This window comes from Vigna angularis, chromosome 4, assembly GCF_016808095.1.
Source record: "Vigna angularis cultivar LongXiaoDou No.4 chromosome 4, ASM1680809v1, whole genome shotgun sequence".
Lineage (NCBI taxonomy): Eukaryota > Viridiplantae > Streptophyta > Magnoliopsida > Fabales > Fabaceae > Vigna > Vigna angularis.
The window spans coordinates 8,781,797-8,902,709 of record NC_068973.1 but is presented as its reverse complement, the minus strand read 5'-3'; the positions used below and the strand labels follow the sequence as shown (position 1 = coordinate 8,902,709).

Below are 120,913 nucleotides of genomic sequence, written 5' to 3'. Positions count from 1 at the left end.
CAGTACCGGACGTCTAGTGCCATTTATACTAAAATGGCGAACCCACGAGGAGTTACGCTTACTGTTCATCGTCTTCCCCGCGATTTCACTCTGCGGCATTGCATTTCCAGGTGCGTTTTCTCTCTTTTGGACCATTTAAATTTACTTTTAATCCGATTAAATTGTTCTGTGATGAAATATCTTTGATTTGAACCGATTAAAAATCGTTTTCGGTGCGTTTTGGTGCAATTTCTTGCGTGTTCTTGGGCGGCGTTTTTGACTATTTTTGGCCTACGTTTTAGGTTGTGCACTCCTCGATTTCCCTCCATTTCATTTGGAATCTGCTTTTCAAGTTAGCTTCTTCGTTGATAATTTTTTTGTATGCATGTTATTGGGTTTTGTGTATGCATGTTTTTGACTTAAAGGTCTGCATGTGTTATTGGCTTTTGAATATGCATGTATTAGTTGTGTTATTATAATTGTCATGTTAGATTATAAGTATCAAATCATTGAGTAACACTTAGTTCCCGTTTGAAATTTAACACAAACGATTAATCTTTTAATCGTTTGTGTTAAATTTTGAATTGTCCGATTGGACAGTTTGAGAAAATTAATTTTCATAATTTGCAATAACATGTAAGTTGGAGCTTATAGATAAGATTGATAAAATTTCGGTTCAATATTTGTGTTGTTCTCCGGATGCATATTTGATTGTGGTCATCGTTGACTACTCTCATTTCGTGTATTTCGGAGACCAATGCGAAATGCTGCCGAAATCTTATCAAATTTATGATGTAGACTTCTTTGCATGTGTCTTAGCAAATTATGAAAAATAATTTTTTTGAATGGGTATGGCCTAACCTTGAGAGAGTTAAAAACTTAAACTGATGATTTTACGAACATAGAATGAATCGAAGCTGGATGAATGAACGTCGCATCAGTGAAGAATATGATAAGGGTGTTTCGGAGTTCTTGCAATACGTTGAACAAAATGCTAATTCTGTGAACGAGACATATTTTTGTCCTTATGTGCGTTGTCTTAATCAAATACGGCAAGACTTAGGCAATGTGCCTGACCATCTATTCATGTTCGGCATTATGAGGACTTATACCGTTTGGACTTGGCATGGAGAAGTATTGGACCAGCCTACCACGTCACGAGGAACGGATTATGTGGAAGAATGGATGAGTGATCATTTAGAGGACATGATACGTGATGTCGGTGAAGATAATTTTGGAAGAGCTAATCTGTATGATTCTCTTATAAATGATTCAGAGCAACTGTTGTTCCCCGGATGCTCGAACTTTACACGTTTGTCTGCAACTTTAAAGTTGTTTAGTTTAAAAGCAAGGAATGGATGGACCGATAAAAGTTTCACCGTGCGTGTGACGATTGACGAGATTCGGGATCCCCAGGCTCAGGTGCCTGTACCCACTCCAGAAATTAATTTTGTGGGGGAGGCCATAGGATCATTTATAGCCTGGCCTAGAGCATTGATCATGTCACACATAACTACTCCACAGGTATAATGTCTTTGTTATTAGTATTTCTATGTTAACTTTAAAAATATTTGTTGATAACTCTTTGATGAAATTCTTATCTTCAATTCACACGTCCTCAGAAGCAGCCGATTCATGATAAAGTCATACATGAAGATGATGACATGGTTGAAGCGGAGGATGATCCTCTATCAAAGCTAATGACAAGATTACCCAGGTTGAAGAGAGCACCATTAGAACTATACTGGGATTTGAGAGTATTTGGTCTGCCCCCCCATGTGCTAGTATATATCACATTGCTTGATGCATTGGAGGTGATTGGGGGAGACAGGATGTTGAATATTTCCATCATTCAACTGTGGTGCATGTAAGATAGTTAATTTTGGTCTTCCATATTTCTTTTTGTTTGATTCCTATAGTTTCTAACAACTTAACTTTGTTGTTTTAGGTACATGGACACAATCGTTGTAGACCAAGGTCGGTCTTCCATGTACGGATTTGTTGAACCTCAGACCATTCAACCTTCTGGTAACACACTTGAAAACAGACAACCTTATTTGCAAACATGGATGGATGAGTCAAAAAGAGACGTATACCTTGTGCCATACATTGATGGGTAGGTGTTGTTATATGTAAAAGTTCATTATTAAAGTTTCCTTAATTACTTAGTTAAATAACTATTTATCCTTCGTGATAGGTCGCACTGGCAGCTGATGGTCATCATTCCCAAACAATGTAAAATTATATGGTTTTGTTCGTTGCACAGGAAGATGAAAAATGACTTGAGAACCATGCTTCAAGGGTAAGTGTTTCTCCAAAAATGACTTTGAATTTGATGTTCACCTTAAAATTTTATGATAAATATAGTTATGATAATTTTACTTTGTGTTTTCAATCTATACAGAGTTATTGGTAAATCTCGAGGTCAACTAGTTCAAATTTTATATCCAAAGGTTGTAAGTCATTTATAATTCTAATTCATTTTCTATGTTATTGAATGATCTAAATTCTTGACTATTTAGTTTGTCATTTTAGTGTAACCAACAACAGGATTCATGAGAATGTGGCTTCTATGTCATGTGTTGGATTAAGACCATCATTCGAGCTGTCATTACAGATGACTGGAATGAGGTAATGATGCATACCTTGAATACATAACAAATCAAATTCATCTTTAAACATATATGAAACCATAATGAATCTTTCTTCAATTTTGCAGCGCTTCAAGAGTACATCTCCTATACCAAAGGACACAATTAGGCAGATAAGGCAGGAGTGGACATCTTATCTTCTGCAAAGATTGAGTTAGGAACAATTTTATTTGTTGTTGAACATTGCTTACTTTTAGTTTAAGTTTATATCTTGATAGTTTTGGTATTGGATTATTTTGTACATTAAGTAGAACTTTCTTTATACGAAAGGCATATATATTATACTATATTGTTCTGGGACAATTTTCTGCTTTTTAGGTGTGGTTTTAATGCAAAAATAAATTAATTTAAAAAAAAAACACCCAGTAGACGTCGGTTAGTGCACTGACGGACGTCTATAGACGTCTGGCAGTGCACAAACAGACGTCCAAACCCCTAATCCCTAAACAACCCGTTTCAGGCATATAGACGTCGGGGGTGGCTTCATCCGATGTCTATATAGACGTCGGGGTGTGTGCCTCGGACGTCTATATGGATGTCGGGGGTGTGCCTCGGACGTCTATATAGACGTCGGGCCTGACCACAACAGACGTCTATATAGACGTCCGAGGCATACCCCCGGCGTCTGACTAACGTCACCCACAAAGACGTTGGGTACAGGTCGGACGTCAAAAAGCCAAAAGAACAGACGTCTAAAACCCTTTCTACACTAGTGGAGAAGCCTTTAGAAAACATAATTTTTGGGGGAGAGGACTCGAAAATTGTTAAACAGGAGCCATAATGACACTACTAGGTGCCCAAAGATCACAGTTTGAGCATGATGAAGAAGATGAACCTGTGTAGCCCAGATCTCAGAATCTAAATGATATTTATAAATCCATTGATGAGGTACATGTAGTATGTCTTTTAACAAGTGCAAAAGATGTAAAGTTTGAAAAAGTTATGCTTGATGAAAGATGGACAAAAACTATGGATGAGGAGATTAACTCAATTGAAAAAAAATAAAATGTGGGAGTTGATAGATTTACCATAGGTGTTCAACCAATTAGTGTAATGTGGGTATGCAAAAAGAAAAGTAATGCAGAAGGAGATACAGAGCCTTATAAAGCTCGACTTGTGGTGAAAGGCTACAAAAAGTGGGAGGGAGTTGACTATGATGAAGTATTCGCTCCAATGGTAATAATGGAGAAAATCTGGATACTATTCTCACTAGCAACTCAACAAGGATGAAAGATTCAACAAATGAATGTCAAGACTGCATTTCTGAATGGTTTTCTTGAAAAGGAGGTCTATGTATAGAAACCTCTCGATTACATGAGAAGAGATAAAGAAAAAAAAGATGTTGAAGCGGAAGAAGACGTTATATGATATGAAGCAGACTTCTCGAGCCTGGAATGAATAAATTGATATCTATTTCAAGAAGAATGGTTATGAGCAATGTCCGTATGAACATGATCTATACCTAAAGAAACACAAAACATGTATGTTTTCAGTTGATCTATATGTAGATGATTTGATTTTCATGGGAAGTAAAATCAAGCTAGTTGAAGAATTTAAAGAAGTGATGAAGAGGGAGTTTGAAATGACTGATCCATGCATGATGAGATTTTTTTTTGGGTCTGGAGGTGAATCAAAGCTCAGTAGGAACTTTTGTGTCTCAAAAGAGGTATGTTGAAAATATACTATAAAAGGCAAATATGATGAAGTGCAATTTGGTTTCCACTCCAATAAAACCTAACACAAAGCTATATAAAAATAGAGAAGGGGATCATGTTGATGCAAGCATATATAAAAGTTTAATTGGGAGTCTTAGGTACTTGACAAACACAAAGTCAAACATTATGCTAAGTTTGAGAGAGACAAACTATTTGATGGAAGAACCAACGTATTCTCATTGATAAGCACTGAAGCGAATACTAAGGTATGTATACTATGTCTTTCAGATTATTGTATACTAAGTCGGATAACTATTGACTTAGTAGGTATTCAGACATTGATCAGTGTGGAGATATGAATGATCAAAAGAGCACGATTGACTATATTTTCTTCATGGAAATACAACATTTACTTGGTTCTCAAAGAAACAACCCATTGTGTCACTATCCAAATGTGAAGCAGAGTATGTGACAACATCGTAAAGTGTCCGACATACAATTTAGTTGAGAAACCTGTTGAAGAATTTGGAAATAATAAAATAAGAGAAAGTGCTAATCTGGATAAATAATAGATCAGCGATCAAGTTTACAAAGAATTTAGTAAACCATGAACATAGCAAACATATTGACGTTCAAATTCATTTTATCAAAAAGAAAAAGTCAAGAAAGGAAACGTGGAACTCAAACATGTAGTAAACAAGAAACAAATAGATTATATATTCTTAAAATTACGTGTACAACAAGCTAATCATGATAAAGAAAAGAAAAAAAATTAAATTTATGAAAAAGTTTTGTTAAATAAACTTAAATTAAAAAAAGGTAGCATTCTAATTCACTAATAAGTTTTCATTTCTCCTGCGTCGGGTCTGTTAGCACAGCATCTAGGTAGTTTTTATTTTTCACTTTTATTCACTGTAACAGCTCGACTAAGAAGCTGTTGTTATTGTTTTCATTTTCTATTTCGAGTAAGATTTTATATGTAATTTTGTTACTTTTTGCAGCTATATATAGAGCCCAGTGAATGAAAAATACACATTGAAGCAATGAAGAGTTGTATAATTTGTAGTGTGCAGTTTATTTTAACATACATGAGTCTGCCACATGGCCTAACCATGTCCTTAATTATATGGCTAAAGTCAAGCGGCAATGGTTTGCAAAGCTTAATTCTCACTTACAACACATACGATACACTCAAGCTGATCACTCACTCTTTATTAAAAGAACAGAATTACACTTTTTTGCTCTACTCGTGTATGTCGATGATGTTCTCCTTGTCGGAGACAATTTAGATGAGATTGACGTGGTATCCTTTGTTTTAGATATTATGAACTTTGTTTTAGATACAAGTGAATAATATTTTTCCTGCACGTCTCATTCACGTGGTATCATTTTCCTCCCTTCTTTTTACCTGTAAACACTCTTTAGAAGCTTTTGAATAGTAGTATCAGTGGCCAAAACATGAGCGTCACGTCACAGCCTCTTCATCTTCACCTTCATGACCACCTGCTTCTCGAACCACTTCAACCCCATCTTCCGGCGAAGCACCACCGTCACCTCAATCAACCCCCACCGAGCCAGGTTCAACTCCACCACCACCACCATCACCGGGCTCAGCCACCTCCATAGTCGCAACTTTCTCTCTTGTTTTCACAACCCTTGTAGTCAACTCATTGTTCTTCTAAGCTTTTCTTCTGCATTATTTGTTATAGTCCCTTTCATTATGCCTGCTGCTTTCAATTTCCGTGTTTGATTTCACACACTTCAGTGTCGGATATACGTATAGGTTGATTTCATTATTCGTCGTCATTGTATTTTTGTAGGCTGAAATAAATTTGATCAGTTCCATTGGTTGTTAATTTGTCTGGCTATGCATAGACGAACAATTGTCCTATCGTGGACTATTTCTACATCATTCAGGTTAATTTATACATAATATATTATTAATTTATATGTAAGGTCCTACTTTTCTGCTTAGGAGTTTTTTAAAACCAATTTTGGAATCTTAACGTTTGGTGTAACTTCTAAAATATAAATACTCTCACTTCTCAAAAAAATGTTCTGCCAAATACAACAATTAAGTAATGATTTCAATTTGTTGACTATGAATTATTAAGTGCAACTATTGAGACCAAGAGGTAGGAGGCGGACAAAATAAAAAAATTAATCTCGTGTTTTAGGTATTAGTCAATATTATTGTTGGGCTTCCTCTATCGTTCACATATATATAGAGAGAGAAAGAGAAAGGCTTAAGCGAACATTTTCCAATATCTTAAATTAAAACTACCTAGAATCCTAAAGATATCAACTAAGTTAGCTCACAAATATTGAGGAAGTACAATAAGTATTAAGAAATGCCTAGATTTATTTCCGCATAGGCATAGGTAACATGACGTTTGTAACTAATCAAATAATAATAAACTTTTAAAACTAATTATTATGTAACACGATTAAGATACGTGGGTCATCCTTATAATAATAATAATAATAATAATAATAATAATATTATGTGAAGATAAATATTCATTAAGATTAATATAAATAGACAATTACTTTAGGTATTTATCGCTAACATAATCACTTGTTTACGGTTACATATGAGTTGTTAAACTCAAATATTTATTTGAATATGAGAGTGTCCTTGTAGAAACATCGTCCCTATAAGACCGAGATCTATTGAAGCAAGACGAAAACCTTCAATCAGAACAAGTTTAGTTAAAGAAGAATACATGATTTTACAAAAATCATCCCAATGTTGTATATACATTTTGACACCCATTTATGAGTGTATTTTTATGCATCCATTAAGCCCTTGAGTTTAGCTTTCTTAGATATTTGTTTTGTTCAAATGTTTTGTTTTTACTAAGATTTGTTTCAATTGCGTAAAATAAGCTATGAGAAGGAAAACATGCTAACATTATTTTCTAAGCATCATTAGAAGAAAGTTGTTTTAGATAAACATTAGTATTAGATGCTCTAGTTTATTTGGGGATTTTAATCCACAGGATTACTTGAATTGCATCATCCATGAGTTGAATTTGAAAGTGGATAAAAGAACATCTTAGATTAGGACCATTATGCACACATGGAAGTGAGAGAATGCACTTTTTTTAATATTTTTGCAATGATGGGTGAATATTCTCCCTATCTCATCATTAAGGCTTCTAGAAAGTTATTTTGTAATTTTGCTAATGTATCCATCATCTTTGTATTATTGTTTAATTATGATGTTTTTAAGTTGTGGTTGAGTTTGAGGGATATGTACATGACTTGGTGACAGTTTGTATGAATAATCACCAAAAGCCACCAACAAAGTTTGTATGACATTTTTTATGCGTACTAGATTTGTTCTTTCTTACTAGGAGGGAAATCCTTTTGAAGCTCCAAAGGCTTCATCAGGGAGGCATGTGTGAGAATGAATATTTTTTAAGTTGTTAGAGTCATTGATTATAAAGGTCGAATTTCATGATGAAACAAATAAGACCAAGGTAGTTGGGTTTTTGAGTGGCTTGAGCAAGGAAATTCAAGACATAGTTGTATGAGTATTCTTCTTTAAAAATCTTTTGCATCTTACCCTTTAAATTTGAAGCCCAATGGATGAGACAAGAAGGACTTACTCACATAATGAGTAGTATAACCATTCTTTAAAGGAAAAAAAACATGACAAGTTCCCTCTTAAAGTCTCACCAAGAGCCACCTTCTACTAATTTGCCTAGTAATCACATTCTCTACCATTCCACTTCTCTAAGGTCAAGTTTCATAAAAAGTTTTAAGTGTTTGGGATATGGACACATTGTTTTAAATAGCCCTACCAAGAGAACCATGACCCTAAAGTCAAGTGGTGAGGTAGAGAGTGAACATTCCTCTTCTCCTTTTCCTTTAAGAGATTACTCTTCTTCTTCTAGTGATGACTCATCTCAGGAAGAAAACATTTTTTATATTAGATGCCTCATTAACAATAAAGTTTACTCTTTAATCGTTGATGAAGGATGTAGTGCAAATGCGACTAGCACAAGGGTGATGGATAGGCTTGGCTTAGAAATCACTCCTCATGCCAAACCCTACAAGCTTACATGGATAAGCAAGGAAGGAGAATTTGAGGTAAATGAACAAGTTCTAATTAGCTTCTCCATAGGAAATTACAAGGATGAAGTGTTTTATGATGTTGTCCCCATGGAAGCCACATACTTATTATATAGTAAGCCATGACAATTTGATAAACACATTCTTCATTATGGTCATACCAACATGTATTTCTTTCACTTTCATGGAAAGAAAACCACATAAGCACTTTTATCACCTAAGGAGATTAACAAGGACCAACATAAAATGAAAAAGAAAAGAAAATGGGCAATTCCATTTTTTATGTTGTCACCTTCTAGAGGAATGAAGGGAAGGAGTTTGGCCTAAGGGTGTGCACTCACCACACTCCTAGTTTTGTTAACCCTTGGAAGTGGAAAAGAGAGCATCTTGAAGTTGGGGCTACTATGCACACATGAAAGTGAGAGAATGCACCTTTTTGAATATTTTTGCAATTGGAGAATATTCTCCCTATCTTATCATTAGGACTTAGAAAGATATTGTGATTTTTCTAGTGTATCCCTCATCTTTGTATTATTGTTAGGATATCCCTCTCTTTGCCTATTTAAGAGGACTTTCTCCCCATTTGTAAATGATTGTTGAAGGTTGAATTTAAGACACCTTTGTATGCATTTGTGAGTGTTTATCTTTTCTAGAGTGAACTATCCTTAGTCTTATCTTGAACTTTAGTTCAAGTGGTGGCAACCACCACTCTCATTGTGGTTTGGTCCATCTTCCAAGTGGTGTGTCACCTTCTACGTCCTCGTTCATTTCCTTTCTTTTCAATTTTTACCTCTTTATTTCAAGTTTTCTTATGTTCTTACGTTCATTTGCTTTCACCCCTTTATGCTTATGTCTTGTCATTTTGTTCATTTTATTTTCTTATCTTGAATTCATCTTCTTTTTTCTCTTGAAGTCTCTATGAAGTGAATATTCACATCTATATAACATTGTTATCTTAATATCTAATGAAGATTATTTCTTAAGACTTTTTAAGCAACATAACGCAAACACCTTATCTTTTAAAATCAACAAGATTAACTCTTATTATTTGGTATCAAAGCTTTGATTTAAGGTGTTTTTCTATGTTTGTGCTTAATTTTCTTTTGTGTAGCTATCTAAAATTGTCGTATACTTCACACTTAGTAATCAATCAATTTGTTTGTAATATACAAAAAACTGTTTAAACGAGTTCACATTATGTTATTTCGATTAAAGATGTAAAATTTAAAAATTTGAAAAATGCAAAAAAGAAAACAATAAAGTTTAAATGATTTTTAATTATGAGGGGTAGGTTATTATATTCCTATTTTATACCTGAGGTAAAATGTATCTTTTTTGTCAAGATAACTCCATTCAAACAACTCTATTATATATACTATTTTGTAAAAGGATTATTCTTCTCACTAAGTATTTTGAGATACTATCAATAGGCTAGTGATCGTATTTGACATAGGGTCTATTTTAGAGTTTAGGATATGGTTTTGTACCTAAAAAGAGTCTCACAACCAAGAAAAATATATTTAAATTGTTGAAATTGTATTAGAAGAAGTTTTCAATGGAGATATAAGAAGAAAACATATTCATCTTATAAACTTCTTTCAAAGGTGAATATTTTGAACTCAAACTAACATTCATTGTAAATTTTCCTTACTTTAAACTTGATTTTTTTTTTCTGAAATTCTAGGCAGAAAAATTCAAAAACAAGCCGGTAAGAATTGATAAAATTGGGAGAATTGTTTATGTTGACGTGGGTGGAGAGAGAGAGAGAGTAAAAAAACAATAGAGACAAATTTATACTATATTTTTGAAGCCCAGGACCATGTCTTTGCATTGACTTGATCTGGTATGTTACCCAACAAGTTGTTAGATTATTAAAAAAATGAAAACCCAGCAAACTGTTCCATTAATAATTCGTGGCTACCCTCTCTATCTTCTATATATTCAAACGCAGATAGAACCCACTTTCAACCCATTCTTAATTCTCAGAAACAGCAACAGATTCATCAATCAATCAATCAATCAGGGGCGATCTGATAAACACAAAAGCTCCATGGCTCAGTTACTTAACATGGTGATTCTTGTAGCAATTGCAGTTTCCGCAACGATTCTAACAGGCACAGAAGCTGCAGAATACACAGTAGGTGACAGCACTGGTTGGATAAGTGCTCCCACCGGTGGCGCTTCTTTCTACTCCGACTGGGCTTCCACTATCACATTCAGAGAGGGCGACATCCTAGGTGAGAAAAACCATCATCGTAATAAGAACTGCCTACTCGTTGTTTTTAAGGTTCTGGGTTACAATAATCTTTGTTTGATTGTGATGTTTGGTTATTGCAGAGTTCAGATTCAGCTCAGGCCACACCGTGGCAGAACTTAACGACAAGGCAAGCTTTGATAGCTGCAGCGTGGATCAAAATAAGGAAGTGTTGACCAGTTCACCAGCTAAAATCACCCTCAATCGTACTGGGGAGTTCTATTTTGCATGCACCATCACAGGCCATTGCAGCAGTGGCCAAAAGCTGAGCGTCAACGTCACAGCCTCGTCATCTTCACCGTCATCACCACCCGCTTCTGGAACCACTCCAACCCCTCCTTCCGGCGAAGCAGCACCAACACCTCAATCACCCCCCGCCGAGCCAGGTTCAACTCCACCACCATCACCGGGCTCAGCCACCTCCCTAGTCGCAACTTTCTCTCTTGTTTTCACAACCCTTGTAGTCAACTCATTGTTCTTCTAAGCTTTTCTTCTGCATTGTTTGTGTTATAGTCCATTTCATTATGCCTGCTGCTTTCGATTTCCGTGTTTGATTTCACACACTTCAGTGTCGGATATACGTATAGGTTGATTTCATTATTCGTCGTTGTATTTTTGTAGGGTGAAATAAATTTGATCTAGTTCCATTGGTGTTGTTAATTTGTTTGACTATGCATAGAAGAATAATTGCCCTACCGGTGACTATTTCTACATCATTTCGATTAATTTATATATAATATACAGCTATAATACGATGACTTATAGAGTAAAATAGTTATAAAAGAATAAGTATTTGTAGCTTTTTTTTTTAAGAAAAATGAAAAGAAAAAATATTGAATGATGTAAAATATTTGTGTGTGTGAAATTATGATTTCTCTATCTATTATTAATTTTATTAATTTTTATGTAAAGTCCTACTTTTCCGCGTTTATGAGTTTTTTAAAACCGATCTTGGAATCTCAAAGTTTGGTGTAACGTATAAAATATAAATACTCTCACTTCTCAAAAGACATAAGAAAATGTTATGCCAATTGTACAACAATTAAGTAATGCAATTTCAATCTTTTGACTATGAATTATTAAGTGTAAGGATTGAGACCACAACCAATAAGGTACCAGACGGACAAAATAAACAATAATCACGACTTTTGGGTATTGGTGTTCATACAATAATACAATAAAAAAAAGAGAGGTTTAATCGAACACTTTGAAATTAAGACTATCTAGAATCCTATAGCTAGTTATCAGTTAACTGAAAAATATTCAGAATGATCAAGAAGTATTATTAAGAAAGACCGAAAAAATCTCGAGATAGTTAACACATGATGTTTGTATTAATCAAATAATATAAATATCTAAAACTAAATATCATGTCTAAGCAACTAAATGGGAACTAAGGATTCCATAGATCATCCTCGAAGCTAAAAGTATTCTAACTATTCTAAAAACTCTTTTCTTTTAGAATATTGAAAAGAAAAAACATAAAACTATTATCCCAAACATCTTTTGATATTGACTACTCTCTGTTATGTATTTTCCTTTGCACTTTATTATCATTCTTTTTCATATAAAAATATGATAATCACAAGTAGAAATCACAATCATCAATCACTAAAATGAAAGGTTAGTTAATATAAAATAAACAAAAACCTCATTTTTGAAAACAAACTAATTCATTGTTTAAAATCCAAGACATTTTAATACATACATACATATGTATGTATAACTTTTCAGTAAAAATCATATAATTAAGCAAAACATCATGGAAATATATTGAAAACCATGTTGTCTTACACACAACTGTGAAAAGAAAACATATTATCATACCAATTGTACAACCACTAGTGATATCAACGTTAAGAATCGGGTTTGTAACTCTCACACGTAGCTTACCAATAAGTGTTAACTCATTGGCAAGTGTACCAATAAGATCGACAACAAGAAAACTAACATTTAATGATAAAGGCATACACACACATATACATTTGTGAAAGAAAATCAATTCACCCCCTCTTAATTTATTTGTTCACGCTAATCATTACACTGCACCATTCTAATAATATATTCCATATAATACGAAAAATATCAAATGTTACAAATATTTCAAGTGAGACACCATATGAGAAGCATGAGATATGAGCATTTTGAAGTAGATTAAAAAAACTCCTGTAAGATTTCTATTTGTTTAAGATATTGATCAAACATCACTTTTCTCTCCTAAATGATTATTAGTAATGAAAATATCTTAAATCTCACTTGGATGGAATCTAGTTGAAAAGGACACAAACTCAAGTGTTATCATTTCTACAAAATTTGTCATAGATAACACTAAATAGATAACATTTTTAAAAAAACGCTATTTATTAACGTGTGGAACAATATATAGCGTTTCTTTTTTATTGTCATAGAAATAAATAACACTTTTTTAAATAAGCGCTATCTATAAATAATTAATATTAATTTTTTAATTTATAATTTTAAATAGACTAATAAATGTGTTATCTAGTTATCTATTCAAGCGCAATAGATAGTCCTTTTCTAAGAAAGCGCGATCTATTGTATTAAAATAGTTAGCGTTTTTTAAAAGGAGCTTCTGTTGGGTGTTTAAAAAAAATTTTAAAAAAAGATTTGAGTCTGAGTCCTTTTTTCCCTCGACAACTTCTGTTGCGTTTTCCTTCTAAAGCTTCTTGCGTTTTCGTGGTGATTCTTTTCACTCTGAAACAAAATTTCTCCTTTCTCCTAAATTTGAGATTTTCGCCCAGTTTCACTTCCCCGATTCACTTCCCATTTTCACCCAAGTTTGACTTCCAATTTTCGCCCTAATTTCACCTTAGATTTTCTTCAAGTTTCACGACGCGTTCGTTCCAAACCTACGGTGGACCAAGGCGGTGTTGCGTTGGTGGAACAAGTCGCTCGCAGTGGCCAAGTATTTCTTGTGTGTTGATTATGAGTATTATACTTGACTGGTTGTGATTAGTGGTTGATTGTTGTGTGTTTGTCTCTGTTTAAATCGAGTAGAGTTGGGGGTAGAGGGCTCGCGGTGCATTCATTGTTTTCTCTTCTTCCCTCGACGTTTTAGGGTATAATGCGAGTGAGAGAACGGGGGAACGACAAATATTGTGAGACGAACACTTTTGAGGTTTTAGAAGTGGTTTTCGAGTGTCAGTGGAGATGAGTAATGATCACTCCGACATTCTGAGTCAAGCTTTATGTCTCCGAGAGTATCTAGGTCGTGTTAGGGGAATGGGATTTTGAGTCGGTCATAGAGATTATTTTCTGTCCAAAAAGCGTCATACCCACCATGAGCATGATAAATTAACTACTCAAGTGAAAGACATGTCGGAAAGAATGTCACGAATAGAAAATGAGATGATTTCGCTTCGAAAAATTGACACACCAAATATTACTGAAGAAGCTAATATTAATAGTGGCCAAGGGAGTCGCACATTGTCATCAAATAGTTTTTTCGAGGTAACTAACTTATCTACATTACTTTCATTATTACTTTAATTTGCTTACTTTAAACTTTCATAGGTCTTCATATTTAGTCACATTGGAGATTGTCTTATAGTTATGTTTTATAATGTAGGGGGTCTCAAGTTGTAAATTGTTTTCATTATCACCATCACTTTGCTTGGTTGCCCATGGAAAATTGCATAATTTTAAAAGTGATACACTACATGGTAGACCTCTACCTAAGGGACATGTCAAAGTTAGTATAGATATTGCTTTGGAGCCAAATGTATCCTTGCCTATACCAATTGTTGATGATGACATGATGACAATAGGACAAACAATAGGTACATTTGTGGCATGGCCAATGAATTTCATACAGATTGGTGATGAGGTATGTTTATACAATTCATATTTATGAATATATTTTATATATTACTTAACTTGCTTAATTGATGATGTTTTAGGATTCTACTCAATCTTAAAAGAAAAATATGAATAATACAAATGAATGTGTCGCACCTAAAAAGAAATGTCAAGGGAAAATGGTCATTCAACATACTCCTCGTAAATTATTTCATCTCAATCTTTCTGAATGGTGCAATTGTCTCTCTTCATACATGAAACTAAAACCATCAGAGTTACTTCATCCAATAGAAATGCACAAAAACATATTTGGAATAGATAATCATAAAGAAATTGTTAATGCAGAAATTATTGAAGAAATTACTAACTATGCATGGCTAGGTGCAACTACAATTTCTATATATATCAGGTACAACGTATAGTACTTTTTATCATTAACTTCATTATTAGATTGACACCTTATGATATTGCTAATACATTCTTATATTTTTCTTTTATAAGGTACCTATATCAAAATTTTGTTAAGCCAAATGATAATGCATTCTTTTTTTTATCACCCCAAATCACAACACATGAGCTACCAATGAAAGACAAAATGCAAAAAAATAATTACTCTTTTTCTTGATAATGGGGTGATTGATAAGCTTGTTCTTGCACCTATTAATACCGGGTAATACCTTACTTTACAACTTTATCAACAATGTATTATTTTCAAAGTTAGATGTACAGATTATAATTTTGTTGATTCATTTCAAATTGTAGTCAACATTGGGTCTTGTTGGGAATCGATCTTAAACTGGAGATAATTCATTATCTTGATCCAGTGGCGGTAGACATTAATATGAGACAAAATTTGAAGAAAATGTTTGACATGTAAAAATATATGTGTTGTATACTTTTAGTTGACATATATGTATACTTTTAGTTGTATTATTTTTACTTATACATGCTTTAATTTTATTTATTTACTAGGGTTATACAAACCTATCGAGCTCAAACAAGAAACATGGTTTCAAAGTCTAAGTCAAATAATATTAAGTGGACAACCATCAAGGTACATTACTCTAGTATGTTTTGTATAGTATAGTCTTGATTGTCATAATTAAATTGCTGAATGACCTTATATGACCTTTAGTTCACGTTATGATTGCTTGTATTGTATTGGTTAGGTGAATAACTTGTATTCTTGAATGGTTGAAGACTTGTTTCCTTGTTACATGGTATTGGTTAGTTAAATAACTTGCATTATTGTGAAACTGGTTGGAGGAGTATATGATTGTTATGAAAGCATGACTTATTATTAAGAGTTTAAACTTGTATATGGTATATAGTTATTTGTTATCATGCACTGAATCTATTTGGAGTATACTAGAGTTTTGGTTCTTTATTATGTTCATATTATAAAAATGTTTTTTAATTTTGGAATTCTAGTGTCCAAGACAACCCAACGACAATGATTGTGGGTATTATGTGTGTCAATATATGAAGGAAATTATTACATACTGTGAAGGAGGAACAATTTCAATTGATGTAAGTTATCTTTTTATTGTTATAATTAATTTGTAGTAAAATTTAATTAACTAATTCTACATTATTTTTCTTTCTTGCAGTATTTTTCTAGTTGCAGATGTCAGCAATATCATGAAAGTCAAATCATTGAAGTTAGAGAAAATTGGTGTTTACATGTAATTAGTACATGCATATAGGTTATGTTATGGTGATGTGCATGTTTATAAGTACTGATAGGATATATATGTTATGGTTGTATAGATTATCTTATAAAGTAATGTCATGTCATGATACATACTAGACGACTTAATGATTAAATTTTGAAATATTATTGTACCAATAATTTATATATATATTAATGAACATTCTTTTTGAGACATTTATCATATTTTTCTCAATATTTCATATTTTTTTTGTATATAATAGAACAAATATATAGTGTGGGTTTGTACATAATAGAACCAATAATTTCTATTTTATTTTAAAATTAATTATTTTTTTAAAAAATTTGAACCAATAGATAACGCTTCTTTAAAAAAGTGTTATCTATTGGTGGTTGACAATAGATAGTGCTTTTTTAAAGAAGTCCTATCTATTGTCAACCACAATAGAGAAGTGTTATCTATTAATAGATAGTGCATGAATAAATAGCACTTTTTAAACACTATCTATGATAAAAAAACGTTATCTATGCACTTTTTTGTAGTAGTGAACATGTTGTCTTACACACAACTGTAAAAAGAAAACATATTATCATACCAATTGTACAACCACTAAGGATATCAACATTAGGAATCGACTTTGTAACTCTCACACGCAGCTTACCAATAAGTGTTAACTCATTGGCAAGCGTACTAATAAGATCGGCAACAAGAAAACTAACATTTAATGATAAAGGCATACACACATATACATCTGTGAAAGAAAATCAATTCACCCCCTCTCAGTTTATTTGTTCACACTAATCATTACACTGCACCGTTCTGATAATATATTCCATATAATACAGAAAATATCAAATGTTACAAATATTTCAAGTGAGGCACCTTATGAGAAACATGAAATATGAGCATTTTGAAGTAGATTAAAAAAACTTCTATAAGATTTCTATTTGTTTGAGATATTGATCAAGCATCACTTTTTCTCTTTTCAATGATTATTAGTAATGAAAAACTTAATAGCTTATATCTCACTTGGATGAAATTTAGTTGAAAAGGACACAAACTCAAGTGTTATCGAGTATAGTTCCTAACTTTATGAAACTAAGTCTTGAAATTTGTAAAATGTTGGAAACTGTTATTCACTTTAGTCCTTGTGCCAATGAAAGTGTTAGAGAAAAAGGAGTAGCAACAGGAAAAACACTTGCAAGCTACAACATCCACGAAATTAGACATTGAAATGGGTTTTGTAAAGTGAGGATTAAAGTGAATGGTGTTTTCAATTTTCATGCTAAAGTGAGGGTCTGCACACTATGGGGTTGAAGAGTTCCCAACTTCGCTAATAGAGTCTTAAAATTGATCGAGAAATCATGTGGAGAGTTTTGACCTGTGTTAAAAAGAAACATTGCTTTCCTTTAGCATCTTATCATTGTAGTAGTTTCTTGCTTCTTGGTTTTGTAATTCAAGAATTAAAACTTTAATTTAAAGAAAACTCACAAGATCAAATCAAAAAATCTCAAACTTTGCTTTCTTCTGATTTGAAGAAAACTTGAATGATCAGAACATAACTTTATCCCCTCAACTTTCTTTATTTGATGCCATGCATTATCAAAAGAAACTCAATATAAAGCTACTTTCCTTGAAATATTGATAGAATTAAAGTACATATATGAAATGGATTCATTCATAAGAATGTTGTCGTAAGTATTTTCCAAGTAAAGTCTTTGAGACCTATAACTGATGAATAGGAATATAGGGTACATTAAGATGACAAGATCTTCATGTGTGCTTCAATTTTGTCTGAATGTTTATATCAACCTATACTTGACTTACATTCCTTAGTTTTAGTTTGTAACTTGGAAGTGTGGATAACACTTCTACCACATTTTGACCTTTGAGGTACACCTTAGATTTGGAGGGGATATGTGTAGTGGAAGTAATAACACATGCAAAACTGAAAAAAAAAAATGAAAAATGAAAGTAATGAACTTCTTAACACAATGGGTGAATTGTGTTTGAACTCACTACAAGAAAAACCGCAATTACATACGGTCAAAATCTGTATATAACCTCTAAAATCCGTATATAAATTAGTGTTATATACGAATTACATACGGATAAAAATCCGTATATAAAAGAGGCGTAGATAGATTATATACGGATATATCCGTATATAAGTTACATACGAAAAAATCCGTATATAAATTACATACAGAAAAATTCGTATGTAAAAATCTGTATGTAAGTTACATACGGAAAAATCCGTATATAAGTTACATACAGAAAAATCCATATGTAATCAACCTAACAGTATATCAATCATTAATTGCTTATATCAATCATTAATTGCTTATACCAGTGATAAATTTGGACAAAATGAATTAAACCACAAACAAACATTTTACATTAATATATAAATATTATTTACATGAATATAATTGTCAATTATATAAATGGATAAAAAATGCCTCAACCGTAAAGAAAACTTGAGAATTACAACCACACTAGTGGAAAATATACTTTTTATAGCTATTTTTTATACCTGTTAAAATTTATCAGCTATAAAAAGTGGTGTGGTGGCAGTTTTGTAAATATAAGAAACTTTTTTACACCGATTATAATAAAAATAGGTATAAAAAGTAGTACGGTGGCATTATAGTAAAAAAATACAAATATTTTATACCGATTATGATTCAAATAGGTATAATTTTTCTTTTTTTTTATCCCTGTTAACCTAATAGCCGGTGTAGATTATTGTTTTACACCGGTTAATATTATAACTGGTATGAATTTTTTTTTATCAATATTTTCTCTTTTGTATTATGCAATTTCTTTCTCCTTCTCATTCTTAGTTCTTCGTTCTCCTCTCTTTTTTCAATATCCATTGTAGCCACCTCGCCTCGATCCGCAACATCTCTCGCGTCCACGACGGTGACCTCAACCCTAGCCTCGCTCCTCTCTTACCTCAGCCAACTAACAGTGGCGGCGAATTCGAAAACGAAGAAGAAAGAACTCTTGTCTCGGTGTGCAGCGCCGAATCCATGGCAAGGCTGACGGAGATGGCGACGTTCTGAGTCTCGTTCTGTACCGCAACCTTGCACGGATTTGTGAAGTTCCACAACCTCGCTAAGATTTCGCGGTCAAACAAGAATAAGAAGAGGAAGGAGGGAATGAAAGTGGAAGACGGTAGGCCGTGGGGCATAACGATTTCCGTGGTTAAGGTACAAAGACCAGTGGAACAAAGACGAACAACTAACAACCACGGCAGCAGATGTTCTCTCTTGAGGTACAAAAAATGTTCCTATTTTGCTCTTAGACTCTAATTTGGACTGCAATTGTGTTAGTTATATGGGTAAGTTGTCTTTGTTTGTGTGCTAAACCAAGAAGCTGAACATAGAAATGAAAATTTTGAGTCTATTACAGGTGTTTGAGATGACAGAGGATTATTTTAGGGTTTTATATGTTGGATTTTGAGTCTATTACAGGTGTTTAACTTTTCATGTGCTATATTATTTTTAATGATTTTGTTGACTCCAGTCTTTGAGGTTGATTTTAAGCCACTAAAAGTTTTTTTGTTGAGAAAGAAAGCATGTATTTTACATCAATATTTCCAATATGGTAAATGTTTTCTTTCCAATCATGAAATTCACACTGCTTGTTAGAATTATAGCCGACAATGTACATATACATGTACCAAAGAATCATGGAGTGTTTGTGGTCTGATGATATGGGGATTCTTTTTGCTTACATGTATTGGGTTAGGGATCACTTATAACACAAATCTGCATCAATTTTAAAGTACCAAAGCTTATCAATTTTAAGCTAACTATTGACTTTTCTTCTAGGATATTACTTCTAGCTCTTTTGATTGCAGAATTGGCTTTCTTATGGAGATCTCATCTATCAGAGAATTAGCTGATATGGTAAGAATTATGAATATCTCTTGTAAATAATGATATTTGAATCTAGGGTAACTTTTTGAGTATGAGAAACAGAGCTAAGTGTATGTAACACACGTCCAGTACTTATTTTTGCTTCTGATTGATCTATATTGGATAGTCTATAATACTATGGCTCAATCTTCAGACATGATGCCCTTGCAGATGAATTAGCCATGCTGAAGCAAGTAAATGAGTTTGCTGCAAAGGGTCTCAGTCCTCCAAGAAAGAATGGATTTGCCGGGTACTATTTCTTTTGAAAACAAGTTAATTTAATTTGTCAAGTCTTCCTCTTAAGTTCTCAAAAATATTTGATCTTTGAGGTACTGATGCATAGAAGATATGATGGATAACATATGTTTTCCTGGCTGCTTTTAAAATTGTATTTCCCAGGGCATCCTCCATGTCACCAAATGCAAGAATGACCAGAATAGCTTCACTTGAGAACATGCTAGGTCCTTTGACCTATACCTTTTCTCTCTATAATTAATTATATTTTTTTCTTCAATTCTCTATAAATAAGATAACTAAACAATTTTCTAATTGAACAAAGCACAATTGTGATATTGTATACTGTTATGAATTTGTGTGTTGACAATAGGTGCCAACTCTGGGAGAAGGACATGGAGATAAGGGAAATGAAAGATCGAATAAAAGAACTTGTTGGTCTCTTACGCCAAAGTGAGATGAAGAGAAAAGAAGTTGAGAAGGAACTAAAAGTGAGAGAACAAGCTAATGGAAGCACACTGGCTACACCACCTTCCGTAAGAATATTGTTACTGAGTTATCTGCTAATTACATTTACTAAAAACTTTAATTAATAAGATTGGAATTCAACTTACTTCCTCATAAGGTAATTTCTTCTTTTTGATGGACGTATTCAGCGCGTCAATTTTGTTATATTTGGTATAGCTAGTTATAGATTCCGAGTACCATAGTTAAAGATTCCAAAGTAAAAAGTTTGTCCTAATTATTTAGTTAAAAGTTTTGAAATTTTGACAGGAAATTTTATTTGGTCCAGAGGGATATTGAAAAAGGAAAATTAATTACTGCATTAAGCTTTTGCAAGCCAATCAAAATTTATATATTTTTTATCAAACACCAAACATGCCATCAATCTAATTTATATAATAAAAAATTGATATCCCTTGTAATTCAAAATAGTAAAACCATGAATTTTATTCTTTAATTTATGTTAAATGTAAGAATCTGCGTCATACTTGTTGAGTTGTCTGCTACACTGGTTACACCTTCGGTAAAAGTATATATAACCACTATCAAACCTGTGGTCTCAAAAAATTGTATAGTCCAATATTCTTTAAACGAATACATAACTGACCTTTCAACTTTTCATTTTTGCTATATTTTGTGCTAATTATTAGTTAAATATAATTCGAACATTATTATCCAAAAAAGTTTAGTATGGTATTGATCTGACATCCATCGTTTCTTTCAACAGAGTAATATAATTGGTTGTTGAAGTAATGTATATGCCTGCCAGTCTTCAATAATGTTGTCCAAATCTTGGAAATTTTGCCATAATTTTTCACATATGGATGATCTTGGAGGTATGTTGCAATGTAATGTTTGGACAAAGGTACACAAATAATGAAAAACGAAGATGTCGCTTGCTTGAAGACAATCGTAGATTCTGGACAGACAAACTATCTTGGAAAATAGTCTGTTCATACTAACAGTACAAGTACAAGACACAAAAGAAAGAATTTTTTGTCAAGTCTTGGGAAGCTTATTGTGTATGTTATTCTTTATTGCAAGCTCTTACGGTCCTATGGTGTTTAAGAAAATTGATTTTTGTATATAGGTTCTATGTTGTAGCATTTTTCACATAACAGGAGGAAATTCCTGTGTAGTTTTTTAGTTCTCTAGTATTGGACGTGTGTTATTTTATTATGTAGTAGTTTATGATATGTTTTCTTAGTTATTTAATTGATTGTGGTCATTGTTACTTTATAATTTTATATTATTTTGATAATATTTGTAGAAAACGTATATTATTTGTCTTGGAAGTACATAGTATCAATCTTATTTAATGGTTCTTTACAAGTTTCAATGTACATGTAACTTTATAGGATGTTCACGAGGAGTATGCGATATTTCTTTTAACATTTTGTAGATGGTTAGATGTATTTAATATTACATTTTGAGTTTAAGAACTATTTTTTTGTGTAACTATGTTAGGTAAAAATATTTAGGAACTTTGTTAGGTAAATATAACATTGAGTTTAGGAACTATTTTTATGTGTTAATAATAGAAAATATATTGATTATATTTTGAGTTTAGGAAGTATTCAATATTACATTTTAAGTTTAGGAACTATTTTTTGTACAACTATATTAGGTAAAATTATTTAGGAACTTTGTTAGGTAAATATAACATTGAGTTTAGAAACAATTTTGATGTGTTAATAATAGAAAATATATTGATTATTTTGCTCGTTATAGATTATTTAGACTATATTTTGGAATTGATATGGATAATAGCACATGCAAATCTACATTTTAAAAAACTCACTTTTTACACTGGTTATGACTTTAACAGGTATTAAAAAAATTTCATCTTTTATACCTATTTTAATTTTGACAGGTATAATAGTAAGTGTTTTAGTGTGAGATTTTTCATACCTGTTATACGAACGTTAGGTGTAAAAACATTCTTTTATACCTACTCTTAGACTGGTATAGAAAACACAAATACTTCTATACCCCCCACTTCTATATCCGCTCAAAAATAGGTATAAAAAGTCATTTTTAGCAGGTATAAAAAGCTTTTTTTGGCATAGTGCCAGTGTATTTGGTCAACTACTTTTAATATTGACGATGAAAGAATCACATAGCTAAGGCATAGCATCCCAATTGCATAACTTAGGATTATTATGCTTTCCTAAAATGAAGGATGTTACAAATGCATACTTATGAACATGATCAGTATCAAAGCTAATACATTTAAGCCACATGTAACGAAAGATGTTGTCCAAGAAACTTCAATACAAATATGTCAACCGGTCTTCAAGAATACTCATCTCTTATGAATTTGAAACTCAGGTCTTCATCATCTTCCCAATCACTTTCTTCCACATCATCTAACCAATCAATTCCTTCCTCATCATCAAAACAACAAAACAAAACAACAAACCGCAACATTTCCTTCCTTTTTCTTCCCTTGCAACAAAACAACAAACCGCACATAATCCCTTTAAAGAAACACATGGTAACCATATCACAACCAAAAAAATCAAAAGTTCAATACTAATTTAGCAACTTGTAATCACAACCAGAACAATTATGTTTGAGCTTTATCATCTTTTGTTAAAGCTTTTCCAACCTGCAATGATAAAGAAAAGTTTAATGAAGTTCAATCGAGTATGAAGATTTGAACAAAAAGGTTAGACCATGGTAGTTAATGAGGGTATTAACTAGTAATCACCATTAACTCTCGGAATAGAGTAGCACAGATAGATCAAAATAGCATCCCTACGGTTCTTTCTGCATGATTTCGTATGATCAAATAATTAAGCAACCTTTTACATATTTACGATGCAAATGAAACAATTGATATCTTCCTGTGATGTGATAACTGTCCATGGGTAATTCAATAGTAAAAGTTTGCTTCACTTAGACTTTTTAATTCAAACCAAATTTGTCAAACAATCTTAAGATATATCCGAATACTATCATTTGATAAGAAGGGTCAATAACACCCTTGAAGTAGTCGCACTTGGAACCGAGCAAGGAACCCAAAAATTTCTTAGATGAAAACTCGTTCTGAGAATACCATGAAAAGAATAAGGACCAAGAAATAAACCCTTCAGGCTTCACTATCGAAAATTTGGAAACTTTTTTGAAAGGGGAAATAGAAAGTGAAGTTATGTATACCTAGTTTTGGTGAACTTTTCCATTTATGCCACGAAGAGGCACAAAATCGTTGTGTCTCTCCAATCCTCTTTATCCTTCCAACACTCGACATTGCCTGCATTGGACGATAGAGTAAGAGTTGTTCTAACCCTCAATAACTTTGGCTAGGGTTTTCACCTCGTCTGGAGGCATGAGCTATCGAGCCGCGAGCGGTTGAAGCACGAGTGGTGGACCTCCGCTAGGGTTTTCGCCTCGTATGGAGCTCGAGCAAATGAATCAACAATCTTTCTTTGTCATGGAGAAGGAAGAAGGAAGAAGGAAGAAGCAGGTGCGACTCATTTTTTAGTTCCAGATAGATTTTCCAATGTGAGTGAGTATACAACTCTTATGGTTCAAGGGTACAAAGGAGCACGAAAATTTGTAGTGAATTAGCGCAAAGATTTAGGGATTTAAGGGACGAGCAAAGAAGAAGGTTTCAACGAAGAAACTTACCGATTGAACGAATAACACTCCCAAGTGAGCCTGATGTCCAACAAGGCGAGTGAACGCGAGAAGAATGAACAAACTTCTTCTCTTTGAGTGAGCGTGAGCGAGAAGAACGGTTAGTGTGAGACATTATTCTTCTCTACCAGTGACCGGGAGCGAGTGTGAGTGAGAAAGCTTTAGTCAGTGAGCACGAGATTGTAATGGAGCATAGGGTGGATGCTAGGGTTCGAGGAGAGGGTAACATGAAAGAGGCGTTTGCAGCAGAGGCTAGGGTTTCAATGGTGGCTAGAGAAGAAGGGTTGGATAAAAATGGCTTGATGAGAGCGAAGAACAAGAGCTCGAGAGGGAAGAACAAGAGCTCGTGAGGGAAGAAGAGGGACTCGATGGCTCGATGAGAGGGAAGGAGTCGAGAAGAAATTTGGAGTACTGATTCTGTCTCTTAGGTTTTCTATTAGGTTTAACTTTTTAATTTATTTTTTATTTATTGTAAAATCCGTATATCACATGTGCATAAAGAATCCATTTACATACGAATTTTATATGCAGATTTATCTTTGGCAAAGCTCCCGCCAAAAGGCGCTACCATTATATACCGATTTTACATACAGAAGATTTGTATATATACTTTTTCCTATTATATACGGAAAAATCCGTATCTAACTCATCTGTCCGTATATAATGAGATATTTATCTACAGATCAGAATCTGTATATAATAATCCATATATAAATGACATTTTTCTTGTAGTACTTCTTATCACATTTTTCTTATAATAAGACTCTTATGCAATGAGTATGAGACATGCTCCCATCTATTGAAGAAGGTAAGGCTAAGCTAAACTAAGAGAATGGGTGAACAAGACTTTCTTTATTTCTATACATTTCTTTCAATTTTATCTTGAGCACTTTTGTAATAATGATATGTTTTGCCTTCCGTCAAGCTTTGTTATTTCCTTCATATTGTTAGTCATGATAATATTTTAAACTTTGCAATCTACAAATTTTACAAATAATCTCATTGTCTTTTCAAATACAAAATCTTTCTTCGTAGAATAAGGGGGTATGATTTCAATCTCCTTAGAAAACATATTTAGCATAGACATTTAGATAGAATTTTTCAAGATCTTTGTTTTTTTTTAACTTTCAAAAACCATCTTTTGAAGCCAAATGTTGGAAAAGAATGTGAAGCTAAGCTAAACCAGCAAAGAAGGTAATTGGTTTCGAAAATTATCTAAAAAGATGAATCTTTTGTTAAAGTTTTAAGAAAAACTATTCTTCTTACAAAATCAAATACAATTCATTATGGAATCAAGATTCATAAAAAAAAATTACACAAAAAAACTAATACAACAGTTAACAATATAAAAGAGATACAATGTGTCCTGAGAATATGTCCTCTAACACCCCCAACTATTTTATAAATAATTATTATTTTATAAAAAAATAAGATAATTTCTTTTGTACAATAAGGTTATATTTTGGAGTAACATTAGTAATACCTTAACTTCATATACATATATCTATCAAAATTTTACATATATGTAATTGTTCCTAAAATATTATAAAAATATATGTTTTGTACAATATTGAGAGTTTTACACAAGAATAGAAGATTATTTATATATTTAATATCTCCTAAGGTTATTAATATAAATTATTTACGAGTTAATCTTTAGAAGCTCTCCCAACAATTTTTCAAACAACTCTTATTGAGGAGGTTCTTTTTCTACCATACAATAAATGCATATGAAAGAAAAATATGAAATGAGTGAACCTTAAATATCAATCTTAATAAACTCAACAAATAATACAAACATTATAGGGTTAGAATTGGACCTACAACCATAAGTCTTATTATCATTTTAACAGATATAAGGATCTATATTTTACTTTTGATGATCTACTATGAACATAAAAAGTTATTTTTAAATGTAATTAAATAACAATCTTAAGTTTGGTTTATAAATATCCTAATCTAGGTCATTATTTTTGAGTATTCAAATATTCACCTACTTGATCAAACTTTCTTAAATTCTACCATTATCCTTGTCTTCTATCTCGTAATGCACCAAACTATAACTTTCCAAATACAAACGCTTCTATAGGTAAACCTAGGATTCTTTCCGAACAAACATATCCTTGAAAATCTTCACAAAATATGATAAGGATTACAATAATATACCATCTAAAATACACAAAGATATACAATAACAATGAAACGTATTTTTTTTATCCAAATTCACTCAATAAGTAATATTTACTATATATATATATATGTATATATATATATATATATATTAAATTATAAAATATTATAAAATAAGAATCAAAATAGAATTTTAATTAAATAAGTAATTATATATTAATTGGAATGTTTATAAACAAACATAACAAAAATATATATAAATTAATATAAAAGATCAATACATAACTAAAAATAAATAAAAAATAAAAAAAATATGTAGGACTAATGCATAAGATAAATTAAATGAAATAAATAAATAAAATAAGTGCGTAACTACAGTTAAATTAAAAAAATAATAATTAAGCAAAGACTTGTGGGTAACTAAAAATAAAATTTAAAAAGAATAAACAGGAAATGAATAAATAAAAATAAAGAGTATAATATTTAGAATTAATTTAAAAGAAATAAAACAATATATAATTCAAAATAAATAAAATTTTAATAAAACACACATGAGTTTATTAAGATTTGCATGGAAAGGGTTTAACGTTATTCATCATTGTCTTATTGATTGAAAGAACCCACTAGTAATACTAACATCTTTTCCAATCTTTTGCTTCAAACTCTCTCTCTCTCTCTTTTCTCTCTCTTTTTTTCTTCTCTTTCTCCAATAACTCTCCTTCATCATCCCTTTCATCCATATATTTATAAGCCACATGGATGACCAAGTCATTATTACTTCCATTAATGGAGAGATAATGCTTATCTTTTTAGCTTATCTTCTTTTCTTTTCTTTTTTTCTTATTTTCTTATCTTCTTGTATCTTTAGAACATTCTTCAATTTATTTTTTAATTCACACACACATATTTAATAATATTTTAAATAGTATATATCTTTACTTAATATTTTTTTATTGATATATTTATATATATATATATCTATTTTATTAGTTTTTTTTTCATTTTACTTAGTTATAATATTTCTTAAAATTACTTGATTTATTATTTTTGTAAATGTTCAAAATAATCTAGATAAAATACGAAAAATTAGTAAAAATACAAGATTTTCTAAATCTTATTTTTAAAGCAATAAATCTAGTTATTTAAAAAGTAGGAATGTTGCATGTCCTACTATTGGATCACACCAAGAGAAAACTAACTAGAATCAATCCAACAACACAGAAATAAAAGGACATTACCAAACACAACATAAGTGATACAAGAAACATTATTTCCTAACTACAGTTTGACTGTGTATCCTCATATGGTACATTGTAAAAAAAAAATCAAATAGTTTTTAAGCATAATTCAATTATCCCTTGTATTTTGACATGTTTTGACATAATCTTGAGATGAATTCATCATTTTTCAATGCTTCAAAAGACGCATGAAAATCTTTTCCAGAAGAATGAGGAAACCCTCTAGCACATAATCATTGTCATGCAACAACGATATCATATAGTACAACTTCAAGATATACTATAGTTGATTCAAATTGTAATGGAATGATGTACTCTTTGATGATATTATTTACTTTGTTCAACCATGAAATCCCCACTGGTCATACACTACTGATATTCTGATTTGTAAAACTCAAAATACTAATTTAAGAGTTCAAATGATCAAGATAATTAAAAAAAAATTATAATGCTTATGATAAAATAATATAAATTTATAAATATATGATATAATCAAAAAAAAAAATAAAATAGATGTAAAATGATGAATAACATATCTATATTTCTAGTGACTGATAAACCTGCTGCATCAAAACCGTGGAGAAATTATCATTTTCTGCTTGTATATGTATCTATAGTCAAAAAGCTAGCAAACTAGAAAGGCTATGTAGGTAGGTAAAGCATATCAGAAAGAAGGAGAGAAGACTGGTTGAAATCTTACAGTAAGAATTTTTTCCCTTGCTTTGACAGTGAAAACTTAGTGTAAAAATCTTAAAAAAACTGAAGTTTAAATTAGCAGTTTTTCAGAAGTGAAGAAGGAAGAAAGGGCCTGTTTGTTTCACATGAAGCGACAAAAAATTTTGAAGGAGTTAAAAGCTAAATGAGGTAATGCAGAGGTGCTCTTGCGTCCTATTTAAACAATGGATCTTATATATATATTCTCTCCGGTTTTGCAGCCTGTAGCAATCTGCACCTCTGCATTTAAAGCTGTCTTCTTATTTAATGACCGATGCAGAGAAATAATGATGATGATAGCATCTCCTCTTATGAAACACCAATGACCAAAGTGAACAACAACCCTTGTCCTTTCAAATTCAAGGAACTGTGCTATGTATATTTATGCTTTTTGTTTCACTTTCATTGACAGCTTCTAGCTCTCTTTCTCTCTCTTTTCTGCTGCAAGGTAAGTCAGATAACAATTAATGAGTTATGCAGAGATTTTCCAGGTGTTGTGGTGTTGAGTTGAGGCTCTTCCATGCCATTAATATGATCATATTTTCTATTGGCTTTTGGGGCTGCAATCTGTCTCTCTATCTTTTCTGTCTTTAGGGAAAACTGATCTGTGGTCAGAAACATGGTGGGATAAGAGTTTTCAGGTGTCTGGTAAAAACTCCATCACTTCTATTCAAGACTATATTATCCTATATATATGTATATGTGTATGGGTGTGTGAGTGTTATATACTAAGCTTTCTTCAATTTTTCCGTAGTTTCTATGCTTTGGTTTGTTTATCCTGCTGAAACTAACTGAAAAACCTACCCTTTCCTTCTTCTTTTCTTCTGGGGTTTGTAAGGATGGAGCCACCCCATTTGAGGATGGGAGGTGAAGAGGAATGTCACAGCAATGAATCTGGATGGACCATGTATATTGGGTCTCCGAGAGATGAGGATGCACATTGTGATGATAATGAGGATAAAGGTTTTAGCTTGGATTATGACTATGAAGAAGCAGAAGCTGATGCAGATGTTGAAAGTGATGATTCTATGGCTTCTGATGCTTCTTCTGGTCCGAGTCAATATGGAGTGAGTAATCCATTGGGAGGTGGCTGTGATGGCATCACACAGTTTCAGCAGAAGGAGGAAGGGAAGAACAAGTATTCCTCAGATCACAAAGCAAAGGGAAATCATCAAGTAGTTGAAAAAAGGGCTGAAAAGAATCATAAAAAGATGGTTTTGATCAGTAGTAAAGGTAAGGCTCCTGCAGTTTAGGAATGGTAGCAAAAAGTTAAGATGAACAGTATACTTAATGTGAGGAATAATAGATTTATTTGAAGGTTTAGGTTATTTTCATAGGTTTCAGTTTTTCCTTTTTTTCTGACAAATTACTATGTTTCGTTACTAGATTTTTATCATGTTTTAAGATTTGAATCAAGAAAACATTGGCCACGTTTAGTTTCTGCAGCATGCATGTGTGAGTGAGCACTTTGCAAATCTGCTTAATTTCTACCATTTGTTTTTCATGTTTACCACACTGGTTTGTGTATGAGAAAAAGATGGAAAACTAGGTCACGAGGAGTTCCAACAGTGAGTTAAATTACTATACAATAATTGCAATGTTTATTTTTAGCCTTTCACCTAATTAAACAAGCCACAGCTTAGTCAATAAAGCAGTTGTAATAGGAGGAACGGAAATTCTAAATATGAAAAAGTAATGAAAACGATGCTCTCGTCTTATTTTTATAAAAATATGAAGCACTTTTCTACAAACAAATTTTAACTATTTTAATTTTTTTAATGATTTTTGTCTAAATTATTTAACTTTGATTAATGTTTGTGCTTGGATACGTCATTATAATATGGATTTTTTGTTTCATCATGAAATGTAAAAATCATTGATGACATGCATCGGGGACAAGGTAGCTTTCCATTTAGAAGCTCCCGTTGGTAGATAAACCAACTACATCGGCATACAAATAAGTCATGATAAATAATAGTTTAATACATAAAATGTTTTACATTATTTAACATTCTAAATATCATGGATGAATCATGAATCATCACATTTGAAGTTTATAGTATTAATTTTTATCTTGAAAAGACTATCTTAAAGAGGATTTACAAAAAAAAAATATGTACTTAAATTTGTATAGTATGTACTGACGGGTCAAACAATCAAGATAAGAAAATGGCTCAAACAATCAAGATAAGAAAATAAGTCTACAGATCAATTGGTGAGGTTGATCGTTGGCATCGAGCAAGACGGATTGATTGACATCTTAAGTGATTAACCAATTCAAAAGCAGTTTAATATAAATCAGTCAAGTAATCGGTGTTAAGACACAATTTGATCATAATTAGTTGATGATAAGTAAAAATTCATTATAGATAATATAAATCGGAGGTCCAAGTAAAGTATAGTTGGTTACATTGATTATTGAATTTAATATCTTTGTGCTCAGACACCTATTAACTTAAGTATTAGTGTATTAGTGTCTTTTTCAAGTATCACTCGAGCGCTTCAAGGCAATTGAAATACATTTGAGAACAGACAAATTGAAGACAAAAGTGGAAGAAATCATCCGTCCTTTGCATATTTATTGATAAGGAATATATACAAATTTCAAGCTATAATTTAGGATGTCGTTATAACTGACAAGCTATAATTGAGGCTAACCTTTAGGCAACTAATGCTACAAAATATATTCAAAATAATAACAAATTATTTTATAAAAGATCATATCTAACACACCCCCGCAGTCGAAGTGGAAGGTTTACAAACGCTTAGACTGTCCCGAAAATCATCAAAAAGTATGTGCGGAAGGCCTTTGGTGAAGATATCAGCAATTTGATAGCGGGACGGAACATGCAAGACACGGACTTCGCCACGCGCAACTTTTTCACGTACAAAGTGAATGTCCATTTCAATGTATTTTGTGCGTTGATGCTGAATTGGATTACCTGATAGATAAATGGTACTCATATTGTCACAATACACCATTGTAGCTTTGTGAATTGGGCAATGAAGCTCAAGAAGGAGGTTTCGAATCCAACAAGATTCAGAAACAACATTAGCTACTCCTCGGTATTCGACCTCAGCACTAGAGCGGGATAATGTAGGTTGTCGTTTGGACGACCATGAAATCAAATTATCACCGAAGAAAACACAATATCCAGAGGTAGATCGTCTAGTATCCGGACATCCACCCCAATTGGCATCTGTGTAAGAGAGGAGGTTGCCAATGGTGGATTTATACAGATGCAGGCCAAAATCAATAGTACCTTGAATGTAACGTAAAATACACTTGAGAGCATTCATGTGATTGTCCTTGGGATCATGCATATGAAGACATACTTGTTGCACCGCATAAGAAATGTCAGGCCTTGTAAGAGTAAGATATTGTAATGCACCTGCAAGACGTCTATACTTAGTAGGATCCTCATAGGGAGTGTCATTAGAGGCACCAAGTTTGGGCTTTGTATCAATCGGTGTGGGACAAGTTTTACAATTAGTCATCCCTGCTCTTTCAAGAATTTCTTCCGTATACTTTTTCTGTGAAAGAAACATACCGGTTGCATTACGGGTAACTGCAATCCCTAAAAAATAGCTCAGTGGACCAAGGTCCTTCATAGCGAACTCTGCACTTAATAATGACATAATTGACTTTCTAAGAGAGTCAGAGGAGGCTATTAGGATAATATCATCAACATACAACAGAATATATGCAATGTCAGATTCCTTATGATATATGAAAAGTGAGTGATCAAATTTACTATGATTGAAACCGATTGTGGCCACATGATCTGCAAAACGCTTGTACCAAGCACGAGGGGCTTGCTTTAGGCCATAAAGTGATTTCTTTAACAAGCAAACATAATCAGGATGAGATGAATCTTTAAAACCCATGGGTTGATGCATATAAACTGTTTCATTGAGAGTACCATGTAAAAAGGCATTTTTGACGTCCAACTGATGAATGAGCCATGACTTTGATAAAGCAATGCTCAAAACTGTGTGAATGGTCCCCGGCTTCACTATCGGGCTGAATGTTTCATCACAATCTACTTCTGTCTTTTGTGACCTGCCATCACCTACAAGACGGGCTTTATGCCTCTCTAAAGAACCATCAGAGTTGTGTTTATGTCGAAAAATCCACATAGACCGAATTACATTCACATCAAGAGGTCGGGGTACCAACTCCCATGTCTTATTTTTAATTAGAGCATTATATTCATCAGTCATGGTATTTTTCCAATTTGAGTCATGAAGAGCACTCACCGGATTTTTAGGTAAAGGGGAAATAGAGGTGGTGGTGGAAGTACTCAAATTATGGGCATATTTGGGGTTTGGTTTAATTATGCCATGTTGACTACGAGTGGTCATTTGGTGAAGCCTGGGATTGGGTACTGGGGGCTGATGGGTAGTGGTTAGAGAAGAGAGATGAGTATTTGGTGAGGCTAAGATTTGAATGGTGGGAGCGGGTGGGGTTGGTTGAGGAGAAGGTGGTCGAGAGTCTTGGCCTGGATGTGTGGTGGGGTTTGTAACAGGGAGAGTGGGCCATAGGTGATGAGTTAAATGTGGAGAGGTGTCTTCACTTAAAGGGTCATACACACTTGGGGATGGATCATGTATTGTTGAGAAAGGAAATTGTGTCTCATCAAAAATTACATGACGGGAAATAATAATTTTGCCACTCGAAAGATCATAGCACTTGTAACCTCTATGATGTGATGGGTAGCCAGAAATGCACATGGGGTGGATCTTGCTTGCAACTTATGAATTGTAGTGGCTGGAAAGAGTGGGTAGCATAGACAACCAAAGACATGAAGATGGGAATAGATGGGATCTTTCCGATAGAGGACTTGCGTTGGGGAACAATATCCGAGAACTTTGGTGGGAAGAATGTTTAGAAGATAAGTGGTCATTTGAAGAGCATGGTGCCAAAAGGAAGGTGGCATGGATGAGTGTGCTAATAAGGTCCGCACAATGTTATTGATTGATTTAATTTGCCTTTCAGCTTTGCCATTTTGAGGAGAGGTGTGAGGACAGGAGAATCGAAATTGCATTCCACTTTGTTGGCATAAGTTTTGAAATTGACCATTAACAAATTCCTTTCCATTATCACATTGGAAATTCTTGATGTCTCTTTCAAATTATGTTTTAATTAGAGTTGTGAACGATTGAAAGAGAGAAAAAACTTGTGATTTTTTAGAAATGGGAAAAGTCCACAAGAATTTGCTAAAGTCGTCAAGAAACAATACATAATATCGATGGCCAGAAGAGCTAGATATAGGTGATGTCCAAATATCACTATGAATAATATCAAAAGGCAATTCAGTGAACGAACAAGACGCATTAAATGGCAATTTCACATGTTTACCAAGAGGACAAGAAGTGCAAAAATCATTACTACCTTTATTACAATGGATAAAATTCTGACAACAAAGAGATTTGAGAATAGTAGGTCCCGAGTGGCCTAAGTGATTGTGCCACAAATTAGGAGACAAGGCAGTTAAGGCTGAAGGAAATGTTGGGGAAGATATGGCCTAATTTTTGGAAGGGATGGGGTAGAGATCTCTGGAGCTGTTACATCTCATTAGATGGTTCCCCGTCTGCAAGTCCTTCACAGAAAATCCAAAGGGATCAAACTCAACAGAAACCAAATTGTCACTTGTAAATTTACGAACAGATATTAGGTTTTTAATGAGTTTTGGGGGCATGCAACACATTGTTTAAGTTTAAAGGAGGGTGGGGTGGGGATAGTGTAGTGCTTCCATGACCATGAATAGGAATCAAATGACCATTACCAACAACAATTTTATGATCTTTGCTCGAATAAAAATAAGATGAGAGTGTACCTTGGTCCGCCGTCATATGAGAAGTAGCACCAGTGTCCATATACCAGTTCTCATCTGGTTGAGATAGTGAAAGGCTATGCATGGCTGCATTAATATCTGTAGCTGTGTAACCAACATTGGATGGTGGTGCTACTGATGCATTGTATGCTTGTTGTGGTGGTCTTGATCCAAGAATACCAGCTTGGCGTGGAGGTCTAGGCTGCCATGAGGCTGTTGGATAAGGACAGGGAGGTTGGGCCCACCCTGCCCAAGGATTAAAGAAGGGATGCTGGTACGGTGGGTAGGTTTGGTACTGCTGCTGTTGTGGTGCACCGCCCCTTCCAGCGCCTGCAGCCTAGGCACCACCGCGTTCGCCTTTGCCACCGCGGTTGTTGTTGCCTCTGCCTCGGTTGTTTTTCTTGCCTTGATTGGTATTATTACGACCTTGTGATGAAGTGATGTTGATGTTATGGTGTTGCGGTTGTGAAGAGAAGCCTTCATCCACGGTTACGAGGGCAGTGGAACCAGATTCACGGGCTGCTCGCTCCTTAATCGTGGTCTCTTCCAACTTCAAACGAGAACATGTTGTAGAAAAACTGGGCAATTCATCCTTCTGTTGCATAACCGTGACAAAACCAGCATAGGCTTTGGTTAAGCCAGTGAGCAAGCGGAGCACAAGACGTTGATCTGAAACAAGAGCCCCGACATTAGATAATTGGTCAGCAAGAGATTTGAGGTGGTTGCAATAGCCGGAGGTTGAGGAGAAATCAGTCAAGCACGTGTTTGTGAACTGAGTTTCAAGATACACCGCCCTAGAGTTTTTGTTATCTTGGAATAAATCAGCTACATGTTGCCAGGCTCTTTCAGCCGAATCATCAGCCACGAGGATCGATGTGAGAATATAAGGAGATATAGTCACATAAATCCATTGAAATACAACAACATCAAGATGGTTCCATATTGGGAGCTCAGCGGCCTTGGTTGTTTGATATGCTGTTATGGCTGCAGCATCCGTAGGGGATGATATGTTCAAGCACTGAATGAACTTTAGCTTGGACCTTAAATAAGGTTGCCCATGAGTGATATTGGCCGGTTTTCATGTCCAAGGTGATTGGAATAAGATGCTTCACGTTGGTGACAGCTAAGGCGGAGTGATATTTGGAATTTTCGGCCATTGATGGGCAACAATGGGAAGAAGGAAGGGGAAAAAGAAATTGCTTGGAAGAAGAGAAATAATAGTGACGGTTAGGTGTTTTAGGATTTGAGGAAGGTAACCTAATCTGATACCATGGAAGAAATCATTCGTCCTTTGCATATTCATTGATAAGGAATATATACAAATTTCAAGCTATAATTTAGGTTGCCGTTATAACTGACAAGCTAGAATTGAGGCTAACCTTTAGGCAACTAATGCTACAAAATATACTCAAAATAATAACAAATTATTTTATAAAAGATCATATCTAACAAAAAGTGACCAAAAGATCAAGCCTTTAAGGAGTTAAGAGTGTTTGACTGATCATGTAGAAACAAAATTGTTTTGGTCTCTATTTCTAAAAGATGTAGAACTATTGAGCACATAGAAACAAGCTATCAATTGAGGGTAGATGTTCATCATTTGAATCACTTTTTGATATTAAAAGAGGACAAGTTTCGATAAACTCAATAATCTTACCTTGCTCACAAGTTGAGGTCAAGAACAATTTAAATACATTTTTCTTTTTAATCCTCTAATACACCTTTTTAAATCATGACAAAGCTCTAAAACAAAAATATTGTTGGGTCTAGAGAAGGAGGTTCACAAGGAAAACACAAACACCAATAAGATATGAGTCCAACTATATAAGGGATTGACACCACTCTCTACCCAAAACTTTAAGACAATGAGTTAATAAGTCTTTCATCTTTATATAGTGCTCTACTTTCTCATTTCTAACTATCCAATGTGGGACTTAGACTTACACTTGAATTCCGAACAAATGTCTCATATGTGACTAGCAATATTATTAGAACCAAATTGAGGTTGAATATTGATATCATCATTGGGAATGAAAAAATGGTTTAAAATACCAAATATATCATTATTCTTACATCTTTCTTTCTTAAATATTTGTTTCAATATGAAAAATAATCTTACATAATTTAAGAGTTGATTAACGAAAATCTAAATTCATTTTTCTTTATTAATCTTCTGAAACACATTCAAAGATAAAAATGTGAAATTGAAAAAATAATTGATAATTTTAGTTGATTTTAATATTTATATTTTTTAAATAGTATAATATGTTTAAAACTAGTTATGATGACTCTAATTTTCAAATTAAAATACCAAATTTAATAAACTAAAACATAATAAAGTTAATATTGTTTGTGTGTGAAAGTATATGCGTGTGAGAGAGAGAATGTTTGTCTATGAAAATGGAATACAAAATATATGCTAGAAAATGAGAAAGAAATGGATAGGAGAAGCCATGTATTTAAAATTTAGTGACACACTTTATCTACTAGTTCACTTATACTTTAACTGTAAAAAGCACCACATACTGTGTCGTGCTAAGAAAGAGTCACATCTTTTTTTTTCTTCTTTTGGCAAAATTATTTTTATTATTTTTTTTTTTTTTTAGATTTTTGTTGTTGTATGACATGTGACAAATTTTGTCTTTTATATTTCCTTCGTTTATATATATGGTTTAATCATTTCGAATGCCCCTATTTGTGCAGAATCGTCTCAACTAGGTTCTCTTATTCTTTTTTATCTCAGTTAGGTCCCTATTTATGTAAAATTGAATCAATTGGAACCTTGCCGTTAATTTTAATGAACGACGTTAAAATTGTAGTGAAATAGGATGCTCACTTTGCATGTGTGAGACAGGTGGCAGAGTTACGTGGAATTTAATTATTTTAAATTTTTAAAAATTATCCTCTTCCTCTTATGAATGACTGAAACTTCTTCAATAGCTAGTATATGTATTCCTAAAAACCAGAAAAAACTAAAAACAAAAGGGAAAATAAATAAAACTTCCTATATCACTCAAATCATATCAAACACCATAAAGATAATTTTCCTCCCCAAATGAATATTGAGGAGAACAACAAGGCGATCAAATATTCAGAAAAACCAGTAACTTCATAAACGGGGGATACGGAAGAGTAAAAGAAAACATGACAATCGACATTAAGGAATGCACAGCAGATCCGCTATTTATTTCTCTCATTAAATCTTCAGAAGATATGATAAACATAAAGCTCGAAGAAAGAAAACAAAGAAAGTAAACAAGGGTAAACAAAGGGAATACAACCCCGAAAATTTTGAATGGTCAAAACAAATGAAGAAAAAAAAGGCTTCTGGTTCATTTCTGTAAATTTTCCAACAAAGATCCTAAGAGAAACCACCAGACCAAGAAAAATAGACACCCAAAAAGAAAAAATTGCCATTGGCATATAATTTGGACACGCATCTCCATTCAGTATAAGCGGAATCCAATAACGAAAAATGTTGCATAATGAATACCATGTTCTAGATGGCAGCAAAAACCAAATTAATTTCTATTCCTAATTAATTTCTTCATCAGATTAAAATTGGATTTCTGATTCTAATTTTCCACAGAGAACTCAAATAAGGGTTCAGACTTTGTATTTTTAGAATCTGGAAAACCCAGCCTTGGCTAGCTTTAGAAACCTATTTTTTTTTCAGTTCGTCCTCTTTTTCTTTTATGTGAGCCACTAGAAGCTTCAAGCTTCTTCTTCTCTCTAATCTCGCGGACCACCCAACCTTGGGAAAAACCATCCTTGGCTCGTGCTTAGGGGGTGATCTCGCGAAGACGCGGCGGAGGAGCGACGGAAAGGCGTCGGAGGCACATTGGCAATTGTTATTCTTCTTCCCTCCATTCTAATTCGCGGCAAGGAGGAAGCTTCCTTCTTCTCCTCTTCTTCTGTTTTTTATTGGGTTCCGTAGAGGTTTCTGTGCCGATACCTGATTTTTGCAAACTGAGATTAGGGTTTTCACTTCAAATCGATTTGGGAAATCCTAGGTTCCCTCTGTATTCGAAATTTGGTTGGGATTCTTCTTCCTTGTAGATCGGCGGTGAGGGCTTCTGCGTTTTGCGGCGAGGGTTCGGTTGGAGATTTTGAGGGTTTTGATTATTGCGGTTTTGGATGTTATATAGATTTGGTTGTTCCATTGCAGGTTGATGATTGCAGTTTGATATTCGCCTCTCGAACTGAGGGTTTCTGGCTTGCTATCTGATTCTTGGTTCTTCTCATAAGAGGAAGAGGATAGTTTTTTAAAATTTAAAATAATTAAATTCCACGTAACTCTGCCACCTGTCTCACACATGCAAAGTCAGCATTCTATTTTACTACAATTTTAACGCCGTTCATTAAAATTAACGGCAAGGTTCCAATTGATTCAATTTTACATAAATAGGGACCTAAGTGAGATAAAAAAGAATACGAGAACCTAGTTGAGACGATTCTGCACAAATAGGGACATTCGAAATGATTAAACCTTTATATATATTATAAATTATGTGAAATTAGATAAGTTGGATTTATATAACTAATTTAGAAAAGTTGAACATATATATATATATATATATATATATATATATATATATATATATATATATATATATATGGATTTGCTAACATGCGTAAGGTCTTTTTTTAGTTGCTACATTTTAACCATGTGTACTGGATTTTAATAGATAAAAATATTCTCATATATTATGGATTCTAAGTTTTAAGGTAAGATTATTTAAATAATTTTCATTCTCAAAACTAAAAAAAAAACCCAACTCTTACTCACCTCCTTGATTCTTGTCAACTCTCTCTCTTTCATCTCTCTCATTCCAACCTTTTCTTTGTCATCCCCCAACGAAAAACAATCAGAACACTCACCTAACCCTAATTCACCTTTCTCACTTATCTAATTTGTTTCTCTCTCATCTTCATCCTCTCTCACATCCACACACAACAACCCGTGATCCGTAATTTGTTGCTCTTACTCTGTTCGTTCATTTGTTTTTCAATTTAAAAACAAAATAATTGATGAGGTTGATGTTGATTTTTGATCGGAGGGTTGTATTATATATTTTCCCTTCTGATTGTAATTAAATTTGTAAAAAACTAAAGTCTACAATAATTTCAAAACAAAAACAAAAAATAAGAAACCCTTCACAAAAAAACGTTAGCATCAACCCATAATAGTTGCAAAGCATTTAGTTTCTTAATACCAATTTTGATAAAATCATAGAAATCAAAGGAGTTAAACTATGAGTGTGATTAGTAATAAATTTATTAAGTTTAAATTCCAATATGAGTACGTTTTGTTTTTTCTTAATTTCCCTTATGGGACAAATGATAAATCAGAATGACAATATCATGTTTATAATTTTGATAAAATTATAGAAATGAAAAAAAAAAGTTAAAGTTAAACTATGAGCGTAATGGTAACAAAATTAAGTTTAAATTCCAATTTGAAATTCAATGCATTCTGTTTTTCTTAATTTCACTTTTGCGGTAAATGATAAATCAACTTCATGTTTATATTGACCAAACAAGTTGGAGATCTGAATTGTTTAAAATAAACTTACATAATGTGACTTACTTTGGAATGTAATTTTTTGGTCCAACTGAGAGCTAACAAGTTTATTAGGACTAGTTTACTAATTTCTGGTTGATTTTTAATTAGTTGGTATATCAATGGAGTTTTTCTCGAAAACTACTCAATATTCTGCAATCTGCTTAAATATAGAAGATGTGTAATTTGTTAGAATACTTTTATTCTTTTTACAAAAATGAAACGAAAATATGCTTATCAATATGAAACATTCGAGAGGGAACAAACACTGATTTATTTTTTTTAATAAAGGGACAGAGTCAACAACAACAATTTTCCCTGTTCATAACTCTCTTCAATAATTTGTTCTGTTAAATCATTTAGTACGATGTGCAAAAGCTTCGTTTTTTCGTCCGGTTAAATCATTTAGTACGTTGGTTATAGGTAGGAAGGTGAAAAGTATATTCGATTTTCTGGACAATGACTTACCCCTTCTGAAATCCCCTTTTCACATATAAGGGTTATTCTTTTCTGGAAAATAATTTCGGACAACTTAATAATCAAAATATCAAATCTCTCTGGAGATAAATTTAAAAACGAAAAATTTAACACAACCCTCCAATCAAAAATCAACATCATCAATTATTTTGTTATTAAAGTGGAAAACAAATGAACGAACAGAGCAAGAGCAATAAATTACAGTGTCGCAGGTTGCTATGTTATGTGTGGGTGAGAGAGAGTATGAAGTTGAAAGAGAAACAAATAGGATAAATGAGAAAAGTGGATTAAGATTAGACGAGTGTTTCTGATTTTTTTCATTTGAACTATGGTAAGATGACAGAAAAAAAGTTGGAGTGAAACATATGAAAAAAAAGGGTTAAGAGAAATGAGAGAGGTGAGTAAGGGTTTGAGGTTTCTTATTTTTTTTTAGTTTTGAGAATAAAAATTATTCAAATATCATTGACCTTAATACTTAGAATCCATAATATATAATTGTATTTTTGTCAACTCAAATCGGATACACGTTGCTAAATGTACTAACTAACTATATATATATATATATATATATATATATATATATATATATATATATATATATATATATATATATATATATATGCGAAATTAAGAAAGTTGAGTTTATCTAATATAAACACAAAACTAATTAAGTTAAATTTTGAGGAAAAAGAATGTGGGCAGAGAAAATGAGAAAGATCGCATTTTTGTTGAAGTAAAATGGTTTGTGTGGAACCTTACTAGTAAAAAAAAGGCGTCTTCAAATTACGACAAGTATTATCTGATATTTGAGGGTGGTAATAGAGAATAAGGACATGGTTTTCTCTTCACTACGCAGATACTTCAGTATGAGGTCCCAAAGCTCCAAGGTTCAGACCCTGTATGACCACTGCAAAACCATCTTTTCACCCTCTGGAACACCCCCTCCGTCGTCCCAGGCTTTGCAGAAGCTCTCTTCGATTCTGGGTATGTCTCTTTCGTTGTTCTCAGAGTTCAAGTATGCAATTTTTTCTCCAATTGCTCTCAATGTTCAGTTTGTAATATTGGGCTTTCCAGTGTTGGGAGAATTGTTGAGGTGAGCACGGTCTTTTAATACATTACGATTAAATTAAAGCGTTATGGTTAGTTGGTTTTGATTTTCTAGATGTTGTTTTGCATTGTAATGCATGAAAATTCTATGATTGGGTTGATTTGAAGATTAGGAGTGTACTCTAAATTAATCTACGGAGAGAAATCAACTGAGGAAACTTGGACGAAGTAAGAGCAATATGACTTTTAAAATGTAGAAGCTGTGAACTTTATTTCAACCACCAATTAATCTAGGTTATTTTATTGCAATGTGAGGATTTCTTTTTTGTTGCAATGAATAAATAATCTAGGTTATTTAATCTCTTATAACCTGTTCTTTTGAGTGGATTTGAGAGGATGGATTTGAGAGGATTTGAAAGGATTTGAAGATAATTTTTTTTGTCGTTTATTTGAGTGAATTTGAAGGTAAATAAAAGTGAATTTGGAAATAATTTTTTTTAATTTGTCATGTCAATACAATTCTATATTAATTTTCACAAATTTTATTTCCAAATTCACTCTCATTTACCTCCAAATTCACTCAAATAAACGACAAAAAAAATTATCTTCAAATCCTCTCAAATTCCTTCAAATCCATCCTCTCAAATCCACTCAAAAGAACAGGGCCTTAGAGAGGTCCAAGATGAATTGTGGAAGGAAAAAGTAGCTTTGCCCGTTTATATTTTTTTTGGGTTCATTTGACTAAACTGAAAAGAGTGATGTGAAGAGTTGAATTGTGGGGAATTTGGCCTGTTGCTGGATTCTGACGTCACTGATTTTGGCAGTCATTCAACGAATATCGAATATGATTTTGGTAAATTGTTGTCATGTTTGATCTGTTTAGCGAATGGAACATTACCACTATTTTATTTGTGCATATTATGAAGGTATTTATTGTTTCTGCAGAATTTTATAAGTTGGTGATTCCTATCTAAATCCAGATTATTTTTCATATATTTTTGAACTTTGAAATGCAGATGTTGCGCTGATTTGGATAATGGAATCTTGATTATTGCTAATTATTCATGACTTGGCAGACACTGTTCAACCTGCTGATGTTGGCCTTAAAGAAGAAACTGCAGATGATGATCGAGGGCATGGCTTTTTTGGTGCTAATGTGCTTAACAGAGTAGCTCGATGGGCTCAACCAATAACATATTTGGACATTCATGAATGTGATAGTTTTACGGTGAGCTTTACCATTTTAATATGCACCACAGTAAGACAACTATTTATATTTGCTCGGTGTGTTTACTCTGCATCCGAGCCTCTCTGCATCCGAGCATAGATCTGTTTCTTGTTTGCATGAAAAGTGGCTAAAAGTGCAATGCAGAAAACCAAGAATAAACAGAAAGCATAAGCGGTGCCATTTGAACATTTTGTAGTCCTTTTAAGTGGAATCAGGCTCATGCCAGATTTTACTTGTATGTTGAATGAACAACTAGATTCTAGATATCATTGGTTTCATCCATTTGCAAGTAATACGTGAACATGTTGGCCAGTTTCAACGTCTTCTTGGAAGCAACATGTTTTCATGTCAGATTCTGCATTTATGTTGGATGATTGAGCATAAGAGTTAAGATGTGGTTGGTTTTATCTATTTTCGAGTAGTACATGAACATGTTGGCCAATTTCAACCTCTTCTTGGTAGCAATATGTTTTCATGTCAGATTTTGCATCTATGTTGGATGTCAATATATATGGGTTCGTATGTATGCTGTGTTAGTAGACTGCCTCTGCGCTGCTGCAAGTCTGCTAGCTTCATGTCTACATGTCTGTGCATCTATAGATTTTTCATTATGCTTGCCTTCTGGGTACTAGTATAAGGTGTTTATTGTACGGTTCATTAATTCATATATAGCCAAACTTTTCATGGTATTTTGTTGTTATGTCGTGACATTTTCATTATAGCATTCATTATAGTTGTTTTCTTGGGCCAATCTGATGTGTGGAATGAGGTTTGGATTTTAAAGTAAGCAATGTCAATTGGTGCAGATGTGTATATTCTGTTTCCCAACTTCTTCAGTTATTCCACTCCATGATCATCCTGGGATGACTGTATTCAGCAAACTTCTATATGGCTCTTTGCATGTGAAAGCTTATGACTGGGTTGAGCCTCCCTTTGTCGTAGAAAGTAAAGGACCTGGATATCCTCAAGGTTTGACTTCTATATTTCATTTACTTATGACTTTCTTATTTGTTGTTTCTTTTTTGCCTCTTATTTTATTATTAATTTTTATGTATGCTGTTTTTTTAATAAGGTGTGTGTCTGTGATGCTTTTGCTTCAAATGTCTATCTGTTCCCATAATATATACATCTAAATTTTACATTTGTCTTGGTTACATGAGAACTATAAGTCATAGACATGGAGACCAAGTCAAAGCTCTTGGTCTTGGTGGTGGGTGATTTCTGTAATAATATTGTGCATTATTTTGTAGCAAATGTTTACCACCTTAGATCTATTGAAAGACTATGTTTTTCTTTTTCTAACTCAATTCAAAGGCTTAATTGTTTATTTTGGTTCATCCAGTGCCAATCTAAAATCCTTATTAGAGCAAATTGAATCTGGATATCCTTTGTTTAGCTAATATTACATTCACACTTCCTCCATGTTTTGACCCCTACCAAAAAACCCTTTGAAATCTTTAATAATGTGACAGATACACCCTTAAATATACCCTTTGTTCTGTTAGGGAACAATTTTCGTGAAAATGAAGTCGTCATCTTAGGTTATAAAAGGAGGAGTTCAGGGGGGTTGATGATGCACACTTATGATCTAAGGTATATCTGTAGGGTGGGGGCAGGGTGTTGAATAAAGGTTTTAAAACACTTTGGAAAGCTTTTTGCAACAAGCCATTAATTAGATGAACATATTTCACAAATAATTTTGTTAGACATTTGTTAAAACAACAAAGAGTTGGTATATGAGCAATAGACATAACCGTGTGACACTTTAAGTTTTCATAGTGGTTCACCCAACTTGAGTTACATCCGATATCTTTTACACATAATAAAGGATTCCACTAATCAAACTTGATTTCAAGTATTATACACTGCCATTTTTGGTTCACACGAGTACACAGTCACTTCTAACTATCTCTTTATCACTGGTCAAGATAATGCGCAAGTACTATTTAATGCTTAGCCAGTTTTGGCTTTCTTGTATACATATTGTCATTCTCGGCCTTACAAAAAAAATTGTTTAAACAAGGAAACTCTCACTAGAGAGGATATGATTCATAAGCACATCTTGTATGTGAGAATAGTTTTACATAATGAAGATTTTACAAATAAAGTTCACTCTGTCAATCATCTAGTAGATGATCTTATTATCTAGCACGTAAAAACTTTACGACAAATATTGTATGAATATCAATAAGTTCACGTAGATGACTTAGAATCCTTAGTCCTTTATGTATGAGAAAGCTTCTATATTGTCTTGAATATGATTGGTGGAGAGCTTGGTGTTGATCTTTTTTCTTGTCAGTTCTATATTCATTTGTATGATACATCTACTTTTCATGTTGAGATCTTCTAGATTTCGTCTTATATTCTCATAGGTCTAGTCTTTGTTTAGACTTGAAGTGCGTCTACTCTCTTGCAATGTTGTTTGTGCTTTTGGATACACTATATGCAGCTTTACCTAGCACCTTGTTTGTATATCATTGTCTAAAATTTTGTAGCATCTAGCACTTCATGTAGCATCATCTAAGCTAGTGTAGCATTTAGTGCTCCGTGTAGCATTGTCTTGGCTTCATGTAACGTCGTTTTTTATCTTGTATAGATTTTGATCTTTCGCGTGTCCGGCTTGTTCTTTTCCTAATACACACTAAATAACTTTGGTGGGTCATCGTAAACAAGATTGTATTGATTGATAAAGGATTAGATCATACACTATTAAATTGTCTATCCATGTATCAGGTCATTTGTGTCTAAGTCTCATGTCTGTTTAATGCTATATTCATGCCTAAAATTCATTTTCATTCTTAAAATTATCCAAATATAGTTCCTTCAGACAGTTATGGCTATGCCATGTTGGAGTTTTCTTCAACACAAACTGAGAAACATGTTATTCTCTTCTAATTTAGTTACAATGAGGAAGATAAAATCTTTAAAGAGGCATGTACACCTGATCTGACTGCTTTATATATACTAAAGCAGTAACCTGACAGAACAGCGAGTGCATCTGTCACATTATTATGATGGATTTCTGGGGATTTTTTGTAGGGTCAAGAAATGGAGGTGTTATGAATGTAATGTTACCTAAGAGGAGGGGGTCCTAGTGTGATTTTCAGTAGATCTTTTGAAATGTGACACCGTGAAAATCATCATGTTAATGGCTTATGCATTCTGTTCTACTGCATACGTATTATGAAGCTACTTGTTAATTGAGTTTTTTCTTTCTGGGGCAGTTAGACTAGCAAAATTAGCAGTTGATAAGGTGTTGAGTGCACCATGTGAAACATCAGTCTTATATCCCAAACACGGTGGAAATCTGCACTGTTTTACAGCTGTAACTCCATGTGCGATGCTTGACATTCTCACACCTCCTTATATTGAAGAAGAAAGGAAGTGCACATACTATCATGACTATCCTTATTCAGCTTTCAGTAAGTAACTGCTTAGTAATATTGTTTCTGTTGTATCATCATAATTTTTTTTATCGGTTTGTATACATCATCATCATTTATTTTGGTGATCAAGGTTTTAATAGCAGATCATATCACATGATGCAATTGTTACATGATTATGGATTGCATCAGCCACAATTGACCTGCAACATCTTAAAACCTGGGCAGTTGTGCTATATGTGATAGACCTAAGGGTAAACAGGGGTGGATTGTATATGAGAGGAGAAATAGGAAGGCGAGTTAGAGGGGTTAGTCAGTTAAGGGAGCTGAGGAGGTATTAGTATAAATAGAAGTTGGGTAGTTGGCAGGGGGATATTTATTGTTTTTGACAGTTAGTTGGTTAACAGGTTAAGTCCTGTGGAGGAGGGTTAAGCCTCTTGTATCACTGATGCATATACAATTCTTTGTGAATAAGATACGACACTATTCTTTTCTCTTCTGTTTTTCCTTGTTGCTTGTGTGAGAAGAGTTCCTGATTAGGTTCCCCAAATCAGGAACTTAACAATTGGTCCGACCTGCCGGATCTACTAGAAGTGAGTGACGACGTTCGAGGGAAATGGAAGGAAGAGTGGTGAATGTTGAGGGGCAAATTGAAGCGGTGGAGGTCGCGATAGCAGAAACGAAAGCGGAGACAGTGTTCTTGCGGCATGAAACGGGAACGCTGAGGCAAAACTGCGAGGTGATGCGCCAAGATATTCAAGCAATTTTGACGATCTTAAGGGATCGCAAGAACGACAATAGGGGCCAGCGTCGGGATGGCAGTGAATCGTCTGTAAATGACAACGGAGGAGAGCCAGGAGGCGATGGAGGACAAACAGGAGTAGGACGAACGGGGACGATGCCCAATTGGCGGAAGCGGGTGGAGCTTCCTGTGTTCGAAGGGGGCGAACCCTGGAATTGGATTAGTCGGGCAGAGAAGTTTTTTGAGGTGCAGAAGGTGGAAGAGGAGGAGAAGTTGCAACTGGCGTTCATTAGTATGGAAGGGTACGCCGAAAGCTGGTTCCGATTCTGGCGGGAGAAGACCAAGAACTATTCTTGGGAAGGGTTGAAGCGAGCGTTGGGAATTCGATTTGGAGGAGGAACGAGGGGAACTGTGTATGAGAAACTATCGGCGATCAAGCAGACAGGAGCAGTGGAAGACTATATCAGGGATTTCGAGGTGCTAGTGGGTCAGACGACTCAGATTTCGGAGGAGCAAATCCTTGGATACTTTATGGCGGGACTCAGGGAGGAGGTGGGCAACCACGTGAGGCCGCATGATCCCCCAGATCTCATGACGACGATGCGGATTGCGAGGGACGTAGAAAAATTGTGTACACCGTTAAAGACGGGAGGAGGATCGGGTTTCAAAATTCAGAATTCGTGGGGACGATCGACGAGCGTCGTCACCCGAGTTGATCCAACGAGGGATTCGCAGAACCGAGGAGGGGGGAGGGCTGTTGAGAGTGTCGGGTCTGTGAGGAGAGAGACGACCCCAGGAAGCGGTGCCGCCAGAACCACCGGAGAAGGAAGAGAACGGGGTACGCGTAACTTGCCGTATTCGGAGTACTTGAAAAGGAGGGAGGAGGGAAAATGCTTCCGATGCGGAGGTCCGTTCAGCCCGGGCCATCGATGCCCAGAACGAGGACTTCGAATGTTGATTATGGTGGATGAAGAGGAGGAAGAAGGAGGTGAAACGGAGACAGAAGTGGATATCGCCGGGATGGAATTATCGGCCCTGTCGGCGGGGGGCCTGACTACTTCGAGAACGATGAAATTAAAGGGGCGAATAGGAGAAAGAGAGGTGCTTGTTTTGATTGACAGTGGCGCGAGCCACAACTTTATTAGCCGATGTTTGGTGGCGGAACTGGGTATGGCAGTAAGGGAGACCCAACCTTATTTCGTCAATTTGGGGGACGGTCAGAAGAAAAAGATTAGCGAGTGTTGTGAGCAAGTAGTTTTGGAGCTGGGGGGCACCAAAATTGTAGAACAATTTTACCTTTTTGAGCTTGGGGGAGTGGAAATAATACTAGGCATTGAATGGCTGAAGAAGCTGGGGGAAGTGACTGTAGATTGGGGAAAACTTACGATGGTATATCGGCAAGGAGAGAAGAAGATAACTGTGAGAGGGGATCCCAAGTTGGAACGAAAGGTGGTGGGACCCAAGGCTTTATTAAAAATAAACAATGTAGAAGCTTGGATGATGGTCTGGGAATTGGGCTCCATTGAGGCCCATAATAGCGGCCAGAAGTATGTGGGCCTTACAGAAAAGCAGAAGGAGGAAATGGAGCAGCTTCTAGACCAATATGACGTGGTGTTTGCTGAGCCCACCAGCTTGCCACCTAACAGAGGCATGCAACATCGGATAACACTTAAAGAAGGAAGTGACCCCGTCAACGTCAGACCCTATCGGTACCCGCACGTGATGAAGACCGAGATAGAGCAGCAGATCGCCGAGATGCTCCGGACGGGGGTGGTCCGACCAAGTCACAGTCCGTATTCGAGTCCGGTAATTCTGGTGAAGAAAAAAGACGGCAGCTGGCGTTTCTGTGTAGACTACCGGGCCCTCAATCGCGCGACTGTGCCAGACAAATTTCCCATTCCCGTCATCGAGGAGTTGCTGGACGAACTGAAAGGAGGGACTTTCTTCTCAAAAATCGATTTGAAGGCCGGATATCATCAAATACGCATGCACGAGGAGGACATTGAGAAGACGGCTTTTCGAACACACCAGGGGCACTACGAATTCGCAGTAATGCCATTCGGACTCACCAACGGGCCGGCGACGTTTCAGAGCGCAATGAACAGTCTTCTCCGGCCCTATTTGCGAAAGTATGTCTTGGTGTTCTTCGATGACATACTGATTTACAGCGGTAATTGGAAGGAACATCTTGAGCATGTAGCGAGCGTGCTGTCGACGTTGAAGCGAGAACGGTGGGTGGCTAACCGGAGGAAGAGCGAATTCGGGCAAACCCAAGTTAAATATTTGGGGCATGTCATTTCCAGCAAGGGCGTGGAAATGGACGACGATAAAATAAAGTCCATAGTGGAGTGGGAAAGACCAAGAACAGTAAAGAGCTTGAGAGGGTTCTTGGGGTTGACCGGGTACTACCGGCGATTCGTCCGAGACTACGGAAAATTCGCCAGACCTCTGACGGAACTGCTAAAGAAAGGTGGGTTTACTTGGAACGCAGAGGCAGAGGAGGCTTGGAAGACGTTAAAGAAGGCGATGACGACAGCACCCGTGCTGTCACTGCCCAATTTTAAGCAGCCATTCCACATCGAATGTGATGCTTTCGGCCGAGGAGTGGGGGCAGTTTTGATGCAGGAGAGGAGGCCCATAGCTTATTTTAGCAAGGCGATATCCGAGGGGAAGTTGAGCAAGTCAATATACGAGAAGGAATTAATGGCTCTAGTATTGGCCATACAACATTGGCGGCCTTACCTCGTCGGGCAGAAATTCATCGTTCATACTGATCAAAAAAGCCTCCGACATTTGCTGGAGCAACGTATTACCACCCAAAATCAACAGGACTGGATCGCAAAGCTGTTGGGATACGACTTCCAGATAGTTTACAAAGCAGGGGCTGCGAATAAAGCTGCAGATGCCCTGTCTAGAAAATATGAGGGGGAAGAGGATGAAGAAAAAGAACTGGGCGTGCTGGCCAGACCCTTCTGGCAGGATTTTGAGGAGGTGGTGCGAGAAGTAGAAATTGATGACTTCTTACAAAGAGTAATGGAAGATATAAAGAGGGACCCTAATACCCACCCAGCATATACCCTAGAACATGAAAGACTACACCATAAGGGACGATTGGTGCTGTCGGCCCAATCAAAATGGATTCCCAAATTGGTTGCCGAATTTCATGTGACACAGACAGGAGGCCACTCAGGAGTTTACCGGACTTACAGGCGCATAGCACAGTCTCTGTATTGGGCTGGAATGAAGAAGGACGTGACGGAGTTTGTAGCCAGGTGCGTTGTATGTCAACAACATAAATACCTCTCTTCTTCTCCTCAAGGGCTGTTACAGCCATTGCCAATTCCGAATGCTGTGTGGGAGGAATTGAGCATGGACTTTATCGTGAGGCTACCGAAGTCACAGGGGTACGATGCGATATTGGTGGTGGTGGACCGTTTGAGCAAATACGCTCATTTCCTTCCGCTTAAACATCCTTACACAGCCCGAACAGTAGCGGAAGTTTTCATCCGGGAAGTCGTCCGGTTACATGGGGTACCTCAGTCCATCGTTAGTGATCGGGATCCAATATTTCTTAGCAACTTTTGGAGGGAATTATTCAAAGGACAGGGGACGCAACTCAAAATGAGTACTGCGTATCACCCCGAAACCGATGGGCAGACAGAGGTGGTGAATCGGGTGTTGGAGGGATATCTTCGGTGCTTTTGCTCTGAGCAACCAAAGGGGTGGATGGCCGTCTTACCATGGGCGGAGTACTGGTATAATACCAGCTTTCAGGGGGCTATAAGGTGCACTCCGTTTGAAGCAGTTTATGGGAGACCACCCCCCTCTCTGTATCGATTTATTCCGGGGGAGACTTTGGTAGAAGCAGTGAGCCAGGAGCTTCAAACCCGTGATGAAGCGTTTAGACAATTGCGTTTTCATTTGGAGAGGGCCCAAGAAGTAATGGTGCGACAGGCAAACAAGAGGCGAAGACCAGCAAATGTTGAAGTGGGAGATTGGGTTTTCTTGAAGATAAGACCTCATAGGCAATCTTCAATGCCAACCAGACTTCATTCAAAGTTGGCAGCCAGGTATTTCGGTCCTTTTCAAATAATCCAGAAGGTGGGGGAGGCAGCATACAAGCTGCAGCTTCCAGAGACAGCCAGGATACACCCCGTCTTCCACGTTTCCCAGTTAAAGAAAGCGGTAGGCACGCAAGGGGTGGAGAAGGAGTTGCCGCAGGAGCTACAAGGAGAAGGGCCATCGTTCTGGCCAGTGAACGTGTTGGGAAAGCGGCAGCTACAACAAGGAGATGTGGAAGTGCCACAGTTGCTGATAGAGTGGCAAGTTGGAGGCTCAGACGGTGCAACCTGGGAAGATGAAGTCACGATCAGGGAACAATACCCTGATTTCAACCTTGGGGGACAAGGTTGGACTTCAGGAGGCAGGTATTGATAGACCTAAGGGTAAACAGGGGTGGATTGTATATGAGAGGAGAAATAGGAAGGCGAGTTAGAGGGGTTAGTCAGTTAAGGGAGCTGAGGAGGTATTAGTATAAATAGAAGTTGGGTAGTTGGCAGGGGGATATTTATTGTTTTTGACAGTTAGTTGGTTAACAGGTTAAGTCCTGTGGAGGAGGGTTAAGCCTCTTGTATCACTGATGCATATACAATTCTTTGTGAATAAGATACGACACTATTCTTTTCTCTTCTGTTTTTCCTTGTTGCTTGTGTGAGAAGAGTTCCTGATTAGGTTCCCCAAATCAGGAACTTAACAATATGTCTATAGAATTGTACATGTTCTTAATGTATTTATAGCATAATACAAAATCAATCATAATAAATACACCTAATAATTAGGAATCAATCATCCTAATTTCCCATATTATCTAACGTTTAATTCCCTAGAAATATGTAACCGTTGATTTCGTTCTAACACTCCCCCTCAAGCTGGAGTATATGTCATATGTACCAAACTTGTTACAAATGTACTCAAATGTCATAGGTAGTGTTCACCTGAAAAAGAAAGGAAAAAGAAGATTGAAGATCGAAACCCTAAACTACTGATATCATATAGAAATGTATATTTGCTAAATGTATTGTGTGTCTAACGCATACCACATAGTATGTATTGAATATAGTAAAACTAGGTATATGATTAATCTTCCTTGTATCTAAAACACACGTAGTGTAATATTTTTATGATGAAGAATGATAAAAGTATATATGGCAACTAGACAATATCAATAATATCTACCAATATCAAACAATAGCAAAAGTCTAAAACTCCCCCTCAAACTGGTGTATATAAATCATATGTACTAAGCTTGTTATAAAGATGTTTTCTTTGTGCCTTCGGGTTTACCTCTTTCTAGGGCCCACGATCATTCAATTCCCTTGCTTTTAGGTTCTGGCCCTGTTAAGGTCCAACCTTACTAATATCCCCACAACCAAAAAATACAAATAGAGACCATGATACACAACATGTTCAGGAAAGGATTATTATGCCTAGCACCAGTCCATTTTCTTCCCCCATCGTCTTAGTAAAGAAGAAGGTCGGAACCTAGTGTTTTTGTATCGAATATCGGGCCTTGAATGCCATTATAGTGAAGGATAGTTTTCCTATTCCCACAATGGCATGGTGCTCAATATTTTTCCAAATTGGACTTGCGATCTGGTTATCATTTGTTAAGAGGTGGACTTTAAACTTAACTCAACCATACAAAATTGGTTTGTAAGGTGAGGTTTGCACCCACATATATACTCTAAATTAGTTTTATCTCTAGTTGATGTGGGACTTCCAACACACCTCCCTCACATCGAGTATATACATCTCGTGCGTGGAACTAGACATTAATGGGTGGTCCGATAGTGGATGGAGCAATATGCCCAACAAACAACAAGATAGGGTCTAACAATGACTCTGATACCATATTAATAAGTGAATTTTAAGTCTAACTCAACCTCACGAAATCGGTTTGTAAGGTGAGGTTTGCATCCACATATATACTCTAAATTGGCCTTATCTCTAATTGATGTTGGACTTCCAACATCATCAAATATTGGTGAACCCAAAGGATTGACATAAAATTACCTTCAGAACTCATAAAGGCCTCTATGAATGGCTGGTCATGCCATTTGAACTCTAATGCTCCTGATACATTTCAGAGTCACATGAATGAGGTATTTTAGAATTTCTTAAGAAAATTTGTCTTGGTTTTCTTTGATGGCATCTTGGTATATAGTTCTTCTTGGTCTTTACATCTACATCATTTGGAAGAGGTGTTGAAAGTATCACAACAGCATAAACTATTTGCACGACTTTCGTAATGTTCCTTTGGATTACAACAAGTTGATTACTTAGGTCACATTGTTTCTGGTAATGTGGTGGCAATGGATACAACAAAAGTAAAGGCAGTGTTGGATTGGCAAAGCCAAATAATTTCAAGTAGCTATGAGGTTCCCTAGGCATCACTTGGTACTATCTACAATTCATTAAAGGTTATGCCACCGTAGCCGCTCCTTTATCCAACTTACTGAAGAAGGACAATTTCTCATGGTGTTCTTCTGCGACAGTAGCTTTTGCAGCTCCTAAGACTGCTATTACCGAGGCTCCAGTTCTAAGCTTGCCAGATTTTTCTCAACCATTTATTTTTGAAACCGATGCATCGGGATTGGGTATTGGAGCCGTTTTGAGCCAAAACCTTCATCCTATTGCATTCTTCTGAAAAACGTTGACTCTTAGTATGCAAACTCAGTTCACTTATGCCCTAGAGTTTTATGCGATTACGGCTGTTGCCAAGTTTAGACACTATTTACTTGGTCATAAGTTCATCATTCAAACTGATAAACGAAGTCGGAAGAGTTTAACTGATCAAGCTATTCAAACTCCTTAACAATAAAAATGGTTACATAAGTTGTTAGGATATGATTTCTCTATTGAATACAAGTCTCGGAAAGACAATATCGTTGCTGACTCTCTTTCACGGTCTTTCTTTGTGGCTTGGTCTCATCCTCGGTTGACTATTCTTTCTACTCTTCGAGAGGCTTTAGTAGTTGAATCCTAAATTGAAAATCATTGTTGACTTATGCATCGGCAACCGGGCCCCTAATCCTAACTATTCTGTTCATGATCACCTTCTTTTTCGGAAAGGGTGATTGGTTATTTCAGCTGCTAGTGAGATAGTTCCAATAATTTCGTATGAATATCATAGTTCTCTTGTGGGAGGTCATGCTGGTTTTGCACGAATTTCTGCTCAGTTTTTCTGGCAGGGAATGATTCGCAATATTAAAGAGTATGTGGAGAATTGTCTTATTTGTCAGCAAGCAAAAACCCAAACAGTGTTGCCTCAGGGTTACTCCAACCTTTACCTATTCCAAATCAGATTTGGAAGGACCTCTCTATGGATTTTATCATTGGCGTGCCACCCTCCAGTGGGTACAGTCATACTAGTGGTCATTGGCAAATTATCAAAGTATGTTCATTTTGCTCCCTTGAAGGCAGATTACTCGACTAAAGTGGTGGCAGAAACTTTCACGAAGTAAAGCATCGGAATACATGGGTTCCCTAAGACTATTGTTTCTGACCACCACAAGGTCTTCACAAGCCAGTTTTGGCAGCATCTTTTTCGCTTGATTGGCACTTCTCTGAACATGTCTTCGGCATACCATCCACAAATTGATGGGCAGTTGGAAACTGTCAACAAATGCCTTGAAATGTACTTAAGATACTTTACATTTGCAACACCAAAAGAATGGGTTAAACTGTTACATTGGGCTGAGTTCTGGTATAATACAGCCTTCCAGACTAGTCTGGATATGACACCATTTAAAGCCGTTTATGGTCGAGATCCTCCCACAATGATGAAATATAACCCTGCTAGTAATGACCCAATTCCAGTTCAAGAAGAATTACTGCAGCTAGATTATATCCTCGATCAGTTAAAAAGAAACCTGCAGCGGGCTCAACAGTATATAAAAAAGTACGCAGATAAGAAACGCTGATTTGAAGAATGGAAGGTTGTAGACATGGTACCGGTGAAGCTCCAACCTGATCGGCAGCATTCCATTGCTTTGAGGAAAAATTAAAAGCTCAGTCTACGATATTTTGGCCCATTTCCCATCATCGACAGAGTGGGTTCTGTGGCGTATAAGCTGTTGCTTCCCTCTAATGCAAAAATACATCCCGTCTTTCATGCATATCAGTTTAAACTTTGTAAAGGTGATCATGTGCAATCATATGTTCCACTCCCAATTACCTATGATGACTTCAATCCTGTCCTCCAACCAGCTGCCGTTTGAAATCTAGAGTGCTTATTAAGGGTTCTCAACACGTTCGTCAACATCTGGTTTAGTAGGAAGCCCTAGATGTGTCTCAGTCAACTTGGGAAGATCACAAAGCATTGCACCAAGCTTACCCTGACTTCAATCTTGAGGACAAGGTTATTCTCAATGGGGGTGGAATTGTAAGAAATTTGGTAAAAGCAGGGGCAAATGAGGCAGACCAGGAGATTTCTAAAGAGGGACACGTGGCAGCTGATCCTTTGCATCAAGGAATGAGAAGAAGCTCGAGAGCCAAAATAACTAACACTAGGCTGAGTGGATATGAATTGGCCTAGCAAGTAGTATTTAAGTCCTGTTAGAGGGGAGGAAATGATTGTGGAATTCTTCTTTCTAGAACCTGCATATTCTGTTAAAAATTATTCTCTCTTCTGCTCTGTATTTCTGTTGCAATCACGTTTCAGCTTTTGAACCACAATAATACAGTGACACCAAGAATATCACTACAGATTATCTCTCCTTTTGGTATTTTTTGTATTTGCTCATTGATATTCTCTTCTGCCATTCCGTATACATTTTAGTGAGTCAGATATGAGATTTGTACGAGTGATTTTCTTGATGCCTGTGGCTCTGCAGAAGCTGGAAATGCACCTGTATCTGATGGGAAAGAGGAGGAATATGCTTGGCTTGCAGAGTTAGAATCACCTAGTGATCTTTATATGCGTATGGGGGTATATGCTGGTCCAACTATTCAGCCCTAGCTCTGGTTGCCTGGATTTTAAAGCACTTTTATGTTTCCAGTTATGAAGGTGGGTGACGTTAACGCCTGAAAATACAGGTATCTCATATTGCACCTGAAAGCTAGAGACAAGAGGATCTAAATTGTTTAACGATGGCATGTTCTGGTTTATATATGGCTTCTTTTGCAAATGCGTTTAAGCAAAGATTTTGATAAGCAAATCTGCTGTTTCTTTGCTATAAACTTACAAAACTTTTTATCTTTATTCCTTTATTATGCGCAGATGTGAAAGAAGAACTACAACCACTGTGCTTTTATGCTTTGTCGAAACATAAGCTTCCCCACGAGAAATTTTAAGTGCAATGGCCTCTTTCTTTCTCATCTCATGAAATAATAATAGATGACCTCTTTAATTTCAGATTAGATAATTAAAAACAATCTTTTTGAAATTATATTCAAAATTACATAATTTAAAATTGTTTTAAATTCTATACGATAATCTGTCATCTGAAATATATTATGAATTGCATAATATAATCTATAATTTCAGAGTACATAATTTAAAATATAATTTTAATTTACACCATTCGAAATATGTATCAAGATTGCCTACATTGCAAATTACATACTTCAAAACAATAATCTAATTTCATAATCTGTAATTTTATTTGGAATTACATACACTATAATTTTAAATTAATTATAGAATTTAGAACTGTATCTCAAACTAAATAATTCAAAATCATATCCTAAAATATGATTTCAAATTATTTTTAAGATACGATGACAGTCTATTATTATATTATAGATTTTCTAAAAGAAAGTATGAGAGTAAATGAAGAAAATGTCCAAGTCAAAACCCTTCTTAAGGCTAACTTTTGAAAACCGAGAAGTTACAACAATGGAACCAAATTCACTTGGTAATTATTTAAGTCAAAACCCTCCTTAAGGCTAACTTTTGAAAACCCAGAAGGCTACAGCTATTTCAAAACTCAGGATTTTCCTTGGTAAATAAATGAAGTTTATCTTTTATCAGGTCTGGTTCACTCTAAGGTGATCTGAAAGCCTCACCCGCATATGGCACACCTCCAAGTTCTTCAATTCGAAGAAGCTGAAAAGAAATTGAACACATTTGTGGTGGAGAATGCATGTTAGATCATTCATTCTAATGCAAACCATCAACATGATATTAACAATTGCTAAAGAAGCATTCTAAAAAAATACATTTTCTAGATCAATGATATTTCATCTGCTGAAAACAATATAAATGAAGTTTGAAACTGAGAAATACTAAATAAGTATACCAAAAAGAAAAAAAATGAGACACATGGTGACATGATTAACAAACACAATTTGCAATAGTCTAGTTAAGATGTTTTCTGATTTCTAAGTTGTTTTAAAATATTCATTATATCGGCTGAGCTAAAACCTTGAATACAAGAGGAAACACAAGATTCCCATTACCTGATTATACTTTGCCAATCGCTCACTTCGGCAAGGAGCACCAGTTTTTATCTGCAGAACAGAACATGGATATAATGAGTTTAAAAGTGATAACATCACAATTTAAAGTAGCTAAGAATATTTTTATTCAACAAACAAATTATTAAGGATATAGAACCTGTCCACTGGCCAAGCCAACAGAGAGATCGGCAATGAAATTATCTTCGGTCTCGCCACTCCGGTGACTAACCATGACACCCCAACCTGCAGCCTTTGAATCAAGTGCAGCCTGAATAGATTCAGTTACTGTACCAATCTGGTTAACCTGCACTCCATGGATGACAAAAACATCAATTGAAGTGTCAATTGTATTGCAAGTGGTTTTTTATTAGTTTTGATAAGATGCAAATGAATACAATTTTCTGAAAGCAAGTTGAAAAGAAGAAATGTTAGGCAAACTAAACTAAAAATAGAATGAAATTAAATAATCCCATTGCATATTAGCAATTAAGAATTATAATTGAAACAAAAATTGGGAAAGACTGCTAACCTTTAGAAGCAAACCATTGCAAGCCTTCTTCTTGATGGCCTCAGCTATTCTGACTGGATTTGTAACTAACAAATCATCTCCTACAAGTTGAATGTCAACTGAAGAAAGCAGGGAAGTCCATGAACCCCAATCATCTTGATCAAACGGATCCTCAATTGACACAATGGGAAAGTCTTTTACAAAGTCTTTATAAAGTTGACCAAGACTCTGAGCAGAATGAACATGAGTTCCATCATTTGGCTGCTTCTTGAAATTCAAATCATACTTACCATCCTTGGTGTAAAACTCAGAAGCGGCAACATCCATACCTATTTTAATCTGTAACATGGATTTTCATTTCTAGATAAGCACAAGTGAGTATTCAAATTATGCAGTTAACAAAATGAAAGCAGTATCCACCTTTCCAGTATAACCAGCCTTCTCAATGGCATCCATGAGTAAAACCAACCCCTCCCTGTTATCCTGAACGTTTGGTGCAAATCCTCCTTCATCTCCAACATTACATGCATCTTGCCCATATTTTGCCTTGATTATCCCCTTTAATACATGATAAACTGTTCTACCAAAAATAATCAAGTTAACAGATTGTCACCATATCAAGATCACAGGTAATGAGATTAAAAAGGTCATGAAATGTATGCCATATGCAGTCAGGAAAATTGGACTTTAGACTAGCCGTAAAATCATATGCACTACAACATTAGAATAAAAACTAATATCTGAATTCATAAAATCACACTCACCAGAATGATTAAGCTATTGACCAAAAGAGAAGTCATTAAGTTGGATGCAAAAAATGAGAAAACACATGCAAAAGATGTATGATTACATGTCACAAGCATACTTCCCCAGTGGTACAGTCAGTAATAAAGCAGAAGATTTCTAACCTTCACTGCCCATGCGGAGTGCCTCAGCAAATGAAGTTGCTCCAACTGGTAGTATCATAAATTCTTGCATAGCCAAATTATTTCCAGCATGACTGCCCCCATTTATAACATTAAAAGCTGGAACTGGCATAACAAGTTCCTTTGTTCCTGAAATCTCCTGGATGTGCTTGAACAAAGGCACTCCTTTTGCTCCTGCACCAGCTCTACATACACTCAGTGAAACTCCCAATATTGCATTAGCCCCTAGTTTCGATTTGTTGGGAGTTCCATCAATTTCCAGCATAATAGCATCAACATCAGCTTGGTTCCTTGTTAATCACGAAATCATAAATGTCAGTTGTACAGCACAGCATGTCAAAATCAGATCCCCATATTTTTGGTTAGAGTTCATGTAAATATAAGTTTATTTTTTTCTTTATTTCAAAAACAATAACAACCCCAAAGAAATGGTAGAGATATAGTTTATTGAAAGGAAAAAACAATATAAAGAACCAAGCATAGCACTCCAAAAGTGGTGTCCAAATCACTATGTATGGTGTGCTACATACACCAAGTTCAGAATAACTCTTCTAACTCCGTCCATATCACAATATTTCAGATCAATTTCATCCAGAGTTGTTTCTACGGAATCACTACACACTGCCGCAGCATGAGTTCAGGTTATCAACTTTTGGAACGACTTAAGAATCATTAATCATTAATGAAAACAAAAATTTAAGCCTTTAATGTTAATTGCGAGGCTCCTGTTACTTTACAAGGCCCCAAAACTTGAATCGTTTTTTAATAACAGACTACTCGGTAACAAAGGCTGGTATAAAGGAAGCATTAGATCAACAGCTGATAAGTTTCAAAATACGAAAAATGATCGAGATTTCATATACATTCGACATATATATGATTGAGTGTGTTTATGAATATTTGCAAAATTGATTTGTGTTAAAATTATTCTCAATGTCAAGTTAATTATGTTTAGATGTCTTCTCCTAAAAAATAAATTTGATGATAAAGTTAAATTTCCGTGTAAAATGTTCAACCTAAAGCAAAAGCCATTTTTACTACATTAAATCAAACCAAAATTTGGAGGCAAAATCTATTTTAGATAACAAAGAACAAACAAGCAACTTGAATAAAATCACATCTGACAAAATACAAAACCAATCCTGATAAACCGTGATAAACAAACACAAACTGAACATCAGCTTTCATCTCTTAATATGCATTCCCCTCTCTGGTTATATTCGAACCACCCCATACTGGCTGATTCAATTTTTCAAACTTTATCTCACACATAAATGCATTCACTTTTCTTCTCTTCCAAAACATTCAAACATTCCACAGAAACCTTCTGAATCTAGAGCACAACGCTACCTATTGATTTCTTCTACAATTCCACCTACCCTTAATTCCTTCATTCTTCACTTTACCTACATTCAACACTAACAACAATAACTAACCAACAGAGAGAAAAGAAGTCCATTACCTAACGTCGACGCCGACAAGTTTCGGAGCCAAGACCTCGTTGATGTTCCTAACGGCGTTAAGGACGCCCTTCCCTCCGTAAACACTCTTGTCCCCATCCCTCAGTTCCAAAGCCTCGTAAATCCCCGTCGACGCGCCGCTGGGCACCGCCGATCGGAAAAGTTCGTCCGTCACCAGATCCACCTCCACTGTTGGGTTCCCCCGACTGTCAACGATCTGCCTCGCCTTCACCGACTTCACCTTGCACTCCCTCCCCACCGTCGTCGCCGCGCGCACAGTGAGAGACCGCGGCCGGGTGCGTAAAGTCACACTCTGAGGTGTCGGACGGGTACAGAAAGAGGAAGAAGAAGAAGAAAAAGAAGGAGGTGTTTTGGTGAGTGGCTGATATGTCAAAGTTTGAGCCATTGTTGTATGAAGTGTGTTTGAATGAGATTTCTGAGGAAATGAGAACGTGGGTGGTGTGAAAGGTAACGCCTTTATGTATGTGAAGGAAAGTTAGGAATGTTAGGGTTGGTGGGAAACTCCGCTGAGGGGCGATGAAACTTACTTAACTGGAACAGTACAGAACAGAAGCCTTAAAAACAACGTCTTTCGGAGGTTGTTGGGTCTGAAATCTTTACTCTGAGTTGGAAAGGTGGTGGCGTGGTAGGTGGTTTCTTTTCTGCATGCGCTTTTTCTATGCTTTGTACTTGTCATAAAATTACCCACTTAGTCAACTGTCTTTTAAATAATAATCGACTAGAAAAAGATATATAAAATGTTGTGTGATTTTAAAAAATTATTTTAAATTAACTTGATAAGATATTAAATTTTCAAAATTTGGGAATAGAAAAGTTGTTAAAAGAATTTTTTTTATTAGAGATTATATGTCAGTTTGTTAATTGATAAAGATTGAAGACTAATGCAATTTTTCAAAATTTAATATTATTTTTTCAAAACTAATGCAATCTTAGTGAAGAGGGTTTGTGGAAAGAAATTTTAAAATCTAAATATGAGTTTGGATTAAATTTGAATGATAGTGGTAATTCTATCAAATATGAGTTTTAGCTTTAATGGTACTTTACTATATACTTATTTTTGCAAGTTTTGTATAAGAGTTAAAATACTCCAAATGTCTTACATTATTTATTTAATTCTTTTTTATTGATAAAGATCTTATAGAAAAATAGTTTAGATACATGGGTTCATGTTATTGATATTACCCAAAAATTTCTTGATTAAAATTTAATAATTTGAGAACAAACATCTTATATTATAATATTATATTAAATTGAATTAATTGCGAGTAGTTTCGATGTATGTATAAAGTTCATATTTGGTTTTATATATATATATATATATATATATATATATATATATATATATATATATATGTGTGTGTGTGTGTGTGTTTTTTTTTCGTGTATCACTAGTACAAAATATGGTTTCAATTTACCTATTAGGTTTTGGTTTCAACGAAAACAAAGCATAGAAATGTGCGATGATTTTTTTTGCAATTTTCATGAACATATAGGTTTTGGTTAGAAAAAAATCGAGGTCATATTTTCTTTTTGGCATCGATTAATAAAAAACTGAAGTCTAAAGGTGAGTCACAATGTACAAATTTAAACTTTTGAACTCAGTACATACTAATTAGGATATATGGCCTCGGTTCGATGTCACAAATCCTGACATTCCCTCTTCAGAGAAATATATCAAATTTTTCAGATTTTGAACAGGTCTATGACCTCGGTTTTTGGCATAACCATTGCCATATGATCCTAACTTTGCACCCTACAAAAAGAACTTCAAATTGTTTAGATTCTAAAGCGATCCTATGGCCTCGACTGTTCAGAGAATCGAGGCCATAGGCCCTTTTTGCTTCAGTTTTACAAAGAATCGAGATCAAAGGTGTGAGTAAAAAAAATCAGAAATGAGTCCAAAACTTTTATTTTCTTAAATATTTTGTGATGTTTTTGGCATTGGTTCTCAGTAGTAACTGATGCCATAAACTACCTATTGTTTCAGTTATTAAAATAATTGAGACATTATATCTTCACATTGGTAAAATAAGCACAAATTTACAAAACCCTTTATAGTTTCTTTTCGCTTTTCTTGATTGCCCTCAAACCCCTCCTCTTTATTTTGAGGGTATTAACGAATGATGGGTTCATCACAAGATTGAATGAAAATGAGATGATGATTCTGCATCTAATAAAGAAACATAAAATTAATGGTTTAAGAAAAACTTTACCCAAGTTCACACTGGACACCAAATAATTTACCAGGATATTTTGCTTTGAAGGTGGAAAGAGTGGTATCTTTGAGAAACCCAATTGACCATTTTAAGATATAGATGTCAAGTTGTTCATTAAAGGTCGAGAAAAGATCTATCTATAATTTTTTTTATAACTTTTAAGTTGGTAAAAAAAATTGAAAATATCATGTAAGTGTATTGAGTGAATAATATTTCATATATTTAAGTAAAATGTCCATTAGTTGTTAGCTATAAATAAGTAAACATATATAATTATCAATTTTTTATCAAATTATTCAAATACACTCAAGGTATTTTAATATATTATGATAAAATGTTGCCTAATTCAATTATAATTATATTTGAGAGTTTGTTGGATGTAGGTATAGATACAAGAAGATAAAATGCTCTTTCAAAATAACGAGTTGCAAATAACATGAAATAAGAGAAAATAAGAAACACCTAGACAGGTACAAATTTTTTTAAGACATTTATATTGCTAAATGACCTTTACCATGTATTTTGATAAGAAATTTTACAATTTCTAAGATATAATTTGAATTAATCTCATTTCAATTTATTTTATTTTTAAAATATTTTGTGTGGAAAAGAAAATGCAAACTTTAGTAAATTTTATTCTTGTTTGAATAAAGTATTCCAATTATCACTAAATATAAAAAGTATGCAAATATCAAATAATTGTTACAAATTTAATTAAAATATCAAATTTGATTATCCTTTGCGATCGATCATGGTTTGTTATTTTTCAATGAAAGTTCATTAATATTTTTTTAACTTGTTGATGGTTGGAGTTTTTTCCAACTTTTATTCAGTGTCGACTAAAAAATTTCCTCAATGGAGTAAAAAAATTATAATTAATGTTAAGTTTTTTTAGTTAACATTGAAAAAAGTAATAAACTATTGAACAAAATTAACATAATTAATCATTTGATGATAAATAATCTGACGAAAAAATAATCATGACAAACATCAGTTAAAAAAAAATTAATTCACATCCACAATAAAATAGTTTCTTTTGGTAAATATACTTTAACTAATATAGAGTAAGCAATAACAATGGTTTTTAAAAAAATATTTAAATCACAAAATAACTTCTATTAACATCAATAAAAAAAATTTGAATCAACATCAACCCAAAAGTAATTATCTCAATAATGTCTTGATCTTAGTTAAATTGATGGTATCCAAAACCAAATTGAACTTGCAGAACGAATGATAAGATGTGAATTTGAGAATATGGATACTTCCAAATTTTTATATTTTAGGTAAAATTTGAAATTCTCTAATTTTAAATAATTTTTTAGTGAAATTCTAGAATTTTATTATGTTTTGAAATTTTTTTACCTAAACAACATATTTCACATAAAACATTTCAAATTCTCTAGAAACAATGAATTGTCCTATTAAATTTTCCTATCCAAAATAGCCTATTAATTCACAATGGAAGATATATAGTACGACTTAATAACAAATAAATAGATATGTTAAAGTGTTTATCAAAATTTTGACTTGTCACTAAAAAAAACAATTAGTTTATAATTAATTCATAATTATGCAGTAGTGATACAAAAGTAACCGTAACCCAAAATTTGAAAACTTGTATAAGCACGATTTCAAAGTTGAAGCCCTCACAAACCATAACACCGTTACCACCCTTAACTCCCTCTTCCTTTCTCCTAATAAAACAGTTACGCTTCTTTCTCTACTCATTATTTCCACACACACATCGTCGGAAAATGTTCCGCATTAACAACACCTTCGTCGGAATCCTCCACACGCTCCCTCTGCTCCTCGGCCTTGCCGCCGTGGGTGTCTCCGCTTACATCCGCGTCCACGGCGACTGCCAGAAGGTGCTCCAATACCCGCTCTTATTCAGCGGCCTCTTCGTTTCCGTCGTCTCCGCTCTCGGCCTCGTCGGCGCGTTATGCCGCGTAAACGCCGCCCTCTACCTCTACCTCATCGTCACCTTCTTCGTCATCCTCGCTTTCGCCTCCTTCACTCTCGTCGCGCTCTTCGTCGTCAACAAAGGCAACGCGCCGCACCGTGCCTCGCGCGTGGGCTTCACCGTACGGGACTTCTCGCCCTGGCTGCGCCACTACGTCTCTGACGACCACATCTGGGAGGACACCAAGAGGTGCTTCTTGCAAGCGCGTATCTGTCACGGCCTCGCCGTGGGCGCTAACAATGTCTCCCTCGTCTTCAAACACTCAACTACCACGCAGGTTTCCCACAGTTCCCCTTAAGCACTTGCAAAAGTAACATTATTTTCAAGAACAATTACATTATAGATAGTTCTCCGATTCTCCATTGTTATTACTGAGTAGTTATTATTCATCCATTTTAAACGTGATATCAATGATTTTTCACGAGATCCAATGAGTTTAGAAATATTGAAAGCAAATAGAAAAGAAACAAGGGCTATAACTTTTGTATTGATGTTTATATTACCTGAACGACGTACTGACCTTTCTACAAACAGTTTGGGTGCTGCAAGCCGCCGGAGCAATGTGGATTCAAACTGAACGGAACGTTGTGGGAGGCGCCGAAAGCGGGTGCAGCGGTGGATGATTCTGATTGTAGGGTTTGGAGCAACAGGGAAGAGAAAATGTGTCTTGATTGCGATTCATGCAAAGGGGGAGTGCTGGCCGGAGTAAGGAAGCAGTGGAGAGATGTGAGCATACTGAATGCGTGCGTGGTAGTGGTTCTGACCATCATCTACGTCTTCGCCTGTTACGCCATCAGAAACAACCGATTGGAGTACTCCAAATACACCGCCCAGAGAAACATGAGAATGAGAAAACTCACCTCAATTCACGATTGAACCCTTTTATTTCTCTCCATGCCTTAGGAACATCGTCTTTCGTTTTTAATTTTTTTAAATTACGTTTTTAATAATCATAATATCTTAGTCTATTTCTTTAGTAATGTAATGTAATTACAATATATTTTATTTCAGGTAAGGTATTTATCTTTAGTCAAAAGATTTTATTTTTATTTTATTTTATATTTATTTTACCCGACCTTGAAAAGTCTCAGGCATCACTCATATGTTAGACTTGATGTAACACTTTAACATTTACAAGTTTTAGTTTAACTTTAGTTAATAATTTCGTCACTAGTTAGTGGAGAAAACTTAACCTTCAAATATGCTGATTTTACCAATTTAAGTTATCCTGTGTATTCATTTGTTTGTAGATCTCTTTGTAGTTTTTCTATAATTTTAAGCATGTAAAAATATTGAAGCGTTCCAAAGTGCTATTTTCATTTAATACATTTTTTTTATTGTTGATGAAGAAAAATGTGAAGAAAACATAGCTTACGAAATTCTTTTCATTAATGGTCACTCAACTCATGAACGACAAATAATTAATTAAAATGCAAAGAATTTTAATTTTTATGATTTTTCATCTAATAGTTTAAAATAAATTTAAGTTAAACTTAAAGTAAGCGGACTAAACCTAATTTAGCCAAGGAGAGTATACTGTCTCCCCTCATTCCTACACCATCTTGGTGGTACTCTCTTCATCCTCATTCAACCTTAAGAACTCAAGGTAAGGATTCTTTTCTTCTCCTTTTTCACTTGTTCGATCAAATTAGAATTTCTTTTTCAGCATTCTTTTATAATGTTCACGTCATATATTAATCTCATATTGTTAAATAAAAAAGCATTATTGGGACTATGACTTTGCTAAATTAAACATGAAATTGGAAACAAAAGATAACACACAAAAAATGACAACTTCAATATGTTTGGTATTTTATTGTTGTTTTGTGATTAAGTTCATGTTAAATTTCGGGGTTTTTTTTTTAGTAGATGATGAAATCCTTCTTCCATTCTTGCACTAAAAGACTATAATATAATGGGAGATTCAAAACTATTAAACTTGGTTTTTTTTTAAGAAACTTTATTTGGATTTTTTTTTTTGAAAATATTCCTTGGAAAAATAGGAGAAGTATTCATTCAATTACCTTTAGAAGAAGAAGAATGTTTCCAAAAGAGTAAATCAATTCTCATTCGATTGAGTTGAGTCATACATGGAGCAAGTTGTTATATATAGGCCTAGCTCCCTTTTCAAGCTTGATCATTCCAAGGTATGACTAAATGACTTAAATTGAACCTCCAAAACTAGGAAAGCAACACACCAATTATGTCTAAAAAAACTTATTCTAAGTGACGTGGGAATTCATACTTCACGTTCTTCTTCCATTATTGGACACCTATTTATATGGATCTTTGACTAATACAAGCCTAAATTGTGGTCCAAATAAGGTTGAAATTCAACCTACTCATATTTTGGTGGAGTTCCACGATTATAAGAAAAAATAAATCTACTCCTATATAATTTATACAATACTAAGAAGAAATAATATCATAGTATTTCACTCTCCAAAGTAGTAAAGTCTTCTTCTTTAAAGCCTCGTCTTGTCCTCTTATCGTTGGTTTTTGTGGTTGGATCATTATATCCTTTCTTTCGATAAGGATCTATCTTCTTGTTTGAATGATTCTCAAAGTAGTCTTTGAAAAATATACAAACAACATACAAAATTAAGCACCGAAAGAAATCAAAGCTAAAGTAATTAAAAAACAAAGTTATATAATTTATAATTTGTTACTCCTGATAATCACCCTACTATAAATAAATAAACATAAGGATACACAAACTATATATATCATGGAAACTCCAAAGAATAACACTATCTAAAATTTTGTCCAAATCATAACTTTGATACCACTTGTTGAAAAAAACGCATTATCTTTACTCTCAAGAATCACCCTACTAATAGAGAAATAAATAAAAACAAGGATACACAAACAATATAATGTGGAAACTTCAAATCCAGAGAAAAAGTCATAATCATTGTCTAAAGACAACCAGATAATAACATTATGTGAACATTTGTGTAACACATAGAAAACACTTTCAAACCCTTTGACCTCAAGTATACCTACACTCTTTAGAACAAGAATTCAACATTCTATTGCAATAGTATATAAGAAAAAAAGTCAACACTAAATCAAAGTGTGTTAAACTTAAGATGACTAAAACCATAAACCTAGAGTCCATTATATAACCACCAATACTCACTGTTTGCTTATTCTAAATGATATGAAACTTTACAATATACATAATTTTCAATCATACCTATTAGAAGAAGAAAAACAAAATAAAATCCAATTGTTGCGAGAATACTAAAAAGTTCTTCTAAAAGCAAAGGTGAAGTAGCAATGTCCTTTATTGTTTGTACAAAATTTATAGTATGAAGAAATAAGGAACATATTTTTGTTGTTTTTATTACATATATTTTTTTGCTTTTTTCTTCCTTGCTTGCTATGTAACATAAAAATAAAATGGGTTTTAATATAATTTTCGGAAGAGAATTTAGAATCATTTCTTTAGATAGAAAAAAGTTTAAGGTTGTGAAATTTCTCTTAGGAAACCATTTTTCATCTACTTTACTAGATGCTAGTATAATTAAATTTCCTTCTTCCCTAGCTTTTATTTTCCTCCTCTTTTTCTTCTTCAAACTTTTTCTCTTTTCATTTTATTCTCTCTTCCTTCCTTGTTGAAGTGTGAGAGGCAACAAAAAATATTTTTTTTCTTAATAAGTGAAACTTATTTTATTGGTGAAGATGTCATGAATAGATTTAGGATCATATTGGCATGTCCTATCAAGTAAGATATGTCATGCTTCCATAAAAATTATACCACGTAAAATCTCATCTTTGATATTTTTCTAGAGAGATAAGTATACTTAGTTGTTGGTTAAGTACTATACCACCATCATCTTTGATCATGGGAGTATATAACACTTTGTGATTATTCTAACTGAGTAGATAGGCTTTTTATAAGCCTTCTCGCCAATAATAAGTCTCCTTCATCATGAGAAAGAGCTTCCTCCTCATAAAAGAAACCATGTTGGATGAAGAATGAGTCTAGTCATGGCTAATAAACTCTTGCTTTTAAAAGTATTGATCTTTTATTGGAACACTCAATAACATGGTGCCTTCTTCCAAGACATTCAAGCACTTGACATCTCTTGCTCTACTTTGGTTAGAAGGTTCTTTATTTCCATTGTTTTTTTCTTTCTTTTCTCTTATCACTTGACCCTTCATACCTAGGTGTAGACTTGGAGGGTAACCCTCCCTCTTAAGGGCCTCGTTAATGTGTAAGGTGGTGGGATAATATTTCCTATAAGTTGACTTTCTTTATTTGTTATTCTACCCTCACAATGTACAATAATACAAGATTATTCCGGACTATATGTTATGTCATGGTAAGAAAAACACTCATAAAATCATGGCACATACTTAAAAGTTGTATACATGAAAATTTTATTCATTCTTTTTACAAGAAGTTCCAATAACTTCATTAGGAGTCACAAAATATCAATGAGCACTATACGGGCATGGAATCTACCATATTTAAGACATGTTTGAATTATATAACAGTCTTCGTAAAAAAAATAAAAAGTCTAGAGTTATAAGTTGTCTTAATAAGATACACATGACATAGCCAAATTACATTAATACCACTCTTTAAAAAGTTTGGTTCACCAGCAACTAGAGTGAATGGACAATTTCAAGAAAATCAAATTTCGTGTTAGAAATTTATTTTGCGTCACCTATCGTCTTTATCACTAAACTTGGTTTATAAATGCCATGCACACTTCTCTTAATTACTAAAAATATTAACTACCGTTTTCATACATTTTATTACTCAATTTTTTTTTACTGAAAGGTATAAGCCGCATTCTCTGCGCATTATTTTCAAGGCTTTACTTTAATCTCATTGCAGGTAATACTTACTTTCAACCTGATGCTTCAAATGTGTAACTTTTGAAAGATGTTGTACAGTTTTACATTGTTTAAGAGTCTTAAGACATTTAAATACTTAGGAACAAAACTGTAACGGAAAATGTTCCAATACAAATAATACTTATGTGAAACTAAGCCTTCTGCACAACATAATATTATTTGAAATGTTTTATATATCATTTGTGCATTATTTTCTAATTGACGTAAAAGTATTATTTTCCAGTACCAAAAGAAAAATAGTTTTAATTGTGTACCATAATGACCGTGGCATATCTAATCTTGAATATTTGAATAACATGACAGCATTATATTTTAGAACTTTGATTAGTTTCTGTCAGCTGCTGTCGCAAAACCCTTCTCATGACCTTGTTGGATGCCGTCCTTGGAAGAGATGGCAGTGGTACAACTTGAGAAACCTACACAAATGAGCATGTATTTAATGAAAGAACTTGCTCAATAATAAAAAAAGGAGAAAAAACATACACAGCATCATAGATGGCATTGACGTCGTTTTCCAATTACATTTAGACATTCATCTGGGTAATTTGAGATAACATTTATTCTATATTATGTAGATTATTGAAGCAAAATTCTAATTCTAATTGAAAAACAACACCAACAATACCATATGTGATCTAAGTTTTGCCCAAATAAAAGAGACTCGAGAATGGAAATATGAAAATAAAAATGTGAGCTTAATTTGCTCTTATAGCTAATCCATTCGTTTGAGTTCAGTAAAATACAAAGAAGATAAGATAGTTTACACATACAAAGAAGATAATAGCCTACATATGGTGCTAGGTAATGCAAAAGATGAGTTAACCTATTTTAAAAAGGTTAAACCCTTTCACATTAGCTAAGCAATTTTGACACTCCCTCTCGAGAGATGGAACATTCAGAATATGTAACTCTCACATGCAGACTTAGTCAAAATATCTACAAGTTGTTCATTTGAGTTGACAAACTTCTTGCAAATTTTTCAGGACAACAACTTCCAAATAAAATGACAATCAATTGTTATATTAATGATTCTCTCATGAAATATAGAATTGGAAACTATATGAATAGCTATTTGGTTACCAGAGGATATTCTCATTTGTTGTATTTGACAATTTCAGCTATTGAAGGAACTTTTTATCCATATAAGCTCTAAGTGAGTGTCAGAACTCTTTGATTTATGTTGCAAATAATATTTCCTTATACAGTTTAATTACATAATTAGCATGAAATAAGTGGAAACTAGATATAGGATTAAGTCCTCTTATACAGAAAATACATATAGAATAATATATTTATAATAAAGAATAATACCAAAAAATATGGGGTACGTTGTAATATTATAACTAACATAAGATATTGTAACTAACTATATCTTAACAATATCTATCACTCTTCCTCAAGTCGGTGCGTATAAATCATATGTCAAGTTTGTTACAAATATAATTAAATTTAAGTCCTCGTAAAGACAAAGGTGTTGTTTCATCTAGGAGATGTCATTGTGATTAGTACCTCTAAGAACAATATCATCAACATATACTATTAAATAGATACACCTAACACTTGAGTGACGATAAAAGACTGAATGATCTATCACATAAAGATTTGCAAAAATGAGCCAAAACAAAAGACTCCTAAGCAACAAAACCTAGAAGTTGCTCCATATAAACTTCTTCCCCAAATCTCTATTAAGAAAAGCATTTTTGACATCTAATTGGTAAAGAAGTCATTGTTGAAGAGTAGTCATGGCTATAAATAAGAGAATAGAAGCCAACTTTGCTACTGGAGAAAAAGTATTATCGTAATCCAAACCAAAAATTTGTGTAACATTTGACCACAAGACGAGTTTCAAGACGATCAATAGTACCATCAGGATTAACTTTGATAGCAAAGACCTACTTGCAAACAACAACGAATTTCCCAGGTGGTCATGGGACAAACTCCCAAATTCCACTATTCTAAAGAGCATTGATTTCATCAAGCATAGCCTGACGCCAACCACGATGGGCTAAGGCATCACCTACAGATTTTGGAATTGATATAGTAGAAATAGAAATCTATGGTAACTCAAAGCAGTGTAATGAGGAGATGGATTACATATAGAATGTATACCTTTACAGAAGGCAATTGGAAGTTCAAACTTAGTTGTCAGAGCCGAAGGGGATGGAGCATTGGGTAGTAGAAGTGAGTCATCCAATGAATGATGAGAACGTTGTTGTCAACTATATATAGTACACCTAAAGGGTTGGTGGAGGTGGAGAATCTGGAGGTGAGGTGGACTAGAGTGAGACAGGAAGATCACATATAACATGAAATATTTACTCTACTAGAGTGAGACACACGAAGAAGGAAACTTAAAGTAAAGAGAAGACTCATTGAATGTGACTTTAGTTGAAGTAAAATAAGCGTTAAGAGAAGGAGAGAAGCATTTATATCCTTTTTATCATTTAGTAAATCCTCAAAAGACACATTTGTGTGACATAGGAGATAATTTATCAAGATCAGGACTAAAATTATGAAAAAAAACATGTAGACCAAAAGCTTTTAAAGGTAAGGGAGGAAGAGGTTCATGAGGTAACAAAATAGAATGAGGGATTTTGTTATCTAAAGCTGAAGATGGCATGCAATTAATAAAATAGCATCCAGTGAGAACTATATCACCCCAAAAATATTGAAGAACCTCACCATGAATTAAGATTGTGTCAAGTGGTTTCATTCTTGTGCTCAGCCACCCTATTTTGTTGAGGTGTATAAGCACATGAAGTTTGATGAAAAATGTCATGAGAAGATATAAAATGTTTAAAAGAATGTGAAAGATATTCACGGCCATTATAACTGTGCAAAATTTGAATAGAAATCCCAACTTGAATTTTAACTTCTTTGTAAGAGGATTGAAATGTAGAAAACAACTCAAAACGATTTTTCATTAAAAATAACCAAATACATCTCGAATAATCATCATAAAGATAACAAAATAATGAAATCCTAAATTAAACTTAACACGACTAGGTCCCGAAAAGTCATAATGAACTAATATAAAAAAGGACAACACACATTGTGAGACGCTACAAAGTAATGAAGCACGACTATGTTACCCTAATTGACATGACTCACACGACATATCAGATAAATTGAACAAACTGGGAGTAAGCTACTACATTTTGCCAAGATTAGGATGGCCCAACTAAGCATGAAGGAAAGATGGAGAATCCATAATCGTGCAAACATGTGTAGAAGGTCTTAGATGATAAAGACTTTGAGACTCACATTTGGTGCCAATCATCTATCCCGAACTCAATCCTATAAACAAACAAGATCTTTGGTAAAAGAAATAACACAATCAAGGGAATGGATAAGATGACTGATGGATAATAAGTTAACTGAGACTTGGAGACATTAAGAACATTATAAAAGGAAAAAAGAGGGAAAAAGGTTAATAACACCAACACCATGGGTAAGACCTTAGATCCATTAGCCACGATAACCAAAGGTAAATAAATTGTAGAAGATAAAGAAGAAAACCAAGATTTTTTACCAGGAATATGATTGATGGCACCTGAGTCAAGAACCCAAGGTCTAACGGAAGCAGAAAATGCACATGTGTGTACAACAAAAGTAATGGAACTAGGTTTTTGACGATCTTGATACCATTTGAGAAATTCATCAATGTCCTATGGTATTAGACAAAGTAGGATCCACATTAGATGGTTGTAAGGGAGGATTAGTTTGGACCATTGCAATAGATCGAGAGAACGACCATGTAAGGCATGACACTTGTCAATCTTATGAACAAGCTTGTGACAATGTTCACACTTGTGACGTCTTTTGCTTGGCTTGCAAGAACGATTATACTCACCACGTTGAGATACCAAAATAGAGGGAATCATCATCAGCAAAAGCATGTATATGAGCAATCCATTTACTTAGTATACACAAAAAGATGGAACAAGTAGAAGCAAAACTTAGGAGAATAGGGACCCAAAAATCTAATCACTAACATGAGAATAGTCATCAAAAAGTCCATGTAAAGCCAATAACAAAGAACTTTGACCGTTGCTCTAGTTCTTGAGAAGGAATAGAGACAAGAGGTAATAACTTATTAAAGTCATGACGGAGAGAATGGATTTTACCCAAATATTTAGCCACTGGACCATGACGTTTGGAGCAACAACATCAATAAATTTGTGACAAACACCATAAACAAGTAGAATGTCACTGGTGTATAACAATTTCTTCTATTCCCAAACTTTTAAACTATAGATAGCATCAATTTTCAACCAACGGAAAGCTTTATTAGCTTTAATAGAAAACACCCTCTAGGTGAGATGATCAACATACCCATAACTTTAAAGCAAAAGTTTAATGTTTGATGTCTAAGTCTCATAATTTGTGTCATCTAATTTGTCAATGGTTAGATGCCCATTGACATAATTAGTGTACATTGACGAATCAAACGAAGTGGTAACAACAGAGGAAGAAGTCGTTGAGGCCATAGATCAAGAGGAGAGAGAAACCCTCAAAGACAAAGTTCTCCAATAAAGTAAACAGTCACAAATCCAAAACAAGGAGGGGAAGCAATTCAAACACAAGTGATTGTTGCCGAGGGGCTAACACATGCCACTGCGCACGACTGAAAAGCTCTAGTGGACGCAAGATTGGATTGGCACGTTAAAGCACGTGAGAGCTTTGATCAAGGTGATCTAAGCGACATGGTGGTCAACTAGCCAAGACAATCCGATTGGTGGGATCGTCAATCTGAAAGGTGGCTCTGACAACAATTGTTGCGACGACAATTGAAAAATAGAATAATATATGCTAAGAAATGGACTTTAAGTCTAACTCAAGCCCACAAATCCGCTTGTAAAGTGAGGTTTTCACCCACATATATATTCTAAATTGACCTTATCTCTAATCGATGTGGGACTTCCAACACACCCACTCACATAGAGGTATATACATCTCGTACATGAGACTAGGCATTAATGGGTGGTCTGAACAATAGTCCTAACAAATTTTGTTAGGATAGGCTTTAATAATGGCTTTGATACCATGTTAAAAAGTGAACTTTAAGCCTAACTCAATCCTACAAAACCAGCTTGTAAGGTGAAGTTTGCATCCACATATATATACTCTAAATTAATCTTATCTCTAGTTGATGTGGGACTTCCAATAGACTTTTCTCACGTTGAGGTATATATATATATATATATGTGGGATTATTAGATAACCTAGGATATATATATGGGATTATTAGATAACCTAGGATCTGGATATCATGTGACAATAGTGAAAACTAGGTATAAGATTAATTCCCCTTGTGTAGAAAATACACGTAGGACAATATATTTATAATGAAGAACAATAAAATATGGGCTAAGCCCAAATACACCTAATATTGTAAATAACATAAGTTATTGTAACTAACAATATCTTAATATTTAACAACAACAATAGTAGTTTACTAATGGACACATCAGACAATGACAAATAGAGCAGGATCAACCCACTCTGATACCAATTTAAGAATGGAAAATGAAAAGATTTTTAAAAGAGCTTAATTATCTCTTAGCTGATACATTCATTTATATGGGCTCTTATAACAATAAAATATAAAAAAGATATGGTGATGTATGGATAGGTGCTATACTGAGTTTGCCTACTCTTTCACATATGTAAAACAATTGTCACAAAGAGAAATAATGTGCACACAACTTTTTAACATATTCTTTTATTAATTGAATTTTATTGAAAATAATTTTATGGATCTCCCATCATATTTAACTTTTAATAAAATTTAATCAATAAAATAATGTATTAGTAAAGATTTATTCATAGTACTCTTCTAATAGGAAAATGATCAATACCCGAAACAGTGGATTCAGTTTCTTTTGGAGAGCTGAATTAAAAGATATCCTCAATTGGTGTAAATCTTGCTTTGCAAAATTTGCATCCTTGAATACAACAACTATAGTCAACAACTCAGGTCCACCACCAGAAGGTGGAACTCCTATCGCAGCTGTTTCCAGAACACTGTTATCTACTTCATTGCATATGCGTTCAATCTCAACCGAACTCACCTGTCCACACAAACAGCATGAAATGTCAGATCACACTAAAAGTAGAATTCTAAAAGTTTTCAAACTATATACAGAAAAACATTAGGCTTTCTCACTGACAGATAAACCTGTTTATTAAGAAAGAAAACATCAATAGAATTAAGAATGAATGATTAGAAGTACAAAACCGACATAGCAAATTTTACTTCATAAGGCTTTAGGGAACAAGCCTCAACTACTTGATATCACCGAGATATAATATATTTTCTCTGTTCACTGATTAGGCTGCACAGTATCCAACTCAGCCACATATCCCTAGTAAAGACTAACATTCCGTTTTGATGCATTCTACTAAGGTTATTTTCTTATAATATTTTAGTTTCATATGCCAATTGATTCTCTCTCCTTACAATTTTCTACCACCTGTAGAAGATTATTACACTCTAGGGAAATCCTCTGCAATTGAATTTTGAATCTAAAATATTCAAAACCTGCCAGCCTTTGCTTATATCTTAGTAAGAGAAACCTAAAAAATTTAAAATGAGAATGACACGTCAGAGAACAATTGTACCAAACGAAGTTAAACATGAACTCAAGACGAACCATTGCATACTTTTATACATCAATATTAGTGTCAGAACATGAACTCGTTCCCACAAACTACATAAAGAAATAGAGAATGGTTGCTTTGCAACTAAAAGAAGTTAATTTTTATTTGACATATCAGATGTTCATATTCATTAACAATCTAAATAACTAACTAATTATTATCTAGGCAGGATGTTTACCTTGATTCCCCCAAGGTTCATTGTGTCGTCTGCACGACCATGTGCATGATAGTATCCTCTAGCTGTACGCTCAAATACATCCCCATGCCTCCGTAAAACCTGATTAGAGAAACTTAACTGTATAATCTCAGGTAGGCCAGATACCCAAATACCACATAATAAATGCTATGCCAACCTTTCCATTCAATAGAGGCATTCCTTTGAAATAGACATCATAATGGTCAGCATTCAGCAATGTATTTGATGCCCCAAGCATGAGGGAACCAAGAGCCAGCTCACCTATTCCTGAAACATTTTGTGGCTGTAATAGAAAAGAAGATTAAAAATTAGTTAAAGCACTTTGAGTATTATTAGTTTGCTCAAGAAAAATGAAGAGCCATAGACCATTTGAAATTTTATCAGTTTGTAAAACCTCAGCATAATATCTTCTGAAACTAAAATAATAAAATATAGAACAATCTTAGAAAAAATACAGTGATCACAGAAAAGGTTACGATGACAAAATATCAGACCTTACTTACAGAGTCATACATTACTACGTTACGTCCCTTCTAAGAGTTGGCAAACCAAGATAGAGATGACATAAAAACAGACCCGTGTCTGTATTATTCAACAATTACCCACCCAAAACAGAAGCACAAGAATTACAAAGGAATTGCTTCCTTTCACATAGGCTATTCACTGTCACGACAAACTATAATCCTTCTTTTCTCAACACCCAAAAATAAGAATGTATATACTTTCTCAAACAGGCTGGTTGAAATCTAGTATTGTTAGAACGGGAGCTGTAGTGATTTTTTGTTGTTGCATTGCCATATTGCTTTCTTTAGACCACAGAAAATTCCCTTTTTTCAGCAAAGGAGTCAAAGGTCTGGCTATTTTTCCGTAGTTGTAAATGAAGGTTACTTGTTGTAAATGAAGCTTCTATAGTAACCTGAGCCCCAAAAGTCCCCTTAAAGCCTTCATAGTTTTGGGAATAGGCCATTGAAGGATTCATGAGATCTTTTGGGAATCCATTTCTACCCCTTTACTAGAGATAACATTACCCAATTTTTGAATTCTAGTTGTCCGAATTCTCACTTTTTCCAATTACCATATGTCAACACCCAATTTCGTACGGATAAGTAAATAAATAAAAATAAAAAAGAGAATAATAATTAATGGTGTGTAAAGAAAAAAAGAAAGAAGAAAATAATAAAATAAATTTCCTTAAAAAAATGTAACTGCATCACACATTACTAAAAAATATTTTTGGAATAATATGCTAATAATTTGAATCAATATTATGTCAATAATTATAAGCAATAATTAAAAATAATATATTGATATTACTTGTTGCGTCAGTTTCTTTTTAAAAGAGAAAAAACATGATTTTAAAAATGGACAAATTTTCTAACAATAATTATAATCAATGTCTTGAATATTATTTGATTTGTTTTTCTTGCAACCAAAACATTTCGTTTTCTTATTTTGTTCATTGTCAATTAATTTACAATTAAGGTCAGATTACCATAATATTACAATATATGTATAAATATGCACTCTGTCATTGGAAAAAAAGGGACGAAAAAAAAAAATGGAGAGATACTTTGAAATAATAGATAGAAAGAGTGAGAGAGTATAGAGAAAAATAAGTTCTCACGCTAGAGGGACTCTGCCAACAGAAACTACTAAGGAAGAATGGGAAGTACTAAAAGCTGAAAAGGTATGTCACATATGCACCCTTCTTTTTCTCTTTTTATTGAACTTTGAAGGTTTCTCTAAAGGTTTTATTTTTTACTACACACAGATAACATTTTTCTTAAATCATAATTTTTCGACGTATGGCCGATTTCTTTCCTTTTTCCCACCATTCTTGAAATAAAAAAATACAAAATCTTTAAAACCAAAAGAATGTCAATTTTGTTAAATCAAACCCTTTTTTAACAGATACCTGATTTTCCATCATAAATGGAGATACGTAGGAGCAAAGTCAATCCTTGTCGGATTCACTCTTTGGATATACCTAGGAGCAAGATTAATCATTGTCGGGTTCATAAAACAAAAAAATATTTTTTCTGTTTCTTCATAGTTTCTTTATATTATTATTTTTTAGGGAAAATTAAGTATTTTGAAAAACCATGTCAACTTTATACATTTAATTAAATGTATTGTTTTGTGTAACCGATTCCTGAACCTAAAATCCAATTTTCGTAGACCATGTCTTATTTTACGGTTTTCCATAGTTTTACCAAAATAAATTATGGTAGCGACTCCCAAAATCTTTTCTTAAACCCGTTCGTTTTCAGTTCACCGTCCCGTCGCGAGCCCTGTTGCGACACCATAAAATTGGTGTTGTTGTAATGTTCTCAGAACCTGTTTCAACTTTGCCAAATGCCCTTCACATGTTTTGCTGTAAATCAGTATATCATCACAAAAAGCTAACACAAACCTCCTAGGATATGGCTGCAAAATGGTGTTCATGGCACATTGGGAAGTAGTTGGGGCATTAGTCAATCAAAACGGCATAACTACAAGATTCATAACGCCCATTATGATGTCGGAACACAGCCATCTGAATATTCGATTCGGGCATTCAGATTTGATGATATCTAGTCCTCAAATCCACTTTCAAAATAATGTGCCCTATGTAACTCATCAAGAAGTTCTTCTATGATTGAAATAGGGAATCTGTCACAGATAGTTGATTTATTTAAAGCATGATAATTGACAAACAAACTTTCATATTTTTTCTTAACTAAAATGATGGGACATAAGGACTATTGTTGGGTTTGAAGATCCCTAAGTTAAACATTTCCCCCACCTGTTTTTCTATTCAAGTTTTTAAAAGGTGAGGGTATCTATAGGGTCTCACATTAACTAGATCCACTCCAAAATTGATTGGAATTTATGATCCACATCCCTGTGAGCTGGTAGTTCTTTGGGTTCACTAAAGACTCCTTCACAATCTTTTGAGACCTTTCCCAATTCTCTTTGTTGTTTCTCAAATCAGTTGTTCTTTTTATCTCTTGATAATTGTTTTCTATTTTTCACTCCCCACATGATTGAGACAACTTCTAGTTTCCATTTATTTCATCAACACTTGTGGTCATCAAGCTTTTTGCCAAAGTAGGATCCCCCTTAATGCTAACAGACTGGCCTAGTGTGCTAATGTGCTCAAATTCATTGATAAAGTTCTTGAATTCACCTTACATCTCCCAATGTAGCCAACCATTCTACCCCAAGATCAAATCCACTTGTCCTAACTCAAAATAAAAAATGTCTCCTTCACAGTATACTTATCCAACTACACTTTTATGTCCCTTCAACAACCATTTGTTTGTTTTTGATTTCCATCTTCTAATCTTACACTATAAGGTTGGTTTGATTCCACTTGTAAACCAAGTAATGGCACCAATTCTGAAGAAATGAAATTGTGACTACTATCAATCAAAAGCAACATTGGTCTTCCCATCTCCTTTCCTTGCAATTTCATAGTACAAGGTTTTGCCAAACCTGCTGCAGAAAAAATGGACAAGTCCATGCACTAACATTCTTGATCAAGGTATTTTTCAATCTACAAACACTCCTCAGTCTTAGTCTGCATTATATCCCCTGCTTATCCTGATCCCTCATCTTCAACCATGATGATTACCCTTTAAATTTTTTTTGGACAATGATGTCCTGGACTATAGGCTCCTCCACAATGAAAACACCTTCCCTCTTCTCTCATAATATATTCAAGGTAAGGAAGGTTTCTGGTTCCATGATTTCTCAACCCCACTGTTTTGTTTCCTCCTACTCTTGATCCATATCTTATACTTGGTGACCCTATCCTTGCATTGCTGTCTATACTAGTTGAAGCTAGCATATTACTGGTGCTTTTGAAAGTGTCTTCACTTTAAACGACCCCACTTCCTCTATGATACCAAAAAGTGGATGTATTATTCCTAAATGAAGAACCACTACCCACCAAGATCCTTCATAGTTTCCTCCACATCCATACAACTTCCACAGCTTGAATGAAATCGTTTGGATGATGTGGTCGAATTTGATTATGAATATTATTTTGCAGCCCGGTAAAGAAAAATGCCAACAGTTTGTGATGTATGTCTGTGGAGCTTGCGACACCAATGTTTCAAACTCTTTGATGTAATCGTCCACCTTTTCATTTTGTCTCATTGTCACTAATCTTTCAAACAAATTACCACATTCCCTATCTCAGAATCTTCTATTCAATGTAGTTGTAACATCTCAAGATGGATTGTTGAACTTCTAATGCCAAAATTTAAACTAGTGACTTGCATTTCCTTCCATACTAAGAGCCAAACGTAATTTTTCCATTTGAGTGACATTCTGTAGTTAAATTAATTTTAGCACTTGTTATCTGTCCTAACTGATCACCCCCTTTGAATGTGGACAATTCAACCATCCAAGGCCTCAACAATTCTTCTCCATCCGTAAAAGATTTGTTACCATGCACAGATCCTTCTTCCCTCTTTTCATCATTGTTGACTAAATTCTCCCAACCTTTAGACCATTTTCCTCCTTTCTAGGTTTCACGAAGTAGTTCTTTGATTTCTTTCATGTCTGGCAAGTTGTCTTTTACAATGGACAAGTTTGCTTTCAATTATACAAGAACTTTTCCCCGTTCACTGGCCCATATTTCCAATGTACTTAGTTGACTCTCCAATATGTCCTTTTAAGGATCCGGCATGTTGGACCAAACTTGTTACATGTCATCTTAAGAGTTGGAAAAACAAGATACAGATCATGTAAAAAGAGACCCGTTTCTATGTTATACAACAATTAGCCACCCAAAATTTCCTTCCTTTGACACAAGGCATTTCCTGTCACAACAAACTATTATACTCATCACAATACTCCTCATGATAACAATATATAGACTTTCTCAAAAAGTCTCAACCCCCCCCTATAACGACTAATTGGTTGTATTTTTAAACTTCTTCCTATAATAGAGTTTCCAACCCCTCTCATTACTTCCATGAACACACTAGCATGTGAAACACTAATAATTGTGACAAGTGATACTTCAATCAATAGAAAAGTTTAATGAACAGCACTTACAATAGGATGGCCATCATCACCAAGAATATACAAACTGCAGCAAATAGCAGGCATACTAAAAGCAGCTAATGCTTGAGACTGTAGTAGTGATCCACACACAAAGCCACCCCCAATTTCTGTACCACCACAATATTCAATGACCGGCTTGTAGAGAGCTCTCCCCATCAGCCAAAGGTATTCATCTACATTAGATGCTTCACCAGAGGAGCCAAAGCAACTACATTCAAAAGAATATTTCCAATCAAATATTTGATAACCATAAATTATATTCAAATTTATGCCCTACCGCGTTGTTAAAGAGTAGATACGTTTCAACTAAATTACTCACCGGATAGAAGACCAATCATATCCAGATGTGGAATTTGCACTTTTCCAACTCCGGACAATACTTGGAATAACACCAAGCATTGTTACTTTAGCATCCTGAAAAGGACACAAGTATCTAGAGTGAAGAACAAAATATACAAAATACCCCTAAGGATTGACCAAAATAGAGATAACTAGTGCGATGTCTTTTGCTTGTTACATATAACAACAAATGGTAAAAGCTAACTAAATTTTATAGACTAAGAGCTGCAAGGTGTAGGCCACAAAACACATTCCATCCATCTACTTGTGTAATTGAACAAAAATACATGAAATATGTTTGACATCCCCCCAAAACGCACCTACCTACTAGTAGATTATATACTTGAAATGATAAATTAATAAGAGTTAAAAGATCTTAGATGAAAAAACTGCTAAAAATTATAGTTTCTATTTACATTTCAGTGAATAGAGACATAAAATGAACATGCATGTTTTGTTTATGATTTGTTTGCTTGATTTCATGGAAATATAAAAGTAAAACAATAATAATAACATAATATTATCTTCCAAACATGTACTTGTTTTTCTTCAGATATAGTAAATTCTGAGTATGCACCAGTCTATGGATGAACAACAAGCACTCACAATTCAGAGGAATAAAAGCCCATGGGAAGGACTGAAAATTTTGAACATAAAAATAAGTTCATACCTGTACGAACTTGGCAAAGCCAGACCCAAGAGGAGATCCAACATATAAAGCCATAGAAGCTCCATTTAGCAAGGATGCATATACTAGCCATGGCCCCATCATCCATCCAAGATTAGTGGGCCAGCAGACCACATCACCTTTACGAATGTCCATGTTGAACCATGCATCTGCAGCAGCTTTTAGAGGAGTAATATTGGTCCATGGAATTGCCTTTGGATCACCTATACCACCAAATGAGATGATATTAACTTAGCTATTGACCAGCTTCATATGGTGAAATAAGTGTTGACATTGAATTAATTCTTTTTCCTCAAATATCCTTTATCAACAATACAAAGCTTTTTTTAGTCTGTAGTATCCTTTCAGGCCAAAAGAAAAAAATTCTTACCAGTTGTTCCAGATGAAAAGAGAATGTTTGTAAATGTTTCTACCGGTTGTTCTGTTTCTATGAATTCCTTGCCTCTGTAGATTGCATGACAACAAATGAGAATTAGAATTCCAAGAGCATATCATAAACAATTGAAACTTTTCATTTTGTCATTAGCTCTAAACATCAGTGACCATGATAATATGGTATCAAAGGCATATTCTCGGCCAATATTATATTCTCTCTCAGCCAATAATTTATTTGATAAATAGAGAATATCTATGAATAAGTAGATAAAAGTGCATACTTGAGACTATAGACTTTCTCCAAAAAATCATGCCAAGAAAGATCACTGTTGCGCAGTTTCATGCTAAATTCAGATCCTTTGGTAGGGATAACTACCGCCATAGGTGACTCTGCATCTACAACTCTCCTGCATTTGTAAAGCAACAATATGAGAGACCAAACTTCTGAGCAACAAAGTGAACAACTCATCTACAGTGTCTTTACCAAATAGTGAAAAGCATTTTCACCTGTAAAGGGGAATACTTTTGTCGCCACGAATAATGAGATCCTGAAAAATGAAATGTTAAAGGAGAGGGTAGAAAAACACATGAAAAAACTAAATAACCATAACAACACAATTAGCCACAAAATTGACAACCATTTTAACAATAAGAATAATAACCAACCTATTTAGAAATAAACTGGTTCTTTAAAAACATTCAAATTATTGGTTTATATGTAGGAAAAGGAGGAAAAGAGAGAACAGAGATTGGATAATTTAAATATATTGCTTAGATGTAACTCCTATTTATAAAAGGTTGTCATGTAGTCCTTTTGCACTAAATAATCATACTAGTCGTGACATCTCCAACCAATTCATTCAAGTGACAAGTTCTTTCTCCCATGAATCATACCAATGGTGACTTATGATGGGCAAATCACACCATCCTGAAGTAGACTAGCCCCTAACTTTGGTCCAGATAAATTCTAGCCCAAGTCTTCATCACAAATGTTGCCCGGTACCATCTCATGTCACAAATGCAATCTAGCTCCATCTCTATGAACCATGGACTCCTTTCTTGACCTAGATGCTGCACTGTGTTAATATTTTTAATTCACTTTTGTTTTGGTATGCTTAGTTTTATAGTAACCAACAATAGTTTATTATAATGAAAGTTGATCTTCAAAGAGACAACATGAGAAAAAAGAAGGTACAAGTAGCATAATTGAGAACATTAAGATAAATTCATAGCCACACAAAAAGGGACAAAATACATAGCTATTGTTTGTGAAGAAATACTGGCAAGACACCTATTGAAAAGAAGGTGATAGAAAATTGGTTGAAATGGCTTGGACTTTTGTAAAGGACAATTGACATTTACAAAGAAGGCCATTGAGAGATGTCATGGTGAATAAAATCCTAGATATTTTGGTCTACGGGTAAGCATCACATAATCCCATGTAATTCACCTCACCTAGTATGGCAAGGTTATTATAGTTTTTTTTTTTTCTGTCAATATGTTCAATTATAAACTTAAAGCATAATAAGCTTTAACTTGACGGAATTGATGTATCTTCGAATGACTGCATGATTTTTAGTCCATTGAAAAGGAAGAAAAGGAGACCAAGAAAGACACTGGGTAAGTTGTTATGGGAGATCTAATGATCATTAATATTTCTAAAGATTTCAATTTTCAATTGAACCGCGTTATAATAATGCCTAACATGAATTTAAAAAAAAAAAAAAAAAAAACTGAATCGGAGGGCAATTCAGATCATACAGACCTCACCAAGTGAGACAAGACTTTGTTTTTATTGTTTCTATTGACAAGTTTCATTATAATTCATGGTTTGTTACTTAATCAGGATTATAACAAATAGGGGCTGTTACTAATATTTTGTATCACATCAAATGAATATCAATTTTAGATTATTCAATCTCTATTCTCTCTTAGTCCTTCCCTTCTTAAAATCAATATAGTTTCAACTCTAGTAAATGAGTTTAGTTTTCCTAGTAAGAAATCAGAAAAATCATTAAAAAAACCAAAATATACACACAACCAAAAAAGTATAAGAGGAAATTAGAGAGTCGACCTGGGTAAATATGACTTTTGCTTTTGATATTCTAAGCCTGTTCGATATTTCACTAGCAGCAAAACTATCAGCAATCGATACAACAACAAAACCTGCAAGAACAATAGCTAGGTAGATAACCACAGACTTCACATTCATTGGCATATCAATTGCAATTGCAGATCCTTTCTCCAGATCCAGAGAATTGAGAGCATATGCAACTAACCTACAAGTTAAAAGAAATAGCAGGGTATAATTTTAATTTTATTAACATTTGGGTGTGAAGAAGCAAAGTGTAGAATAATCATACCATGCAATGTTTTAGATTCAAAGCTTAACCCAAAACATGCCATGAATTTAAGAACTGCTGCATACTGCTACCACCTCTATCTTCTATCACAATATGATAAAAATAAAAAATTCAAAATCTTAAAATATATAAAATAGCAAGAATGTAGTATAATCTGGACAATGCCTCTAGTCCAGAAAGAGTACTGAGCCCCACTAGACTGGATGCTGTTGGGCCTAAACAGCTACCTAGCCCAAGATGCTGAATGGCAATAGACAAAGTACCTGAATGACTTGGTAAGATCCGACCTCCTATTACAAAGGCTTGTGAGAGAAGAAGTAAGGGAAATGGGAATAGAGCTATTTGATGTAGTTACAACTAGTTAGGAGTTAGTTACCATGTCAGTAGAGTTAGTTAAAGAATAGAGAGGTTTGTGTAAACCATGTTTGTGCTCTAAAGAAAGGGCAGGAAAAATATATGTTGGGAGGATACCGGGTCCCTCAAAGAACCAAAGTTATTGTTTCTGTAATACCATACATTGAAGGAAATATACTGTTTTGGTCTCTCTTATCTATGTAAACTTCATCTTCCTTAAGTTTTCTTATCCAGTTTCTATAAGCACTAAACCCACAAAAGGGTCAAATCACAATACCTGATAGGTTTTGATCACAATCATGAGTAGGATGCCTCTAAATTTAGCATTGACAAGGAACCCTCTTAATTTTTGTGTCACTTAAAGTTAAAATATATAACAAACATTTACTTGAAACAGTTTTGCAAGCATTGCCCTTAAATAATGGTTGAGAATCAACATATAGAAAGTTAGTATTAGAAATCATGGTCAAAATGTAGTGACAAATAATATTAACTTTTTCCAATGATAACTCTTCACCTTTGATTCCTTAACATCACTGTCTTTAAAATAACACTCAACAAAACCAAATTTTCACGTGTTATGATACAATTTACAAATATAATATGTGCAAAAGTATAAAAAGCTAATAATAACAAGGACGGGCTATTTGTAGCATACCATACTTCTTCACGCAGTTCCTTGAGTGTCATCCTTTGTAGAGGGAGATCATCATGTTGTTCTTCGCGCCATATTATTACTGTATCATTCAAACCTCTTTTGCCATTTATATTTATGCAATTCTGTGCTGGATTAATAGATGCTCCAGGAAGCCATTGACCACCTGGGTGTGATAATGGGCCTTCCCCTGTGGGGCTATCACGTAAGATGCATTCAGGTGGTTTGGAAAATGATATGTTCATTTCATCAAACACAGATTTCCAACATATCTGAAACAGTATACGACCACAATTACAAAGCTGCCAAGTGTAAGAAACTCCAGAAATAAAAAAATCCCATCATATATATATATATATATATATATATATATATATATATATATATATATATATAGTGGGAGTGACAGCTTTAAATTAAAGTCTGCAGTTGGAACTGTGACTGCAATTACATTTGCATTTGCCTGCAACTTTCTGGAATAATAAGATTCTGAACTTTCGTACAACTATTACTAACCGCTAAAAGAAGTATAAATTTCACGCATTATCGAAAAAGTGCATTGAAAAGAGTGTTTTCAACCTCAGGGTTTGAGACTGAGAACTTATGGAAATCATCAAAGCTTGTAATTGGATCCTTATAAGCCGAACCCAGAAACTCTTCCCCTCTCCTCTCTAGCAACTGCCAAACATTTGTCAAAGCAGCACTTTTCCTAACCACACATGAAACAAGGTTCAAAATAGAAAGCGTCACCAACCTTTCATTTCACTACAAGAGTAAACACATTTCAATCATTCACCACCATGAATCAAACAACTTCCATATAATCGAAAAAATAACACATATCTCAAACGACATACGGGTCGGGTATCCAAGCGGGTGGGTCGGGACCGAAATCCTTGTAGCAACCATAGTACAGCATCTGATGGAAGGAGAAGGGAAGTTCAGGGTTGAGGAGGCTGCTGCTGATGTGTTGCCACGTGGCAGGGGTGCCATCTCCATGACTTTTGATGATTTCTGTGAGACTTTGGTGAAGAGTGATAGCATCTTCTTTCGCAATTCCGAGGGATTCAATATCCAACACAGTGATAGAACTTAACGATTTATAAGCCATGCGTAATAGTAGTGTCCAGAAAGTTGCACAATTGCACCACCCACTTCACACTGAACTCTGCTTCTTTTAGCTCCTGAAACCCAAAAGCTTGAAACTCGTGTCAATGGCAGATTGATAGAAAGAAAACAACAGTTCGGAGATTGAGAATTTATTCACGATTCAATGGTTAAAAAGTAAAATTGTTGTAAATTTTTGTTCTTATCTAGATTACTATAATAGATACAAAAGGAAAATAAAAACAAAATCTGATCTGTAAGAAAATTATTGGATACTTATCCTCACCTTCCAGGAATGGGACACGCTAGCAACATGGTCACAGTTTGTCAATTCACAATGTTCACTTACATTCAATGTCCGAGATATGGGTACCCATCCCAATAAATATAAATATTTAAAGGAACATTTGGTTTGGTTCACCTTCCACGTTCATGTGATTTTGCAGTGTCACTCAACAAAGCAATAAACTTAATTTTATATAAAAATCTCAAAAAACATTGGCTTCTTGCCTGCTTTTAAGGACCAAAAAGAATGAAGGGAAACAGTTTAGTGAAGAAAAAGAAGAATTTACCGTTATCTTTTTTCTCTCCTTATATGTTACCTTGAAAGTTTAAATTTGTTGAAAGCACAATTCTTCTTGTACAAAACTATAAACGATTGCTTCCCTTCTCTTTGTAAAATTTTTTTAAAAATATTACAACATAGTTTAAACCCGTTCTAATATTTTCTGTGTTTCACAACATTAAAATGAAGTTATGATTCTAACATGCAAAATCCCTTGCCTCATCCCGAGGGATCAAATTTCAAACAAATATGATGGCCTAGAACATTATCACCCTGTTCGCTTAATTTATCAAAAAATTGTTCTTTCGGATCCTTATACCAATTCCCTCATGTGCATGTTTCAGAGAGCCATCTGACCCCATTTATACTAAAAAGTTGTAGGTAAATTTGAGTTAAGTAGACATGAACAAAATACAACATCATTAATCTAGTTGAATCTTTTGTTAAATGAATAAGAGTTTATTTTAAAGTATATGTAGCTAGTAACCTACTAGTTCAATTAGCAACCAATCAACTAACCCAATAGCCATATCAATTCCACTAGATTAATGACAGATTCTATTAGATTTTCACATAAATATTTTCTAATATTCCATATCTTTACTTGAAGGTAAGAGTTCAACTACCCATTTGATATTTTATAATTACCACCTTGAATCTCTATATTAAAAATTATTTTTAAGAAACCAAAGATTTTTAATCACAGTTAAAATAAATTCAAAAATTTAAATAATTAAATATCATGAAATATATTTCTAAAATATAGTAAAAATTACAGCTAATACTTAATGATTGCATATTCTAAATATTAATAAGATGTTGATGTCAAATATTTCAGAAACAATTTGAACAAATATTCCATAAAAAAATGTTATAAATAATTTTATCTCACTTAATCCTACGGGAATAACACCAACTAGCATACCGCTTTAATAAAACACAGTTGTCCAACTGTTTCACAATGTTGGGGTATGAGAAACGACATTATTAGAATGGGAAAAAATCTTATGATAATGCATTTCGAGTTAAAAAAAGACAGACTCTATCTTAACATAAAAAACACAATTCCAGAAATATAGTCTCAACCAGGGAATCCTGAAAATGGATCCCGCCATGGAAAACTTATTACAGAAGTCGAAGGAGTGAGAGACTAAAAAAATGTGGCACCAACGATATTAACTTGATATCGCCACTGTTGAGTATATTACAGATTGCTCCCCACAAATTAACCTTCCAGTGCTGAAGCTCCAGAGATAATCTCTGTCAATTCTGTGGTGATAGATGCTTGACGAGTTCTGCCACAAAATTAACAGAGACCAGTCAGTCAAAACAAAAAGTGCAAAACTGTATTGGCAGATAATAATGGAATCATATTGGATAGCCCAGATCCAAGGAATAGTAATAATGATACATGAAATGAAACCCTCTTAACTTCAAAGACATATAAATACTTAGTTTCTCTCTCTTCCAATCACCAATACTGTTTAGACTTACGAGTTCCTACCCATCATTTTATATATTTCCCACTAAAGAATTGAATGTTGAAAACGATTAAACAGGCATGTAGAAGAGAAAGAAAAAGAGACCTGTTATAAGTGAGGGTGAGACGATCAAGCATGTCCCCAGCGTTCCTACTAGAGCTGTCCATGGCTGACATTCTTGCTCCTTGCTCACTGCAAGCATTCTCCAACACCGCATTGTACATGACCTGCATAGTGTAAAAGGAAAGCATGGTCGTAAAAAAAGACATATAAGCTTCTGAAACTGGAACCAAATGATAAGGTGAGACGTGCAATAAAAGGTTAATATGGGCAACTAACAATGTAAATGATTTTTTTGTATGGGACCTCCAACTTCATATTTCATCTTTACCAAACAACCTCAATTTTAAACATCACTTCTATTTCCTCTCAATTCCATGCTATTTCACCAAACCTAGTGTACAAGCAACCACAGGAGCAGTCCACTAAGGAAAGGGAGAGGGAGAGGTGGTGGTGGTGGCGAACACTAAGCATATGTTCGCTATAATGTGTGAATTTTATTTATCAAAATTTTCATTTTTCTTATTGACATGGGAAAACAATTCAGAATTCGTCAATGAAAAGGTCTATTAAAAGGAGGATCACACATTTTACTAGTTAGCATGGTGGTTCTTTCAGTGTATAATATACAACAGGAATAAATTCCGACCATGGAACTTTTGCCAAGTTTCTTTCTTTCTTTTCCTTAGTATAGCTTCAATAGTTGTGGGTTAGTCCTAGCACAACAATAAGGTCGTTGCCCTAGTCTCTGGAGGTCACCAATTGCAATCCTAGAAACCTCTTCCCGTGCAGATAAAAGAACACATACATCCATCCCCCATACACCGCTCATGTTTAGACCTGCCCTGGGCTCCAACAATTAGTCATTTCATCAGGGACGATTTTCTCTTGTGAAGATATTATTTTATTGCCATCAGTTTAGGAAAAGTAGACATATAGGGTGTCGGGTTAAAGGATATTTTTTTCTATCATTTTGACGTGTATGAAAAGATATCGAGTTATCATTTCCTATGAACTAAGTAAAAGAAACATTACCATAAAATTTCAATAGGCCAATACCAGATGTTTATATTAATATCCATTATAGTAAAGCAAAAAAAATGCACTAAAAGCTATTTTGTCAGAATGTTTTTAAAATTACTTACACAAGAAAACTGGAACTCAGCCAGATTCTGAAGAATTTCAGATTTTGTCTCGCCACCTTCAATCTCATATGAATCTAGTTCCCCAAGCTTTCCTCCTGATTCAGCCTCTCTCTCGATAACCTACATGAAAATTACCTTACTTCATAAGTTGAAAGTAAAAGGCAGAATACCAAAGCATATCTTTCCAAAACGTGCCCAAAATATCAAAGCAACAATAAACCAAGATTAGATGACAGGACTCAAATAGAAAATTTTTAATACTGTAGACAATATAAAAAATACAGTAAATAGAAGTACCTCAGGAGATAGTATAGTTGACACTGTTGGCAAAAATGAAACAACAGAATGAAATTTGTTGAAAACAATCCTTAATGCATCATACTCCACATTCTTTAGAATGTCATCTGCCAAGACAGACACCTGAAAGATCCAACAAATAGCATAAGACAAAAGGCCACATTTCAATGCAAAATTGAGTAAATCAAGCATATTTATTTTAAATGTAAATATGTCGGACACAAATTTCATTTGCAGACACCAAAATCAAGTACTACAATATGTTTATTTTAGCAATGAAAAACATTGGCTTAGCTGTATGTTAAGAATGCTATATAGAATATGCGTGTGTATACGTACATACATACAAACACATATATTTATTGTTTCGCTACATCCAATAGTCTCATTTTTTTAGGAATTAAGGTTAAGGGCGATTTAAAAGTGTCTTTCTTTCTTAACACTGAGATACCTTTTAAGGATAAAACTATGATGAGGCCACTCAACAGACAATTCCTTAGATGTATTGATTAATCCTAACAATGTTCAACCTTAGTGGACTTTAGGTTAGAACATCATATGTGGAAAAGGAAAACTGGTTCCAAAAATGAACCCTTGTTACCCTTAGCCTTTGACTAAGGTTTCTTTTAATATGCTCAATAATCTCACATCACTTACGAATTGACCAAGAACAATTTGAATACACCTTCCTTCATTAATCCTCTGAGACACCTTTTAAGAACAAAACATGATGGAACCACTGAATTTCTAAGCTGACAATACCACACATGCAGTCATTGACCTAGCGATGCTCTATCTTAATGGACTTAATATATACATATACATATACATATACATACATATACATACATACATACATATATATATATATATATATATATATATATATATATAAATCTAGTAAACCAAACATGTTCTATGTTTGAATTTCAACAAGAACAAGATTTGCTCACCTGAGTCAGGTTGGCTACAAAGGCCAACGTGCATATTAGGCTCAATCAGAAAATGTGTTATTAAAACCATTTAGAGGAAGGTTATAATTTCAGTTTTTCTTCTAAAAGTTTAATTTTTAAGCAGCTGAGCAGAGAAAATAAATTGCATTGAAAATATTCGACATAGTATTTATTATTCAAAAGCATTCTAAAATTTCACATCTGTAACATATTATGTTACTGTTCTCTGCTTCAACCTCAATATTCTCCATTATTTGATTCCTTTTATCCTCACAAATGGTTGCCTATTGAAATACCAAACTTTCAAAATCTTCAAAATTTTGGTTCTATTACCATCTGTAGTATAATCAATTCAGAGAAAAGCTTAATTTTCAGACTATAGAGTAGATTAAAACAAAAGCAGGCTCTAGAAAAAAAAATATAGAGGCACAAATATAATTGTGCAAAACTTAAGAACCATTGGATGGAAGAGAGACACAACAAGCTAACCTGAGTATAATTCAGAGGATTCTTCTGCAATTCAGTAAGGGAGAGCTCGATATTTTTCTTTGAGTCACGTAACAATTGAGCCTTAGCCTTCTCTCCCAGTATGACATATTTTGTCTCTTTATCAGGCCCTATTGTAGTAAATAGGCACACAATTAAAATCATAGTTATCAATCTCAGATAGGTCAACCTTGAAAACATAACAGTGAGAAAGTGGATTGCGGGATGCCTTCTATTATTAAAGATCATACATACAAATTAAATATTCTATACTACATATAAAATGCTAAAAAGAAGTATCCAAAATTTAAGATATACTCATAATTAATATGCAAAAGTTTATATCTTAAGCTAAAATAAATAAATAATAACAGAAGTCATGAAAATGAGAAAGCAAATATTTTTATACATAAAATTAGTAAAACTCAGAATGTAAAAAAAAATGGTGTGCAACAGTGCTATTAGAAATGGACCAGGCTTAGCTCAACACCAAAAGAAGCTGAAGGGAGAAGTATTGTTCATATATCTTATAAGGAGAATTACATCATATTCTAGCCAATGAGAGAAATAACACACCCTTCACACTGTAGACGAATATCTAGAGTATGAAGTTAGTAGGACTGGACTTCTATACTTGGCTTAATATTAAATCTAGATTGAGTACAATATTAAGTTAAAAAAGAACTTGGCCCATATGAACCAAAACATAGCTCAACAAAGAAGGATACGCATGTCTTATAAGTAGGATTCTGGCCATAGTCCTAACCAATGTGAGATATCTTAACAAACCTTACACCTAAAACTTGATATCTACATGTGACCCAACAGTAAGATCGCCCAGGCTTGATTTTACAGTTAATATTAACTTTATGACTTTTTAAGATTTTGGACATAATACATGTTAAAACCAAATGATCCCCCGTTCACATCATATAATATAATAATTTTAACCCAATTATCAAGGTAAATAATATTTCAGGAGCATACATGATAGTGATATTTTTTCCTCGTTTTCTTGATTGTATAAAAATCTAGGGACTACATCATTAGGACTCGTTGACATTCCTACTAAAGTATATTACATAGCAAAAAGGTTCTGTACATTGAAAATAACATAAGCCCGTCAGTTGGTTAAAAGGATCCAAAACATTGAGTGGTTTAAAACCAGCCAACATTACAAACTTACATTTCCAACCATTTCACTTTTAATGTTTTAAAAACAACACAGTATAAGAAGTCTGTACCAGACACAGCTGCAAAAATTACCGGAATTCAATTTGTGCAAAACCCTGCTTATCTTGACAGATGTGGAATTGATTCCACCACAAAGACCTTTGTCCGAGGAAACGGTAACAACAACATTCTTCTTAACATCAGCACCTTAAAAAAAAACAAAAACCAAACGAAGATCAGGGCATCATCAGAAAAATAAAATTAACAAACACAAATCTAATGAAGCAATTGCACATGTTCAAGATCGCAAATTCCTAACAAAGATCACGTTAATAATAATAATAACAAGAAATGCCATACAATACAATAATTTGCACAACATCAACTTTTGCGTAAATTTCTTTCTATCACGTCATTCGTTACAATTCAAATTCTCTTCTTTTTTTCTCCCTCACTCCGTTGTCGTACAAGTAACAGTTCTCTACTGATAATAGCAAATCTAGACGATTCATAATAAAAATCTAATACAAAATTCATACGCATTTTAGATCACGATATAGGGTACAACAACAATAACAAATAATAACAATAATGATAAGAGAACATACTTGGATTGTCACCGAGAAGGGCAGTGAATGGTTGCCAGAGGCCACGGGAATTTTCAGCTCTTGTTTGAACGGCTCGAAGCTTGGATGCGGCAACCATCTTCATGGCCTTGGTGATTTTCTGGATATTCTTCACACTCTTCATTCGGTTCCTCACTGCGTCAATTTCATTAAACCATTACAAATCAACACTCGTTCAAGTCCAACACAAGGACACAATCAAACACATACACACACAAAATAAAAAGCTTATTCCAAGACCAAATTAAGAAACGGCGAAAGGGAGAAGAAAACCGATCGTACCTACTTGGGTGGAAACGGAGCGCGAACCATGAGGAGCTTGGTCTCTGTGAAAAACACGTTCTAATTAGCGTGTAAGATCGATAATACAAATTCGAGATCTGTGCAAGAGGGGAAACAAGAGAGTGGAATTGAGATTTGAGGAATTGTAAGAGAAAGGGAAGAACTGACTGAGAGATGAGAGAGGAATGGAGAGCGTTGATTGGTTGGGTCAAACGCCTCCCTTCGCGACGCAGAACAGCAGCCATTGCCATCTTCGTTTGTGATCGCTCTTGCGAAACCCTAGCGGTGTTACACACAGACAACTGAAGAAGCCCCTATTTGTTTTCGTTCAGGAACAATGCCAACACTGTTCAATATGGTCTCATATGTATGGATGCTGCGTTATGTATCACATGCCCCACGCACATTTCTATTCCCCGTAGGTTTGTTACTGCTTTACTAGGAAAAGTAAATACTAGCAAAAATAAACGCTGTAAAATTGCAATTTAGTTAAATTTAATTTCCAAAAGAGAGAAAAATGTTCATTTTTAACTCTTTCAAAAAAAAAATCATTTTTTCATTCCTTGAAAATTTGTCATGGGTAATTCTTATTCATGCATAAAACATTAAAAGTAATGAAAAAGAGAATGCGTGATTTTTATAAAGTACATTTTTTTTTATTCTGCCAATCATAAAATTAACTTTTGTTGTATGACTATTATTATGTCTAATTTATTTTTATGTAGGTCAAGTTTTATTACGAGTGATAATGTGACTAATAGAAATTTAAAAACAAGTATTTTATTTTTTAAATATTTTTGGGTTAAGTTTTGTCGGTAAAGCATATTTTTAAAGGATTAATTATTCATTGTCTAAAATATTTTCGTTTTTTCTTAACTCTTTAAAAAAATAAAAATTAATATTTTCAATACTTCTTAATGTTTATAGATAACATAAATAGAAACAATAATTACTAAATTATCAAGATATCAAAACAATGATCATAAATCCAATCTAAAGAAATCCAATGTAACAGTACATTGGTGTATACTCATAAACTAAGAACAGAAGAAGAACAAACTTTTCACAGTAACATATATGAAGAAAATGAACTGTATTAAATGTGTCTCTCTTAACATTTGCAAGACCACAACCGTATGTATACAAAAAGAATTTAAAAGAAGCAAAACAAGAAGACATAGTTCAATTTTGGCGTTATAAACCAACACTCCTCCTCAAACCAAAATTGATACATCAGCAACTCCAGTTTGTTCCCTAAGATATTTGAACCTTTCAGCCTTCAAAGGTTTTGTTAACATGTCAGCAACTTGGACTTCTGACATGCAATGACGAATATATAATTTTTCACTTGAAACCTGTTCACGGATGAAGTGAAATCTGATTTCAATATGTTTGCTCCTCCCATGAGATGCTAGATGCTTGACAAGATTAATTGTATATTTGTTGTCTATCAACAGCTTCAATCTGCACACTTGCTCCACCTTTAATTCGCTCATCAGGAAATCCAGCCAAATGGCTTGACATGCTGCACCAGAGGCAGCTATATACTCAGCTTCTCAGGAAGAAAGAGCCACCACAGGTTCCTTCGTAGAACTCCAGGAAATTGGTGTCTCACCAAGAAAAAACATGCAGTCAGTTGTGCTCTTCCTATCGGTTTTGCCACCACACCAGTCAACATCAGAATACCCTATCAGCTCATCCCTTCCTTTTGACAGTAAAATGCCAGATTTTCAGTTCCATGTAAATACCTTAGTATTCGTTTTACCGCAAGGAAATGTTATATCTTTGGTTCTTGCATATATTTGCTCCATAAACCAAAACTGAAATTCAAGTCAGGTCGTGTCGTGTGTTACAAAGGTACCTCAAACTTTCCATAATGTTGTGATATTGTGTTACAAAGGTATCGGGATTTTTCTCAAGTTTCAATCCTACTTCAGCAGGTTTATTTGCAGAGTTACTCTGCTGCATACCAAACCTTTTCAGCATATCTTTTGCATACTTGGTCTGATCATTGCCATCCCATGTGAAGTTCTCTTGAATTCAATTCCCAAGAAATAGCTCAGACTTCCCAAATCACTTGTTTCAAACTCCTGCGTAAGTTCACACTTGCAATCAGCTATTAGACTTTCACAACTGCCCATGATTAGAAGATCATCTACATACAAGAAAATGATAATATTCTCAACTCTGTTGCTGTTCTCACAAATTTTAACATAAAGTCCATGCTCGGACATACATCTGACAAAGCCAATTTTGTCGAGAAACCCATCAATGCGCTTGTTCCAAGCTCTTGGTGCTTGCTTAAGGCCATATAAAGCCTTCTTCAGCCTGTACACTTTCTGTTCTTTCCCTTTCGATTGCTGCTTTTTCCCTTTTTCACCACTCTAGCTCGGAAAGCTTGTTCATTGCCTTCTCTCATTCATCCTATAATCATGCGCCTCAAAAAGAATGTCGTAAAGCTTCTAACTCAATCTCCTCCACATCTTTCGTTTCTTCAATTACGACTACCACATGATCAAACCTCTGTGGCAATGTTCTCAGAATTTTATCAACTACTTGTTTATCAGAGATTGTGTCCATGCAGACCCTCATTGCATTCACGTACTCCTGAATTTTATCAAAGTAATCAACAATTGTTTCTTTTTCGTCCATGCTGAAACACTCAAATTGTCTCCTCAAGGTCTCCAACTTGACCTTTTTGTTCTTGTCTCCTTCTCCATATGTTTTCTACAAAATTTCCCAGCACTTTTGCTGTTGCAGCTCTGTAGATTTTATTGAATATCTTTGATCCAACACATCTGTATATGAGAAATATTTAAATATAGCCTTGTTGTCTAACTTTTGAAGATTCATGTAATGTTTCTTGACTTCTTCAGTAGCTTTACATCTAGGTCTTCAATCCCACTCATTACCACATCCGCTACATCTTGAAACCCAAAAACAACAAACATCTTTATCTTCAAATCATTAAATCCCTTTCCATCAAACACTGGGTGTGCACCTTGAATAATGCTTCCATTCGCAGCCATCTTGAATCTGTAAATTCAAAAACTCCAACAATCTTGATACCTTCGACACTTCTTCGGTATTTCCAAGACTGTACACAAAGGCTTTTCACAGTAACGATTGGTGTATACTCAGAAACGAAGAATAGAGAAAGAATAGACTTTTCACAGTAACAAATATGAAGGAAATGCACTGTATTAAATGTGTATCTCTTAACATTTACAAGACCACAACAGTATTTATACAACACAAAATTTAACAAAAACAAGACAGCAAAACAACCATAATTGCAATTACTAAAAAACAGAAAAAAATAGAAACATAGTTCAATTTTGGTTTTACAAACCAACGTCCATAACTCATTAAATGTGATCCCGACAAATCATGAAATTTTTACTTATAATATGATAAAATTGTTTTCTTTTACATTAAAATGATTAAATAAATAATATTTTTATTATATATTATTGTGTAAATGGAATGAATTTCATTGATACTCGTAAACCTAACCCAATTATATATATATATTTCAAGCAAATTAGAAAAAGAAACAAAAATATAAGATTGTTGCAAGTTCATCGTATATTTTGAATGAGTACAAGATGTTTGTGTTAATGTTTCCCAAGAAAGTTTCAAGTATTTTCTCACTAGAAATTAAGATAACCAAAAGGTTACATAGATGTGAACGTGCACTTCAAGTGAGCTGGAAAGAGAGAAAAGAAAGATATTCAATTAAGTGAAACAAATAAAGACAACATAAGAAATACAATATAAATAACGAAAGCATGTAAATAAACATAAGACATATAAGCTCAGAAATGAAATAAAAGATGAAGATAATAGAACCTAAGATGAGTGATGGTTGTCGCCACTTGAACCTATGTTCAAGATAAGACCAATAGTAAAACACTTTCACAAGAACAAAGCTCACAAAAGCATATTAAGGTGTTTCAAATTTAATGTTAGTCAACCTTTTACATGTGGTCTAGAGATTCCATTAAATAGTAATGGGTAGGGACCTTTAAACAAATATAGTAAACATGTTTTTAGAAACTAGGCAACCTATGGACATCTCCCTTGCGTTTGGAAGCAATGAGTACCTCAGAATAATTACAAATACATGTTTCTAGAAGCTAGGACAAACAATGAGCAACTCCTTTGCCTTGGAGAGCAAGATGCACGTTTTCCCACTTCTAAAAGGTAAAAGATAACCTTTCTTCAAAGAGCAATCCTACAAAAACAAGAGAGTAATCACGAGTTTATAATTTATTCTAAGACAATAAAACTAAACCAAATAAAAAAGGTGAATAAACTTCTCTTCTAAACATCTTATTTTCCTTAATCATGTGTCTCCATCATTTGTGGGGATTAGGGGCTCATCAAAGACCATCCTTTCAAGGAGCTCATACTTAGTAAAGTCATCAAATTGTCTTAACTCATACAACTCCAAAATGGTATTCATATTGAAGTTTATACAATAAAAGTTGAAAAGCTTAAGGTGAAACTTTATGATAAAACACTAATTCAATTTGAATTTGTTAGATTATCTCAATAAGTTATCAAACTATTGATTTGTGAATCTCTACGAAGACTTTAATGCAATAAAGCTAGTTTATACTATTCTATGTTTAAAGTGGTGTTATCACATGAAGAAAAGGATGTTCATAACTAAAATAACTTTGAAACACAAAAAGTTAAGTATGCCAAAGATTCTTAGGAATTAAAAGACTACTAACTTCTATCATAGTTTTGATACAATAGAATATTGATACATTAGTCACAATGGTAATATTTAAAACACAAGGTTCGTCATGCATAACCATTTAATGATCTTACGTAGTAGAATATCAACGTGTTTCGCATCCACACATGCCTCGATCTTATAAGTTTTAAATCATATAATTCTTTTAAAGTAGTTAGAAATATCCAAGGAACATTAACTTAACTCTAACAAAAAAAATATTCAAAGATTATTAGTTTAACTGATGATCTGCTTTGGGTCACCAAAATCATTAAGCAAATAAGATAAGTTTAAAGTTATCAAATAGTTGATATTATACACATCTATTAAATATCAAACAACCTTTAAGGACAACATCACCAACCACTAAATACACACTTAAAAAAAATGACAAAGATCTACAAAACTCCACCTTGAATTGAAACTTTTTTCTTTTGAAATTAATCAAAGTTTAATCAACCCAAACATTGCATGAACTTACTCCTATAAATGTTTATGAATAAACCCAGAATTATCCAATAATTTTCTTCTCATGAACAAACTCGACTTAAATAAGGATAACGAAAAGTTTGTTAAGGACATGGAAAAAATAAATACAATAACCAAAATAAATAAAAATAAAGAAGCAAAAATCAATAAAAGGTCAAAGGAAGATTCAAGTTAAACGAATTATAATGATAATTAAAAACCTTCAAATTTTGTAAAACTATTAAATCATAAAATATTCATCTATTCTCATAGAATAATTCGCAACCAATAGACACCTAGCAACACATGTTGGATGATTTAAGCATTGGAAAAGAGACACTAGAAGTTTCTAACCATTTCAAAGTGTAATAACTAATTCACATGGTTTTTCCATTTTTCATGCACCACATGTGTTTCTTAAAAGTGTAATTATGAGCTTTTTCATAAATACAGGATCTACCATTTGTTTTTCCTAATTTGAGAACCACCCACGTGCATAAGTTAAGTTAATTAGGAGTCAACTTAGTGCTAAATATAAGATTAGTTAGGAAAATATTTTGCTTAACCAGTCTTTATGAGTTGGGATTCTAGTTGTTATAAATACTTGTTGGGTGTTTCTTCATATTCTTATATAAAGAAGTCCAAACCCCTCTCCTATATCACTTTTTAAAAATATATGAAATTACTTTTTTGAGAGATATTTTCTCTTACATTAATTCCAACTCATTATAAACTCGCTAATTGTGAAAGTGTAACATGATATGGATCATCTTCAATTTTAATAACAACATATGAACAAATGTTTCACTTAAAATCAAACTCGTAACTTTAACTTTGATACCAATTGTTAAATTAAACGTTAACCACTAAATTAAAAGTTATAACTAATACTAACATATTACACCTATTTTTACATAAAAAAATGTAACAACCTAAATCCAATAATTCAATTATGATTTGACCTATCTAACATACACCATAAAACAATTGACACAACCATACAACAAACATTATATCACATTAAAAATAGTTTTAATGTTCTAAACTCTTTCATACGTCTCAAAATTTGATCCATGATCGGTTGATGCTTCTTCCCAAGCTTGCTCACATATTTTCTCACAAAACTAAATTTTTGGGCAATATCTATTGGGTTTATCAATTACTACTAAATCAAGAGTTATACTTAATAATCAAAGTATAATTATTACTATAAAACTAAAAATTATAATTAATAATTTGTAGACTAACGCATAATTAATAATTTGTAGACTAACGCTATGAAGGTACAAATAGACATCTTATGACTAAAACAATCTAAATATTATTTTAAATATTATTTTAACACACAACAACTCTTGGTTAAGATTAAGTATAGTTTGAAATATTCACTAAAATCATAAACCTTAAATCTCAATTACAAATATTTAAAAATTATTTATTTTTTATTTTTTTAATTATATTAAAATAATATATTTCATGTCTTGCAAATATTAAAACTATAAAGTTTAAAACATATGAGATATCTGGCAATAAAAATGCACGAATAGAAATTTGGATACCCAACCTATGAAATATCAAAATATTCTTCACATACATTGACAGCTGGATTTTATTGGTTGGCTTACATTCAAAATATCAATCAGATTTAAAGGATTTATTCACAGTGAAAATATAATAAATGCTTCATTTATAATATATTTTTAATAATTCAAAAATTGACAAGGATTGCGCAAATTTTTTATTTCACACAGAGAAACTCCAAAGTTGTTCATTTTGAGAAACTGATTTCCTAATTTATATAAGAATTTTTTAATTTATATCCACTTATTGTTAAAATTAATATATTAATAAATTATGTAACATCCCAAAAATATAGTATAAAAACTATATAAGGGAATAATCACATATTAATAATATTCCAGATCAGTCTTACAAAAGATGAGACGTACGCTTATGACCGAACGACCTTACAAGATAACATGGAAATTAAAACTGTACAAATATGCAATCTAGACCGAACGATTTACAGAAGACGTACCAAACGGTCATACAAAAGAAGAAAACAACAGATGACCGAACGGTTATCACACAAAGAAACTAACTTCTGACCGAATGACTTTATTGTTCGGTCTTAACTTCTACCTCGACCAAACTTTCTTCTTCAAGCACCTTTCCTAGCAAAGCTTCTCCTTCTGCTCACATCCATACGGATGATCATTGCAACAAAAGGACAACCACCGAACGTACATAACGAACAAGACAAGAAATATGGTAAGCTTATGTAATTTAATTCAATTATCAACATATATCTCACTCAATCAATTTAAATAAGATAACTCATTAACTCTTTCATGCAAAGCCTAATACTAGACTCTGACTGTCCGGACTGTATGAATTCTGTGTAGCTACGACGTTCGTGCACCCGGATGATGTAGTAACTGGGATACCCTCAACAGCTGCCACCTGAGGTTAGTCTGTTCCGTCCAAATTAACCATAAGGACGAGGACCTCCTGCCATTCCCACACATGACTTACCCTTCTTTATGTGAGAAACGAGTAATCACGGAATATCAGGATGAACCGCCAGCTTAGTGTAACGCCCCGACAACTCATAGGGACCATCGACTGCCCCCACAGATCACCACCAGGCTTTCCAGTATGCTTTGTCCTCACTCGCACACTTTCTGGGAAAACTTCCCAGAAGGTCACCCATCCCAGAATTACTCCAAGCTAAGCACGCTTAACTATGGAGTTCTTATGAGTCAGGCTACCGAAAAGCAAATGCATTTTTGGTAGCCTGACTCATAAGAACTCCACAGTTAAGCGTGCTTAGCTTGGAGTAATTCTGGGATGGGTGACCTTCTGGGAAGTTTTCCCAGAAAGTGTGCGAGTGAGGACAAAGCATACTGGAAAGCCTGGTGGTGATCTGTGGGGGCAGTCGATGGTCCCTATGAGTTGCCGGGGCGTTACAGATGGTATCAGAGCCTAGCCTCTCCCAGTACGGTGTGGTTCGAGGACGAACCAGAGCAAAAGCTGGTGGGCATGTGACACCCGGGCACGGAGACGAGGGCGGGGAGTGACGCCGGTGCAAGAAGCATGGTGCAGGGGGCACAGACAATGAGCGGCTCCTGGCAGCTTCGGGTGGAAGGGGTACATGGACGAATCGAGCATACACCGGAATGAGAGGGATTTGGAGACTGTATAGGTATGGGACTATACGGTTGAAGGATAGCTTAAAGGAATTGATTTGACTACTCATATCACCAAAATGCATTTGCTTTTCGGTAGCCTGAGCCCATAAGAACTCCATGGTTAAGCGTGCTTAGCTTGGAGCAATTCTGGGATGGGTGACCTTCTGGGAAGTTTTCCCAGAAAGTGTGCGAGTGAGGACAAAGCACACTGGAAAGCCTGGTGGTGATCTGTGGGGGCAGTCGATGGTCCCTCTGAGTTGACGGGGCGTTACACTTAGCGTGCCCACATTCATACTTTACCATTCCAATATCAAATCATGAGATATTCCTTCCCGGAACATTCTTCCATAACCAAAGTCATTTCATCCATATCGTATTCTATCATCTTTCATTATTAAAACCGCAACTGAACCAATTTGAATAATGATCCCGTAGGATACCAAATATCGCACGTTAGTTTTTAATCCAGAACAAGACCGAACACTTGGAGTGAGACCAAGATGTCTCCAACTCAAACATAATCAAATTGAGAGAGTTACTCACTAGTTGTGAAAAGGACCGAATATAATAATACTTCTCAGAGACTAATATAATCGAATGTTGTTTACCAAGTGAGCCAATTTAATGAACTGACTCTTGAGAGTTTAAATCGAACACCGTAAAGCCTAGGCCGAGTACTAGGACTCTAGGTCGAAACTAATTGAGACAGGTACTGTACGACACCAAATAATAATACTTGACGGAATCATATGAAGAAACCGATCGCCAATGAATACTTAGCTTCTTAATGAGCTAAACCTCAAGGAAATCGAATGTCAGTCGAAGACCGAACACTGTAGAGAGCGAACTCTATTGAGTTTGGACGAACGCTCTTATTATAAAGATAGATTACGAAAACGAGAACGAGCGCCTATTGTAAGACCGAGCACTTACTTAGTACGAGCACTTGGTGTAAGACTGAGCACTACTTAGTACGAGCGCTTGGTGTAAGACCGAGCACTACTAAACTTATAGAAGAAAGGCTTGATAAATATAATAAGATACCATTTAAATAGTGTTCACGAACGAACGAAATATAGAAATACCTATGGATATACTTAAGTTTACCATTAAACACCAAGGAACAAATATCCTTGGTTGAACGCTTATATACAAATATTACAGAACGAAGATGCTCAGTCCTCAACTGGAATTCTTTCCAAAAGAAAGAATCCAGTTCCAACCGAGTCCACAGGAAAACCCAACGGTCAAAGATCTTCAGTGACGAACATAAATTTTCACATAAAACTCTAGACTTAGAATTCATAATCTTATCAATACATTTCTCAACATCTATCTTCATACATTCATACATCCATATCATAGTAAATATTCACACTTCATACAGGCAAAACATATCAACAATCATACTTCATATTCATTCAGAAATCAATGAACGTACATCCATTCAAAACAAGAATCTTAATCAAATTATATAAGCTTCCCTTACCTCTTACGTGACCGAACACTTCCAGATATGGTTACTGGTTCACCTCTATAAGTCCTTCTACCCTCAACGCTCAACAATTTCCAAAACTAAACCAAGTAAAAACCAAAACACTATCAGAACCACTCATTTTAGAAGAGTGATCAACAAATGAAACCAGAACTTGGTTTGCACGTTCAAGAAACCGCACGATTGAGCGAAGAGAAGAACTTACCAGCTCAGATTCACAAACCGATCGGTTCAATCGAAAGCCCTTGACACCGGAAGAGTGGAAATGGTGTCTGAGTGATGATCGGAGAAAGAAAAGATGAGAATTTCTTAGAGAGAAGATGAAGGTTTTAGAGAGAAAGAGGAGAAAATGGGTTCAGAGATTTGGAGGAAAAGGTAAGCATGCAGAGAAGTGGCACAACATTTGAAATTTGACATTAACTACTGCCGTCACAAAAAACGAACGTCCATTCTCCTGCAGCCACCTGATTTTCACTTTCTGATTTCTAGATCTCCTTTCTTGACATTTGTTTTCCACTACTAAGAGTTTTTAATGAATTTTAAATGAGTTCTGACAAATTACAATTATCTTAAAGCATTAAAGTTTCTGGATATATTTTAAAAATTCAGCATATATACATAAAAAATTCATGAGAGAATTCAAATTTAATAAATTGTTACCATCATCCTAAAAAAAAGATAATAAAGGCATATATAGTCTGTTTTGTTAAGCATAATAAATAATAAATTATAGTACTGCTATTTTAAAATACATGTAAAGCATAATTGCTAATTTATTTTTTCTAAGAAAATAAATTAGTTTAAATTATGAAATCTTTTATTTAAATATAAGAGGCTATTACTTAATTTGTAAGTGTATATTTGTGAAACTTCTCTCATTTTTGTTAATTTTACTTTTTCACTTTGAGCATTTCTGAACATGTTCGCTTGACTAAAACCCTTTAAAAACCCTAGAGAAGAAAGTTACTTGTCTATGGCGGTTCAGAGGATCACTTCCACCGAAGCACAAGCTTCGAAGAAGGTTTCGAATGACCATTTCTTTTGTAAGCAGTTGATTCTATCGATATCCGTATTCGTATGCATGATAGGTTTAAGTTTAATAAATGAAAGGAATCAACTAGTTGTTTTGAAAACGGATGGTACAACTTTCCCTTAGGATTAGGATAAATTCCTACTTCTTTGATGCTGAAGAGATGTTCTTTGCAATTTAATCAAAGTGATGTAATGTTATGAAATGAACCGAAAGTTCATGAATGTGTTTGATTTTCTCCCAATCTCACAAATGTAATATAAATTTGTTGAATATGTTTGTTTGAGTTTGGAGTCGTGGCTTATTGGTTTTAACCTAAGGTTTTTGGTTTACTTCATGCGGATTTGAGATTAAGTTATTCAAGTGAAAGTTTTTTGTGTGAGTTCCAATATTATAGCACATAATCTTGCTTTTAAATAGTTAATAGAATGATTGACACGATTACATTAGGTCAAAACTAATGAATGCAGATTTTAAAATTCACACTAATATGATATTTCTAGACTGTGCAATTCAACTGTGTTACATAATTAAGTGAGTTTTGGTTGGCAGAGGCACAACCTTAAGAGCAAACTGAGCCTTGGCTTGGGACCCACATCTGATTTTGTTGCATTAGACATTTTTTATCATTTAATCTCCCTTTTCATTTTCTCATTCATCTCTCCCCAACAGAGTTTAACTGTGGCTGGAGAATAATCTGTGTGTGGAATCGTTTATTCTGTTTTAAATATTTTAGAGCTACTTTTCTAACCTTATGATATTGTTGAAGTATGGAGAGAGTTTGTGTGGGGAGCTGTTGCTGGTGCCTTTGGAGAAGGAATGATGCATCCAGTGGATACCATTAAAACCCGACTACAAAGTCAAGCTATTCTAAATGGACTTCAGGTATGATGGCAGCCTATAGATGAATTAGACAGTATTGTCGACATGTTTAAAAAGTTATGAATGAGCTGCTGTTCATATATAGCTCCATCATCTAAAGTTTTTCTCCTTCTTTGGAACATCATTCTGCCGATAGAACCAGAAAAACATATTGCAGATGGTGCGATATGTCTGGCAGGTTGATGGACTAAAAGGTATGCTATTTTGATCATTTAATATTTTTATTCCTGCCATGGATAGTTTTTATGCTTTTTAATGATGAATTTTCCTTATGTTTAATGGCATTTCATGCGTGTTTGAGTTAACTTTTTTGCTTTCAGAACTTAATCAAAACTTTTAAGAGAGTGCTATTGACTTGAAAGCCTATTTGGCTGCCAAATGATGGAAATCAAACAGGCATTTTGATAGATGAGCAATGACTTCAACTCTTAATTTTTCTCTATTTAAGTTTACTTGTGATCTAAGTAGTCTTTCTCACCTAGTGGTATAAGACTTTGTTGTTGTTGGTGTAAACTTATTCTTGAATCTAGTAACATATACTTTGGACTATGAACTTAGAAATTTGCCCCTTGTGATTAATTAAAATTCTGTAGGCTTTTACAGGGGTGCAATACCTGGTATTACTGGATCTCTTGCGACTGGTGCAACATATTTTGGTGTCATAGAGTCCACAAAAAAGTGGATTGAGGATTCACATCCTAGTCTTAGGGGCCACTGGGCGAATTTCATTGCTGGAGCTGTTGGTAAGCAGATTTGAGCCATGTAATAGTAAATTAGTAATACTTTTGTATCTTTTAGTAATCTGATTTTGAGAAGTTATACATATTGTTATTCTTTATAAAAGTGGATGCTCCCCCGATTAACTTCTAAGGAAGATCATTTTTGAGTTACCCTTTTTTGAAAAAGTAACTTTTAGATGCACTACCGTTATTATCATCCTGGTGTTATATTTTATTCTTGTGCCAAATTTGAAGGTTTTGTGAGTATGAGACCTGTAACCATTTCAGTGGGATCAAATTTTCCTTGTTTTTCTCTCTATTTTCAGGAGACACTCTAGGTTCCTTTGTGTATGTTCCATGTGAAGTGATAAAACAACGGATGCAGGTTCAAGGCACAGTTACGTCTTGGAGTTCGGTTGCTGTGAAAAATGGCAAAGCAATTAAGCCTGGCGCACAGATATATAGTTATTATACAGGGATGATCCATGCAGGCTTCTCAATATGGAAAACACAGGGCTTAAAAGGTTTATATGCAGGGTATACACTAAAAAAATACTAGTTTTCTTTTGACACTATGGTATTGTTTAAATGTCACATTTTTAAAATGCAAGCGGTGAATGAATCTATATCTTATAACGAGTCAATTTTTAAATTAATTCTAAGCACATTTTTTTTTTGGGTCCCATAATTTCATTCATGATTTTGATTCCTTATATTTCTTGTTTCTGTAGATATTTATCTACTCTGGCAAGGGATGTTCCGTTTGCTGGCCTAATGGTATTATATGTAACCCACACAATTTCACTGCTTATGCTCTTTCTATAATTTGCTATATTTTTTGGGGTATATGAAAATATTTTATTTAGTCTCTATTATTTTTTATCAAAAGTCCTTTCTTCTTATTTGATCAAGGCATCTTCTTTTTGTGTACTTTTGGTTACACATCGAATGGCCTATAAAATCATAAATTTAAGGAAGGACACTTGTTTTATTGAACATAAAGAGTTGACATATTGAACACATGTTGTATATTCTAATATCAACTATGTTATTCATAGAGCTGAACAGGGAAGGCTGTCTTTTCTTATCCATATCAAAACCTTTTATGTTGATACACTTTCCTTTTTTGGATCTGATTTATTAGTTCAACTGCCACACCTGGTATTTATTTCAGTTATAAAATTAACAATTATGTTATGTAAATCTCTAAGATATTGTACTTGAAAAACCAGGGAGATCTTTTGCAGCAATATCTGGAACTAAATACACATTTTTCTTCCTGTTTACTTGGAATCTAAAAGAAGTAACAAAAAAATGAATTGAAAATTAAAGAATTATTTTATTGGTATCAATAACACAAATTACATTCTCATCATTCTCTATTTGTAATAACCAAAACCTTTAAAAAATGAAATAAGAATATGCTGAAATAAATGGGAAGATTTTGAAGATATTTTTTCCTAATTACTATGGAGAGATACAGAGAATATTATTTATCCTAATCTGCTATTTTCAACTGTATCCTCGTCAATGGATGGTTGAAAGAGATTGTTTGCATTTTCACTGGCAATTGGAATGACACTTAAATATGAATGACCTGTTGGTGATCAGCTCCGTCCTGATTTCAGTAAATAGACTCACTACTCACAACCATCATATCTTGTCTGTTATATGAAATTGCTGTTTTCATTGTATAGGTCATGTTCTATGAAGGTTTGAAAGACGTTAAAGAATATGTAGAGCAAAGAGGGATATATAGCCCAAATTTGCGTGTTAACCATTCATTCGAGGGACTGGTTTTAGGAGGATTAGCGGGTGGTATGTGCAGTGCTCTGCTTTAAATGTTAAGTGCTGCAGTGTTCTCTGTCTTCCATAAAACTCAGTATGTTCAGTATAATTCAACAGGTCTCAGCGCATATCTTACTACTCCTTTGGACGTTGTGAAAACAAGACTGCAAGTGCAGGGTACAACTTTGAGGTATCATTTCCTTTAGTAAATATTAGACAGGTTATGGTATGCGCATTGTGTGCCTGCCACCAGAATACTGGTTATATTTTTTTATTGATAGTCACAAACAGGGTTTTGTCAGTCGAGTGAGCTGAGTTGTAATATTTTTAATTATTTAAGCTAACTTTATGATAATTTTGCTTTCGAACATTGTCTTAGGTATACTGGTTGGTTGGATGCAATTTGCAGTATATGGGCCGCAGAAGGCATGAAGGGAATCTTTAGGGGTGGTATCCCCAGGATTGCGTGGTACATTCCGGCTTCAGCACTTACATTCATGGCTGTGGAATTTCTCAGAGATCATTTTAATGAAAGATTGCCCAATGATAACTTGCGAGATGTTAGCAGATTATCAGTAGACAAGAAATCACTGCAGGAAGTTGCTTAGAAGATTCTCATCGAATCACGCTTTACTTCCCATCCAGATTTTTACGAAGAGGGGAGGAGGTTGTATATCAAAATTTTGGACATGCTCAAATAAGTCATAATTAGATCCCCATTATTGTGAACATACGCAATTGCAAAGAAATCACATTCAAAATGAAATCGTAAACTTGTTCAAATTTGTGGTGGCCAATTTGTGCCAGTTCAATCTGGTTCGTCTATTCGACCAGTGAGAACCGGCTGAAACAAGTAGAAAGTTGAATATGTTGTCTTTTGAATTTGGAGTAAGTTTGTTTTTTCAACTATAAATGATTTTAGTTATATAATTTGAAAAAAAAATCTTTTTTATTTTGTTCAAATCTTTTTTACATAGTAAATATCTTTAAAACATGGGTAATCTTAAAGTCATTGTATTTTTACTGGGTATGTTGTCGTGGGTAGCTACTAAATATGTAGGTAGTTTCTTTCTACACCCCATCATTTTGTTTAAATCTATTTCTACCCTTGTTTGTTTTATTTGAAGTTCTATCCTACGTGCATGCGGAAATCTAAACTTCCACAAAATATGATCAGGAATTGGAGTGGGAAGTGGAAATTGGTTTCCATTGTTTCCGGATGCATAATATACTATTCCGAAATAGATTTTCTATGTTTCGCAAAGCAAACTAGTTTCGGAAACAGAAATTAATTTACTTCCAGGAAAGGTGAAATTTATTAATTTCGGAATTTGCTGCCCGGAAGAGTGAAAGTAAGAGAATGTTTGTTTTCATTTTTTACCATTCCAACAATCAAAAGAGTCCACAAATTCCATCTGTGAGTGTTTGCAAAGTCTCAAATTCCATTTGTAAGTGTAAGTGTTCGCAAAGTCCAAAATTCCATCTGTATTTGTTTGCAAAGTTTCAAACAAAATTAATTTGGAATGCATCTCAAACTGAGATAATATTCTGGAAAATATTTTCCTGAACTCATTTTCGGATTTTGTTTTCTGGAGGATGCGTTTTCTCCTATTCATTTGAAATCATTTTCCAATGGACTCTTATCGGTGTAGAAAACACAGCTAACTGAGGCTTGGAACAAGATGCCACCGAAGCTGCACAACCAGGTATGAAGGTGCCGTGAAAAAAGAAATTAGGGTACAAGTAAAAAAAAGGTTAAAAGGTCGATTGTGGTATTTCATTGATGGGGTGCAGGAAGCAATTGCCAAATATATATTAGAAATATTTTATATTAAAAAATAGGTTTAAACTCTCTTTTGGTCCTCATATATTTGTTGGTGAATCTTAAGTGGATCATCGTTTTTTAAACTGTCAAAATTGCGTCCATATACTTGTAAAATTGAGTCAATTTTATCTCCTCCGTTAAGTTTTGACAAACGGCACTAAGAGATGCTAACCTGTATTTTTTGTCAAAATTGCGTCCATATACTTGTAAAATTGAGTCAATTTTATCTCCTCCGTTAAGTTTTGACAAACGGCACTAAGAGATGCTAACCTGTATTTTTTTTTTAAAATGACGTGGTATTATGTATTAAATTAATGGGTTATGTGTTTTATCTTTATTTGTCTCCGGCGGCTTCTTCTCTGTCTCCGGTGCCAATTTCTTCTTCTTCTCAATTCTTTCTTCACAGTTCAATCTTTATTTCTCACAATCAAATTTTCCACTATGGCTCCAACCCCTTCTTCCAAACAAAACTACCCCACCCAAATGAAGACTCCACAGTCCAAGCACCGTCTCAATTTCCATGACCCCAAATCAGCACTGCAAATGCACCCTTTTCCCAACCTAAATTGTGCTGCAAACAAGGAACCCCCAAATTGTGCTGCAAACAAGGAACCCCCTTTTCCCTCGTTGAAAGTCGCTAATGGAGTTTATTTTGCTTCTGCTATTGTTCGGGTCGTTGGGTGAAGATGAAGCGAGGTTGAACACGCCCATTGTGATTTCGTTTAACAAAGGTAGAAGAGAGGTTTCGGCTGTGGAGAATATAGCCAACAAACAGATCACATCTTATTGTTTGGATGTGGATTACTCTGGATTTTACGAATTCTTCATCTTGGTGAAAGTATTTATATTCTTGAACTTAATATGGAATGATCGAATACACAATGGAAGGAGGTGCAAGAAAAAAGGTAATCTTTTTTTCTGGTTGGGTCAAAAGAAGATGGTGGATCCGACGAGGTTGACAGTGGAAGGTTGTGGCTTAATGGTGTTGATGGTTATGTAGCACGGTGGTGGTTTGGGCGAGGATGGTGGCGGACATGGCTAACGACTTAATTTTTTTTTTTTGTGAATGGAAATTTCTGACGTGGAATTAACACATAATCCATTCAATTTAATAGGCAATGCCACGCTATTTTAGAAAAATGACAGCTCAACATCTCTTAACGTTGTTTATCAAAACTTAACGGAAGGGACAAAATTGGCTCAATCTTACAAATATATGAACCCAATTTTGACAGTTTAAAAAGCGATGACTCACTTGAGATTTACCAACAAATATGAGGACCAAAAGAGGGTTTAAACCTATTAGGACAATTATTTCCTGTACTCTATCATTTTCTTCCTAAATCTTATCACTTTTTTAATTTATTTTCCAGAATACAATAAACAATTTTAGAATTTATTTTTCCGGAAATCAATCAGCCCTCCTTTTACGGAAAACATTTGAAGCTTTTGATGGGGTAAGAGGTGAAATTTGATGGGGTAAGCTTCAGTCAAAGATTAGGTACTTAATTTGGATAGGCAATTGCTTTTTTAAACCCATATGATTTTTTCTTGCTGAAAGATGAAAATCACCTTAAATAAATTTATATATAACTTTATTCTGTCTCATCCTCACTGCAGCTCTCTTTGACCCGTTAGATTGCTTGATTTCACTCCCACCACCTCTGATATCTATCTATTGTTATTACTCATTACCGTCGGTGAGGTATTATTGTGAAAGGTTAAGGTGTTCACAATTTGTTTTTCTGCTTTTGATTGTCTGATGTGCGTCATACCTCATTGTCTGATCCGTAAAATTTTTGACTTGTAGAAGTTAGAAGTGGTTTTGAATCTTGTAATCTGAGTTTAGAAGTTCTTTTTGATTGGATTGTGCAATGCATAATATACTTTCGAATCTAAGTTTATTATGAATTGAACAATTAGGATTGTTTATGCATAAAAAATATTTTTTCAAATCTTAGATTGTACAGTTCGTTTATGCACGAATAATATCTTGTTCAATGGGTAAAATTATTCTACACCAATGCCTTATGTTAATTAACTCTTGAAAAACTATATATCGTGTACAGTCTTATATCTTCAGTTGTAATTGAGGCCTGATTCCCCTTCATTACGAAAGATCTCCAATGTTAGCGGCTTGTAGAACATTCACAAGTTGTCACTTTTATCATGGAGAAATCCTTGTCTTCATTTGGAGAGGAGATTTTTCTTTCAATTTTCTTAGAAAGACAAACTAATATTTTTTTTATCACATGTTGATCACTCAGTTCTTTACCAATAATGAACAGCATCAAACTCAAATTTAAAACTTACATTCTCTACATTGCCAGACAACTGGATCATTCTCTGTAATTTGTTTTAATTATTTTTCAGGTGTCTTTGTTATTTTTTTTTCTAGATTAGTTATAGTTGTAGAAAGTTCCACTGGTTTATAATTGCTCCAAACCACTCTCTACTGCAGTGTAACTTACTTTATGTATTCTGATGTAGAATAGAACTGTAACAATCTTTTAGATAGAATGAATACAATTTGCATCTTTCAGAAACTGAGCAAACAAATGTTGTAGTATAGTAACACCTAGTGATATTTTTCTTCAACTAGTGAAGTTTGTTCACTGCACCATCTGGAAGGTCTCAAATAATGTGCTGTTAGGCCCTGATCTTCCGCAGCAAGTTTCATGAAGACGTTTTGGTTATTCTTCAAAGCCTGGAGGAACACCCAGATTGTTATCAAACTCCAATTTGGGTGTAACTAGTCCAAGGTGACAAGTTCTTCCCATCGCATCCTTCCCTCCAGACATATCAAAGTCCATATCAAGTGGCTCCAATTTAGGTACTCTTTCAATAGTTTTATCAATTTTCCTTTTGCGAAATAATCCCCACAGGAAATGTCCATCGTTTATTGCAGCAATAGCACCTGTGCACACACTAGTTGATGACATCTTTGCCAAGACAAAATGTAATAATAAATATTAGGTTAAATATGTTTTTAGTCCCTAAATTTGGAAAAGAAATTGAAATTCATTCCTATCCTAAATTTTGATACATTTTGGTCCCAAACGTTAAAATCGAATTGATATAATCCTTTTAAGTGTTAAATTGTTTTGACGTATCAAACATGTTTCTGGCATTCGAGCTGTACACTGTTTGACTAGTTCTAGCTCAAATGTCAATCTGATTAACAAGTCTAAATACATTAATGTCAAGTTTAAAGATCAAACTTTATGAAAGTTTAAGATATGAATGAATTTCAATCTCACCTCATCTAGGAACTAGAAAATATATTTAACCTTAATGTTGGTTAAGTCATGTAGACAAATTGGACAAACATTGAATAGAGGATAGGTTTCAAAAGAAAATTTTAATATTTTGAACCTTCTCTCCCTAATCTTTGATATCAAATATTCATGAAAAAGAATTGTAGATTAGAGTGTTAAGAAAGTAGTAGAGCAGATCTAATGCATGAAACAGTTTACGCACCCCTTGAGTCCATGCCAAGTTGATTTGAGGTAAACATCAGCAACTCCACTCCATTAATATAACTTCTCAGCATTGTTTTTTCATCTTTCATAAGCTTCAATATACTATTCAGGTTCATTCTTGACCTACATTGAGAGCATGTATAAACAGAATAGCTTAAACAATAAATACTGGTCCGACTGACACCAAAAGAGAAAAGGAAAAAAAGAATCAAATAAAAGTTAACCTCTCAGTTTGTTCTGATGGAAAGAAGTACAGTGCAATATCCTGAAGCTTAGGAGAATCATCTTGGAATATGTCAATCAAGACCTTCAAAGCAGGACCGGACTCCAATTGAAGAACCGATGGCATTTCTCTCGAAAATGCAAATGCTTTCCCATTAACAATGAATGGTGGTTGGGCTTCAAACCCATCATAAAACTTGCTAGGTGCAGCAGTATGAAGAATTTGGAATTGACCCCTAGAAAATGGTGAACATGTTAAATTCAGATTAGTAAAACTGTAACCTTCAGATAATACTTGCAATAACTTCCTCAAATGATTGAGACTTGCACATGGTACCCATAACAATCTCTTTAATCACACAGATTTCTATAGTTTACCAATTGTTAACATTTATAAGCTCACTACCCAACATGCCAATATCTGTCGTATGGAATTGAGTTCATTGTAAAAGGAAGGGGCAAAACATTTTTTGCAGACATAAATATTCGAAATTGAAGACAAAATAACAAAAGCACACTACAAACATGTAAATTTATTTAGTTTCTATGCATATTGCTGAAACTGAAACTGATTCGGAGATGTTGTAATTCGTAAATAGTAATATATAAGATTGAAAGGAAGAGACTTTCCTTCTTATGGATCTTTTGAAGGAGGATTTACTAAAGACATAACACCAATAAAATACGAATCCAATCCAGACACAACACCAATAAAATACGAATCCAACCCACACATAAGAGATTGACACCACCTCTAATCCAAAATCTTAAATAATGGGTTTTTGAGTCTTCTTTCTTCTTTCTTACACGATACTCAATTTTTTCATCTTTACTCACTTAGAAGTATTTCAAACAACAAATACCTCTTACTTGTAGTGATATTTATCATAACGAGACACGCTTACCTTATTCTTTGTCAAGAAGACTTCTGATATAGAGATTAATCTAAATCGATCATATAGATTAATCACATCTTTATAGATCTTTTGAAGAAGGATTACTAGGAAGACATAACACTAATGAGACATGAGCCTAACTCACACATAAGGATTAACAACACTTCCAACCCAAAATCTTAAGATAATGGATTTATGGGTCTTATTCTTTATATGTGACTCAACTTTTTCATCTATACTTAATAATATGAAGACTTAGATTCATACTTGGATTTTCCAACACATTAGCATTTCTCAACATATTCTCACACATGTAAGGGGAATAGCAATTTAAGGGAAATAGTTATCAATGATAAGTGAAGAGAGAGGTACGTACCTCCAAGTAGTAATTGAACACGGTAAAAATTTACAATCAAGGTTTAAGCTTTGCTGAATACTCTTGTCATATTTTTTAATGGTGAACTGTTTACCGTCATCATTAACACAAGGGATACCACCTATAGAAAAGAGAGAGAGAGAAACAGAGCAAAAGAAAATGGAATAAAATACGAGATGATGGGTTCAAAAACCCAAAAGGTGCAGTAATACATACCATGATACACAGTAACATACATGCCCACGTTTGCACGAAAAGACTGAAGTAGATGCAACAAACAATTGAAAAAAAACATCAGATATGACAGACAAGAAAAGTATCCTACCTGAGCCGACAATAGGGGAAGATTTTCTTGCGAGTAAAGCTTCAAAAGGTGCCGCTTTTGTAGGCTTCTCTTTCTGAGGATCATGGATTTGAACTTTTTTAGCAGGTGTCACTCCACCCATTGGTCGCTGGTTTTTTCCTAAACATATCTTTGATGGTCCTACAAGATCCATAGTCTCAAAAACAAATCACATACATGTGCTAAACTAGCACAGCAAATGATTTTAACATTCTTTCTGTTACTACCGAGTAGGATCGACCGACCAGATATGCTTAGTCGCTACTGAGTAGGTTAGACCGATCGTCCAAGGACGGTGGGAGTATTAATAAAACCGACCGGGTACGTAAGGGTTATGGAAGCTGGTAAATCCCGGTCGGACGCCAGGGTTACACTCGCGAACTCTTCAGCCGTTGGCTAGAGACAACCTTTTGAATGTCAATGAATGCATAATTAATGATATAACGGTCATTGTCGAGCAGTTAAGGTGAACATTGATCGTCATTAAGAGGTAAATTAATGGATAATATTCTTTGAAACCATATAAATAACAATTGATTGAGAAGGTAAACCCTCTGATTTGATTAACTTTCACTAGACCCGCAAAGATAAATTCTGACTTGAGCGTCGGAGTGTTTTCTGCACGTCACCCCACTTTGACATTGAGAGAGGAAGAGTCAGGAGGTAAGGCAAAAGCGAGAAGGACCGATCGGTGAAGGAGGAGCATTCCCGAGCGGTAGCAGTAGGAGTTTCCCTCGGTCCCTTTCAGCAGAAACATTTTGGCGCCCACCGTGGGGCCGAGGATTGTTGAAGACACCTTACTGAGGCCATAAGGATGGAGCAGGACCCGACAATGTTTATGCAGGAGATGAGAAGAAGGATGGAGGCAATGCAGGCAGAGATTGAAACCCTTAGGGGCGAGTGTGATGCGGCTAGAGGGGCGCAAGCTAACCGTCAATCTTCCGCACGCGCACCAACACCGCCTATCGTAGAGATGCCGGAAACGGAGCCGGACTCGGAAGAAGACACAGATCCTACCAATGACAGTCATTATCACGGGGAGGATCAAAGTGAGGCTGGCTCGCATCGGACCGCAAACCGTCCGGTCCCAGCCGGCCGAGCGAGAGCTTTGCATCCGTTCACAGCGGCAGTCATGGAGGAACAGATTCCGGAGAGGGCATTCCCGGTCCTAGAGAAGTATGATGGGTCAGGTGATCCGGAGGAGCATTTGAGATCCTTCGTCGACGCCATGACCATCTACTCCCCCAGTGAAAATGTGTGGTGTAGAGTTTTTTCCTTGTCGATAAAGGGAGAAGCATTAGCATGGTTCCATTCTTTGAGACCTCGAACCATCAGTAACTTCGCTACCTTGAGGGACATGTTCGAACGACAGTTCTCGGTGGGTAGAGCTCGAAATTTGACGTATCTGGAGTTGACGAATATAAAGCAAGAGAAGGGAGAAAGTCTTAGAGACTTCATGGACCGATTTAATAGGACCGCTCGGCAAGTAAGGGGAGTGGGCAAGAAGTTTACCACCGCGTTGAGGCCTTCCCCTTTCGCCGATAATTTGTTTGCGGAACCCCCATTAACCTTGGATGAGTTGCAAGAGAGAGCCGCTCGATTCATCAGAATAGAAGAGATGAGGGCGGTTCAGAGGCGACAACAGGAGCAGAGCTCAACTTCAAGGCAGGAGAAGAAGGAAGGCAAAAAACCGTTCATACCCGGCGAACAGCCAAAGGGCCAGAAGTACAGAGATGGCCCAAAAGGGGCTAGATTCGAAAAGTACACCCCATTAAATATGCCAAGGGCTAGAGTTTTGGAAGAAGCGCTGAGTGCAGATCTTATTCGTCTAAGACCTTCTCGGTCATCACCCAAGGCTGACGGGACTAAACATTGTACCTATCATCTAAACATAGGGCATGACACCGAAGACTACACGGTGTTGAAAGATAAAAGTAGAAGAGATGATCCGGGCGGGTCACCTGAAAAAGTTCGTTAAGGAGGAACGGAGAGCGAGAAGCCCACCCAAGAGGGCGAGGGTGGAACGAAACGATAGGAGAGATGATAGACGCCCAAATCGTAGGCGGAGTAGAAGTCGTAGCCATGACCGATCGCTGCGTGGCACGATAAACACTATCTCTGGAGGTTTTGCTGGAGGGTCATCGGCGTCAGCAAGGAAGAGAAACCTAAGGGAGCTTAAAAGCGTTCACCGGGTAGATGTGAGGAAGCGCTCCATGCCGCCAATCATGTTCACCGATGAAGATTTTCATGCTCCTGATCCAGATCAAGACGATCCGATGGTAATAACAGCTGTTATTGCTCGGTACAACGTAGGAAAGGTGTTGGTGGATCAAGAAAGTTCTGTTAACATTCTTTACTGGAAGACGTTCCAGCAGATGGACATATCCGAGGACCTGATAGCCCCGTATAACGAGCATATAGTAGGATTTTCGGGGGAAAGGGTGGATACGAGAGGATATGTATATCTGAGAACTTGCTTGGGAACCGAGCGGAATAAGGAGCTGAAGACCAAGTTTTTGCTGGTAGACGCAAACACATCGTATAATGTGTTGTTGGGCCGACCGTGCTTAAATGCATTCGGGGCGATTGTTTCTACGCCCCACCTTACACTCAAGTTTCCGTCGGACAATGGAACCATTTGCACCGTTCGGTCCGATCAGAGGATCGCCAGAGAATGTTATGTGGCCGGGTTGAAGGTTCAGCCATCCTCATCTGATCCACCCAGCCGGCAAAGGAGAGGACGAACAGAGGTAGCCATGGCGGATCTAGATCCGATAACTAATACCGATGATCGGATGGAACCAATGGGAGAAACAACGCCTTTCAGCCTCGGGCGGAAGGAGGAACAAGTTACTACCATTGGAAGTGAGTTGGAGGAGGAGCAGGCCAGGTCGATAGGCGCGGAGTTGAAGAACAAGGATTTGTTTGCCTGGACTGCAGCCGATATGCCAGGAATCCACCCAAAGATTATGTCGCATAAGCTGGCATTGTTTAAGGAGGCCCGACCGGTGGCGCAAAAGAAAAGAAGACTGGGGGAAGAGAAGAGACTGGCGATGACAGTTTAGGTAAAAAAGCTGCTAGAGGCAAATTTCATCCGTGAAATCAAGTATACAACTTGGCTGGCGAACGTTGTGATGGTGAAGAAGTCGAGCGGGCAGTGGAGAATGTGTATGGACTTCACGGATCTCAACAAAGCTTGCCCCAAGGACTCTTATCCGCTATCAAGTATTGATGCGTTAATGGATGGGGCTTCGGGGTTCCAAGTGTTAAGTTTCCTGGATGCGTATTCGGGATACAATCAAATTCCTATGTTTCCCCCGGACAGTGATAAGACGACCTTCATCACCGGACGGTCTAACTATTAGGTTATGCCGTTCGGTTTGAAGAATGCGGGGGCTGCCTACCAACGGTTGATGGATAGGGTCTTTTCCAGTCAGATAGGCAGATGCATGGAGGTCTACGTGGATGACATGGTGGTGAGAAGCCGTTCGGTAGAGGAGCATGTGAGGGATCTTGCGGAGGTTTTTTGTCAAGTTCGAAAGTACAATATGCGCCTTAATCCGGCCAAGTGCACTTTCGGGGTACCGGCGGGAAAATTTCTAGGTTTCCTGCTAACAACCAGAGGAATAGAGGCGAACCCCGATAAATGCAGGACGATACTTGAGATGAGAAGCCCTCAGAAGTTGAAGAAGGTTCAGAGGTTGGTAGGAAGGTTGACTTCACTGTCGCGCTTTATTCCAAAGCTGGCCGAGCGGATAAAGCCGATTGTGAGAATCATGAAGAAAAGTGCGGGTACTGATTGGGATGACCAGTGTGAGCAAGCCTTCAACGAGGTAAAGAGCATACTAATCAGCCCACCGGTCATGGGACGACCTGATTCAGGGCATGCATTACAGTTGTTCCTGGCAATTTCGGAGGACACAGTCAGTTCAGCCTTGGTGCAAGAGCAACCCGAGTTTAAACTCGTGTATTTTGTTAGCAGAACGTTGTAACCCGCGGAAACAAGGTACAAGCGAGTCGAGAAGATCGCTTTGGCCCTAGTGATGGCAGCGCGGCGCCTAAGGCCGTACTTTCAGAGTCACCAGGTGATAGTAAGAACGGATCACCCGATCACAAAAATCCTACGAAAACCAGACCTGGCCGGGAGAATAGTAGGATGGTCAGTAGAGTTATCTGAATTCGGGATACAATTTGAGCCACGAGGGTCAGTCCGAGGACAACACTTGGCCGATTTTGCGGTCGAATTACCTTGGGAAGAAGAATGCCCCCAAGCGTGGACCCTTTATGTGGATGGTTCATCCGAGCGGTCCGAGGGAGGGGCATGAATCGTTTTGGAGGGACCGGACGACTTTGTCATTGAGCAGGCAATCGTCTTCCGGTTCAAGATAAGCAACAACCAGGCCGAGTACGAAGCAGTGATAGCCGGGCTCGAACTGGCTAAGGACTTAGGGGCGGTTTCAGTCAAATGTCGGACTGATTCCCAACTGGTAGTGGGACAGCTGAATGAAAGTTTCGAAACCAAAGATGATCAACTACTTCGTTATTATCATAAGACGAAGGAGTTGGTGAAGCAATTTCGGACGGTGGAGTTTAAGCATGTGCCGAGAGAGCAGAATATGAAGGCGGATGTTTTATCCAAACTTGCCAATTGCAAGGGGAAGGATCACTTATCGTCGGTCATAAGGCAAGTTATGATGAGTCCTTCGGTGAAGTGCCTGTCGGTCCACGAGGTTTCCAGTAAACCTGATTGGAGGAAAGACATCAGAGAGATTATTCAGAAGCAGGAGAGCGGCTCACATATCCGAGCGGTTGGGGCCAAGAAAGCCGGTCGGTACTTACTGATAGGGGAGGATCTGTACAAAAGAGGGTTCTCTTTACCTTTGTTAAAATGTGTGTCCGCGGAGGAAGCCGAGTATGTTATGAGGGAGCTGCACGAAGGGGCATGTGGAATGCATACCGGGCAACGAGCGCTGCGAGCGAAGGTGATAAGAGCAGGCTATTTTTGGCCGACGGTAGAAAAGGACTGCAAGGTATTTGTGCAAAAATGTTTGAAGTGTCAAGAGCATGGCAAGAATCTCAATCTACCACTGGTAGAATTGCACAGTCTGATGTCTCCTTGGCCGTTCGCGCAATGGGGAATAGACATTGTGGGACCCTTTCCAATAGGCCGAGCTGAGAAGAAATTCTTGCTAGTAGCAATTGATTATTTCACCAAGTGGGTAGAAGCAGAGCCGCTCACAACAATCACGGCGGCAAGGGTTCAAAAGTTTGTGTGGACACTCATATGCCGATTTGGAATCCCCAAAACCATAGTTACGGACAACGGGCGACAGTTCGTTGATAAACGCTTGGGGGATTTCTATAAAAAGCTGGGAAT

General features: G+C 34.9%; 9 protein-coding genes across 12 annotated transcripts; 5 read left to right on the top strand and 4 right to left on the bottom strand.

The window, feature by feature from the left end:
- Positions 1–10,318: 10,318 nt before the first annotated feature.
- Positions 10,319–11,279, top strand: LOC108318771 (cucumber peeling cupredoxin). The gene is made up of 2 exons (XM_017556385.2): positions 10,319–10,602; positions 10,703–11,279. The coding sequence occupies exons 1-2, from the start codon at positions 10,416–10,418 to the stop codon at positions 11,101–11,103; spliced, it is 588 nt and encodes a 195-aa protein (XP_017411874.1). The 5' UTR covers positions 10,319–10,415; the 3' UTR covers positions 11,104–11,279.
- A 17,727-nt stretch (positions 11,280–29,006) lies between these two features.
- Positions 29,007–29,790, top strand: LOC108330196 (protein SOB FIVE-LIKE 3). Its single transcript, XM_017564700.2, has 2 exons — positions 29,007–29,147; positions 29,338–29,790. The coding sequence occupies exon 2, from the start codon at positions 29,339–29,341 to the stop codon at positions 29,750–29,752; it is 414 nt and encodes a 137-aa protein (XP_017420189.1). The 5' UTR covers positions 29,007–29,147; position 29,338; the 3' UTR covers positions 29,753–29,790.
- An 11,350-nt stretch (positions 29,791–41,140) lies between these two features.
- On the top strand, positions 41,141–56,152 carry LOC108331790 (plant cysteine oxidase 3). 2 transcript variants are annotated; one of them, XR_001832437.2, is made up of 6 exons: positions 41,141–41,360; positions 42,500–42,651; positions 43,458–43,620; positions 45,876–46,073; positions 55,671–55,872; positions 56,057–56,152. XR_001832437.2 is itself a non-coding variant. In XM_017566715.2 (5 exons), the coding sequence occupies exons 1-5, from the start codon at positions 41,210–41,212 to the stop codon at positions 55,793–55,795; spliced, it is 789 nt and encodes a 262-aa protein (XP_017422204.1). In that variant the 5' UTR covers positions 41,141–41,209; the 3' UTR covers positions 55,796–56,152. The 2 variants fall into 2 exon arrangements, 1 of the variants encoding a protein (XP_017422204.1); XM_017566715.2 differs by having other exon boundaries at positions 55,671–56,152.
- A 466-nt stretch (positions 56,153–56,618) lies between these two features.
- LOC108330644 (enolase 1, chloroplastic) lies at positions 56,619–60,817 on the bottom strand. The gene is made up of 7 exons (XM_017565139.2): positions 60,134–60,817; positions 58,654–58,961; positions 58,166–58,320; positions 57,767–58,084; positions 57,395–57,541; positions 57,238–57,288; positions 56,619–56,884 (listed from the first exon to the last, which is right to left on the bottom strand). The coding sequence occupies exons 1-7, from the start codon at positions 60,535–60,537 to the stop codon at positions 56,822–56,824; spliced, it is 1,446 nt and encodes a 481-aa protein (XP_017420628.1). The 5' UTR covers positions 60,538–60,817; the 3' UTR covers positions 56,619–56,821.
- Positions 60,818–64,125: 3,308 nt separating this feature from the next.
- Positions 64,126–65,364, top strand: LOC108331197 (tetraspanin-11). Its single transcript, XM_017565843.2, has 2 exons — positions 64,126–64,611; positions 64,869–65,364. Exons 1-2 carry the CDS (start codon positions 64,126–64,128, stop codon positions 65,208–65,210), a joined length of 828 nt encoding a protein of 275 aa, XP_017421332.1. The 3' UTR covers positions 65,211–65,364.
- A 3,968-nt stretch (positions 65,365–69,332) lies between these two features.
- Positions 69,333–87,426, bottom strand: LOC108331622 (probable acyl-activating enzyme 17, peroxisomal). Of its 3 annotated transcripts, XM_017566432.2 has the most exons (15): positions 87,291–87,426; positions 86,755–87,081; positions 86,477–86,606; positions 85,901–86,169; positions 84,600–84,804; positions 83,033–83,073; positions 82,807–82,932; positions 82,521–82,594; positions 82,133–82,353; positions 81,443–81,537; positions 81,115–81,331; positions 76,223–76,348; positions 76,048–76,146; positions 75,068–75,280; positions 69,333–69,622 (listed from the first exon to the last, which is right to left on the bottom strand). In XM_017566432.2, the coding sequence occupies exons 2-15, from the start codon at positions 87,006–87,008 to the stop codon at positions 69,512–69,514; spliced, it is 2,181 nt and encodes a 726-aa protein (XP_017421921.2). In that variant the 5' UTR covers positions 87,009–87,081; positions 87,291–87,426; the 3' UTR covers positions 69,333–69,511. The 3 variants fall into 3 exon arrangements, with proteins under 3 accessions (XP_017421921.2, XP_052733151.1, XP_052733152.1); XM_052877191.1 differs by lacking the exon at positions 87,291–87,426 and having other exon boundaries at positions 86,755–87,179; XM_052877192.1 differs by lacking the exon at positions 87,291–87,426 and having other exon boundaries at positions 86,477–86,662; positions 86,755–86,889.
- A 1,113-nt stretch (positions 87,427–88,539) lies between these two features.
- LOC108329846 (ATP synthase subunit gamma, mitochondrial) lies at positions 88,540–94,447 on the bottom strand. Its single transcript, XM_017564194.2, has 9 exons — positions 94,241–94,447; positions 94,073–94,116; positions 93,773–93,925; positions 93,258–93,371; positions 91,995–92,122; positions 90,553–90,675; positions 90,256–90,375; positions 89,156–89,277; positions 88,540–88,864 (listed from the first exon to the last, which is right to left on the bottom strand). The coding sequence occupies exons 1-9, from the start codon at positions 94,321–94,323 to the stop codon at positions 88,795–88,797; spliced, it is 957 nt and encodes a 318-aa protein (XP_017419683.1). The 5' UTR covers positions 94,324–94,447; the 3' UTR covers positions 88,540–88,794.
- A 10,414-nt stretch (positions 94,448–104,861) lies between these two features.
- On the top strand, positions 104,862–109,175 carry LOC108330867 (uncharacterized). Its single transcript, XM_017565451.2, has 9 exons — positions 104,862–105,016; positions 105,773–105,888; positions 106,022–106,079; positions 106,479–106,628; positions 106,931–107,141; positions 107,336–107,381; positions 108,302–108,422; positions 108,510–108,582; positions 108,772–109,175. The coding sequence occupies exons 1-9, from the start codon at positions 104,947–104,949 to the stop codon at positions 108,998–109,000; spliced, it is 1,074 nt and encodes a 357-aa protein (XP_017420940.1). The 5' UTR covers positions 104,862–104,946; the 3' UTR covers positions 109,001–109,175.
- Positions 109,176–112,910: 3,735 nt separating this feature from the next.
- On the bottom strand, positions 112,911–115,690 carry LOC128196188 (uncharacterized). Its single transcript, XM_052876418.1, has 5 exons — positions 115,519–115,690; positions 115,194–115,314; positions 113,924–114,157; positions 113,698–113,822; positions 112,911–113,134 (listed from the first exon to the last, which is right to left on the bottom strand). Exons 1-5 carry the CDS (start codon positions 115,688–115,690, stop codon positions 112,911–112,913), a joined length of 876 nt encoding a protein of 291 aa, XP_052732378.1.
- Positions 115,691–120,913: the final 5,223 nt, after the last annotated feature.

Excerpts from the sequence above, each read along its gene's own strand:
- LOC108318771 (XM_017556385.2), top strand. The coding sequence starts at position 10,416 with ATGGCTCAGTTACTTAACATGGTGATTCTTGTAGCAATTGCAGTTTCC. Across the intron at positions 10,603-10,702 it reads CAGAGAGGGCGACATCCTAG|AGTTCAGATTCAGCTCAGGC; the intron begins GTGAGAAAAACC and ends TGGTTATTGCAG.
- LOC108330196 (XM_017564700.2), top strand. The coding sequence starts at position 29,339 with ATGGAGCCACCCCATTTGAGGATGGGAGGTGAAGAGGAATGTCACAGC.
- LOC108331790 (XM_017566715.2), top strand. The coding sequence starts at position 41,210 with ATGGTTTTCTCTTCACTACGCAGATACTTCAGTATGAGGTCCCAAAGC. Across the intron at positions 42,652-43,457 it reads ATGAATGTGATAGTTTTACG|ATGTGTATATTCTGTTTCCC; the intron begins GTGAGCTTTACC and ends CAATTGGTGCAG. Across the intron at positions 43,621-45,875 it reads AGGACCTGGATATCCTCAAG|TTAGACTAGCAAAATTAGCA; the intron begins GTTTGACTTCTA and ends TTTCTGGGGCAG.
- LOC108330644 (XM_017565139.2), bottom strand. The coding sequence starts at position 60,537 with ATGGCTCAAACTTTGACATATCAGCCACTCACCAAAACACCTCCTTCT. Across the intron at positions 58,962-60,133 it reads CTTGTCGGCGTCGACGTTAG|GAACCAAGCTGATGTTGATG; the intron begins GTAATGGACTTC and ends GTGATTAACAAG. Across the intron at positions 58,321-58,653 it reads ACTCCGCATGGGCAGTGAAG|TTTATCATGTATTAAAGGGG; the intron begins GTTAGAAATCTT and ends TTGGTAGAACAG.
- LOC108331197 (XM_017565843.2), top strand. The coding sequence starts at position 64,126 with ATGTTCCGCATTAACAACACCTTCGTCGGAATCCTCCACACGCTCCCT. Across the intron at positions 64,612-64,868 it reads AACACTCAACTACCACGCAG|TTTGGGTGCTGCAAGCCGCC; the intron begins GTTTCCCACAGT and ends TTCTACAAACAG.
- LOC108331622 (XM_017566432.2), bottom strand. The coding sequence starts at position 87,008 with ATGGCTTATAAATCGTTAAGTTCTATCACTGTGTTGGATATTGAATCC. Across the intron at positions 81,538-82,132 it reads GCTTTGCCAAGTTCGTACAG|GATGCTAAAGTAACAATGCT; the intron begins GTATGAACTTAT and ends TGTCCTTTTCAG. Across the intron at positions 69,623-75,067 it reads AACTGAATCCACTGTTTCGG|GTTTCTCAAGTTGTACCACT; the intron begins GTATTGATCATT and ends TCATTTGTGTAG.
- LOC108329846 (XM_017564194.2), bottom strand. The coding sequence starts at position 94,323 with ATGGCAATGGCTGCTGTTCTGCGTCGCGAAGGGAGGCGTTTGACCCAA. Across the intron at positions 93,372-93,772 it reads CCTTCTCGGTGACAATCCAA|GTGCTGATGTTAAGAAGAAT; the intron begins GTATGTTCTCTT and ends TTTTTTTTTAAG. Across the intron at positions 89,278-90,255 it reads CTGAGTTCCAGTTTTCTTGT|GTCATGTACAATGCGGTGTT; the intron begins GTAAGTAATTTT and ends TACACTATGCAG.
- LOC108330867 (XM_017565451.2), top strand. The coding sequence starts at position 104,947 with ATGGCGGTTCAGAGGATCACTTCCACCGAAGCACAAGCTTCGAAGAAG. Across the intron at positions 105,889-106,021 it reads CTATTCTAAATGGACTTCAG|AACCAGAAAAACATATTGCA; the intron begins GTATGATGGCAG and ends TTCTGCCGATAG. Across the intron at positions 108,583-108,771 it reads GTGCAGGGTACAACTTTGAG|GTATACTGGTTGGTTGGATG; the intron begins GTATCATTTCCT and ends ACATTGTCTTAG.
- LOC128196188 (XM_052876418.1), bottom strand. The coding sequence starts at position 115,690 with ATGGATCTTGTAGGACCATCAAAGATATGTTTAGGAAAAAACCAGCGA. Across the intron at positions 115,315-115,518 it reads TTCCCCTATTGTCGGCTCAG|GTGGTATCCCTTGTGTTAAT; the intron begins GTAGGATACTTT and ends TCTTTTCTATAG. Across the intron at positions 113,135-113,697 it reads ACTTGGCATGGACTCAAGGG|GTGCTATTGCTGCAATAAAC; the intron begins GTGCGTAAACTG and ends GTGTGTGCACAG.